The 108,850-nt window shown below is 35.6% G+C and overlaps 3 protein-coding genes across 5 annotated transcripts; all 3 read left to right on the top strand.

Annotated features, from left to right (window-relative positions):
- The first annotated feature begins 5,831 nt into the window (after positions 1–5,831).
- On the top strand, positions 5,832–22,090 carry LOC129283124 (lysosomal acid phosphatase-like). Its single transcript, XM_064113805.1, has 10 exons — positions 5,832–6,031; positions 10,936–11,031; positions 11,632–11,877; positions 12,824–12,922; positions 14,259–14,351; positions 14,679–14,802; positions 15,994–16,082; positions 18,188–18,297; positions 19,959–20,134; positions 21,083–22,090. The coding sequence occupies exons 1-10, from the start codon at positions 5,936–5,938 to the stop codon at positions 21,214–21,216; spliced, it is 1,263 nt and encodes a 420-aa protein (XP_063969875.1). The 5' UTR covers positions 5,832–5,935; the 3' UTR covers positions 21,217–22,090.
- Positions 22,091–30,540: 8,450 nt separating this feature from the next.
- LOC129283210 (CCR4-NOT transcription complex subunit 2-like) lies at positions 30,541–68,004 on the top strand. Of its 2 annotated transcripts, XR_010296571.1 has the most exons (15): positions 30,541–30,590; positions 33,730–33,775; positions 34,790–34,845; positions 36,248–36,396; positions 37,139–37,202; positions 38,193–38,358; positions 39,685–39,938; positions 40,891–41,025; positions 41,297–41,386; positions 50,457–50,561; positions 51,284–51,440; positions 53,037–53,148; positions 53,636–53,736; positions 62,362–64,452; positions 64,603–68,004. XR_010296571.1 is itself a non-coding variant. In XM_064113704.1 (14 exons), the coding sequence occupies exons 1-14, from the start codon at positions 30,572–30,574 to the stop codon at positions 62,600–62,602; spliced, it is 1,695 nt and encodes a 564-aa protein (XP_063969774.1). In that variant the 5' UTR covers positions 30,541–30,571; the 3' UTR covers positions 62,603–68,004. The 2 variants fall into 2 exon arrangements, 1 of the variants encoding a protein (XP_063969774.1); XM_064113704.1 differs by having other exon boundaries at positions 62,362–68,004.
- Positions 68,005–80,066: 12,062 nt separating this feature from the next.
- On the top strand, positions 80,067–100,882 carry LOC129282517 (tryptophan 5-hydroxylase 1-like). Of its 2 annotated transcripts, XM_054918411.2 has the most exons (15): positions 80,067–80,349; positions 85,191–85,449; positions 86,424–86,540; positions 86,956–87,157; positions 88,111–88,217; positions 89,169–89,236; positions 92,709–92,759; positions 93,253–93,351; positions 93,909–93,955; positions 94,595–94,730; positions 95,301–95,370; positions 95,818–95,874; positions 96,472–96,567; positions 98,131–98,264; positions 99,281–100,882. In XM_054918411.2, the coding sequence occupies exons 2-15, from the start codon at positions 85,366–85,368 to the stop codon at positions 99,453–99,455; spliced, it is 1,443 nt and encodes a 480-aa protein (XP_054774386.2). In that variant the 5' UTR covers positions 80,067–80,349; positions 85,191–85,365; the 3' UTR covers positions 99,456–100,882. The 2 variants fall into 2 exon arrangements, with proteins under 2 accessions (XP_054774386.2, XP_054774387.2); XM_054918412.2 differs by lacking the exon at positions 80,067–80,349 and having other exon boundaries at positions 85,286–85,449; positions 88,114–88,217; positions 99,281–100,876.
- Positions 100,883–108,850: the final 7,968 nt, after the last annotated feature.

Here is a 108,850-nt window from a genome sequence, read left to right as displayed (position 1 = left end):
AAAAAAACATATTCGGTGGTAAAAAAAAATATGACAAAAATCGAATGCAAATCGGTGTGGTGCATGTAAAAGCGGGGGGGGGGGGGCAATTATTAGTAAAAACTCACCAAAGCCCAGCACCAAATACGGGGAGAAAACGCAAGGTAAGTGTGAGAAAGAAGCAATAAAAGGGAAAGAGAAAGAGAAATGGAAATAAAAAGGAAAAATGAGTAGGCCTATACAGAGCTGAGAGAAAGGTGACAAAAGAAATGGGCCCGCGGGAAATAACCCGGAAAACTAGGAGACGAAGGGCAATGGGGGGGGGGGGGGGTGGGTCAAACTAGAAGTGAATGACTATCTCATCTCTTACATGTTTATTTCATATATCCATTGGCCTCTAACGATTAGCACTGTTTAATACTGTATGGTTCAGTCAAGTTGGGCCTTATTGTCAAATCTATAAAAAATGAAAGTATGTTGTATAATTCAAACAATAAAAACAGAAGAAATAGTGAGTGATGGACATCATCGACTGACTCATATCACTGTTTTGTGCAAAATAAGCGAAACTTTAAAATGTCATAACTCTCTTATTTTACACCCGATTTCGATGAAAATTTTAGTACTATGCTAGTTTGATTTTTCTCTATTTATTCAAGTCAACATTTTCCTAGGGTGGACTTGACCTTTACAAACTTTTTCCATCCCTCCGGAACGGCCGGGGGGAGAGGAGGGGATCAGAAGCCCGGGGAGTGGTCATCATAGAATATGATGTCCACACAGAGCACTTCGTACTATTGCTCCAACAAAGTGCTGATAGTTTAAAAACGAGCACATGAACCCCTATTTTTTTAATGTTTACACTGCTTTCAGTACACCTTCCTCTACACGCTTGCAAATTTTGGCGAAAATAACATGGATTTGGGTTTTGGATGAAGTGCAGCATTTATTGTACTTCTCAGATTTGTTATAGAAATTTCAACTTTTTTAGATTATGGGGCTTTTTTCAATTGAAAGAAATAAAAGTGCTGCTATAGCCTTAAAAGGGCAAACGAATAGCAATATGAATGAACTTTCCATCTTCAGTGTACACTGTAAAAAATGTGGTGTTAAAACTGACACCAGTGGGTGTTAATAGATGACCACACCCTCTGGTATTAAAATTACACCTTAGAGATTGAATATAACACCAAAGAGTGTACATGTAACAACCAAAGGTGTTGCAATAACACCTATAGGTGCTAAACTAACACTGTCAATTTAACACCGGTGTAAAATCACTGGTGTGATCCTCTATGTACACTGGTTAACACCGCAGTTTTTGCTGTGTACAATTCTGATTAATACTGCAAAATTTGATGAAATATTTTGACTTAGTAAAAGAGGTCGACCTCAACGTCGTCTAAAAGGTCAAATTCTTTTGAATGCGCAATTCGCGAGAACTTTATTAATTGAGAGAACTTCAAAGCTCAATAGCAAAATATCAAGCACAGTCATGAACCCATGTTATATTTTTTTATATTTGAAATATCCAGGTGCTAAAGTAACTCTGTGCAAAATTTTGTGAAAATGATATGGATTTCATTTTAAGTGTGAAACGTCCTTATGTAGTAGGCAAGATGAATGAAATTATGGGTATATAGGCCTAATAGGTATATGAGACGAAATGGTCATTACACTGAACTAAAATAAGTCATCACGAACCATTAAAAAATTGAAATTAATGCATTATATTACATAACATGTGGGGCAGCTGCTCGTTTATGACGTCACAAATCCAAAAGTTGAAATTCTAATAACTTTATTAATTTTTAAATATATTATGGTCATCTTTATCAAATCTTTACCAATATTTTTTATTATTTTTCTGTAATTTTTAAAACAAACTTATCTCCAGGGTGAACTTCCCCTTTAAAATATCCCTGTATGTCCTATACTTGTTTGGGGGGTCAACTCAAGGAATATAGGGCCTAATTGTCAAAGGTGCATTTTCAGAATATGGAAAATACTTGTTAAAGGACAAGTCCACTCCAACAGAAAGTTGATTTGAATAAAAAGAGAAAAATCCAACATGTATAACACTGAAAATTTCATCAAAATCGGATGTAAAATAAAAAAGTTATGACATTTTAAAGTTTTGCTTAATTTCACAAAACAGTTATGTGCACATCCTGGTCTGTATGCAAATGAGGAGACTGATGACGTCATCCACTCACTTTTTCTCTTGTATTTTATTATATGAAATATGAAATATTCTAATTTTCTCCTCATTGCAACAACGATTAATTCCTCCCTGAACACGTGGAATTAGCATTGTTTAATACTATATGGTTCAGTCAAGTTGGTCCTTATTGTCAAATTTGTAAAAAATTAAATATTGTATAATTCAAACAATAAAAAACAAAAGAAATAGTGAGTGAGGGACATCATCGACTATCTCATTTGCATGTTACTCAGTTGTGCATATCACTGTTTTGTGAAACATAAGTGGAACTTAAAAATGTCATAACTTTCTTATTTTACATCCGATTTTGATGAAATTTTCAGTGTTGTGCTAGTTTGATTTTTCTCTATTTATTCAAATCAACATTTCTCTGGGGTGGACTTGACCTTTATTAAGGATGCTTATCGAAACTCCATGGCCGCGCCTGGTATCTACTAGTCAATGGAAGTGGTCCCCCGCATAGGCGGATCCAGGGGGGCCCGATCCCCCTATTGGCGGAGCAAAAAAAAAAGCGAGGGAAGAAAGAAAATTGAAAAAGAAGGGAAAAAAGGGGGAAACATAAGAGGAGGAAAACGAGTGAATAAAATAAGATGAGGGGAAGACTTGGAAAATAATTTTACAAAATCTTTCATGGCACTATATAAAATTTTCGCTCGCGCTTCGCGCTCGCATTGTTTAGGTGATTTACATGTCTTGCTCAATAGGGAACTATTTTGAAGTCAATATACAAAACACATTTCAGCTCAGAAATCGAACTTTCATTATTTTGTTCGATTTACAAATTAATTTTTTTAAAGTGCTCTGTAAAAATTTATGTTATGTTTTCTGAATATTAACATTTTCTGTTTGTGCTGCGCGCTCGCAAAATTTGATTTGTCAGGTATACCTATTATTTTCCTGTATTTCATAAAGTTCTCAAAATATCCCTATTCAGGTCAGAGTGTCAAAACGTATCAGCTAGCGTTGTACGCTGGCATATTGATTGGTGCGTTATGCGTATCTCAATATTAATTCTTTAACAAGCTATACTAAAAATCCCCATTTCATGACAGTTTATCAAAAATTTCGGCTCGCGATTTGCACTCGCATTATTGTTGAAAATATTAACTCATGCATCTTATTCATAATTACAAAGTGCTTTAAATGTCCAGTTTTCAGGCCAGAACATATTTCGTGCTTTCATTAGGCTTATTAGATTAATTAACTAATTTAATAATCAAATTGTCCCTTTTTTAAGAATGGAATATCGACACGTTTCATCTCGCGCTTAGGAAGCGAAATATGAAGATAGTCATAATTTCCTTATGATGACATAATGTTCTTAGTATGTCCCGGCCCTATGTCAAAACTCAAAGTATTAATAATGAAACATAATATCACCTCTTTTTTAACTGTGATCCACATCCACCTCACACTTTTCCTACAAAGTGCTTGAAATACAGAGCTTAAATTGACCCTTTTTCAGATATATAGGAATATAAAATATTTTAAGCTCGTGCTTCGCGCTCGATTTATTGATTTTTATGATAAAAAAGGTATTCAGAATGCCCAGATTCTAGGCGAAATCTGAAACGCGCGCTCATGTTTATTCAGATACGCAGCTTGTTCTCTATTTAATCATCCAGTTTGAGATCACCATTTAAAAAAAATTCTGCTAGCGCTTTGCGCTGGCATTATTAATGTAGGAAGATTTCCCAATTACTCATCCTTTTCGTGATTTACAAAACATGAAAAGAGTGTCCCATTTTTAGGTGTAAATCTCGAATTTTTCCGCTCGCATCAATTGTTTAATTAGTTATGATCTTTTTCACGATTACAAAAAGTGCTTAGAATTTCCATTCTTCAGGTAGAAATGTCAAAATTTTCAGCTCGCGCTTCGCGCTCGCATTATTTGACTGTTGAAATATGTAATGTCTTCATGGCTAACTGCAAGCAGCCGTTAACAGATTCTTTTTTTATCAGAATAATAATATAAATTTCTTATTATTTAGTTGGATACACAATCATCCCGTTTAGGATCACATACATTGCCCAGAATGTTTAAATTTTAGAACAAAATACATGAAATTGCTCGCGCTCGCACTATTCAAATAAAACTTATTATATAGGCCCTATATATATTTATGTTGATTTTTAAGAATAAAGCTTACAATTAAAGGGATGGTCCAGGCTGAAAGTTTTTATAGCTTAATAAATAGAGTAGAATTCACTGAGCAAAATGCCGAAAATTTCATCAAAATCGGATAACAAATAACAAACTTATTGAATTTTAAAGTTTAGCAATATTTTGTGAAAACAGTCGTCGTGAATATTCATTAGGTGGGCTGATGATGTCACATCCCCACTTGTTCTTTTGTATTTAATTATATGAAATTAGGTTTATTCAATTTTTTTCCTCCAAGAACTAGACAAATTGGATTGACAACTGATTTAGTGCATTAGATATTTATTGCTGCAACTTATTTCATTATAAGGGAGACATATTATTCACACAAGTATGAAATAATGAAGAAAAAAAAGACTTTATGTAATAACATAAGAAAACTGAAAGTTGGGATGTGACATTATCAGCCCACCCAGGCAGGGAAGTGTTATAAACACTTCCCTGGCCCACCTAATGAATATTCATGACAACTGTTTTCACCAAATATTGCTTAACTTTAAACTTCAATAACTTTATTGTTTTTAATCCGATTTTGATGAAATTTTCAGCAGTTTGCTCAGTGAATTCTACTCTATGTATTAAAGGGGAATCCAACCCAAAGAAAAACTTGTTTTTATAAGAAAAAGAAAAATCAGACAAGTTGATAGGTGAAAGTTTGAACAATATTGGACAAACAACAAGAAAGTTATGAATTTTTAAAATATATAAATATTGGTAATCACTATACTCATGGAGACTTCAAATTGGCCGCATATGGGATGTCATAGTGATGTAAGGCAAGGACTACTCTTCCATGTACTCCAATACATATTATGGCTAAATTGTCATTTTTCCCCAAAGTTTTATTTCAAATTATATTTTTCTTTCATGAGGACATTAAACAATATACTACCTGGGTTATATTTAGATTACTGCCCCAGGGGAATGGGTACTTGGGAGAAAACCACAAATCCCTGATAATAAAGTACATGGCCTATGGGAAAGTTGTCCTTGCCCCTTGTCATAATTTACTTACCCAGTTGCCAATTTGAAATCTACATTCTGTTAGTGATCTCAATTTTAAAGCAGCTATAACTTTCTTATTGCTTGTCCGATTTCTTTCAAACTTTCACCATTCTGTTTAATTTATTTTTCTCCTTCCCAACACAACATTTTATGGCCAAGGCTGGATTCCCCTTTAAGATATAAATATTTTCAGCCAGGACCATCCCTTTAAGTGACTATATAGATCTAAAGCCTCTAGCACTAGAGGTCTACCCCTTCAAACAAACAAATATCAACTTAGCTTCGAGCGGCCGATCGGGGGAAATGTGGCTGAAAAAATTCCGCCGTCACCCCCCCCCCCCTATTGGCGAAGGCTGGATCCGCCCCTGCCCCGGGTTTCTTTCACTTTACACGTTCCGTGCCCGGTTTCCATGGGGGGGGGGGGGGGGGGTGGGGGTCGGTGGCATCTAAACCGTACCCCGGGAGCATCACATGACTTCATCTACAATCAGTCGATCAATCTTCCATTCTTGTCAACAAAAAACAGTGTTCCGGTCCGATCGGCTCACGGAAAAGAAGGAAAAATGTCGTTCTTAAGCTCTATCCATTTTATCTCTTTGGCAATTTTCATTGTGATAAGTGGTGCTATGTCAGAGAGTACCTTACGTCTCGTAAATGTGGTAAGATTTCTTTATTTATGTATCGAATAAAACTGAAGTTGAAAACTTTAACTTAGTCCCATGCGTTTAAAATGGATGCTTGTTTCACTTTCAGTTTTCACCTTTGGCTTTGACTTTGTGCCTCGTTTTATCTTCATCCAGCATAACTTGTTAGTTCTTATTTTTTCATGGCAATCACTTACTACTACTACGGTTTATATTATTACTGTATTATCATTCTTTTGTTATGTTATCATATGTCATGCCTCATGGCAAATGGTTTGAATTGTAGGTTATAAAATTAAAAATGAGCATGAAACTTATAATATTAGGACTTAATGACAGCTCGATGACAATTAATCTTAGTACCCGGGGGGGGGGGGGGCCACTTCCATTCACGAGTGGATACCATGCGCGACCATGGGGTCTCGAAAAGCACCCTTAACACGTAATTTCCATACTCTGAAAATGCACCCCTTAACAAGTATTGGCGTGTGAAACCCTACCCTTAACAAGTATTGGAAACAAAACGATACTCTTGGCAAGTATTCCCTGAAATGAACCCCTAAACAAGTAGAGGAATGTTTTATTGTTACGGGTCCTTCGGTCGTCGGCTTTACCTTATTTGGTTTAGTACGACCCCACCTTCTACACCTCGCGCAAATCGGACTCTAAACACGAAGTGTTGGGGCAAAATGGACATCCTTTATAAAACATTTTAATTTTGTTTCATCATTCCCGCAAATTCGACCCTAAACACGTAATTTTCCTAGCGAAATAGACACCCTTTTTTTCATTATTTTTGTGTTTTTGACACCCTTATCACGTTACGTACGTAACGTGCCCTATCGTGAAAAGGACATCCTTTTTACGTGTTTTTTTGGTCGCGCATGGTATCCACTCGTCAATGTAAGTGGCCCCCCCGGGTCTTAGTACTCATTCACATCAATCTATATTTTGAGAAATTCCCAGTTTCTTCCTTTCTTGATGAATCCCCATAAATACTTTAAAAAATCATTAAAATATCACTTTTGTGACCAAAATTACTAATTTTCATACAGTTGCAATTTATTTTTCATTAGTAACTTGGGAATAATTTTTGTATTCACCAGAGCCTCTGCCAGCGCTCAAAAACTTGATTTTGGGGCATATTTTTGTGTATGCCCTGTATTGGTGGAAAGTAATATGGCAAGACAATTTTCATTTTTTGATCTCTATTTTTAATTAAGAAAAAAATAATTTAAAGAATCAAATTTACTTAAGAATAAGAGCCAAGTTGAATGACGAATAGGTGTAATGGAAACTGTCAGTGTAAAAAAAAAATCAAGCATTTGTCCCAAAGAAAAAGAGAAAATAAGCCAAACATTGCCACCCTTATTTTGTCACACATGGAGATATAACTGAGCTGAGGACAAGGTTATATCATAACCTTGTTCATTGAATGAGTGGATTTATCCTTTTTCATTTCCCCACCTTTTTAAATGGATCGATCTATGATTTGTGTCATGCAAACTTAAACATGCATATTGTCTTGAAAAGTTCATTATCATCACATCAGATTGAAATATGAATATGATGAAAGAATGTTTTCTAAAGTAATCAATATTTTATTCATGTAGATAAAAAAAAAATCATGTTTTTTATAGAAATTAAAATTAGACTAAAAAATTATGAAATAGTTTTTCTTTGAAACATGCATAATTGATTAACTGAATAATTTAACTAATAAGGTAATGTAAAGCAAAAAAAAAACCTTTTCATATTGAAAAAAGTGTACAATTTGTCATTGAAAAGGTAAATTAGGATGTCATAATCTAGTAATAGATCCTTGCATGAACAAATTCAACCCCACTCATTCAATGAACAAGGTTATAATATAACCTTATTCTCTGTTACTACTACTAGTACTACTCCCTGTGTGGCAAAGTAAAGGTTGGCAATGTTTAGTTAATTTTCCACAGTGGCAAATTGTATAGAACGGATAGGGGAGAGTTCAATGCTAGCGGGCGTGTACATTTTACTTATTACACGACGTCATCCAGCCACTGCTACGAGCCATTTTATGAATGAAAATATAGTGTTGTGTTGTCTTCGGTTCAATATTGCACTTTTGCTTTCAACCAGACTTAAATGAGACGAACCAATGCAAGATGTAGAGTTCATATATTTTTATTAAAGATGATAACTTGATGATGATGATGACAAATACATGTACATTCATGAGTAAGTCTGATGGTGACTATACTCTGAAGATGAAGATATTATAAATGCTGCAAACTGATGTAGTATACTTTTCTGTAGACAGGAATAACCGTAATTTCTGGGGATTTCCTTAACAATTTCTGACATTTCCCTATAATCCCCATTCACCGACGGTAGTTCGTTATGTGAGCTCGCATGTGTTATCACTTCCGCCAATTCGCCGATTAACTGTCCAGACTTTAATATTCTTTTTTAATTCGAATTTACAGTCTAAGGATTTAGAAACTACCCAACTACTATCTTGAATATATGGTTACACTTCGTAATTCCGAAGGTTCTTTATTCCGAAGGTTCGTAATTCCGAAACAAAAAAATTGCCTATACCTCGATGTTCGTTAATCCGAAAACGTAAAAGGGTTCGTTAATCCGAACATTTGTGGCGTTATTCCGAAGGTTCGTTATTCCGAAGGTTCGATAATCCGAAAACGAAATAAGGTTCGATATTCCGAAGGTTCGTTAGTCCGAAAACAAAATAAGGTCATTGTTCCGAAGGTTCGTTAGTCCGGAAACGAAATAAGGTTCGTTAATCATCACGTTTTCGGACTAACGAACCTTCGGAATTACGAACCTTCGAAATACGAACCTTTGGAATAACGAACCTTCGGAATATCCGAACCTTCGGAATAACGAAGCTTCGGAATTACGAAATGTATGTGGAATATATAACAAATAACGACATATGCAAAAATCGATCAAAAGGTATGAAAATGGTACTTTACCGATGTTTTCTTGTCCCGTCTTGGTCTCGAGAATCACCCCCAAAATGGCAGCCAAAATATGAAATATTTAGCAACAAACGGAGAGGGCATCACCAATTTACGAATGTGATATCGATATTGCTTTCAATATTATACGATCTGCTCCATATGCGAGCTAAACCACTACAATCACAGGTAGCAGGCGACATTCGATATATCGAGACATTGAAAAGTTAATAAGGATAATGATGTCATTCAAGATGGCAACTTGCAAGAAAAACCATCAGCTTAGGTGAAAATGTCTTAGATGAAAGATTTCTCAATCATCCAGAGGATATTTTTTCAATAACTCCGGTCCAAGGTACGCAATTACTTAAGTTATTTATATTTCCCTGAAAATGGAAACCATGAAACTGTAAATTTTGCTTAAAAACAGTTTTAAATCACGACGTACAAAACGTTACTTCTTAATACGTTGTCTGCAGCCACGGGCCAACAACTCTTCAGTCTATGCATTGGTGAGTGGAGCCAACGTAGTTCAGCGGAACAACCAAAATACAGAGACTGAAGCTTTTGGTCTAACTTTTCTGTAGCTCTAAACTCCAATCTCTATTCTGTAAAACTAGTCTGTAATCTCTATTCTGCAATCTGATTTGGTTCAGAAGTGAACCCCTTTTATATTGGTCTGGTCGAGACTCTTTACAACCAAACAGGTGTTGGTAAACCTTGGATGCTTGACCAAAACAATCTGTACGTCATAACTTTACTCTGAATTGGGGAGTTGACCTTTTAGGGAGAACATGAAATGTAGTGAATAAGAAACCCATAAAATGTGTGTGCATCAGAAGTTTAGCTGGAAGAAGAATGAGTAATACTTTCTTAAGAAAGTTGGAGTTGGTAAACATATAGTTTCCTTTTATACTTCCTGTAGAAGCATCGATTAAGTATTGATTATGTATTGATATATTATTGAATATGTGAGATGTGTTTTATCATCACATAACAATAGCATGCATTCGCAGTGCAAGCCTTCCAGTGCCCCACACAGTATTCAGTCAAAACAAGCGTGCAATTCTCTACCACCTTGTACCAAAATCAACCTAGAATTTCACTTTCCTACATTTTATATGAATTATGAAAGGTATTCTCAAAGGATCTATTTTCTCACCAAAACTGCACAGGTACGAATCAACATTTTTCTGGGGTGGACTTGACCTTTAATTGTTAGGCCTATGTCATGGACGTGACGATCACGGATGTCGGCTTTACCTTTACTTTCATTGGGTTTAGTACCACCACACACAACTCCCTCAAATCGGATCCTAAACACATAGTGTTGGGCAAAAAGTACTAATTTTTTAAAGTCTTTTTATACCCTCGCAAATTGGACCGTAAACACATAGTTTCCCTCGCGAAATATATACCCTTTTTTCATTATTTTAGTATTTTGGACACCCTTATTACAATATGTATGTAACATGCCCTATTTTGAAAAAGAGATCCTTTTTATGTTTTTTATTTGGTCACGCATGGTATCCACTCATCAGTGGAAGTGCCCCCATCCCCGGGTTTATATTCCCATCAGGCAAAGCTGAACTATGATCTATCTAGATTAAATTATCTGTTGTTAATAAGCATAGATCTGTTTTGTTTAAAATTGGATTAGTTGTATAAGAAATTCATTCTTGTGAAATTGAAAAAGTAAAAGTTTGAGGATTCAAGTTCAAGAAAATGGCTTCAATGATGCATGAAGTCATGGGTAAATTTAGATACAAATAGCTTTATGAAATGGCCGAAAATTTCAAAGAAAATGGTTATTAAGATGATTTGTGTCATTCACAGCTTGCAAGTTTGGAATGCAAGATGTTTCTGTTTGAAATTGTTTTTTTTTTCAACTTTTTTCCAACTTTTACTTAATTGCTTTAGCTCTAAATTTAATGTTGAATTCAAATTTGTATCTTCCAGCTCTATCGTCATGGTGATCGTTCTCCAGCTGAAACTTTCCCCAATGACCCTTATCAGGAGGATAGCTGGCCTCAAGGATGGGGTCAACTTTCTAAGGTGAGGGAAAACAATATCCATCCTCTTTCATTATATTAATGTTAGTTTGACTTTTACAAATTTCGCAGGCCTATCATCATAAAAATTAGTACTTCATTGTGAAATTATACAAAAACAAAAGTGCCAAAACTTACAAAATTATATAATGAATTTCCCTAAAATCTGAAATCGCAAAAAACCTGTTCATGAACATTTTGGCTTATACAGTACTCGAAAGAAAGCACGCAATTTGAATACCAGGGTCAAGTAGATTTTTTTTCAAAAGTCTGAAAATTTATACTTTAATTATAAATTTTGACATTTTTTTTGTAAATGTAAATCAAGTGAAATGTGCACTTGTAGTAGACGGATGGCATTCCCAAATTAAACACTGTTGTAGACTTATTGATACCATCTTGTGTTACAACCAGACCTGGCCCCAACTGATCCTGTGGGTCCTTAATTTTCTGATTTTGTGGGATCCATTCACTATCAGTATCCAAGTCCTTTGGAAGCGCATAGAGACATTATTCATAATCGTGATATGCGCTATACAAGAACTGTTTATTATTATTATTATCAGTAGCTCGTATGATATTTTTTGCCATTTATTTATGCTAGCTTGGGATGCAGATGCAGTACGGTCTCGGCCAGTTCTTAGGGAATATGTACCAAGAACCTGGGTTCCTAAACACCAACTACACCCGGACTGAGATCAACGTCCGCAGCACCGACGTGGATCGCTGTCTGATGTCAGCGGAGAGTAATCTAGCGGGGCTGTACCCACCGCTGGCAGAGATGCAGTTCAATCGGAATATATCCTGGCAACCCATCCCAGTGCATACCATTCCGAAAGAGGATGATTATGTAAGTTTGATGCAGGGTTGGCAATGAAAAAAAAGCTGTCTAATTTAAAGGGGAATCCAGACGTGGTCATAAAATGTTGTGTCAGAAAGGAGAAAAATAAATGAAACAGAATGGTGAAAGTTTGAAAAAATCGGACAAGTAATATTAAAGAAAGTTATGGCTGCTTTAAAATTAAGATCCTTACAACTATGTAGATTTCAAATTGGCAACTGGGTAAGTTAATTATGACAAGGGGCAAAGATAACTTTCCCATAGGCCATGTACTTAATTATGAGGGATTTGTGGTTTTCTTCAAAGTACCCATTCCCCAGGGGCAGTACTCTAGATATAACCCAGGTAGTATATTGTTTTATGTCCTCATGAAAGATAAATATAATTTGGAGTAAAACCTGAAAAAAAAAGAAATTTTAGCCATCTTAGCCACCTGTTGTGGAGTATATTGAAGAGTTACATCACTACGACATCACATATGCGACCAATTTGAAGTCTCCATGAGTATAGTGATTACCAATTTTTACAACTTTTAAAAATTTACAACTTTCTTATTGTTTGTCAGATATTATCAAAACTTTCACCTAACAACTTGTCTGATTTTTTCCCTTTCCTCAAAAACAGGTTTTTATTTGGGTTGGCTTCCCCTTTAAGCCAGGGTAATCATACTCTATTATTGTAGAGGTCTTTGGGACTTTTGACATAAAGTAAGCTTTATATTCTTTGTTAGTAAGTATAATGATTAATATGATAATGCATATAATAATAATGATGATAGTAATACTTATTACTATGATATTGTTTAGGATAATGATAATGATGTTTTAAATGATATTACCAATGATAACAGTAATAATTACATGCAAACATTTCATGTTGTGCTATTTTCCATTTTAAACGAATGCTTGAAGCGTTGACACATTCTTCCCAATGAGTGACCTATTTCCCATTTCAGTTACTGCGTACAGATGGCACGCGATGTCCATACTATGATGAACTGTATGATAAAGAATTGGAGGACGATCGTGTGAAGGAAATCAACAAGGAAAACAAGGTGAGAACATGCCAAGTAATTTCCAGTTCAGTGTCGTGTGGTCCAGTGGTTAGAGCATTGGACTCATAATCGCAAGGTTGTGAGTTCGAATCCCCACTCTGCCATTGTCTCCATTTTGATAAAAAGGCCCAAGAGTAATATCTGTCGTCTATAAAGTCAGCCACTATGACTGATTAACCAAGACGTAAAATGTTTCCTAGGTAATTGGTTATATACCAACTAGGCGTTTACCAGCAAAAAATGCTGTCCTGCTGAGTTCCTACAGGAGTTACAACAAACAGAAAAAGTGTTCTTGGTAATAGTACAGGAACTATACACAACTGGGATTCTAGCCTATAACTTTTTAGTTCTTTGGTCCTTGTTGATGCATGCATTACTGTTGTTTTTAATATATTGATTTATAAGTTTTACTATTAATCATTAGCCTATAGTATTCTTTTAATGATTTCACCAGAATTCATGAAATCATTCATACATACAAATAATCAACCCCTCCATCCTTCCTTCCTCTTGCATCCATCTATCATCAGTCAATTGATCACTCACTTCTTCCCTCCATCTGTCCATCCATCAGTTCATCTGTCTATCCACCATCTGTCCATCCATCAAACTATCAATCAGTCAATCAATCAGTCAGTCAGTCAATCAATCAGTCAGTCAATCAATCAATCAATCAATCAATCAATCAATCAATCAATCAATCAATCAATCAATCAATCAATCAATCAATCAATCAATCAATCAATCAATCAATCAATCAATCAATCAATCAATCAATCAATCAATCAATCAATCAATCAATCAATCAATCAATCAATCAATCAATCAATCAATCAATCAATCAATCAATCAATCAATCAGTCAGTCAGTCAGTCAGTCAGTCAATCATCCAATCAATCAGTCAACCATGGAAATAAACACTTGATAGCTCAGTCGGTAGAGCGGGGGTTTCAGATTCTGGTGACCCAGATTCAATTACCACTTGGTGCACTAATGCCCTTTATTAACTAACTTATCCTCATTACCAGGACTCTAGGTGCATTAAAGTTACCATCATGGTATCTTTGCCATCAAATGGTAACTTGCATGGATTCCTTGATTCAGATTGGCTGTTGATCATTGTTACTATGGTAGTTACGATTAGATGGCAAAGTTACCATAATGGTAACTTTTATGCAATGGGGCCCTGGTCCCTCAGAGAGGACCTGAAGCCTTCGGTCTTCTTGATTATTGCTTGCAAGCATTTATGCTTTCTTAGCAATCAGGTAAAAGAGAAAATCACCACCACAATTTCAGGGCATAGCATTGATATGTTTATTTACTTTTCTCTGCCTAGGCTTTCTTTGAGATGCTAAAGAATAATACTGGTGTCACATATGATATCACTCTGAGCAATGTCTACAAAATAGAGGATCCCCTCTTCTGTGAGGTAAGTATAATTTGAGTGTTTGCAGCCCCACCCACAGATTTTCATGTTGGAAGGAAGTAAACTGCTGATAACTTTTGTTTCATCAGATTTTGATTAAATTGTCATTAGTTGAAAGATGTCCAAAATACAAAAAGAAAATAATGAAAATTGAAAAAGAAGATATTTCCGGTTTCTGCTAGTTTGTGAAATTTGTGATGATTTATGCTTTTGCTATTAATAATTTTCAACTCTATTCAGATTGTCCTTGAAGTATATCTTAATGTTGCAACTTCAGACTAACATTTACATCCTAGAATTTTCAAAATCATTTAATTCTTTTTCAAACAGCAAGCTCATAATCGTACTCTCCCAACGTGGGCAACAGATGAGGTCATACTTAAGCTGGAGAATTTGACAAATATCGGCATGGCAATGCTTTTTGGCACAAAGGAACTTGCCAGACTCAAAGGAGGTATGATCTTTGTTTTCTATTTGTGTTTTGTATTGTTTTTGTGTTTGTGATGATAATAATTTCCTGCTTCCATATAGATGTTGAAACCTCTGAACAATGTCCCTGCGTTTCTGTTTCCATAGAGCCATGACTGTAAATGTAAATGTGATATTGTACATTGTTTGTATGTAATTTGCATTGTACTATTCCAACACAATAGATGTCCTTTATGGACCAATAAATTTATCTGAATCTGAATTAATTTCTTTGCTCTTTACAGATATATTATTTTCCTAGGTCAGTAGCTACAGTTGTAATCAAAAGTTAGTGAACCCCACCACATAATGCACTCCTTCATGTTGAGTGTTGAATGTAGACACCAACACTACAATGTTCGGTTAGCTCAGAGAAACAAACTTCTTACTGTAATATTTTATCACCTGACTTCACAATTAAATATCTAAAACATGGCAGAACTTGAACACTTGGAATATGTTCATTTTCCGTTTGGGATCACTAACTTTTGAGCACCACTGTATATAATCACACCGGGGTCATTGATAGTATACAAATGATGCATGTACATGAGTTCATTAGGCAATCTATCCTCGCGCGAGTTGAGGCTCTATTCAATCCATTGCACAAAGCCGTTAGGCTGAGTGCAATGGGTTGAACAAAGCCTCAACGAGAGTGGATAGGTCGCATAATGGACGAATGAAGACATGCATCATTTGGTTTATACAACAAATTTTCTAGATTTTGTTATTTGACAATAGAGAAGAAGTAGAAAAAAAGCAGATGGAATTAAGACATATTTTGCCTTTGTCTGACAATTCATTTTCTCTGAAAATATTATTTTCTCGGTGTATGAAAGCAGTTAATTGTTTTTGTTTTTTTGTGACGCACTTTGATTCATGAATCTGAGTGCGCACAGTCAGCCTTTTTGTTGATGCGCTTACAGTTACTTCGATGCGCGCAAACACACACACATACAAAATTTACGTACACACGCATGCTCAGTGGTACACACTGAGGGAGAGTGCTCAACCGTGCAATGGAAAAATAAAAAATGCAAGGTCGCCGTGCAATGTAAAATAAAATTTGCATGCAGCACAAAATGGATCAAATATTGAATGGTTTTAACCAATCAAATTACAAGAATCTTTGAATGAGTTGTATAAGTATTTTTATTTTCATTTATCACATATTCAGGTCCACTGGTTGGTAAGATGATCGCCGACATGGAAGAGAAAAGTAAAAATGTGTCTGGCATCCCTTCCAAGTTCTACATGTATTCAGCTGTAAGTTATACAGTTACAAATAAATTCATTTTTGTTAAATTATACTTGCATTTCAGCTAAAGGGCTATAACTTTTGTAGAGGATTCTTCATCAGAGTTACTATATCAGTTTCAAAGCTATAATCGGACCTGCCAACCAAAATACGGCAGTACGTTTTTTCTTTAAAAAATATGTTTAAAAAAAAAAAAAAAAAAAAAAAAAATCGTAATTTATTGAGAAAAATCATCTCTATATGTCTCTATTTCATAAAACATACACAAATATGGTTATTAGATCAATGTAATTTCAGGTTACTTGTTTTTTTTTCAATCATTTTGTAAAAACCAGGGTGAGATATACACAAGTTTCAATGGGTTTTTTTTTCATCTGCAAGAGCAGTGCGCATTTTAGCTTGCATGCAGCTTGAGTGCCGTGATGGGCGAGTGCGCAAGCATTTTATTATGAAATACACTTTTTGGGGGGAAATACAGTTTTTTGTATCACAGAATACAGTTTTTCATTCCCAGAGGTTGGCAGGTCTGTATAATGTGTGAAAGCAGTGTTTGCAGTTTTTCCTACACCATTTATTCTATTTAGAGGTATAATGTGTTTATTGGAGGTATCATTCTAATACATAGTGAAAGAAGTTTGGGAAAAATACAATTTGGGGTCCAAATTAGAGAGGAAGAGCCTGGTGTAGTGGTTCTGATTTTCACCTTGTAAACATAGGGTCATGTGTTCAAATCCCACCTCGGTCTAGTGTCCTTTGGCAAGGCGTTAATCCACACTTTGCCACTCTCGACCCAGGTGCTAAATGGGTACCCGGTAGGATATGAAAGTCATTGTAGCTTGTCCAGTACTGTGTGTGGCTCAACAGCGACTGACTAGAATACTCCCAGGGAGTGGAGAATGTGCATACAGCGTGTGCGGGAATGACTCCGATTACTGGGGTAATAATATATCTGAAAAGCGCTTAGACACGTTCTGATGTATTAAGCGCTATATAAAAGCAGATTTTTATTATTATTATTATGATTAGAGGATTTTTGATGCATTTATGGACTCCCCATACCCCCTTGCCCAATGCTTGCCGGTCATAGCAGCAAGAAGTGTTTGCTGATTGGATTATACATACTATTGATTTATGATGGTTTTAGATAGGTTGGTGTATCTAATCAATTGAAATACTTGAGATTCCTGTTTGATATGATAAAATGTACTCAAGTCAAGAATTCCTTAAAGGAAAATGAAACCTTTAGAACAAGATAGCTTGTGTGAAAACAGAAAAATCAAAGAAACAGATCAACGAAAGTTTGAGAAAAATTGGACATATAATGAGAAAGTTATATGCATTTGAATATTGCGATCACTAATGGTATGGAGATCCTCACATTGGCAATGCGACAAAGATGCGTGATGTCACTTGTGAACAACTCTCCCCATTACTTTAGTATATATTTCACTTAAACTGCCTCTTTTATCACATCTATCTGTAGATCATGTGTTTTTTTTTCTATAGGAGGGCATGTAATACAGATTTTTAAAGAATCCATCATGGATTAAGAGTTTGTATCACCATAAGAAAAAGCAAAAAGAGACATTTTGGGGGTATTTTATAGTCATTCAAAGGAAAAGTTGTTCACATGTGACATCACACATCCTTGTATTGCCAATGGGAGGATCTCCATAGCATTATAGTGATTGCAATATTCAAATGCTCATAACTTTCTAATTATTTGTCCGATTTTTCTCAAACTTTCTTTGTTCTTATTCTTTGATTTTTCTGTTTCGACACAAGCCTACTTGTTCCACAGGTTTCATTCCCCTTTAAAAATGTCTCAATGTAACAGTAATGTTATTCACGTTATTCCATCAGATAGACAAGTCCAACCTCCTATATGTGAGACCTGCCTGAAATTATTTGTCTTCGTTTCCTAGTTCTTGTGAGAATGTATACTGCTTTCAATTGATCAAGACTTTTTGGCAATTCTTGAAATGAAGTTAGATTGGTGAGAAATGGGAGTCTAATGTACAAAAATGGTTGATTATTTCATTGAATTGCATGTTCTCATTAGTGATGTGACCCATCGCCCGTGACGATTCTATTTCTCTCTCCTCCCCTGCAGCATGATACAACGCTGGCCGCCTTCATGTCTGCATTGGGCGTGTACAACGGAAAACAGTCTCCGTACGCATCGGCCGTGGGAGTGGAATTGTGGGAAGACAAAGATACCAAGTAAGATATCTTTGATGTTAACGATGTGTGAAAACTGTCCTTGATGTTAATTAGCTGGGAACTATTGCTCCCAATATTACTGTCTGATAAAACAGACTTTATTACCGGTAGATAAAGCATCTGACAAGAAACTTTAATGCAATGGGCCCTAATGAATTATCACTAAATGAATTTTAACGAAACAAAAAATGACCAACAAGTGTTTGTATATATGTGGTAAATAATTCTGTAACAAATGAATAAAGGTAGTTGCTTTATAGTTAATAACCATGTTGTTTTATCAGTAAAAGGATGTTTTGGTTAAAGGAAAATGAAACCTTTGGAACAAGATCGCTTGCGTGAAAACAGAAAATTCAAAGAAACAGATCAACAAAAGTTTAAGAAAAATTGAATGAATAATTAGAAAGTTATGAGCATTTGAAGGTTATTGTAATGTAGATCCTCCCATTGGCAATGTGACAAAGATGTGTGATATCACATGTGAACAACTTTCTCATTGCTTTTGTATATATTTCACTTAAAATGCCTCTTTTATCACATCTATCAGTAGATCATTAATTCTTTCTATAGGAGGGCTTGTAATACAAATTTTCAAAGAATATATTATGGATAAAGAGTTTGTATCACCATAAGAAAGAGCAAAAAGAGACAATTTGGGGGTATTTTATAGTCCATCAAAGGGAATGTTGTTCACATGTGACATCACACATATCGCAATATCCAAATGCTCATAACTTTCTCATTATTTGTCTGATTTTTCTCAAACTTTCTTTGATCTTATTCTTTGATTTTTCTCTTTCCACACAAGCCCCCTTGTTCCAAGTGTTTCATTCCCCTTGAAGAAATAATCAATGAATATGCACATGTTTGCTTTCTGTGTTGTGTTGGCCATCTTTAGTGTACCTGGTTTAAAGGAGTTTCTGTTTCAACAAAGTAGTTTGGCTTTCTTGAATCTTGTCAGATATTGATATAAGAAATAATATCTATTGTTTGAAACAACTTTTAAGTTATCTCTATGGTAATAAGTAACGACAATGCAAATAAGAAGAAGTTAGAGAACTACATAAGTTTATCTAGAGACCAGGGGATGTTTCATTGGAGTTGTCAGCACTGACTAAATTGTCAGCTCTATTAATTTCAGGAATATCCTTGAGTTTGATTGGCTGAGAAGCGCTGGTCTACAACTGTTACCATGGTAACTGTTAGAATGACAGCTTATCAGTGCTGTTAAGCTTTATGGACGATGCCCAGGAGTCCACCTTACAAAGAATTGTTACAGATCCCAGAGATCGGAATTTGGAAGTTTAATGCAAATTGTATTCATGGGGGCGTCGTGGTCTAGTGGTCAAGACTGTCGTCTTTCAATCTGAAGGATGTGGGTTCGATTCCAAGCCATGGCGTGTTTTCCTTCAGCAAGAAATTTACCCACATTGTGCTGCACTCAACCCGGGTGAGGTAAATTGGTACAGGCAGGAAGTAATTCCTCAAAAAGCTGTGCGCACCGGAATTGGTAGACTAGCTTAGCCGGGGTAATACAGGAGCGCCTTGAGCATCTAGCAAGGTGGATACGTGCGCTATACAAATCCTATATTATTATTATATTATTTATCAGATAATAAAGATTAATTTTGATATCATTCACTTTTTATCGTGTCCTTTAGGTCATTCAACATCAGCATGTGGTTTAGGAATTCTACAGACCAGAAGGTACCTTACACACTTCAATTAAAGAGCTGTTCCGATATGTGTGGGCTGGAGCGTTTCAAAGAGCTCTTAAAAGACGTGGTACCTTTAAGCGTTGAAGCTGAGTGTGGAGCGACATATAAAAAGAACTACAGTAAGTATCGATACACTTTCGTTAATCAAAGCACATCGTTGTGTTCCCACTGATTATTATTATAATTTTTTTTTATATTCAACTTAACAATGAAGTCTTTTGATTACAGATCTGTTATTGCCTGTACGGATATAATTACGTTATAATATTTTCAGCTTGGTATAGTGTGTGTATCTATTTAGAATATATAAGTACTGGTCTTGAAAACGGTGGTAGAGTGCTTGTTAGTTTGCTTTACATGCACCTGCTTCTAGAAGGAAAGAAGCCTCCTAATATGCTTGCTTTGATATTTCATCCATTCATTGAACCTTCCCCCCTCAACCAAACCTCACTCTGGCCTTGTAAACAGAGGGTCGTGTGTTCGAATCCCACCGCAGTGTGGCGTCCTTTGGCAAGGCGTTGATCCACATTTCGCCACTCTCGACCCAGGTGCTAAATGGGCACCAGGTAGGATGTGAAAGTCATTGTAGCTTGTCCGATACTGTGTGCGCCTCACCGGCGACTGACTGGAATACTCCCCAGGGAGTGGAGGATGTGTGCACATTGTGTGTGGGAATGACTGATTGAATCCGATGACTAGGGTAATGATATATCTGTAAAGTTCTTAGACACGTCGTTCCGATGTATAAAGCGCTATATAAAAGTGGATTATTATTATTACATGGCATCATATTATTACCCCGGCTGGAGCTGAGCCAACAAATAAGCGCTAAGAGCATTCAAGGAAAAATTCCTATTGGGTACCCAATCGCTTCACCTGGGTTGAGTGCAGGACAATGCTGATTCTTGCCGAAGGAAATTAAAGAATGAAGTAGGATTTGACCCCACGACCCACTGATTGAAGGCCACAGTCAGAATCACTACGTCATGATGTTTCCGTGATATTCTGATGATTACAATGTAGATGCAATTATAATTATGATTTTGTTTTTTCCTTTTTCTCTTTAGCAATACCTATCTTGATTGGAACATCCATCATTGCCCTGATCCTTCTGCTTATTTTCCTTTTCCTGATCTGCAAAGGAAGGCAGCAGGAAACGAAAGAAGGGCACAGACGCCTTCCGCAGGACGTTGAGGCGTAGCAACAGTCCGCTACCGCCCAACGTTGTCCTGAAATGTTGTCAAATTGACCAAGGTCAAACAAAGATGGTGAATTGACCACCAATGTTGATTGACCATTTGACCAAGTAGAGACATAGCAATAATCCGCTACTGCCCAACATTGCCCTGAAATTCTGTTTGATTGACCAATTTACTAAGGTCAATGTTGGTCAGATGACTACCGGTTCTTGACCAAGGTCAAAGTTTATTTTCATATTTTCATAACATAGGTAAAAACAATTACAATTGCTACAGCGCAATATAATTCAAACTCTTTGAATTTACCGAATCACCATGGTCAGAGTTGGTCAATTGATTGATTCACCTACGTTAATTGAATACCTAGGTGAAATGTGGTCAATGGATGAAGGTCAAAATCATTTCCATTAAAACAGATTACAACATTGTCCTAAAATGTTGCACAATATTGTTTTAAAGACCAGCATATATCCTTTTGGTGTCACACTTATATATCAACAATGCCCATGCCTCAAATTATATTTATTTATTTTTTATTTTTTCCTTCAAATTCTGCTTTTATTATAAGAAATTAAAGTCAATTACAAAATTTACAAATGATTATTAAGTGATTGCAAATCACATAAACTCAAATAATCTGCTTATAATACAATACATTCACTTGAAAAACATAAAATTCTTTATTGTTCTTAGAACTATTATCAATCATATATCAAAATTATTGTACTTTAAAAGTTGTCTATATTCCCTCTAGTACATATTGATGGTGTATATACAGATTTTTCAATCATTGCTCAGAGGAAAGTATACTTGTATTACAAGTTTGGACCCAATGGTCAGTGGAATTTGCAATAAAAATGTGCGCTTTTGATATTGTATATATATATATATATATATATATTTTGCTGGTGGATGAAGGAAGACTGCTAAATTGAAATTTGTATATATCAGGCTGAAATTTGGAAATTATGAATTGGCTGGAAGTTGACTTTTCAATTCCTCTTAAATGAGTTTCTTGTAAATTAGAGCTTGGTATATAAAGAGAAAGGTTGGTTGTGCGGCACTTTCGTAAAGCAAGGAAAAGGCTCTGCCTCTCTCTCTCTCTCTATGGCCCGTATACTGAAGTCGGGTTTAACTTGAACCATGGCCTAACTCTGCTAAAATTAAAATTATTTACAGTGAATGCTTCTCATGTTTACTGTGCTCTTTAGTAATTCTTTAATGGTGAAGACAGCGGTCATACCTATCCTTTCCAGGCAGTTGATAATGTTTTGGGAGTCAAGTGAGCTGATACATTGAACCTCTACTGTTAGAGATTTATGTAACAACTGGCTTTCCATAGTTAAACCACAAGTTAAAAACAGAGTTTAAATTAAACCCGACTTCAGAACACGGGCCTATGTGTATGATAATGTTCATCATAAAGGTTCATTGTAAAGTATTGTCTGTATTTTTTTTTCTTAGGAGCATGCTACCATTATCCAGAGGAGAGATGCAGTTAAGGACACATGCTCTTTCCAAAAAAAAAAATTGTTGTTGGAAAAAAACATCAAACAAAGAAATACAAAGTTTTTTTAAATGCACTCATCGGAGTAAAATCGCATGAATGAACAGAACGCGAGAACATTTACACTATATATTAAAACCGAAACGTGGACGTTGAATGACGAGCGTTGATTGGCGAAGTGACCCTGATGAGTGCATGTCGAAACGCTTCTGTATCTCTGTGTTCAATCTTTTTTCAGTCAAGAGTGTTATGCTGTTATGCTGCGATCTTGGTCACCCAGAAATGCATTCATTCATAATGACATCATTTTCGAATCGATGTTACATTTTTGTTTCTCAAGAAACAGTCTTCTTTGAGAAACATGCCTTTCCGCGAGTTTGTGATCGCCATTGAAATGAAAATGAGAAAGTACAGAACCATGTTTTGAAACATTAAAGCATAACGGTAAAGTCTTTTGTCTGAATATCGGAAGCATAAGCGCACTCTAATCATCTACTGTGCAGGACAATCTTCATCTATGTTTTTCTTTCTCATTTGTATATTTCACATCTACATAAATGTCTTTTTATAAACCAAAGTCCCCAGTTTTCTATCTTCTTTTGTGTGTTTGTCAGTGATATATTTTTTTAAAAGCTGGGCAAGCGTGAATGCTTTATATTGCAAAAATATGTTAAACAGTATAACTCTAATTTTCTGTGTCCTATATGTTCAAATCATTTGAACATATAGGACACATAATTTGCATTTTAGAATAATGGAAGACTGGGGAGTGTAGTATATTCCTCTATAACTAATACAGCTCATGCATCGCTATTGGAGCTCTGCTAGCCCGATATGGTCTATATAACAGCTTTTGTCAAAATTTCCCTACTAGTTCATTTGCTCGTTTATTTTTATGTATACATATGTTTTGCTGTATTTTTTTAAAAAGAGATAAATGACAGTTGTGGTAGTGATTACAAAATGTGTTCATACAGAATCCAATGGAGTGACCACACAAGTGTATGTTTGCATGTGTCAAATGGATCTGAAAGAAATTGTGTTATGCTGATGAGAGGGGGGGGTGTTTCACAAAGATTTAAGTATGACTTAAATTCACACGTAAATGCTTTGTTGTGCGCGGTATAAAAGGCACGACCGCATTGATCACTGAGATCTTGCTATGAAAGAAGACGCGCACTACTGTGTATCAATCAATAAGATTGTGCGTAACATGTAATGTATGCGTTAGCACTCTTCATGACTTTGAGTCACACTGAACTCTGTGAACCCCCCCCCCCCCCCCGCCGAGGGGAATAAGCTTTCTTCGCTGTCAAATCTAATTTACTTTTGCTACTCAAATTGGCAACAAGTATTACCCATTTTTCCATCTCGTGCACACTAATGGGGCATTGCAAGAAAACATGGGTTCAATTGCAAATCGTGTCTAAACCCCCTAATCAAGTGCATGGGCTGAGGATTTAGGCCCCCCCCCCACGTTTTTCCAAAACCGTGTACCTAAAACATAAGGGCCCTAATTCACAAAGGTGGTTTAAAAAACCCACGGTTGAGTCCATGGTTTACCGGTATGCAGATCTCCTGTATAGATTATGCTTATTTTACCACGAATATTAAAAAATGTCCAATGCTGATGCACGCTTTTGTCACAGTGCGCCAAATTGACACCTGTTGCCGTGGTTATCCATGCTATTTTATTCATGAGTCCACTCTTCAATCAGTGGAATAAAATAGCGTATCTAACCATGGTAACAGGTGCCAAATTGGCGCACTGTGACAAAAGCATGTATCAACATTGGACATTTTTTATACATGCGCCCGTTAAGCGCTAAATTAAGCGTAGTTTATACAGGAAATCTGCATAAACCATGGACTCAACCGTGGGTTTTCAAAACCACCTTTGTGAATTCGGGCCATTAATTGCAATCTGATTGTGATTTTTTGCGTGGTCAGCTCCCCTCCCCCCACTTTCTAAACCGTTCTTCTGACCATGAATTTGTAACCGGGTGTTGCAAGAAAGTTGAGTTTGCAATTGAACACAAAGCAGCTACAGATTTGTGCTTAATTAATGAACTCATGCTTGATTTTATGACTTATGCTTGATAAGGAACTAACTGCCCCATCTGCTGTTAAATGTTGCATGATATTGTGAAACCTGGGGGCCGTTTCGTAAAGCTGGTCGTAAGTTAAGAGCGACTTTAAGAACGACTGGTGATCCTTACGCGCTAAACCATCGCCAATGAACATAACATTTACCACAAGAAAGGATTACCAGTCGTTCTTAAAGTCGCTCTTAACTTATGATTAGCTTTATGAAACACCCACCTGGAGACAAGACTATTTCTAGATGGATCAAAACACCATATTAAAAAAAATAAAACAACAGCAGCAACAGAGGGGGCCGTTCAGGGGCGGACCGTGACCCCGGGGGGGGGGCACTCAGTATATAATGCATAGTGGGTATGTGCCGCGGAGGGGACCCCCATTTTCACACTCAAATTTTCGTTCCGAGGCATAGCATTTTTGTCTTATCGAGACAAAAAACAAAGAAAGCCGCTCCAAGGCATAGCACTTTGTTCTTATCGAGAAAAAAAAAGAAAGAAATCCGCTCCAAAGCTTCGCATATTTTTCGTTACGCCGTTCCGGTCGCATAACATCTCTATGGGTCGCATTGATCTGCTGCAATTTTGGTGAAAAGCGGCCGCCGAGCGCTGTCCGACCATCGTCTCTGCGCTAGCGCACCCAGCGGAGGCCGCGTATAGCTGCATCATGCACGCATGCCCGTTCCATAGGGGTACATACGCACGTACTCGCACGCTGGCGATCCGTTCCAAGGACCCCCGTTTTCACAAAATTGTAGTTCCGAAGCCCGTTCCGAGGAACCTCCTTTTTACAAGAAGCCCGCTCCAAGGCCCCCGTTTTTTGTCTCGCCCGCGGCACACCCCTACCACTTTTTTGGTCGAGTGCCCCCCCCGGGACCGTGACCCAGAGGAGACAATGATTGGAGGGGCACTGTATTCTTGGTGAACAATGCTGTGCCCCTCCAATGCTTTGTCTCCTCCGGATCACGGTCCGCCGCTGGAGGGGTTTATACTGAACGGATTGCATAAGCTTCTGGGCTGTCACCGGTGTTCTTGTCTGTGCTCATCCAATTGATTTGCTCATTTATTGCACGTCATTCATTAAGTCCATAGCAAGAATTTGTATCAAGTTTGAATTATGGCGATATCACTGCTAATTATGAATTCTGTCTAAATTACAGATGCTTGCACATTACTGCCTCGCATATTATTGATGTAATTCATCAATATATATATATATATATATATATATATCACTGCATACATCACTGCATATTAAATGAGTATAAACATATTAAAACCAAGTATCATATATGATTCACAAGAATATATATCACTGTAAGTATAGTGAGTATACAAACAATGTAAGACTGTATCTTTTGTCATTCACAATGATATATATCACTGCAAGTATAATAAGTATAAAAGTAATGAAAGCCAATATATGTATCACAGGGACATATATCACTGCAAAGCAATTGGGTTTAAAAGTAATGAAACCCAGTCAATGATATGGTTAACAAGGATATATATATATATATATATATATATCACTGCAAGTATATTGAGTATATAAGACCATATATTATATGAACGACCGGAAGTCTCGACAGGCTTGCCTTCTTCTTCCATACACTGATGATAATGATGATGATGATGATTAACAAGGATATATACCCGGGGATATATATCACTGCAAGTATGAGTATAAAAGTAATGAAAGCCAGTATATTATATGATTTCCGATGATATATATCACTGCAAATCAGACGAGTATAAAAACAATGAAAGCCAGTATATAATATGATACACAAGGATATCACTGCAATGAGTATGAAATTATACTCAATAAATTTATACATAATGAAACCCAGTGTATTATATGAATAAGTACATGATATCTGTATCACTGCAAATCAAATGAGTATAAAGGTAATGAAAGCCAGAAGGTAACTTGTGACCAGCCACTCAAAACCAACAATTAGTTGCCCCAAATCAATCTTGGGATTTCTTTTTAATTAGCTTGAAAGAACATATCCTAAACTTTAAAATGATAAATAATTTGTTAAAATTGATCAACAATGACCCTCACAAGTGCTTGTTTGAATACAAAAGAAGTTAAACTTGATCTTAAAGCAGCCGATTTAAAAAATTCTCTAACCAAGATGAAACATGTGTACAAGTGCATGTATTAGAACTAATAAACCCTGAAAACAACCATTATTGAGAATGAAAAGCTAAAACTACAAGGCAATTAACCCGATTTTGTAAATAGGCGTCTTATAGACGCCTAAATGGTACACATAAGTGTATGGGATGAAATTAAGATGGTGTTTTCGGTCACTTTATATTTCAATTTTTGAAGCACTAAATAATTATTTTCGAACGCAATTTTTTCTGGGCTTCATTTTTGTAACATATCACAGACACAGGTGACAAGTGTGACCTTCTAGCTCAGATTTTTAAAAAGTCAAACCAATGTGCATACTGTGAATTCTCGGTTAAAATTCCAAGCAGTACACAAAAGAGGTTAAAAAAAAGATCATGTATCTTGTTTTTTTTATATTCCACTTTACAACTTCGAATTTTGGTAGTAAAAAGAAGAAGAACTACCCTTTCAGATAAGCAAGTTTGCTAATTTTTTCTTTTGAAGACTAGATTACTATTTTGGCTATTTGATACAGAGCCTTCCCTGCAACTTGTTGGTCTTGGGGTGGCTGCTTACATATGGGGCAGGGATACATATCACTGTAAATCTAATGAGTATAAAAGTGATGAAAGCCAAAAAGCACTGCAGATGAATGGACTATGAAAGCATCTAAATGGGCCCTCTAACAGAAGCAGTAAAATCTTGAGTAGCATTTTTAGCATTTTGCTGGCGAATTATCAATGCATAAAATAACTTGTTATTTGTTGCAGTAAAACATGGCTACTTGGAAGCAACGTTGGGATGTCGGTCGTGTCGTGTGCGAAAGAAAGCGACCAAGTGCAGCATTTTGCTCATCTCTCGTCTGAAAATAACCCATTTCAAGTTCAAATTATGTTGGTTCTGCTACAAATTTGTTTTTAATGGAGAAGGAAACATGTGTTGTCTCAAGATACAAATTTTTTCTAGACCCCAGCCAACAATTTGTGATAAGTTATGCATAGAATATATTATTTATACATATAATATATACATATAATATATCATAGGTATCCTCTTCATACAACATGTGTGCACATGTGGATCTAAATATTTGCAGTTTTCAATATTGACTTGAAAATTGGTCAGAGAAGATTTTATCAGGAAGATATGGTCCAGGCGTGGATCCAGGGGGGGGGGCACGTGCCCCCCATTTGAGAAGAAAAATTAAAATTTGTAATGTAAAAATGCCATTGAAGCGGAGATGTGCCCCCCCCCCCCCCTTTTGAAAGTGAAGACCTTTTTTTTTTCTTTTTGCTTGTCAAATTTTTTCAGGTACAAAATATCCTTAATTTGTGGTTGAAAACCATTTTTTTTTTTTGGGGGGTGGGGGCTTGTCAAAATTTTCCTCCAAAAAATTTCCCCCCCCCCTTTTGGAAAATCCTGGATCCGCCCCTGATATGATCCCCTGCCCCCAGAGAATCATTGGTTTCTTATTTATCTTCATTATGGGCCTCTGACCCTACCCCACCGAGTTATGTTCATGATTGCCCAATACTAAATGAGATTGATAAAAATAGGATAAACTAAATTGTATTATTTGTAGAAGCGTTTATGATCCGGCATGGCAGCCAAGCATATTTTCTTCCCAAGATTTCATTCAAAATTGCACTGTGCTTTAATAAATAGTTTCCAAGCTGGAATTGTGACTTCTTTAAGATATTACCCTTCCCTTTTGAAATGAGACCCCTCCCTCTGTTTTTCTTTACTCCACCCCACATGAATCTTCCAAAAGTCGAGTGATTAGCTAAATAATTTGTATACTATCAGTACTTGACCCTTCTTGATAATGGAATTTGTTTATGAGAATTTGTCAGTCACTGATACTTTTTGTAAGTTGCAATTGATTATTATTTGTAAACAGGATTCCTGATCTTTCTATCAGCAAGTAATGTAAACATATACTGTCATTTTGTAAAACATATATACATGTATATACTGCATGTTTATTTGGAAAGTTCTGTAAGAAAAACATTGTTTTGGTATTTTATTGTTAATGTCAAACATATTTGTCTGTTTCATTTGTGGTATATGTATGTATTAGTTTCTTGCCAATCCTGTGCAGTTATATATTTGAGCACATAAAGTGATGTTCTAGACCTTAATTCTCTCACATTTTCTAACATTCATTTTAACTTAGAATGTTGTTTTATTATTTTTTTTCATCCATGTACCCCCGCATGTACCTCCCTTCGAAGTAAATTGATGCAGAAGTAAGAGTATTTTATTATTTTAGCAAAATGAAAGTATGGTTGCTTTGATAAATTTTTAATAGGAAAATATTAGAAGTCTTCTTTGATTTTTTTTAATTAAAAAAAATCAACATGTTATGACAAGCACAGCATGTGATATCTTTCTTATTTTTTGAATGAATTTGATATAACATCAATTTCCCAAAGTAGGGGTAAGTTTTATGATTATTTCACCTTTAGGTCCTTTTAATTTACTGATATTTTGAGTTTTACGTGAAATTATGAAATAATTTTTGCATCATTGGATAGCCTTCGACGTACTCTTTAATGTTTGAAATAAAAAACATTGTTAAATTACCCATAAGTCCTTTCTTGGAGGACACTGACGATAATTTCTGGGCATTGCTAAAAAGTTTTTGGGCTCTATCTTGATTATTATTTACATTCAAACATGCATTTAGGATATTCATCATATATTTTTCATTGAAATCTAGATATTTGAAGAGTTTCTCTGAGGTATTATTCAATTTGTATTGCAGAGAAAATAATAAAATTGTACTTATTTGGTATGAAATCACCTAGTGAAGTCTGTCATAATTATGTCCATAAATGATGTTATACTGATATTAATGATTGAAAAATGATGATATGAAATTTATTGACAAAGAAGGAGGAGGAGGAAGAAGAAAAAGATGATGGTGATGCTGTGATGATGAAGATGATTATTTTGATATTGATATCATTTTTATTGTGAAAATAATAAATGATGATGATGATGATAATTGTGATAATAATGATGATGATAATGATAATAAATAATGATAATAATAACAACAACAACAGTAATAATAATCTTAGTAATAATAACAATAAAGATTGTTTAAAGTCGGTGATCAACACAGCTCATAAACAAACAATTGAAATATCATTATTTGGAAAAACAAATTTAAAATATGATTGTAGGTCTACATTATTATCTGGGCCTGTTTTTTTTTTAAAGAATACCAGGGAAGCAAGAAATCATAATGATGATGATGATGATGATGGTGATGATGATGATGATGATGATGATGATGGTGATTATGATGATGATGGTGATGATGATGTGATAATGATGATGATGGTGATGATGAGGATGATGATGATGGTGATAATGATGATGATGGTGATGAAGATGATGATGGTGATAATGATGGTGATGATGATGTGCTAATGATGATGATGATGATGGTGGTGGTGATGATGATGATGATGTTAATGAGTATGATGAAATGATATATAAATTAAAAAACAATACGGAAACCGTCACGTATGTTGGCTTTTGTTTGGGCAAATCTCGCCACATGATGGCGCTAAACGCATTACAACTGGCAGCCATTATTACGTACAATATCAATGACAATCTTTAATCTCAGTAAGTTGAAGTTTAAAACGATATTTCTCAAACTTAGTGCTTTAGAATTCAGTGTTTGTGATATTTTATGATTCTAAGAATAATAATTTTATTGTTGAGCTCTCTTGTGTGTGATATTATTATTGGATGGGTTCGTTATTTTGTTCTGATTTTGATGTGTCGCGTAGGTTCTTTACAATGCAATTCTCTAAAATGTAGTCCCATACGTTGCAATTTGTGTGAGTAAAAAGTAAATGCGTACGTGCGTGCCTGTATTGAACTCTGTCTTTACAGATTAAATATCGATTTAAATGTTTCTAATCAACCTACAGATCTCAGGTAGATGTTATTTTTCAAAGTTGAATTCCATATGACTGGAAGTTGGGGCATTAGAGTTGTAGATCTGGATCCAAAATCAGCAATCACGTTGACTTATGAACGACTTGTTTGAATTTGAGTTGACTTTCGACTGCAATTTTAACTTTTTAAAGTTTGTCGGAGTTGTCAAATATTTATGGTTGGACGTACCCCTTATCGACCACCTAATTTTCTTCTAAGAATCTTAATCACAAAGATTTTAGACTCTAGATCTAATTGGTTTAAGCTAGTTTCCATCTCAAGTCATGTGCAGAAAATGGAGCGGATCAAAATTCCTTTTTTTTAGAAATAAAAAATAGATAGATTGCTTTGCTCTGACTGACAGTAGAGGTGCACGGCCAATATGGGAGACTCTCTCCCAATAGGGGAGACAATCTCCCACATTGGAGACTTGCTTTGCAAAAGGACAAAAGAAACAACACCAACAAAAGCATGATTTTTTCCACCCAAAATTTTGTCTCACTGAGGTCAGAAGCCCATTTGTTTTGTGTGTGATTGACAACAAAAATCCTTATCAAAACAAAAGTAGACGGTGAAAAGGGGTAATTTTTCATGAGGAATCTGCTTATCACATTTTTATTTGCCGCCAAGGTAATCCTTTTGCAGCAAATGTAAACAAAGGAAATTGGTCTCCAAAACTGGAGACTGTCTCTGAAATTGGATACCCAAATTCTTTACAAAAGTCTCTGATATTGGAGATAATCTCCCACATTGGAGACAGTCTCCAATATTGGCCGTGCGCCTCTACTGACTGAGATTCTATTCACGTAGCCGTCATGGCCGTAGATGTCAGTGACCAACGAACATGAAGATTTCAAATTTCCATCCTTCTTTAGGACTGACCAGCTGCTATACACTAATGTTAATTTTACAGCCGATTCTTGTCAGTTTGTCACGGTGGCAAAACATATTGACTTGCGAATCAGTTCGATGTCACCTTCTCCTTCCTCTGCTAGTCATGCTAGTCCTGGAGATCTACAGCTTTTTAAAATTTTATCCCTCTTTTTTTCCGTAAAATCGGTTTTTATCATTACTATGGATGCTGCGCCTAGTTTCCTGTGCGTAGCGTTTGTATGCAATTTAATCTAAATGCGCGCAAGTGCCAAAGGTGATCAGTTTCAAAAGAGGTGGTCGATGAGTGGTGGAATCACTGTACAGGTAGCCGTGGGGACCTTGCCGGTCGTCAAAATCACCGAGCACAAAATTTCATGGCTTTAAACCTGAGATCATAGAAAAACCAATGATTAGAATATATGAAAAATATGATGATTGGGCAGTCCTTCACGTTTATAAATTCATGGAGCCCAATAAATCGCTCTCCTTATTTTTTCGAGGAGCTCAGTTGAGCTCCTCAGAATCGCTCTCCTATAGGAGCTCAATTTAATACAATACATGCATGCTAAATTGCAGATTTTTTTTAAAATTGTAAATGCAATAGCTGTGTAGCTATTAATTAAACTGTGGTGAAACTAGGCCTGGGTTTACAAAATATCGCGCTCCTTAAAAAAAAAACCTAACAAAAAATTGCTGAAATTTCGGATTTTACATCTTTAAATCCATGAAATGGCCATCTGTTTTCCATAATTCCTTGAAATTATTTTGATTTAGTTGAAAGTGAAGAATATTCAGCTCTTTATTGACTCGGATTGACGATGTTACAATCGGTAAATATTGTAGTCCCACATGTAGACTTCCGTGGTGTTGCAACATTAAAGGACAAGTCCACCCAAACAAAAAGTTTATTTGAATGAAAAGAGAAAAATAGGTGGTGGTGGTGATTTTTTACCTGATTGCTAAGAAAGCATGAATGCTTGTAAGCCAACAAGTATAACACTGAAAATTTCATCAAAATCGGATTTAAAATAAGAAAGTTATGACATTTTAAAGTTTCGCTTAATTTCACAAAACAGTATATGCACATCCTGTTCGGTATGCAAATAAGGAGACTGATGACGTCATCCACTCACTATTTCTTTTGTATTTTATTATATGAAAATCTAATTTTCTTCTCATTGTCAAGTAAAACAACAATTAATTCCTCCCTAAACATGTGGAATTAGCATTGTTTAATATTATATGATTCAGTCAAGTTGGTCCTTATTGTCAAATCTGTAAAAAATGAAATATTGTATAATTCTAACAATAACAAACAAAAGAAATAGTGAGTGAGGGACATCATCGACTGTCTCATTTGCTTGTCACTGAGTTGTGCATAATTAACATTTTTCTGAGGTGGACTTGACCTTTAACTGAAAACGATCGTTGATTGTTATACACTTGGTCAAAACCATGAAAATCTACACATGGGACTACAATATTTACCGAGTTTAACATCATAAATCAGAGTCAGGAAAGAGGTGAATATTCTTCATTTTTTGGGTAATTTCCAACTAAATCAAAATAATTTTAAGGAATTATGGAAAATAGAATCTATGCCTATTTTATGAATATAAAGATGTAAAATGTGAAATTTCAGCAACCTTTTTTTTTTTTAAGGAGCGCGATATTTTGTTCTCCTTATTTTATTTAGGAGCGCCGGCGCGATTGCGCTCCTAAAAAAATGAAGGTCTGATTGGGATTCCTTTTGCCTAAACAGACTGACCCCAAAATCGTTCAAAAGAGCATCAGTTTTCGTATTTTGTCCGAATCACCATGGTTTAGGTAAAATGAAAGAAAGATCTATGAATATTTATTTCATGATGTCATAGTCATAACGTGTGCTGGGTTTTATTTGTTTATGTACATGTATTTACATTTTTTCTTTCTATTATTTATTGATTAGAACAAGACGACCCAGATGAAAGAACAACTTTCACCATGTCTGGACAGTAAGTCAATTTGTGATTTATTTTTAGAGATTCATTCCTAAGATTCTTGTCTGATTTCAGTTCATTTCCAATTTCATGTCTTTATATTTACAGCACATAATTGTCTTTATTAGGCTTAATGTGTCAGGTAGGCTTTTTCATGCTCAACAAGTATATCTGACTGGCATCCCAGAGTTTTCATGAATCTTGCGCAGCAAGATATTTAATCATGGAGGATCTTGTCAGTGGTTTAAGTTGTTGAATTTGCTTTCATCGCCAGTCTCATGCAATTACTTCAGAAGCCTTGTGGTTGCCACATTCCAGACTATAGTCTGAAAGTCAGACTATTTTAACATATTTTTGGCTGTAGAAAATGCATATTTCATGCAGGAAAGGAGTTATTTCAGATATTTTCAGAGGTTTTTTACGCATATTTCATGAAGGAAAGGGTCATTCTAGCTGTTTTTCAGACATTTTTACGCATATTACATGTAGGAAAGGGGTCATTTTAGATGTTTTTCAGAAGTTGTTATCAAGCTGAGCCTGTAACCAACAATAGTTGTCACTAGTAGAAAATTTATATTTGACTTGACTTTGAAATAACAGTTAACCATATTTTTCCCCCTAAATTCATTTACTGGAGAAGATAAATCAAAGAACATTTGTCTTTTCTCTTATATCTATAACTGATGCACATGTACCTATGGAGGTTAAGAATAACAAAATATTTAATTCCAAAACTCATGGATGTGTAAGTATTTTTTTCTTTCTTTTGAATGTTTTCATGTATAGAAAGGTAGGCAAAACAAAAATTCTGAGTTTAGCTGGAACTCTTGATTCTCAGAAAGGAAAAAAAAATAAAGAAGGAAATAATTACCTGGAAGTTGTCACTTATTAATGAAAGGAATTGGTATCTTGTATAAAAAAAAATAACTATAATACATCACTGTCACATATAAAAAAAACACCTCTACATTAACAATAAAACAATGTTATTTAATTCAGATGTTATCTTTCTCCTCCTCCCTGAATTAGATTTGGTATGACCCAAGAGATTAGGAAACCCGGTGCAACAGACCTGTCATCACAAGGTTAGTGGGGACAAAAATTCATTGACTTTTATTTTTGTGTGTTCTATTATTTTTCATAATTTAAAACAAGTGCACATAGTTACCAAGAATGTGTATAGCATTTCCACTTATTTGAATGCAGGATAAAAGAATATTGCTGATGAGATGCCTTGCTCACTGGCAGAAGTGCCATGGCCAGGAATTGAACCCCGGACTTACATGTGTCTAGTCTGGTGCCTTCGACCACTCGGCCACAGCACCTCCACTGATGCTCCAAATGGCTGGATCAGGAAAAAACAAATATGATTATACTTATGAAGAAAATAATATAACTATTGCTCACACTTAAAGGACAAGTCCACCCCAACAAAAAGTTGATTTGAATAAAAAGAGAAAAATCCAACAAGCATAACACTGAAAATTTCATCAAAATGGGATGTAAAATAAGAAAGTTATGACTTATTAAAGTTTCGCTTAATTTCACAGTTACATGCACATCCTGGTGGGTATGCAAATGAGGAGACTAATGACGTCATCCACTCACTATTTCTTTTGTATTTTATTATATGAAATATGAAATATTCTAATTTTCTCTTCATTGTCAAGTGATACAACGATTAATTCCTCCCTGTACATGTAGAATTAGCATTGTTTAATACTATATGGTTCAGTCAAGTTGGTCCTTATTGTCAAATCTATAAAAAATGAAATATTGTATAATTCAAACAATAAAAAACAAAAGAAATAGTGAGTGATGGACATCATCGACTGACTCACCTAGTTGTGCATATCACTGAACTCTGATAAATAAGCGAAACTTTAAAATGTCATAACTTTCTTATTTTACATCCGATTTGGATGAAATTTTCAGCACTATGCTAGTTTGATTTTTCTCCGTTATTCAAGTCAGCATTTTTCTGGGGTGGACTTGACCTTTAATTCACTGTCATGTTCATTCATTTTGTTTTCTTTCCTTTACATTCTTTTTTCTTTTTTTACTATCATTCAATTTCATCTTTTTTTTTTTACTTTCATTTTTTTGTTAAAGTAAAGGTTCAATTTTATTGATACTGCTTTTCATATTTGAATTGAGTAGCATCAGCTTAGGTCCTACACTGCTCAACAATTTCCTCATTTTCCCTTTTTTTTTTTATTCCCCCAAATGCAGTATTTTCATCATGCAGTCTTATGAATATAAACACAATTAAATGATAACATATCCATCAACTGTCAATATGTTACAAAATCTTGTTTTAGATTATTATTATTACTCATTTGTATGTAATTCCATCTGGAATATCTTGTTGAAACTAGAAACAAATTTTCAAAGCATGATAATTATTTATTAATATTCACATGGAAGCTTTTGAAACTGTACAGTCATTTTTCAAGCTGTTTATTGTTTGTGTTTCTGGTTTTCCAGTGGAATTTTCGTTATTAGGGAGTAGAACGAAAGAGAAGACGAGTAAGATGGGTCCATACAAGGAGGGAGGTGACAATGATTTCGGTGACGCCATGTTCTTTAATCCAGCATCTATGTTTCCCCCTCACAGACCAGGAAAAGACCAGGATGTAAGCTACTTTATTGAGATGATAGTGATGATGGTGATGATGATGATGATGATGATGACAATATATTCTGATAAAATTTGATGTTGATGATGAGGAGGATTGTGGTGATGATGATGATGATGATGATGATGATGATGATGATGTTGACAATATATTCTGATAAAATTTGATGTTGATGATGAGGAGGATTGTGGTGATGATGATGATGATGAGGAGGAGGATGATGATGATGGTGGTGATAATGATCATCACGATATCGGTGATAATGGTGATGAATTCTGTATTTCCATTTGTATCTTGCCTCCAATGGCTGATTTATACAAATTTTGCATTAAAAAGATACATGGTTTTGGTAATAAGCATAAGAAATTAATAACTAAATGTCACAAGATTAATCAGAAATTAAGAACAAATGATAATTAAATGATGTAAATTTTTCATTAAGTGTTGTAATTATGTATTTTACTGGGAGTTATACAAGATTTTATCAAGTGTTTTGTGGTTTCCATTTTTCTCTTTTTAATATGTATGTCATTTTCATTCCATTTCATATTGTATATCGTTTTTATGATGACAAAATGAATAAATAGAACTGAACTGATTGTCCTTATTATCATCCTCTTTAATAGAGAGATTGGTCTGCAGTAGAACATTAAGAGTATTACGACAGCCCCTTTTCAATATGATTAAACATGGAGAATTCATGTTTGAATAATTTGTTGACTTTGTCTTTTTCTTTCAGTTAATGACATCGCAATCTCAGTCCCTCTCCCAGTTCTCAGGAAGTTTTTACGGCGGACAGCAAGGTAAGGAGGAAAATTTCTTAGAGATTAGCTCTAGTTGTGTAACATTTACAAAAGAAATTCAAAGAGTATTCGGCAAAGTGGTCCAAAAATGTTTCTTGGATATACTGGGGTTTGAAGTAGTAAATTGAGCTAAAGCCAAGGGTAGTAATAATTATAATAACAATACACCTCAGTAGCTAGATAGATAAGGCTATGCCAATGGTTCTAAGACATTTTCTCTGGCGACAATTGCTCTGGTGTAAATTCCGCACTCTAATGGCATGACCAAGTTCAACCTTGGATTTAACTCTATATACCCTATCATAAGCCTAACCCTAAACCTAACATAAAAACCCTATTGCAACCTTAACCCTATATCTTAGACCAAAAAAAAGCCTTGGGCAATTGTCACCGGAGCAAATGTTGTGGCATGTAAATGCCTTATAGTAGTTGTATAGCAGTAGTAGCATCATTATTAACATCATTTCATTTTGCGAAATTGCTGTTTGGGAGGCAAAAGTGAACTGAATCACTGTGTCGCTCTGGTCTCTTCTGGTATAACAGATGATTAGGGATTTAATAATAAAATAATATAGGATTTGTGCTCAAGGCGCTCCTATATCACCCCGGCTATGCTAGTCTACCAATTCTGGTGTGCACAGCTTTTTGAGGAATTCCTGCCGGTACCCATTTACCTCACCTGGGTTGAGTGCAGCACAGTGTGAGCACAGTATGGATAAATTTCTTACTGAAGGAAAACACGCCATGGCTAGGATTCGAACCCACGATCCTCTGTTTAAAAGGCGAGAGTCAGAACCACTAGACGACGCACCCACAGGTGGACCACTGCAGTGGGGTTTTCCCCTCTACACTGGGAATTCCCCCTCCTCTTAAACAAATAGTGCAGGGAGAAATTTGTTAACTCTCTTTTACACTGGGGTCTCCACCATCATCATCATCATCTTCATCATTATTTTACATTAATGATGATTTTATTGATTATTCCACCAGGATTAGGCATCCAGAATGCGTTACCGAGAGGGATGTCGAGTCAGCAGCAAGCGTTCCCTCCCCGAAGTTCGGGCATGTCGAGTCATTCGAGTTTAGGTCTACCTACGTCATCGGGCATGCCGATGCCTTCTATGCCTCCTCCTCCCAACCCTGCATCACCGAACAGGTCAGTTAAGGGGACCGCACACCTTACGATCGGTCTACGACCCGATTTTGGAATAAGACGTAGTAAAATTTGATGCTAATATTAAGACATGGAATATCTTACTGTGTTACGTTCAAAATCATTGTACGAATACATATGTTCAAATCTGTGACTATGCTATCATCCTTAGAATAAAAGCAAATTTAATACCTAGTCGTAATGACGTCATAGCAGTCGTACGATTTGAAACTAAATTGGCCTTTACTCCAAAATAAAGGCTTGCAATCTTTCAAAATGGTTATATTAGTATTCTTTCAATTAATTTCAACCTGTAATAAAAAGATATATTCCATTCATATTATCAGAAAATTAGCAGAATGCGATTTGTTCCAAAATCGGATAGCGAGCAGTCGTAAGGTGTGCGGTGGCCTTAAGATAACTTATCGTCACCTCTTGGTTTTAAAATGATTGAATATCCTAGTGGAGGTTTGCAAAAATCTCAGCTGTGGGGCCCTATATGCTGTCTGTGTATGCACTCATGTTTCAAGAGGAAACCCTGAAAATTTTATTTTATAAGCAACAATGCATGCTTCACAATATTTATTTTCCCTCCATTGCATACAGTATTAACTTAAGCGTCTATATGGAAGCTTTTGACTGTAGTCATCATTATCGCAGTTATTAAATGACCAATTAGCATAAAAATTGCTGTCTGACCTAAAGGTTTGCAATTATGATTACAGTATTAGCCGCAATAGAAAAATATTTCAGATCGGGAATGAAGTCAAAGGACAAGTCCACCCTAACAAATAATTTGATTTGAATAAAAAGAGAAAAACACTATAAGATAAGTGTTTGTCACTCAAATAAAGTTTACCTTAAACAATGATTTTTTGCACTAGGGTGAAATGATATCCAAAGTCCTCTTGAAGTGTAGAGACGCTAGATGATAGCATGATATGTATTATACAAGTGGGCCATTCTTGGTCACGTGTGTGACTGAAATTGTGACAAATCATGACTTTAATTATTTATCAATATAAAAAATTTAAAAAAATTTGCAATTCAAAGGTTATTTACTACTTCAAATCAATTATATACGTCTTGTAGTTAATTGCCAATTTGCAGTCAATTGCAGATTAGCTTCTAGTAACAGGGAGTGTAAAGTGATTTTCTACAGTTAAAATTGATCTGTTAATTGTAAAATTTCATTAGAACATTTGCATTTGATTGCAAATATTTTCTTGCAAGTGAGTATAAACCTATTTATCGTCGGAGTCCGTTCACATCTTGTTGAAGCGCTTCATCTATAAAACACATTGTTCCTTTCACTCTTGTCTTCAACAGGGGGATGCTAAACATGAGTCATAACAGGACCTCACCCAGTATTCTAGCTATGCAGCAGAAACATTCAACAGCGCAGCAACAACAACAGCAACAGCAGCAGCAACAACAACAACAGCAGCAGCAACAACAGTCGAGGATAATCGGAAGTGGAGTCACGCCCACCAACTCAAGCGGCATCGGTGCATTTAATCGACCCCCGAGCTTCGGCGGCGGACAGAGCGCGTTACTCGGCAACTTCGGTGGTTACGGGAATGGTGAGTGTCATTCATAATCTGCATAATCAGAACAATATTTGGTAGATGTACATATGTACAGTGTTTTAGCTAGACCCATTTTAGTGGTGGTCGCTATTTCTCGGCATAACAAAGTTTATTCAGGCTGAGTTAGTGGTCTTAAAGCCCGAAGTGAAGGAACACCAATGTAATAATAATCTGACTTTAGGAAATCTTTGAAAATAAACTGATATTTATCAAATATATACATTTTTAATGTAAATTATACAAATAAAACAAGATTAGAGATGGCAATGAATGCGAGTGCAATTCCTCTTTGTAAGGAGTTAGTTTTGAAACACTTTTCTTTTGAAATTAGTGGTGGACTGAAGCAGTGTTTTTTTATGATGATTGGTGGTCAGAAATCTTCTGTGCCGGCTGGCCCCAACCACTTCCGTCCACTGTAGCTATAACACTGCATATGTATAAGTGCGTGTGTTTTTTTAGGGGGGTTCATATTGTACTATTGTTTCAGCCAGCATAGATAATAAATCATGGTAAACATCAAAGAAGAAATGCAGATTAAAGTTGGGACGTTGCGAGGTACTTGCGATCAATTTCGTAAGTCTGGCAATTAATTTCAAATCTTCACGTGATCACTGGTAAAAGCAGTAAAAGAACTAAAAATCAATTTGCTCTAGTTACAATTGGTATATCATTTGTGTGCATCAGAAATTTGCAATAGATTGCAAATATTTTCTTGATACACCCCTTTGATACCCCCCAAAAAAATTAAAAGGTGGTTCTCATTCATAATGTTTAATTATGATAAACTATGTAAATATTCTAAAACAATCTCTCTAAATGTCTGATATTTTTCTATCCTTAAATGTATTTTCTGCAAATCTCTTTTTTCCAAAATAACCGGCATCCTGATATGAACCCTTGGGGACTGATAACTTGAATAACGGACCTCTCTCTTTTTTTCTCTTAGCAAATGACACCTCAATCCTTGACAGCTCCGACTTTCCAGTCCTGGCGGGCACGAGAGGGCGACAAACGGGAGAATCATCGTCAGGGAATGTTAGCTTGTTCCAGCCAAATCCCATGGCAGGCAGGCCTGCTTATGGTAAGCATTAAAAACTTTCTTTCCTTTAAAAAAAAAATTGCACTCCTCATTTTCTTTATTCATATATCTCTTTGCACCTCCCCCCCCCCCACCCCCTTATTTCAGTAATAAAAATAGCTGTTCACTTTTATCTTTATGATCCCTCAAAATTATTTCAGCTAGAAAGAAGATTAGAAGAAGATTATAATAGTGGCGTAGAAGAGGATGGTTGTGTGTTTTGTCTTTTCTGTCTCTCTGTTTTTTCTCCCCCATGTTAATTTTAATCCAGTAGGCATGGTAAGCAAACAAGCGGAACCGACTCCGGAGTTCCAGATGCAGAGTGAAGACTTCCCCGCCCTTCCAGGAGCAAACATCAAGAATGGTATGTGTCATTTATGCATGCATTTATCTTTTTTTTAAAGTGCATTGAACTATGTACTATCTGGGATTGAGTATCTTTGATATAAATTTGTGGAATTGTGTACTATCTCGGATAAAGGTTGTTAGATTGTGGATTTTGGTAAAAAGTTTGTTGAATTGTGTATCTACATGTATCATACCCAAAACCTTTAGTTCCGAAAGGATTTACTTCTAGTTTTCATGAAAATTTAGCCATTAATATCAAACCATATTTTACATAGGTAGATAATACACAACCAAACGCAACAATCTGTTCTTTAAATGAATGCACACCGCTACACACTTTTACCAAAGATACATCCACTTTTTAATGAAAATTGAGTTACCGATATCAGACTGTTTCTCAGATACATTAAGTAGCTGTCTAAAACAAAAGTTTGAACCTCAAACAAAAACAACATTTTGAAAGAAAAGTTACTAAATATGCTTGTCACTTTTCCAGAGGTACCTTTAGGGTCATTGTTGATAACTCATTGCTTATGGGAGCTGAATGTGTGTGCCCCCTTTATGTAATGTTTCAGAGATCCATATACTGAATATTTTGTTTTCAGTTATAGTTAAAGGGGTGGTCCAGGCCAGCTCCAAAAAATATTTAGCCCGTAGTAAATAATTACAGGAGCCATTTCAAAAAGTATTATCTCCTTACTCGACTTTGGAGATTTTTAAGAGCATTTCTTGTAACGGTTATTTGGGGCAAAAAGAATTAAATTTCGCGCACATGTAGCGAGATCGGTCACGTGACTGTGACGTACCATCTCCACTTTGGTTTCGCAACAATCCAGCGCACGACGTCTCACAGCTGCAATATGCCTATGTGTCAGGCATACGGCTGCTCGGTTCGGCCGGGAGAAAATAACCATAAAAGTGCGTTTTCTATACCAAATCCGATCCGAGATCGAGAGAGATGTGCCCAGTGGCTTCACAATATTGGGACTGACAAGTTTGACATAAAAACATACAAATATAACGCGAGTAGAGTCGTTTGCGAGGACCAAATGCTCTCTCTGGCCGTCGGCATCACCGGGCAGTTCCCGCACCGACACTAGTCATTTCTCCCCACTCGATCGGCCGCTGGCTGCGGTACGATCGGATCTTCCTCCACCTCTTCTTCTTCTATTCGCAAATCTTCTATTCTTCGACGGTTCTCCAACTCTTCCGCATTCCACCTTGGTTGGAATGCATATCCCGCAGGACCCGACATATTAATTGTTCAAATTATGAAATAAACGGCGAGAAACAAACAAATTGTGAATTACAGGGTCGACGGTGGCTGCAATCAATGCAAGTCGAAAACTACATGTAGCTAATACCGTACGTATGCGGCCCGGCCGGCGCTGATGATCTATACGCATACGTGCGAGCGATAGCTAGCTAGCTAGCTAGCTCGCTCGCGCTCGTAGCAGCAGCCAGCGAAGCCAAAGTGGAGATGCTACGTCACAGAAAAAGCTGCGCATTGCATTCTGGGATCGTACAGACTCGTGCCAGAATATGATTTTGGCAAAATTGAAAATTCAATAAAAAATAACTGTGCCTCTTATTTCTTAAAAAAAATTTAGTATAGGAAAGAGAAGGTTTTTGTCTATCTAGTGGATATAAATTAAACCTGGCCTGGACCACCCCTTTAATGATAATAATGAAGATTATTATTATTTATTTATTTCTGTTTTCTCTAGACAGGGTGGTCTCTTCAGTACATAAAAACTGCTTTTCGAGAGAGTCCTGTACATATAAAAATACATAAAACAATCATAATACAATACATAATACAGAACTAATTCAAAAGAAAAACTACATACAATATAAAAGAAATAAAAATTAAAAGCATGCATATCAAATTAAAAAACACGATGGATACCCAGAGTGGTCGAAATGTAACAATAAAAAATACATCAAAATAAAATGAAATAGCGATAATGATCATGCTACTGGCCTGGAAAATTAAAAAAAATATATATAAAAACTGTGAAACAAACAATCAGATTATAGTCATTTTATTAGTATGATAAAATAACAATTAAATAAAAACGAAACAATTCTCTAATTGCCTAGGACCCCCCCCCTTTTTTTGTGGAAATTTTGGCAGTATTTAGTAAAAAAGGAAAAATAACTTGTTTAAAAAGGTCTTAAAATGTGTGGCTCAGTTGTTTGCACTGTCTTTTAAAAGATTGAAATGTAAGGCAAGTTTGGACATTAAGTGGAAGACTGTTAAAAATCAATGTGCCTTGATAAGAAAACGATAGTTTCATATATTCAGAGCGTGAAGTTGGGATAAAAAGAGGGGTATTTGCAGCATTTCTTGTCGTATAATAAATTGGCCTGTTCGATATTAGCTTCTTTAGATAATTTGGGGTAAGGTTGTTAATTATTTTGAATATGATAATACAGTGATTAAACTTGATCCGTTGGAGAACGGATTGCCAATTAAGTTTCTGCAGTAAGTATAACGTAGATGTATATCGGTCGGCATTGAGAATTATTCTGGCGTAGCGATTCTGGGCTCTTTGTAGTCTCTTAATGTTCGTTTTTGTCGTGTTACCCCAGATTACGGAACAATAATCAAGATGAGGGACAAACATGGCAAAATACAGATCAATCAGTGTCTTATGGGTTAAGTAGGGCTTAATCCTCCTAATACAAGCAGTGACCCGATGAAGTTTGCTTAACACACTGTTAACATGTTTTGTCCATTTCATAACTGGGTCGAGAGTAACTCCAAGATACTTGATGCTGTTTACGTTTTCCAGTGTTAGATTTTTACATGATATGTCAATTTTACAACTTTTTATTTTCTTTGTGGAACCGAAGATCATGACTTTAGTCTTGTCGATGTTAATATACATTTCGTTTTTGTCCATCCAATCAGTTATCATATCAAACTGTGATTGTAAAGAATGCTTCAAATTATCTTCAGATTTTTCTCTGCAAAATATCACCGTATCATCAGCGTATAAAGATAGTTTTGAATATGGCATAAACTTCATATTGGCAATATCATTGATATATATACTAAAAATCAAAGGCCCAAGTGTCGAACCCTGAGGAATTCCTGTTTTTACGATTAACGAATCACTTAAAGTACCATTTATTGAAACACGCTGTATTCTACCTGTTATATATGATTTAAACCAACTATATTCATTTTCTTTTATGCCGTAGCAAGATAGTTTATTTAATAATTTATCATGAGGTATAACGTCAAATGCTTTACGGAGGTCTAAAAAAACACCGCCTGTTATAAACCCACAATTCATATTTTGTAAGATGTAATCTGAAATATCGAGAAGGCAAGAGTTGGTTGAGTGGAAAGGCCGGAAAACCAGACTGGCTGTCAGTCAACAGGCAATGATCGTTGAGATACTCATATAGCTGTTTATGGACTGCCTTTTCAAAAATTTTACTTACAATTGATAAGATAGAAATGGGTCTATAGTTCATTGGTTGTGTTTTTTCTCCACTTTTATATATGGGTATTATTTTTGATAGCTTAAAATCATTGGGTACACTTCCTGTTTTAAGTGAACAGTTGTATATACATGTAAGTGGTTTGACAATAATTATTGCAGCAACCTTTAACAACGCAGGGTGCAAATCATCGAGACCATAGGCTTTGCGGGTGTCAATACCATTCAATTCTTTCAATACAAACTCCTCTTTAATTTCAGAAAAAGTGAAGGTACTCTCTGAGAATGGTACATTATTCATATAATCATAATCAGTATCCAAATAATTTTGTCTTTGCGTACTGGAGCTCTTTATTTTATCTGCAATAGAATTAAACATTTCATTAAATACATTACCAATGTCTTCATTGTTTTCAATCATTATACCTTCATGTTCTATCTTAAAGTCATTTTGAGAATCCGACTTACTGGCTGGGAGGAGTTCTTTTATTACTTTCCATTTTTGTTTTAGATCGTTTCTTGAAAAATCTTTGAACTTATTACAATAATACTCCCGTTTCAATTTTTTGTTCATGTTATTTATTTTATTTCGTGTGCACTTATATTTTTTCCAGAAGTGTTCAATTTGACTTACATCAGATGAATTTTTACACTTTACAAATTTGGCTTTGAAAAAATCTCTATCTCTTGAAAGTAATAAATATTCATCTGTAATCCATGGTGCTGGTTTTGACTTTTTACGTATAGTGATGTATGGCGCATGCTTATCACATAGTTCAATGAACTTTGCTTTAAAGTCTAACCACATTTTGTCCACATTGTTTATGTCAGTAAATAAAGAGCTCCAGTCCACTCTAGACAGATCATTCAAGAACAATTCAGAGTCAAATTTACGGAGAGACCGCATTTTCGAGATCTTTGGTTTACATTTCACACTATTCTCTTTTAAGACAGCATAGATTAAAGAGTGGTCACTTATACCAATAGACTGAACTCCAGACCTTAATGGACCAAAAACATGGGAAACAAAAAAGAGATCAATCAATGTTTTACTATATGGTGTAATACGAGTGGGATTTGAAATTATTTGATTAAGTTGAAATGTTTCACACATTTGTAATACTCTTTGTGACAAGTTATTACAGGTTAGCATATTGCAGTTCATATCCCCTGTAATTAATACCTTATCTGTTAAATTACAAACATTTTCTATATTAAGTTCAATATTTTCAAATTCACTAATCGTTGCCTTAGGTTGTCGGTATACTATTCCAAGAAGGTATGGTCTATGATTTTTTAATTGAAATTCAATCCACATCAGTTCTAATGAGTTATCTTCAAGGTCTTGTCTTCTCTTATAGACTATGTTTGTCTTTATATAACACCCTACACCTCCTCCGCTACTACCCTCTCTATCTTTTCTCTCAAAATTATAATCATTGATATGTAAATAGCCGGTTGGGAAATCACTATCAAGCCATGTCTCAGATAGCGCAAAGATATCATATGGATTTGCACTGAGAAATAATTGTGTATCATCTTTTTTATTTCGTAGACTGCGAACATTTAAATGTCCTATTTTCATACCTTTGTCTTTTGGAAAGACAGATGTATCCAAATCATTGTCTTCTAGGGCAAAAGATTCAGAATTTTCTGGATGGGTTGTATATTTTTCAGGTGTATTAGGTACGAAACAAGGGAGTTGATTCATATAACAAAGGTTACATATCCAATCTTGCGTAGAGTAAAATATATCGTCTGTCACATTTCCACATTTAACATGTGACCATTTGGAACATTTCACACATAAAATCGATTTCTGGTTTTTTCTTACACTTTTAGAACAATAGATACATGGAAAAGCAATGTTCATAGATGGATTCGTGGACTAGGAAGAATGTACAGATTATGCTTACGTATGAGCATGTTGACTGAAGTTAAAGTCTGTCGAGATCTGCTAGGTTACGGATGGTGACGATCTCGCCTCTCTTTGTGATGACGCGGATCCTGCCGTCTATCGTCCAGGCTTTCGTGACAGCGTCACTTTTCAGAGCTTGTCTGACGATTTCTTGTCGGATCGAAGTTAAGTCTTCACGGATGAAAACCTTCATATTTGTCAGTGATCTCAGTTTGGTTCTTGCAGCGTAGACCTTTTGCCTGATGTTGTATCTTGCAAATTTTACGATGATCGCTCTTGGGTTCCTAGATGATTCGGATCGTCTTCTTGGCGTTACGCGATGGCTCCTATCGATGTCATTTTTCGTGACGCTGATGTCCAATTTGAGCTTGGTGTTGATGAGGTCAATGATGAGAGCATCGGTGTCTTCATTTGCTACCTCTGGCATCCCATACACACGAAGACTATTCCTTCTGGAGTATTGCTCCTGTTCTTCATGGGTGATTTCTGCTGCTGCCAATTCTTTCTCAATTTTCTTCACTTTTTGTTGAAGTTCACAGATTTCTCTTTCTTTCGATTCAAGGTCAAGCTTGATGGCAGAGTATACATTCTGCGATACTGGATCCATTATGGCGTCAACTATTAGGGACACCATTTTGTTAAGCATGTCCTCACTACATAGAACATCTTTTATCTCCTTTTGTAGTTGTGTAGATTGCGTTCGGTCAAGCGTAATTGGTGTATTGTCTGCTAAACGAGGACTGCTCCCAGGGTCCTCCCAAATTTCTCTGGAATCGGCACTCAATCCTTCTGTGTGATCACCGGCTGGTCTCGGGCGGCGTTTCGACGAGCCGTACGTCTCGCCATTTTTCTTCGGCGTTGTCGTCATACTCAGATTTACTTCAGATTTTTTCTTTCTAGTGGTCACTTTCTTCTTCTTTCCAGTGGCAACACTATCTTTTCCAGTCATAGTGAGGTTGTTGAGAGATATTTGTCCTTGTTGCAAGAGAATTATCAGATTTCCAAGGTAGATTTCCAGAGTAGATATACACGTTTTTGTAGAGAAAGTCAAGTTCTCACAGTTCTCAAACACGTAACACCTGTTACCTGTTAACTGTTACACCAACTGTGTATCGAATACAATCAAACTCTCAAATTCGAATCAACGAAGTAACTCTGGAAACCGATAATCAACGAAGTAAGCGAACATATGACAAAATATGACAAAAGATGATGATGGTGATGATGACGATAATGATGATGATGAAGATGTCGATGATAATGAGAATAATAATAATGGCAACACTATCTTTTCCAGTCATAGTGAGGTTGTTGAGAGATATTTGTCCTTGTTGCAAGAGAATTATCAGATTTCCAAGGTAGATTTCCAGAGTAGATATACACGTTTTTGTAGAGAAAGTCAAGTTCTCACAGTTCTCAAACACGTAACTCCTGTTACCTGTTAACTGTTACACCAACTGTGTATCGAATACAATCAAACTCTCAAATTCGAATCAACGAAGTAACTCTGGAAACCGATAATCAACGAAGTAAGCGAACATATGACAAAATATGACAAAAGATGATGATGACGATAATGATGATGATGAAGATGATGATGATAATGAGAATAATAATAATGGCAACACTATCTTTTCCAGTCATAATGAGGTTGTTGAGAGATATTTGTCCTTGTTGCAAGAGAATTATCAGATTTCCAAGGTAGATTTCCAGAGTAGATATACACGTTTTTGTAGAGAAAGTCAAGTTCTCACAGTTCTCAAACACGTAACACCTGTTACCTGTTAACTGTTACACCAACTGTGTATCGAATACAATCAAACTCTCAAATTCGAATACGAATCAACGAAGTAACTCTGGAAACCGATAATCAACGAAGTAACTCTGGAAACATATGACAAAATATGACAAAAGATGATGATGATGATGGTGATGATGACGATAATGATGATGATGAAGATGATGATGATAATGAGAATAATAATAATGGCAACAATATCTTTTCCAGTCATAGTGAGGTTGTTGAGAGATATTTGTCCTTGTTGCAAGAGAATTATCAGATTTCCAAGGTAGATTTCCAGAGTAGATATACACGTTTTTGTAGAGAAAGTCAAGTTCTCACAGTTCTCAAACACGTAACACCTGTTACCTGTTAACTGTTACACCAACTGTGTATCGAATACAATCAAACTCTCAAATTCGAATCAACGAAGTAACTCTGGAAACCGATAATCAACGAAGTAAGCGAACATATGACAAAATATGACAAAAGATGATGATGGTGATGATGACGATAATGATGATGATGAAGATGTCGATGATAATGAGAATAATAATAATGGCAACACTATCTTTTCCAGTCATAGTGAGGTTGTTGAGAGATATTTGTCCTTGTTGCAAGAGAATTATCAGATTTCCAAGGTAGATTTCCAGAGTAGATATACACGTTTTTGTAGAGAAAGTCAAGTTCTCACAGTTCTCAAACACGTAACTCCTGTTACCTGTTAACTGTTACACCAACTGTGTATCGAATACAATCAAACTCTCAAATTCGAATCAACGAAGTAACTCTGGAAACCGATAATCAACGAAGTAAGCGAACATATGACAAAATATGACAAAAGATGATGATGACGATAATGATGATGATGAAGATGATGATGATAATGAGAATAATAATAATGGCAACACTATCTTTTCCAGTCATAATGAGGTTGTTGAGAGATATTTGTCCTTGTTGCAAGAGAATTATCAGATTTCCAAGGTAGATTTCCAGAGTAGATATACACGTTTTTGTAGAGAAAGTCAAGTTCTCACAGTTCTCAAACACGTAACACCTGTTACCTGTTAACTGTTACACCAACTGTGTATCGAATACAATCAAACTCTCAAATTCGAATACGAATCAACGAAGTAACTCTGGAAACCGATAATCAACGAAGTAACTCTGGAAACATATGACAAAATATGACAAAAGATGATGATGATGATGGTGATGATGACGATAATGATGATGATGAAGATGATGATGATAATGAGAATAATAATAATGGCAACAATATCTTTTCCAGTCATAGTGAGGTTGTTGAGAGATATTTGTCCTTGTTGCAAGAGAATTATCAGATTTCCAAGGTAGATTTCCAGAGTAGATATACACGTTTTTGTAGAGAAAGTCAAGTTCTCACAGTTCTCAAACACGTAACACCTGTTACCTGTTAACTGTTACACCAACTGTGTATCGAATACGATCAAACTTTCAAATTCGAATCAACGAAGTAACTCTGGAAACCGATAATCAACGAAGTAAGCGAACATATGACAAAATATGACAAAAGATGATGATGATGATAATGATGATGATGAAGATGACGATGATAATGAGAATAATAATAATGGTAATAATGATGATGATGATATTAATAATAATAACAATAATGATTAATAACAATAATAGTAGTAATAATGATGATGATGATAATAATAACAGCAATAATAATAATAGTAACAACAACAACAGGAGTAGTGTAACTTTATAGAGTGCACACACCATTCAAAGATGTTGATTGCACTGGCTCAACAAGAATGTGTCTATGTCACACTTACACTATGTTTATAATCGATGTGGAGAAATTAGATTAACCTTAATGTTGGAACTTTAAATCTTAAAGTAATAACGTTGCCCTCGTTTCTTATGCCATACTTATTTTTTTCAGAACAAAAAGACAATGCAAGATTCCCCGGGGACAAGGCGAATAATAACAGTTCAGAAGAGAATGGCAATGGCAACGAGGTCAAAGGCATCCAAATACATCCAGACGGTATGTATTCAAGCATGGCCCGTATTCTCAACCCTAGTCTAAGGTTGTGGTTTAAATGCGTTCGATCAGGATATTTGTGCTAAAGCCAGAGTAACAGTATGTAGCACTTAGAAACATCGGTATTACTATGAAGTGCTATATAATTGTTGCATATTATTATTATTATCATCAATAATAAGTGTCTGGGAATGGTAATCAATATGGATTTCTTTACCATTGAAGCACTAGGAAACAAAACAGTAAATATATCTTTTAAACAATATGTTAACATTATCTGCTTCCCATAATTTTAGTATAGACTGAGACCATTGCCATAGTTAAACCTGACTTCAGAATACGGGCCTATGATACCATAATTGTAGTATCTCCTTCAGTGCCCAAACCTTGAAAATCAGTACTGAAGATCGGAAGGCATATTATCAGATTTCTTTGGAAGAGAATTATAATAAGTTAAACCAATGATTATAGAAAGAACTGGAAATAACTACTAAAGTTACATCAGTGGAGTCAGCTATCTTAATCTATTACTTTAATGTCTATATTTGTCACTTTGATTTCTTTTTTTTTTTGCTGTTAATTTTATGAAGATGTAGATATTGCTTGAATAGAATTGTTTTCCGGGTTTTTCAATCATTGTTTTTGTAATTACCCATCACTGATTGTTATTGATTTTTTTCATCGTTATTGTAGTTTTATTGTGTATTATTTTTGTTCTTTTTCAGGTAAAGTAATGAACATCCCACCAGGTATGTTAACGGATCCCTTTGGTATGGTAGGACTTCTAACGTTCATCAGAGCAGCTGAAACGGATCCTAATCTTGTCCAGTTAGCCCTTGGTAGCGACCTCACGACGTTGGGCCTCAATCTCAATTCTCCAGAGTAAGTAGGCTCTTCTTTTCACTCCATCTTTAACCCTTATTAAACTGGGGGGGGGGGTCAATTTGAACCCCTCGACAAATTTTGTCACTACGCCATCTCGTGAATTGTTTTGATCGCGCCGCTCACTGACTTTTTACTTTTAAGTCTTGCGCATCTTTTTAGACCAAATGTGCGACGCCCTGGTACGCGGTTCCGAAATTATGCAACAATTAGTACGTGCATGTCAAGACCCAAAATTGCACAAAAACGTGAATTTGTGTACAAAGTCAATGCAAATTGTGTTTTCAACCAAAAATCATAAATGTATGATTATTTTAGTTTAAATGGTCTAAATGGATCTATTTTTTCATGTACTGTACATTTGCTGCTAATACTACAAAGACTTTCTACAAAAAAATCAGAACGTTTGGAGCTTTATTTATCGAGTGAGGGGAAAAAGTATGATTTTGCATGTATACTAATTTATGCATAAATTAGCATAATCAATCAATAGCAATTTGTATGAAGTAAATTACCATACAATTTTGTAGATAATGTCCTAGACAACCTTCGTGCCAATTTTTGGCCTGATCGTGCGGTCGACAGCCAAGTTCTCAAGGGGGGGGGGGCCATATGATCTTCCAAAATACCCCGGCCTAGATAGGGTTAAAGGTGAATTAACCCTACAGAAAATAATTTGAAATGAAAAGAAAAGATGGAGAGAAGCAATTAAAAAGAAAAGTTCCATTGAAATCGGTGCCAAAATAAGAAAGTTTGAAAAGTTTCAATTTACCTTCTGTAGCGATCCTCAAATTGGCAATGCTGGTTGAAAGGGGAAGCGAACTAGTCTGCAAGCACTGACCCAAATTTGACGCTTTAACTAAAATCATGTCTAGCGTGAAGACTAGATTCCAAACTCTATGTCTGTCTGCCTCTTAATTTCTTTCGTTCATGAAATGTGATATTTTCTCCTATTCCTCAATGTGCAGCTTATCTCCTCAGCTCAAGATATATCATCGGAAAATGTATCTGACACAACATATGTTGAGTTTGTAAAAAAAGAGATAATGGAGTTAATATGAAATTTGGTGTACAAAATATCTGTACTGACCGCACAGAAACGTTGTTAGCGCTAACAGTGCGCTAACAGAGGCCCTGTTTAAAACCAGTAATGTGGCAGCAATGCCTAATGTTACAATAATGCATTACTTACACACTGAAATAAATGTTTTGACTTAACAATCCAAAAGATGTGACCGGGCTTACTGTTAACGTTCTGTTAGGCTACCGCTGTTTCTGTGCGGCTGGTACTCGAGAGTAAGTAACGTAGCTGTTATAAATGACATCTACATTCTACACCTCTGTTAACTGAACGGTTCCTTGACATTTGCTCTGGCGACAATTGCTCCGCTGTAAATTCCACACACTAACAGAATGACCAACTTGAACCCTTGTTTTAACACTATACCCTATCCTAAATCTAACATAAAATCCTATTGTGAAACTAACCCTAACTCTATATCTTAGACGAAATAAAGTCTGGAGCAATTGTCGCCGGAGCAATTGTCTTGTCACCAAACTGAACATGTACCTATTGTGATCTTTGCTTTCTAATAGAAACCTGTACAGTACGTTCCAGTCGCCGAGTTCCGATGCGCCGAGCAGACCTCAAGATATCGACTACCACGTACCACAAGAGTATCTCACGAACCTACACATACGAGATAAGGTTAGTATACATGTGAACACAATGGCCCAAATTCACAAAGGCTGTTTCAAGTGTACCATGGTTCAGAACAGAAAAAAAATTGCTGGGGTTTCAGGCCAAATTCTCCCTTCATAGATTAGAAACATGATTTAGTACAGAAGCGGTTTCATCAATATTTTATAGTGAAACAGAAAGATATGGAGACCTCACCAAATAGCATAAATTGTAAAAGAAAGGTCTCTCATGGAAATATCAGGGGTAATGTCGAAGGCCGGTACCAGACAGTCTAAGGCCCAAAACAAGGCCAAGTACTTCAGACCTGCGGGGCCAAGGCCAAGTACTTCAGACCTCCAGGGCCGAGGCCACATAATTGTCATCGGACCGACCATTAGGTAGATAACACTGGCAAATATCAAAACTTACGAAGAAAAAAAAACAATGTTTAAAAAATGTGCAAAGCACAAATATTCATGCATTCATTATTTGATTTATTTTGCTTGTTTTGTAGCTTGCGCCAATCAAGTTATCAAGATACGGAGAAGATCTTCTGTTTCACCTGTACTACACGCATGGTGGGGATGTCTTACAGCTAGCAGCCGCTGCAGAACTGTAAGTATTTTATACTCAATTTATGCATTGTCAGAAACTTTGAAGCCTGTCCAAAGCTTTGGTATTGGGCCAATGATATGAATTATAATCAAGTATTCTCTAATGTACCGATCTAACTGAAGTGTAAAGGTCATTACAGCTTTTACCAACTGCCACTTCTCTGTGAAACTTTCAAATAGTCAAATCTTTGATATCTAGCGCCCTCTCTTGGCAATGTTTTTTTTTTTAAAGAGATATTTGAGCACCTATAAATTTAATGATTGGATATTTGAAAGCTACGAGAAATATATACCAAAAGTTTCAGCCCACTCCATGCTTTAAATAGATTGTATATAAAAATAAAAAACATGCTTTTATTTTATTTTCATCGGCAGCTGATGAAATTAAATTTTCATGTAAAATTACAAAATTAATCCTGTGAAACACTTTTCATTTCAAATCCTTCACATCATACCTGTTTTAAGGCATACCCATTCACATTAGCAAGTAATGAATTAGAATAGTGATGGACGCATTTGGGGGGGATTTGCCAACACTATAGGCAGGCTTTAATGAAGCGCATATGCTCTCTTTCATGTCGGCTATTTTTTACATGTAAATGTACCATTCATATATTATATTCAGTTTTTAACGTTTTTTGCTTTTCACCTGAATTTGCTTTAGCTTTTTTAATGTTTTTTAACTGTGTTTTTGTTATGTCCTTTATTGTGCCTAAACAAACTTGTAAACATGAATTTTCCAGCTGCGGCTGCTCTTTTTGTTTGCGATGTTTGATCATCACTAAATACCATTGTTTAATTAAATTGAGTTTCAGGTCACATGATCAAGGTAAAAGGTCATTTAGGGTCAATGAATGTGGTATTTTATTATTATATGAATGGTATCTTTTGTGAGTACTTTGTTGGCGTTCATCCAAACTGTCGTATCAGTCAATTTTGGCAAAAAATTGATTTTGAGATATTTTAAAAAAATTAAAGTTCAAATCCTAGTTCCTACTCTATACATATAAGTAGATTTTTATGCAGCAATTTATTCTAGTTTCTGAGATATGTGGAGATTTTCAAGGCGATGAAATTTTTTTTTTTGATAAAATGCACAAATCCCAATGGAGCATGTACAGTAGCAAAGCAAGAAACAGCTGCACGCACTTAATATGCAAATGCACGGTCAGCCAAACCGTCGTATCGGCACTGCATTGACTTTGCCCGTGAATAATCGATACAACGTTTTCACTGATCAATGTCAGGGTTGTTGTATTCCCTATGACATTTGTACAGGGAAAATCTAAACGGCTCAAACGGAATGAAGCTCGTTTGAGATACCTCTCTAATTCTTTGTTCTGTATTATAAATAATAAAGATATCATTGTTAAGCATTTGTCTTGGCTTTTTCTACAATGTATTCTTCGAGCAATAAAAACATTGCAAGGCTGAGGACAAAAAGTGCAAATTATAGCAAATTTTGAAGTCAATTTTCCCTTCAATGGGTTTTGCACTGTTGTATCGCAATATGACGGTCAGATGACTGCCAACAAATTATTCATCTTAGATGTTTTTTATGTCAGAACCGCTGCTATATTGAATCACGTACTGCAAGCAAGATTGCCAGAGGTATTCCACTTCTTTGGTAATAGAGCTTGTGATTTATTTAACACTAAATTTTTTGAAGTTTAGTCTCTGAACTTTACATGCTCTCTTCATTTCTTGAATTGATAAGAGGAATAAAAGTTGTGATATTAAGGCTTTGGCAGATTAAAAAAACAAAAACATTTTCACTTTCAAGATTTGTTTGCTCTCCAAAAGTACTTAACCTTTTGATATTTAGTGAGCCTGATTTTCATTTAGAAGACTTGTCTTTTTTTTAGGATAATCATTTTTTTCTGACATTTGTATTTTTGGTATTTATGAAAGGAGAATATGTATGGCTTCTGTAAATGTTAAACACCACCTTATTTTTCAAGACTTCCCTAATCCTTTTTCTGACATTCGATTTGTAGTCTGATCTTTACCAGCTTTTCCATTTTTTTTTAAATTGATGATAGAAAAAATACATGCGGCCAGGGTTCTAATAAAAATATTTTTATTTAAAAAAAAAGTTTTTCATTGTTTTAAGATGTTTTAAAACATATTAAATCAGGTTTTTTAATTTTTTTTTAATTATACAATTTCTTCTAATACAATACGATTAGGCTATACACAGTTTTGGAATTATTAATGGATGACTACTTGATTTTCACTGAATTGCTAACAGAAAAAAGAACATTTCTGAAGAATTACTACTGACAAATCATGGAAAATTTAATAATTCAAAAATGTAAAAAAAGCTTCTAATGACGATAATTGAATAGAAGGGTACGTTTCTTGGCTATTTTTCCAGTCTCAAGATTTTTAGAGTCTTACACCCTGCACAATGCTAAAACATTTCACCACAAAATATACTCATGAAATATATGACTTAAGGGTACATGTATTTACATTTTCAGCAAATTATCTAAATGAGTTTATACTTTTGTTCAACTTTAGTAAGCGTAAATTTCATCTTTATATGCAGGGTGCTACATAAGCACTTGCCCAATTGCCCGGGGCAAGTAAAAGTTAATGTCGGGCAAGTGTTTTGAAGACCAAAACTACTTGCCCGAATTTGGCAAGCAAAATTCTCACAGTAGAATGACCAAAATTAGGGTCGATATGATATATTGACCCTAATTTTGGTCATGGTAGGCAAGATAAAATCACTTTGGAAAAAGAAATGCAATAACAAAGTAGATCAGTACATGTCAAAAGAGAGAAAAGGGTCAATGGTTTATAAAACCGCAAAACTTTCTTTTGGAGAGGTAAACCTTTTTTTTCAATGATTTTTTTCGGGCAAGTGAAATAGATTTTCGGGCAAGTATATTCCAAGTATTCAAAAATTTACTTGCCCGACTGGGCAAGTGCTTCTAAAAAGTTATGTAGCACCCTGTTATATGCAACCCAAAGATACAGTGCTAGTTAGTCAGTTACACTTATTTTTAAACACATGTTGCTTGTGAAAGGGAAAAACTGAAGTAACTATTTACAGATACATGTTTATCAGCTCTTCGAATAGTTTTTTTTCCTCCTGTACAAAAAGTAAGCATAACACTCAGATTTGTTTTTGATTGAGAAAATTCTAATGGATTGATATGTAAAGTTATATAAGGAATATGAGAGAGGGAGATAGAGGGGGAGAAAGAAAGAAAGAAAGGAAGGAAGGAAGGAAGAAAGGAAGAAAGGAAGAAAGGAAGAAAGGAAGAAAGGAAGAAAGAAAGAAAGAAAGAAAGAAAGAAAGGAAGAAAGAAAGGAAGAAAGAAAGAAAGAAAGAAAGAAAGAAAGAAAGAAAGAAAGAAAGAAAGAAAGAAAGAAAGAAAGAAAGAAAGAAAGAAAGAAAGAAAGAAAGAAAGAAAGAAAGAAAGAAAGAAAGAAAGAAAGAAAGAAAGAAAGAAAGAAAGGAAAGTTAAAAAAATAATCATTTAAAATCACATCACAGCAAAATTTTCAGCACATAAGGAATGCGAGAGAGGGAGATAGAGGGGGAGAAAGAAAGAAAGAAAGAAAGAAAGGAAGGAAGGAAGGAAGGAAGGAAGGAAGGAAGGAAGGAAGAAAGAAAGAAAGAAAGAAAGAAAGAAAGAAAGAAAGAAAGAAAGAAAGAAAGAAAGAAAGAAAGAAAGAAAGAAAGAAAGAAAGAAAGAAAGAAAGAAAGAAAGAAAGAAAGAAAGAAAGAAAGAAAGAAAGAAAGAAAGAAAGAAAGAAAGAAAGAAAGAAAGAAAGAAAGAAAGAAAGAAAGGAAGGAAAGTTAAAAAAATAATCATTTAAAATCACATCACAGCAAAATTTTCAGCACATAAGTTTTTGTAGTGTTTATAAACACATTTTTTGTAAAAAAGGGTTGTTTTGAAACATGTTATAAAACAGCGTTTTTTAACCTGCCAACCCTGCATGTGGCTTCTGCAGATGTCATAACAAATTGTTATCATTTTCAAGACTAAGTTTGCCCTCTAAGATTTGTTTTAGCCTTTTGATATTTACTGATGTAAGGATCAAAATGTGTGTTATATGGCTGCATTTATTCTAATTGTATAAGTCTTTTTTTTTCAACTGTTATCCTTTTCTGACATTTACATTTTTGGGAAGTAATTCAATAAAGAAAAGTATGTGTTACAAGGTTCCCAATAATATTTATCCTTTTCCCATGTTCGCACGTAAAAGTTGTTTGTTATTCAACGTTCCAGTCCTTCATAATAACTTAAAAGTTTTATTCTAGGAACTGAGTAGAAAAATAGTTCTTTAGATATAAATCCTTTACCGTCAGTCTCATTAAGACTTGTTTGTCTGTTTTTAAAAGTTGAAATGTGACTTTAATTGAAATTTCCATTTTTGGAACAAAAGAAGCCCAAATAAGGAATATTAATGAGATTATTCTAATTATCAGTATTTTTGTTTTTCATTAATAAAGATTTTTATTTCATGTTTTCAATCATCCGTTCCCATTATTTTTCAGTCTTCTTTTTGACGCAAAGAGTAACCTTGTGTTGTATGGTTACCCTCTAGATTTAGATAAATGATCACAATCGAGGCATATACCTTATATGGTGTTACAAATAACCTGAGCTGTCATCAAAGCTATATTTAAGATGTATAGCCAACACCATGTTTTTTTGTTTCTCCACCCACTGTAGATTTTTGATTTTGTATCACTTTATTTCAATATTCATTAAGGATCAGATGACATATAAAATAAAATAATTACATAGTAGTTTACAAACACAATTAACAAAAGAAGTAAAAGTAGCCCAGGTCCTGGCTTATTACTGCCGAGGCAGAACATACAGTATAGAACATAATACAAGATAGAAAAGAGAACAGAATAATATATCATATATAGCAAAGATCTTCGTTGCGATTAATCTCGTAATAAATTCTTATATTCTATAGTCAAAATGAATAAATCATGTAAACAGGTAAACATATGAACAAGTGAGTTACTCTATATAGTTATTAATTTTATTGGTATTATACATGCATTTGGTCTTCATCATCGTCGTCATTAATATTGTTTATTTGTATAACTGCTTTTATTGATATTTTACTAAATATTATTATTGTTATTATTGTTAATATTATTGTTTTATTTTTATTTTGTTATCATATTGTCATTATTATTATATCTATTATGAATATTATCATCATTGTCAGAAGCATTATTATTATTAATAACAATACTTTAATACTTTTATTGTCATCAACATTCAACGTGATACTCATTATTTATTTCGTAACGTAGTCAGTATTACCACTATTGTAGAGTAGTTGCCAATCTTTCATCATGGTCCAAATTTCTATTAACTTAATTGCTGTTATTTGAAAACAGATATTCCCTTTGTTGCAGTCCTGGGCATGAGACATTTCTTATTTTATCAAAAGGTGTATATTGGTGTCATACTGTCGTTTAGTTTCCGTGTGATCCCTTTTTTCCTTCAGTCCATCCTGTTTGTGTTCTTGCGATAACTAAAGAAGCGCTTGGTGACCGATCAACGTCAAACTTGGTCAAAGTACATGCAGAGATGCCAACCGTTACGGATTCGCCGTATTTGTTCCGATTTTATTCCTCCAATTACGGTGTTACGGCAACAATAAAAAGGTTACGGAAAAAACAACTACAATACATGTGTATTGTGTATTGGTGCTGTGCATGTGTAAATATGCGTGTATTGTGTATTGTGCATGTATATGCGTGTATTGTGTATACATGTATCGTGCATGCAGCGTGTGTGTGGCCAACGGTAAACCAACGGGAGTTTCTCTAAGTCTATAATTTATAAACGCGCGCACTGCCTACTACGTTCATTGAGTTATGCTTTTATCAAGGCTTTCTGATTAGAATTATCGATATCCTGGCCAATCAATGCGAGCGACAAGTTCCGAACGCACGCACATAGACAAGCACAAATCAGCGGCACGAATCGCGGTATAATAGCGACTGGTAAATACGACTGTAAAGATGATGACGTCATCCAAGATGGCAACTTACGATGACCAACGAAGGAATCGAGGATGACTAAGTTTTGATCATCATTTGAAAGGAATTAGCGGTAACTGCGGTCTAAGGTACGATGTTTCTGAATTTTATATATTTTCTCGTAAGTTTGGATGTAATTATTTTTTCATAATGTGACATTTGATGTACCAAAAACGATCCGAAAATCGGGTTTCCGCCGAATGTTAGATCTAACGTTACTGCTGCATGCTGATACGGAACTCAGGGAGCTCCGGCCCAAAAAGCGGTCCGGAGCTCCTTGGGTTACGTACGTATCAGCTAGCCCAGAGCTCCCTGGGTTAGCTGATACGTTGTCTTAATGTACGGGCCAACAACTCTTCAGTCTATGTATTGGTGAGTGGAGCCAACGCGGTTCAGCTCAGCTGAACAACCAAAATACAGAGACTGAAGCTTTTGGTCTAGCGTTCTATGAGAAACACACAACCAACTACCGTCAGTTTTTCAAACCTAATTGACTTCAAAGTCATCGATCACAACAAGGTAAGAAGCCACTTGGTCCTCCCCCCCCCTCCCCTAAATTTGAGGTGGGGGCAGACCCCCCCCCCCCCCCCTCCTAATTTTTTTTTTTTTTTTTTTTGCTTGTCCAATTTTTTACCCTAATTTTTTTTTTCTTGGACACTGTCCTGGCCCGCGATGAGTTTCAGTATTTTTGGAGGACACCTAGTGGCATCCCTGTATAAACGATGCTACTTCGCGGGATGTTCCTGAGAAACTCCCATTTGTTCCTGACAAATATGGTAAATATTCCTGACAACCATCCCTTTAGGTTGGCATCTCTGTACATGTATGCATATAGGAGTAGCAATGGTCTGATTAGAAATTTGGGGTCACAAGGTCAAAGGTCACAGAGGTCAAAAAGGACTTGTTGAAATATGGTATCCTTGATGATATAAATAAGATAGTTTTATTAGTGGTATTCCACTTTTCAAATTATTTTGGGGGCTTCCATGTAGCCTGCTACAGGTGCAAATCCTTCACTCGAGTTAAGGGTCTGAATGTGCAGCCTAATCATGCCTTGTGTACTGAAGGCCCTCGGCAAGTTTTCTATGTGCTAGTCTTTGCGTGGAGACACACTTGCTGATCAAAGTTTCAATCAGGGTCTGTGGCTGCACACAAGCTTCCATGTGTCAAATGATCGCCCAGATTAAAGCAAACTTGAGACCAGGTTATGCAAAGCGTGTAATTTGCTCTTTGTAAGTCAAATTTTCCCTAATTTCTGGAAAATTCAACTGTGTCAATCAGTGTTCATTATAAGTCAAGCTATCGTGTGTTTCCTTTGGGAATGTGACACCGTTCTCATGACAATCCTAAAACTAGTTTACTGGAAACTGGTTTAGGAAACCTGTTTGGGAGATCGATTTGTTAGCATTTCCTATTTGATCACCCAAAAGTGGTTTTTAAAACCACTTCACGGCCGCTTCAAAGAAAGCTTTCATGTTGCTGTGGGTAAGCTATCAGTTTCGCACGAAATTTGAAACCGCAGCATAGGCATTCTACACTCAACATGTGCAAAGATCGCTTCCCGAAGTACGGTTGTGTCCCCATTTAATACGCTAAAACCATTTTCACAATGCAAGGCAATCTTGAAAACTACAATGCGAGGTGGTTTTCTCTACCGGTTCGGAAGATCGTTTACAAGACTGCTTTGACCGTTCTCATTACATGTTAAACTAGTTTCCACTAAACTAGTTTTAGGATGGCAGTGAGAACGGGGTCCAAATCACTAGAGTAAAACAAGATTTATGACCAGCAGATGCTTTGTAATGCCACTGGAAATTGTATTATGTTCAAGTAATTTTCTCACTTTTCCTTGCCTGACAGTTGCCGGAGGCTTAGCATGCTTGGCCGAAGTATTTCTCTCTAGTACACTGAGTTTGCTTTCCCTCAGAGATATCTCTGTAACAGGCAATTCCAATGCTTTACACAAAATCTGGGGTCAGCAAATAATAATCCACTCCCCGTGAAAGTTGACGCCCATCATGCTTATTTTTTTAACAAGTACACACACGGTAATCAAGAATGATTGGAGAGTTTCCATTTAATTTTAATATAGGATAAAAGAGATCAGTTGATTGAATACCTTGCTCCAGGGTGTAGGTGCCGTGGCCGGGGATTGAACCCTGGACTATCATGTGTCTATTCAGGTGCCTTAGACCACTGAGTCACGGCATCCCCACATCTGTATCCATCTGACTTTAACTCTTTGTGCCCTGGGAGCCGTTTCATAAAGCTGTTCTTAAATTAGGAGCGACTAAGAACGACTGGTGAACCTTTCTTACGTGCTTAACCATGACCAATGTATATAGCGTTTACCACAAGAAAGGATCACCAGTCGTTCTTAAAGTTGCTCTTAACTTACGAACAGCTTTATGAAAAACCCACCTGGGCTGTGAACCCCTCTGTGCTGAATTATTTTCAGGGAGGGAAACAATGGATCGTTTGTTCGAGCGTGAAATGCGAAGGTTGCGCAGCACCAAGTGTGCATTGGTGCGAAGTAAGTATGGAAAGGGTTAATATCTTTGAAATTTTTTCTTTTTTTGTTTTGACCAGGTACAACCGAGACTGGAGATACCATAAAGATGAGAGAGTGTGGATCACCAGAGGACCAGGCATGGAACCCCAGGTCAAGACGAGTACATACGAGAGGGGAGTCTACTACTACTTTGATTACAATCGCTGGTGTAAGATGGCCAAGGACTTCCACCTCGACTACGACAAGCTTGAAGAGCGCCCCCATCTGCCGGCATCCTTTCACCACAACACCTCGACGAATCCCGCATTCCAGAAATAGTTCTCATGGTTTTTCTTTTTTGTAGCTTTTCTTTTCTCCCCTTCCTCTCTCTCACTCTCTTTCTCTCTCCCTCCTGCTTTCCCACTTCCGTGCATTCTCCATTCTTCCCATACCTCTGTAAGCTTCTTGTTTTTTTGTTTTTTTAATTTTGTTTTAAGCTGCCCTGTTGTAAGGGTCTAGAGTAAAGATGAAATAGAGTTGGGACTGCGCAGGATGGTGTTTCGCAAAGACTCAGGTCTGACTTAAATCATGCTTAATTTCCAAGTTGCGTGCAGTATAATACGCATCACCGCATTGGTCAGACCATGCTCTGAGGGCGCACACTACTGCTTAGTATCCAATGAGGTCATCCGTTAGATACTGTGTGCATTGGTGTTCGAATCCCACACAGCACGCGCGTCCCTAGGCAAGGCTTTAACTAAATTTGCCCCTCTCAATCCAGTTGTTGTAAATGGGTACCGGGTAGGAAGAAATTCCTTGAATGCTTGAGCACCAGGGGGGATGTTTCACAAATATTTAAGTATGACTTAGAGTCGCACTTAAATGCTAACGCGTATCTGATATGCAATGTGCAATCTTATTGATTAATACGCAGTAGTGCGCGTCCTCTTGGCATGATCAGACCAATGCAGTCATGCCTTTTATATCGCATGCAACTGAGCATTTAAGTGCGACTTAAAGTCATACTTAAATCCTTGTGAAACACCCCCCCCCCAGTCTAGGGAGCTGTGTTAAAGCTGGGGTAATGATGATATTATGTTAAGCAGTGCACTCTGGGAGAGGTTTTTGGAACTGACGCGGCTACCCTGGGTAAAATATGATGATGATGTTAGTATTATTATTATTGTTATTATTATTATTCTTACTTATCAAGTCACTTTTAACTCTTAGTGAAACACCTTTGTGATGAGCGTTTCATGAACTGATTTGTTGGCGTTGTCCGACAAGCCCTGTTCTATCCGACCGTTACCATAGTAACAGTGCTCCTCGGCCATTCAAAATTAAGGAAAGATGTCATGTCCAACTTGTGGGACAAAAATGATGATGAAATGCTCCCCTGGACAGGAACGTGGCTGCAGGGACGGGCGAATGGGGTTACCGGTAGTACTACAGTTTTTGACTTTGTTTGAAGGGGGGGCAGTGCTGAATTTCGGTAATGACTTTGTTAATTACTGAAGGGGTATCGTGAGAGAACTTCATTGAACAGCCGAGAATAGTATACATCGCTTTAATACTCACTGAGAAAAAGATCAAATTTAATAGTCAATAGGTCAATGAATGCCGTTCATATTTTGTCAACTCAACCAGGGGACGGGGGTGGGGTGTTTTACAAATATTTAAGTATGACCTAAAATGCTTAAATGCCGACGCGTGCATGATATGCAACGCGCGATCGTATTGATCAATGCACAGTAATGCGCGTCCTCTTGGCATGATCTGACCAATGCTCTCATGCCTTTTATATCGCTGGCAATTAGGCATGTAAGTACGACTCTAAGCCATGCTTAAATCTTTGTGATACACCCCAGGAACTTCCAGCTACTATTATCAAACTCAGAAGAGATTGGGAAAGATTTATTCACATATTCTTAAGACCTTGCTGCACATTTGTAACCAGTATTTTCAAACATGATTCCCTATTCTAGTAGGCCTGTTAGTTTATCTGGGCGTTGTGGCGTGCGCCTGTAATCCAAGCTGTGGGGAAGTTACAAATTGATGCAGAGGTTCGAGGTTCGAGCCCTGGTCACGTCTTTCGGATGGTGACGTTAAAGGTCGGTCCCAGACGTAAATAATCATATCTGATTGATACACGTCTGACAAAACTCGAATACACACTCTGACCAACTGGGGTCCGTTGCAGAAAGAGTTGCGTTTAAACGCAAGTAAAAAAATCAAGCGTAAGTCCCAAATGCACGCTGTTGATTGGTTGAAAATCAAGTTGCGCATGACTGATTCTTAGAGTTGCGATTGATTGCAACTCTTTCTGCAATGGGCCCCAGGATCAAGATTTTCTTCAATTTCACTTGATTATTTTCAGTGAAACAAAGCACTTGGTGACGATGAGATTTGTGGTCTCCCATTCATCCAAACACGCCCTGCTTATTTTCATACAATGTTTTTTTGTTGTTTTTAATAGCTCACATGGGCCCCAACTTACAAAGAGTTGCAATTGATCTGATCAATCGCGACTATGGAAAGCCAGCAAAGTCAACATTTAAAATGCATGTTTATTAAAAAAAAATCTAGATATGAATGTATATCCATAAATTCATTGATTTCCTGACAATTTGGTGGGATCTCCTTTGTTTACAAAGGACATTTTGCAAAGTTCCAGCAGAAAAAATTATGATACTGATGGATTTCCATAGAGTTACGATTGATTGGATCAATCGTAACTCTTTGTAAGACGGGGCCCTGATTACTTTGCTATTCAAGATCATGATATATCGCTGTTCTGTTCACGAGACTTTGTTTTCACAGTATTGTTATCCCTTCACTCATATTGCCTTGGTTTCTTGCTGTTGTTGAGTCGCAATTTATCGTTTTATTTTAAATACTTGAATTGCAAAATACACTTAATCAGTACATTCTATTTTGATATGGTATCCGCAGATGACAAAGTTACACAAAAATTGCCAATTTGGGGTACAATTTGTGATCAGTTTTATTTTCAAAGACGAATCCTGTGTCGAGCAATTTGATTTGGAAAATGTTTATTTGAATGGAGTAAATTATTAATGATTTGTCAAAGAAAGGGTGATGGGAAATTGCAATCTACCCCCCCCCCCTCCATTTGTTGTGATTGATCCAGTCAAACCCCATAATGGTATTACACGTGAGGGACAGTCCTTTGAAATCTTGCGCAGGTCAAGGAGAACATCCCTTTCCACAGGGAGATTCGATTTGGAAAGTTGCTCAGTCTGTGAAAATAGTAAATTAGGAATGATCGTCAACGACAAGATGATAACAAAATGTAGTTTGGGTTTCCTAGTAGTTATGTATACTAAATAGCAGAATTTTATTCAAATCCCCTTCGTTTTATTGCTATTTTTATTGGGGGGGGGGGGGTTCAAACATTCCCAGGGCCCTGGTTGCTTTTTTCCATTCCAGGAAGTCAAGTCCCCCCCCCCCCGAAAATTGTTGATTTAAAGTGATAAAGAAAAATCAGATAAGCATAATGCTGAAAATATTATTAAAATCAGATGTGAAATAAGAAAGTTTTGACATTTTCATGTTTCGCTTATTTTTCACAAACAGTTATATGCACAACTCAGTGATATGCAAATGAGAGAGTCGATGATGTCTATCACTCACTATTTCTTTTGTCATATTCCAATTTTTACAGATTTGACGACAAGGACCAACTTGACTTAATCATAAACTGTTAAAATAATGGTAATTCAACATGTTTAGGAGGAATACATTTTTTTTCCACATGACAAGGAGAAAATTCAAAAGAAATAGTGAGTGGGTGACGTCATCAGTCTGCTCATTTGCATACGGACCAGGATGTGAATATAACTGTTTTGCGATATTAAGCGAAACTTTAAAATGTCATAACTTTCTTATTTTAAATCCAATTTTGATGAAATATTTGGTGTTATGCTTGTTGGATTTTTCTCCTTTTATTCGAATCAACTTTTTATTGGGGTGAATTTGTCCTTTGAGGTTGATACCAGATAAACTACCCACTAGACTAAACACAAACACCTAAAATAAAAGGTTAAAAGCTACACTCCCTTTAATGCATCATGATCATCCTAAACTTTCTCCTTTTTTTTTTGCTGATGAGTAATTGGTTTTGTTGGCTCCTGTCGTAAATGTTGGTCATTTCATGTTTCGTTTGATTGTTCTGCACCACCTTACAATGTTCCAGTGCATGATAGATATAATGTAAGCAGAGTTTGGTCCATTTTATGTTGAAATAGTATTCTTGATTTAAGCACAAAGTCCACAATGCAGACTCACATGTATGGAGAAGGCCCACCACGGAATAGGTAATACACACTGCAAAAACTCCGGCGTTGATTGCACACCAGCCCGGAATCTATATCTGTCCACACCAGAGAAGTATTGAAATAACACCAGTTTGGAATCAAACCGATGCTGTCTTAATACTAATTGGTGTTGTATAAACACATATCTGGTGCTAGACCAAAACCAAACACTTCTCTGGTGTAGACATATATAGAATCCGGGCTGGTGTTAAATCAACACTAGAGTTTTTCAGTGCACAGGGTGTTCCAGCAAAAAAAAACTAAAACTAAACAGCGGAGTTACAATTATAGTGCTGGAAAATCTCATCTGTAGCTGTTGAGTCAATTGGAAATATTTTTGGGATAGTGAAACCAAAATAGGCAATTACAGAGAAAACTTATTCCTTGGGGAACTTGTGTTTTTAAAGGAAAAATGATATCAGATTATTTGAATGTAACAGAGGTTCAAATTGGATCTGTGATTACCCAGCCTTCTGATTGCTACTGTTTTACCGATCAAGTGTTTTTTATATACATTTTTTAAAAACGAGCAATCCTGTTGTCAAAGGCATATTTCTGATCCCCACGGGTGATTGATAGCGGTATCCATCGTGATTGGCGATACCTTCTAAAAGCCACCAGCCCCCGTTTGCCATCCTAACTCGAAAATGATCGGTAAAAATCGGTCATAGGCAACTCTGAAAGTGCCAGGCCCAGTGTTCAATACTTAGACAAATTAAGCCATTTACTTGGTACATGTATTTTGTTTGGCAAAGACATTATTAGAGGAAGACTGCCCTCTTGTGTTTGACATTACACAGGGGGCAGAGTCAACTCTGCTCTCTCAATCAGTTCTACAAGGATTTCCACGGGGGTGGGGTGGAAAAATTATTCTCTGTTAAAAGTATGAAGGAAGAATGGATGGGGTGTTATGTTAAATGAACGAATAGCAATTACTTCTGAATCCTTACTAAAGGAGCTTTAAAAGTAATATTTTTTTTAGCCAAGGAGCAACTGTATTATTCCTTTTTATTTTTGTGTTTTTTCTGTTATTTGAGAGGAAGGGGCGGAAGGAGATTACAACTGGAATGTATGCGGCGCTAATAAGAACTTTGTCTAAGTGAAAGATTACTTGTTTTCTTTTCTTGTATTCTTTTAAATACATGCTGAGACAATATAATGTATAAAATGGGCTGTGAAAAAGGATGATGTTTAATTTGTGTAATAGCACATCATCGTCATCATTTTTTTGTATTTTTTCTCCCTTTTTCCCCCTTTTCGTCTGTTCCATATTCATTCGGCATGACAAAAAGTATGTATGTACATTATTTGTATACATGTTTTATTTGTTAAGTAATTTAATCACTGACTGATATTGAAAAAATGTCAGGTAAAAATAAAAATTATAAAAATTATGAAAAAAAATAGGTGGAGTTTTCTTTCATTCTTACAGGGCCTACTGTTTGAACATACTTGTTTGCAAATTGAGTATTACAAAGTTGAGAGCTTTTTGTGGTTGTTATGCAAGGGCAAAAAGGGGAGAGAGTGATACCTCAGTCACATTTGATCTACGGTGGCCGTACGGCGAGTCCAAAATAGCCGTTTTAACATTTGTTGTACCAGCTACATATTGGTTGGTTGAATAATAATGAATTAAACGGCTGTTTCCGACTCGCCGTACGGCTGCCGTAGAGCAAATGTGACTGAGGTATTAGAGAAACTCACATTTTCACCAAGATGAAGAGAGGGGGGGGGGTACAAGAAGAAAAAGAGTGGCGCCCACCATAGGATTGGTCTGCAACCCGATATTGGAATAAAACGTGGTAGAATTTGATGCTAATACTGAGACATGGAATATCTATAACGTGTAATCACTGGCGTACCTAAGGGGGGGGGGCAGACTGCCCCCCTGACGAGTCACAAGCAAAAAAGGAAAAGAGAGAGAGAAAGAAGGGGAAAAGAAGAAAGAGTTTAAGAGAAAGGGAAAACAAAAACTGGACTGCAGACTGTCGGAAAAAAATGATAAACTGTAGGGCACACGGGGCTGTTCCACCTGATTCGGTTTTTTAGTTCCACCATCTTTGTCGGTAAATGTCAATTAAACTGTTCACTTTTATCGGTAAATTGTGATTTTTACGCAATGCGACTTTTAGAGCTCTCTGTACCGATCATTCATGCCGATAATGAGGACGGACTGGGCTGACCAGGGACAGGAGAAATGGAGAGAACAACTTTTAGGTAATATAATTAAAACAATAAAAATTTCGCTCGCGCTACGCGCTCGCATAATTTTTTTAGTTGGATACCTAAGATATAATGTCTAGTTTTCAGGTTGAAATATCAAAAATTTTCAGCTCGCACTTCCTGCTCGCGTCAATTGATTAGTTAGAAACCAATTTGTTTACGATTACAAAAAGTGCTTATAATATCCTGTTCTTAGGCCAGAATTTTAGCTCGCGCTTCATGCTCACATATGAATGTTTAGGTACATCCATCCTGTTCATAGTTAAATTAAGTGCTTAAAATGTCCGGTCTTCATGTCGGAATATAAAAAATCAAAAATATATCATTAGATACCAATTTGTTCACGGTTATAGAAATTGCATATCAAGTTCTTAGGTTGGAATATAAAAAAATTCAGCTCGAGCGTCGCACTCGCATAAAATTCCATCCTGTTCACCATTAAATGAAGTGCTTAGAATGTAAAGTTTTCAGGTCGAAATATCAACAACAAAAAATCAGCTCGCGCTTCGCGCTCACACCAATTAATTGTTTTTAACTACCATCTTGTTCATAGTTAGAAAACAAGTGCTTAGAATGTCTACTTTTCAGGGGGGAATATCTCAAATTTTCAGCTCGCTCTTCGTGCTCGCATCAATAAATTATTCAGTTAGAAACCAATTTGTATTTTAATATAAACATTGCAATTACCACTTGATTAGAAATATATCGATTACGATCCAATACATTTCATTTCTGGAATGATATACCAAAAAAGAATTAATTTCGAAAATAAAGTGCAATCGCCCGATAGCAAATATCAGAAGTAGCAAGATCCCAACTGTTTTATTGGGCACCCCCTGGGTAACCTTTCCCACCTTCAGTGCCACTTCCAGACCTACACATCCAAACGTGTATGGGGGGCTGCAAAATTCAGGGCAACGAGGACTGCGAGGTGCCCAAATATCCTTGTGTATTGGTAATTTTATGACCGAATGTATAATTTCTGCACGTTTTACATCATGTAAAAAGGCTAAATAATTATTGAAAAAAAAATGTTCGCTCGCTTCGCTCGCTCGAAAATTAAAAACTGTGAAGTTGATATTTGGGCAATAATTAGCAGCCCCCTTGAAAAAATTGTGCCTATACATCCATGCCTACTACCCCCCCACCTTGCTCATCCTTGTTGCTTGCCCCCCCCCCCCCCCCCCCCCCCTGACGAAATTTGCCAGGTACGCCACTGCGTGTAATGTTCTAAATCATCGTACAAATGAAATACCTACATGTATGTTCGAATCTGTGACTATGCTTTCATCCTTATTTTGAATAATAGCAAATTCAATATCTAGTCGTAGTGACGTCATAGTAATCGTATGACTGGCGATGATTTGAAACTAATTTTGGCATTTACTCCAACTTTAAGACTTTCAATCGCCCACGATTGTTATATTGCTTTTCTTTAAGTTAATTTCGACCTCAAACCAAAATATAACTTTCATTCACATTTTCAGAAAATGAGCAAAATGCGATTTGTTCCAAAATCGGATAGTGGACCAGTCGTATGGTTTGCGGTGGCGTTTAGGCTTTGTTGAAGATGGAGCAATAGAAAAGAACTACCAATTCCATTCTACTCGTCTCTTCTGTTCTTATATCTTCTCTTCTCGTCTCTTTTCTTTTCTTCATTTCTCTTCTCGTCTTTTCTCTTCTCTACTTTCTTATCTTCTCTACCTCTCTGGACCACCATCCACCCTTATTATTTACTACCAATCCTCCTCCCTTTATTTCATTTTTATTTTTTTGCTTCCATGTAAGTAACATCAAACGGTAAAACCAGTCGGAAAATAAATCTAACGCACACGAAACTATAAGCAATCTATATTTCCATTTGAATTTCAGATTTAAAAAAATATTTGGTGTCCATTATGCTTTGATTTGAAACTTGGCGAGTAAAGAAATGATATCCACGATGGTAGAAAATGACGTAATCTATGGGGGTTTCAAAACTAAATTCACTATAAATAGTTTATTTCATCTGAATAACACGTCAAACACTGTACAGCGTTTAAAACGTGCCCACCATGCGGAGAATGAAGACAGTTTAAAGGGATGGTCCGGGCTGAAAATGTTTATATCCGAATGAATAGAGTAAAATTCACAGAGCAAAATGTTGAAAATTTCATCAAAATCGGACAAATAACGCAGTTATTGAATTTTAAGCTAATGATTTGTGAAAACAGTTATATGCACATCGTCATGACTATTCATTAGGTGGGCTGATGATGTCACATCCCCACTTTCCTTTTTCTTATGCTATTACATAAAATCATAATTGTTTCATTTTTTCATACATGTGTAAATGTGTCTCCATTATGATGAAATAAGTGCGGCAATAAATAATTACATGTAATGCACTTAATCAGGTGTTAATCCAATTGAGTTCTTGGTAGAAATTTTTTGAATAAACCTAATTTCATATAATAAAATACAAAAAACAAGTGGGGGAAATGACATCATCAGCCAACCTGATGAATATTCATAAAGACATGTCTAGAACTGTTTCACCGGAAAAAAAACAAATCTTTAAAATTCAATAACTTTGTTATTTGTTATCCGATTTTGATCAAGTTTTCCGCATTTCGCTTTGTGAATTTTCCGCTATTTATTGAGGTATACATATATCCAGCCTGGACCATCCCTTTAACCTATACAAAGTTCACTCAACGGCAATTACGCTCGTTTGTAATTACGTGTAAGAAATTAAGGGTCTCCGTGGGAACCGACTTGGGGATTCCACCAAATAATCATTGACAATTGATAAAATGAAACCCTTGGTGAAATTAATGAGGAAGACATCCATTCCAAGGAAACATCAACATAACATATAACATGATATAAGTACTTACGCAATGCATTTCAAAGAAAGCTTCGAAGCACGATTCAATCTCTAGCGAGTGTTGGAGGCACCGAACCCCAAATCCCCGAAAATTGTCGTTTCAAACACCATAATGGTCATTGCAATTTACTTGAATATTTATTATGACCTATTCGATTTTTCGCACACAAATATAATTGAAAATAATACAATTTTATTGAATAGAAGACTCATTCGAATGCTTTAATGCAAATATATTAGGAAATAATGTATTACTTCTCATGGAATACAATGTTGTTTTTTCCGTCACACTCGCTTCGCTAAATCGATTTATTTTTTTAGAAAAACTATGTGCAATATCCAAATCAAAAGTCAACCCATCAAAACCTATATCCAATTACTGCTCTATTATTATGTCTATTGTTATGATATAGTCGGTTATGATAATTATAGGGAATGGAATTGTAAACCCATATATTACCTCTGATTTTCCTTCTCCTTTCCTTTTGAGGCCTTTATCAATTTCAAGCTCTAATCTTAAGATGAAGGTCTCCCACATTTCAAAATGTATTATGTCGATATATGTATATATATAATTTTTTCTGCTATTTGTTTTAATGATTGAAAAAAAAGAAATTTATCGGGTATTAATATATTTCAATTAGATTGTTAGATTGTATATATGCATATGTTACTAATTATGTCATTTGCTTATTGTTGTTATGCTAAGAAAAAAAAATGATTACACTTGTATATACTTTTGTTATTGGAATGTGGAAATAAATAAATCAAATCAAATCAAACCTCTCTAAATTTAAAAGAACTAATCTCGCCCCTATAATCACACACCTCTTAGAGTGAGACGAGGGTCAGTCAATGAGAGGAAATAGTCTTCTTGCACACGGGCGGATCCAGGATTTTCCAAAAAGGGGGGGGGCACATTTTCCCGAGGAAAAATTTGACGAGCAAGCAAAAAAGGGGGGAAATTCCTTATACTTTCAGGGGGGGGGGGCACACTTGTGTTTTATGGCATTTTTACATTTCAAATTTTAACTGTGCCTCTCAAAGGGGGGGGGGGCACTAGCCGGCTGCCCCCCCCCCCCCCTCCGTGGATCCGCCAGTGGTACTGTATCGAGTTTCTGTGTCTTATTCAATATCATCTATATACACCTTTAAAAACTCCGAGTCCTTCTTATTATCTTTTCTTTTTTTGAGGGAATAACTTGAAAAACTACAAGTTCTCCACCCATATATACATGTACGTCAATAGAATGAATTCATTGAATGACATAATTCTTATCACATAATATGCGTCAACGCGGGAAAACATTTATCTGGTTGTGATGAAATGACTATTGTGCAAAATTAAGAAACAATAATAATTGATTTATATATAAAAAAAAATGATGGCGGTACGCATGCGAAACAGTTATTCGAAGCGGATTAGGCTTGAGCGAAATAATGTCCTCAACAAAATTCTGGGCAAGATTTTGGAGGCCTAGTACATTGAAGGAGAGATACAACAGACAATAGTTGAGCAAAAGAAAGATAATATTTTGGTATTAATTTTTATTTTCGATAAAGCGTGTAAAGGGTCCCCTGTAATGAAAAAATAATTCCGTATCGAATCGAACATTAGTGAGAAAATTATATATATGATATAAATATTTAGAATAGTTCGCAAATTCGTTAGATGCAAAATTATGATCGACCCAAATCTAAACAATATGAATTCATTTCTAATCCAATTTTGAACGAAAATTGTTGATAATTTGTAGTACGTCATGAAAACATGACATACCTAACTGGGCCAAGTATTTTCAAAACTAAGACACTTCCTGATTTACGAATAAAAAAACAAATATCCCGCAAGATGAAACTCGATTTAGTTTGAGAAGCATGCAATGATTGATACGCCCCCAATTCAGTGACCTAGCATTTCGGTTACATTATATTGTATAATATTGAAAGTAATGGCCAATCATTTCATAATAGTCGACAGAAGCAACGAAGATGTTTCTCACTCCCCCAAATCAAATAAATGAATGAATAAACAAATAAATAGATAAATAAATAAATATATAAATTTATAGATAAATGAATAAATAGCATGATAAAGAATGATATTTTAGTACACTTTTTCTATGATTCTTATAAAAATAATAATCAATAAATAATGTTTGCTCTAGGTTTAGGATTAGGGTTATTGAATCTGCACGGACATGATGAAAAGCGATATATCCACAATTTACATATTTTATTTTGTTATTTATTTTGTTTGAATAAGTTTTTGTTTCTGTTTTCAAACGAAATTACATCGTGTTTTTATCAAGTCTCTGTTTACCCCCCCCCCCCAACAAATTGATAATCTATATTTCAGAAACACTATTCAAACATTTATTTGTTTAAGCTTTTTGATGCTATCTTTTCTATCTTGAATATTGCTTTATAATTAAAAACTAGTGGAAAATTAACAAACAATAAAAAAAGAAACAAACAATCAAGCACAGCAGCTGCATATAGGTATATTAAAAAAACAAATATATGGTTTAAGTAGTCGATATTGGAGATTTTGCCCTATTCATCTTAACCCTCACTCATTTTTTTTTTGGGGGGTGGGAGGGGTGATAAGGGGAAAGAGCCGGAACTACATTTCCTCTTGATTTCCGTTAGTATATCTATATAATGTTTCAAGAAAAAATTCCCCATAGATCGAGATTATATCATTGAAACTTCCACAATGAGGTTCCTGGATTATGATAATAAGAGCCATTGGCGGCGGAAGCCAAAAAATTTAGGGGGGTCCACCTGAAATTTTGGGGTGGACACAGGTAAAAAATTGGACAAGCAAAAAAAAAAAAAAAAAAAAAAGTTATCAACAGATATTTTAGGGGGGGGTCCGTCCCCCACCTCAAATTTAGGGGGGACAGGACCCCCGTCCCCCCGCTTCCGCCGCCTATGATAAGAGCCCAAATAAGGAAAAGGAATTCAGTTTATAAAAATTACATAAATATATCTTATATTACAAAACATTTCATTTTAGACGTTCAGGTCTGCGCGCGTAATTCGTTGACGTGTAAGGCCTACGGGTCAGTACTAGATATCTTCTTAATTGATTTTGATTAGGATCTTGGGATTAATTATGGATTATGACGATGTCCGATTTCTACCATTTAGCATGATATATATGAGGTACTATTATCATTAAATGCATTACGTAACATCGAAGCACGCACCCGTTCACAACTGCAATCGATCGGTGCACCGTACCGAATGACGCATATACGTATTCCAGGTCAAGTACGTCGCTCATCGAAAATCCTTGTTTTTATTTGCCGCAAATTGTGGCCTTCTTTAATACACAAACCAAAAATGAATGATATTTAATGTTTTATTCTGATATCTTATAATACTATGTGTTAAGCACGCACCCGTTCACAACTGCAGTCGATCGGTGCACCGTACCGAATGACGCATATACGTATTCCAGGTCAAGTACGTCGCTAACCGAAAATCCTTGTTTTTATTTGCCGCAAATTGTGGCCTTCTTTAATAAACCAAAAGTGAATGATATTTAATGTTTTATTCTGATATCTTATAATACTATGTTTTAAACAGATGGGAAATAAATTAATACACATGTAAATTGATATATCAAAGGTCAAGTCCACCCCAGAAAAATGTTAATTTATTTGTATAAATAGAGAAAAATCAATCTAGCAGAACACTGAAAATTTCATCAAAATCGGATGTAAAATAAGAAAGTTATGGCATTTTAAAGTTTCGCTTATTTTTTCACAAAACAGTGATATGCACAACTCAGCACTGGCGTAAATCCGTGTTGATGGGTGGGGGGGATGACTGAAATATTTTGGCATTTTTTTGCAATCATGTTTTTAGATATGCAAGGAATTGCCATTGATATGTCCACAGTGGCGTACCGTGGGTCACGGCATGGGGGGGGGGGGCACCAGCAAAATTTTTGAATCACTGAGTGAGTGCGCTAGTGAGCGCGCTCAGTTGCCAGTTATACTGACCTAATAGAGACATTTTAAGGACAATGTCATTAAACTGATATGTATCTCACTGATCAAATAATGCGAGCGCGAAGCGCGAGCTGAAATTTTTTTATATTCACACCAAAAAAAGGGACATTATAATCAAATTTGTGTAATCATGATAGGTACCTGTCTCGCTAAACAATGCAAGCGCGAAGCGCGAGCTGAAAATTTAGATAATTCAGACCTGAAGTGGGGCATTCTAAGGTTTTTTTGTAAGAATTAACTAGGACCATACGTATTTCATTAACCAAATGATGCGAGCGCGAAGCGCGAGCTGAAAATTTTTGATATTCAGATCAGAAGGGACATTTTAAGGACTGATTTTAGGAATTTATGAAAAGCAGACATATCTCACCAATCCACTAATACGAACGTAATTACGGACAGGAAATGTTTCATATATACGAAGACCTTAACATGGGGCAATCACTTTTTGAGTCGTGAAAAAGAAGCATATGTCACTACATAAAACAATGATAACTCAAGTGCTAGGAAATATATTTGGTTTATATTGACTTGAAAACGGGATGTTTTAGTACAACAGGATTATATATCACTTTAAACAGACAATGCGAGCACCAGAAACCATGAAGACGTAGGCCCTGGGCAAATTATGTTTCATAAAGTTATGATAAATATGTTTCTTATTGAATGTAACATAACATAATTATAATATAATATAACATTATAACATTATAATGAATAATATTTTTTTCTTTCCCACTACGTTTCTCTTCCTTTCTCCCTCTTTTCTCCTTTTCCCCTTTCCCCGTTTTTTTTTTTTGGTCAGCCGATGGGGGGGGGGGGGGATGTGCCCCCCATGCCCCCCGTAGTTACGCCACTGTATGTCCATATGGCAAATACCCCTCCAATATTATTATCTTTTTTACCCCATGATGGTTTAATGGTTTTATTAGAGATTACATTTAAAAAATTTTGACATTCCATCTTAATCCCTTCCCAAAGACCCCAACATTGATGAATTGGAAGAAACGGGGGTTTCTCTTCAATGTTATAATAAGGACATAAGTATTTCGTTTGGAAATGGTGAACTGGCTCTTAATTTGCATTTTATGATTCAATAATATTGTTTTATTTGTTAAGCGGTATTTTAGGAAGAATTTTCACCAATTAAACAATTATCTCTTGTGATTTTTTTCATTTCTTTCGTAAAAAGTGGGGGGATATTTGTACAGGCCATCCCCCCCTCCTCGAAAAGTGGGGGGGATATATCCCCCCCCCCCCCGGGATTTACGCCAGTGCAACTCAGTGACATGCAAATGAGAGAGTCGATGATGTCACTCACTCACTATTTCTTTTGTTTTTTATTGTTTGAATTATACAATATTTAATTTTTTACAGATTTGACAATAAGGACCAACTTGATTGAACCATATAATATTAAACAATGCTAATTTCACATGTTCAGGAGGATTTTAATCGTTGTTTCACTTGACAATGAGGAGAAAATTAGAATATTTCATATAATAAAATACAAAAGAAATTGTGAGTGGATGACGTCATCATTCTCCTTATTTGCATACTGACCAGGATGTACATATAACTGTTATGTGACATTAAGCAAAACTTTAAAATGTCATAACTTTCTTATTTTACATCCGATTTTGATGAAATTTTCAGGGTTATGCTTGTTGGATTTTTCTTTTTTTATTCAAATCCATTTTTTGTTGGGGTGGACTTGTCCTTAAGGAATAAGACAGGGATGTTGATAATTAATTTTTAGTCATTTTGCCTCCGACGAAGATTCTGCTAGGATCGAAAGCTTAGGCCCCTTTTGACTTGATAATTAATTTTGAATGATTATTATTTAAACTAATACATACTTCAATCCTTCTTCCAGATTACTTGATAGAGTACCGAAGACTGATTGATAATAATGCATGATTATTTTTTTAATACAGGTTAATAAATAATTTAATCTCTTAATTCGATTAAATATTAATGAGCTCATTATTTGCGAACTATATTTACCCCATAATTTTGATTGTCAGCAGATCCTTCTATTGCCATGTATACGCACTGATCACATTAATGATAATTTGCTCTTAAATTTTGGTTTTTTTTATTCATGGAAAAATATTATGTGCACTGATGTATATGCATATACCTCGATTTTTATTGTCTGTGTGAATATATTGCAATGTCATTGTAATAATTCACTTGTTTCAGTTCAAAATGAAATAAACGAATTTGAATTTGAAAAAAAAAGAGCTCAGGCCGTCGCGACGAGAGTGAAGACAACCACGCCCTTTCATTTTTCTAGTAATGAAAAAAATTAAATAGATTATAATACGGAGAAAGAAAGGAAAGGAGGTTAAAGAATAATAATGGGGGAATTGCTTGCACGGGGGTGCGATTATATTGGATTATATAAAACCCGCAGGCTCCTTTTGGGATATTATAAATACTGCAAATTTGGCATTTAGTATTATTGTCCACCCCCTCCTTCCCCGGAGATCACCTGAAAAAAATAACCTGAAGCCCCAACCCAATTATGACACTGAAAAGAGAATTATATAGGAATAGTCCAGATTCGATTTCAGACTACCTTTTTCGTAAGACCATGGAGATTACGTAATAGCTTTGAGACCAGCTCGTGTTAGAATTAACACCACGCGAACCCGTTGCCATGGTAATACGGAACGGCCATGCTTCCGGGTCTCTCACCCGTTCGTATTCTGTTTTTTATACTTCGGGCTAAAAATAATTATACCTCAAGTCATCTAGAGTAAATTAACCGAAGAAAATGCTGAAAATTTCATCAAAACCGATGACAAATTACGAAGTCTGTGAATCTTAAATTTAAGCAATATTGGTGAAAACATTAATCAGCTGGGAGGATGATGTTATGTACTCCCTTTCTTCTAGCTGTGTCATTACATGAAAACATAATTATTTTGTATTTTATACAGGTATTATGACAGATATGTCTCCCTTATAGCAACATATTTGCAGCAATAAATATCCAATGTATCAAATCAGCGGTCAGTTCATTTTTCAACATCTTGGTGGACAAAATTTGAATAAATTTCATTTCATACAATAGGATAAAATAATAAGTTTGGATATGACATCATCAGGATGATCATTGCCTATAATGCATAAGACACGCATAGAACTGTTTCATCAAAATAATGCAATAGAATAATGCAAAACGGTGTCATCACTTTGTCATTCCTTGACCGATTTTGATGAAATTTTCAGTGTTTTGTTTGTCTGATTTTACTTCATTTGTTCAAATCATATCATTTACAGCCTGGAGAATCCCTTTACGAAAATGCGTAAAATGTGGGAGTGTATTCTATACAGGCCTTGATTGTCATTGTGGAAAAGTGTAGCGGTCATCCACCCGAGAGTTTTTCAGTCTTAATCCGTGCCTACACCCATGAATCACCTAAATAGTTGGTTTTCTGAAAAAAATTCTCAGAGCAGGGGTAATTGTTTCCGGGATTTATGGGGTTTCATTTCAAGAAATAGTTATATAGAGATTATCTTATTTAAGTTGTGCATTAAACGATATTTTGTCACCACAAAGAGCCCCCTCCCCAATAACTCCTACATCCCTTTTTCTATTATAGGATTTCAATATCATTCACCCACTGGCGTACAGATGGTGGGGGGGGGGGGGGCGCTTGGAGCCATGCCCGGATAATATAAAGAAAAGTGAAGGGAAAACGGTGAAATATGATATAATTTTCTGAATAGTATGTCAAAATCTATCCCAAAATTATATTTTTGTAATAAAAAAGTTTTATGCTAGCTCGCTTCGCTCGCTCGCAGCTTTATAAATAAGAAAATTTTATCACATACTCCATGTCTGGCCCTCCTCAAAGAATGTCCCAATACTTAACCCCCTTCCTCTATCTCTGCCCCCCCCCCCCCCTTCTCTCCCGTTTCGCTCTGTATCCCTCTCTTACTTCTTATTTCTTTTCATTTCCCCCTTCCTTCCCACATTTTTTAGATTTGTGTATTTCTTTCGGTTAATTATTTCCTTTCCCGTTAGCCACCTCACCTCCCCCTCTCATCCTTTACCCTTTCTCAACTTTTTCTCTCCCTTACTTAATACCTCAGTCACATTTCTCCTACGGCGTCCGTATACGGCGAGTCGAAAACAGGTGTTTTATTCATCTTTATTCAAACCACCTAATGTAGCTAGTACACAAATGTTAAAAGGGCTGTTTTCGACTCGCTGTACGGCCGCCGTAGAGCAAATGTGACTAAGGTATGACGTATATCATAATGTCGTGTGCAGATCGCGGGAAGTGCTTCCGTTTACATGATCATTATAAGAACCCATCCAACATCCTACTCATCCCCATTCTTCATCACCAGCCGATCCCAACGAGCACGCGTCACATCGGTCCCCTACCAATTAAGCGCGGCCTTCGCTCTGATTATATTAAAAGAACCGAACATTTTAATACTCCACAAGAATCAAACATTCATCCATAGCTATCGGACACCGACGTTGCATTCATATTGCAGTTGAAACACGTCATCAAACTATTTTATAACTTTTTTCGCCGTTGTCGAGTATTGTTCAGATTAAATTTTCACCAGTTTTCCAGAGCATCCAAACAGCTGTTGACACTTGAAGTGAGTATATAGAAAAGTTTTTTTGTTCGTTCGTTTTTAAACAACACAATAAAAATGCATGCATTGTTGATTCCTAATTATGTATTGATACTCGTTTTAGTTATTTACATTCTTAAATTTTACTATCACAGTTATATTCTCACATAAACAAGTGATTTTTTTTTTATTCATAAGACTTTGAACAGTTGAATATCATTGTGCTTTTTTGTGTACACAGATACTTATGTTAGATGTTAACTATGTAATTTTGATAATCTATTTATGCTCCTTTTCTCATTATTGTTATTGTTGAGATGTAAATGAAATGAAATTAACTCTTTGAAAACCTTTGATATAATATGATGATAACCCAGATTAGCATATCTCTCTATCTCGCCATAGTGCATGAAAGGTTCACTAAACATTAACGTTTACGGTACAATCGAGGCATTTCATTTGCAACTTTGGCATTTTAACTTTGATTTAGCTATATAGCCTACTATGTGAACCAGAGTTAAATCGTGTGTTATGTTGTGTGCGTGGAACGAAGTGTTGCGGCGATTTAAAATGTTGCAGTCAACACAAACTGGGTGTATTAGACTCGAATTGATAAGCATTTAATCGTTGTTATTTTGCCCAGTACTGAGCCAAAAATTCTGAGGGACCAAACCTAGTATATAAGGGACATAATTTCTATAAACAGTAATACAGTTGTGAGCGAGCAAAAATATTGACCTTTTAAATACAAGAGTCAAATTTGGGATATATTTTGATATAATTTATATCCAGAGATATAATATATTTCACCCCTTGTCCTCCCTTTCCTTTTTTTTCTTCTCTTGTTCGAAAAACATGTGGGTGGGGTGGTGGCTGCCATGCCCTCCCCCCACATGTCTGTATGCCAGTGATTTTACCCTACAAGTAATTATGGAAATTACAAGGTCCAAACAAGCTTTTCAAAACTTGCATACAAAGAAAGGAAGAAAAAAAACTGATTTCAGATACCATGGACATTAGTCATTACTCAAACTTTCACTTCGTTCATTACCGCGGACCAATTAAAAATGCCGCATTCTCACCGCAGCCGTGATCGGAGCCGACATTAATTGTGATCGACACAATACGTAATTCAAATTTATGCAATCGTCTTATTCGATCTGGAAAACCGTTACTTTATGTGGCTGAGGCATGGGCAACTCGGACACAAAGCAATGCCAATCATCTGACAAGGAGCTAAGAAAGAAACCACAGTTTGAATTAAAAGATGGATTATCTCTGGATAATTGGAATAAGATGGAATACTTGACATTAAAGATGTCAATGGGAGAAACTGTTGTTGTTTTAGATGATGATGTCAATGTTGACTCAAAGATTTAGGAAAATCATTGGTGTTTTTTTTTTACTTTGCTTTAGGGCCTAGCTAATGTTATGCAAATCAGTAATACATTGTGTCTTGTGGTGGGAGTGGGTGTGTGTGTGTGTGGAATAAAATATGATGTGTAAAGGAAAGTGATTTAAAATCTTAAGAAAATACCGATAACAAAATAAGGGAAATAAAATGTATGCGTGTGCTCTCTTGGTAAAAGAAAGGTCCTGAAAAATATATACTATACACGTTTCAAAACCTCTAATCGTAAGGAGAAGACGGTAAGAGTAGTTCCAGAGCCTCTTGAAAGCTCCTGTACCAGAATGAGGCCTAATGCCCCCCCCCCCTCAGAAGTAATTTTAAACCAATTATTATTGAAGAAAGGATTAAGTGCTTTGGGGGAATGGCTATGTTATCGTTTTTTCTTCCGAAAGTTCATAACTCTTCCTGAGCATGATTCCAATATATCCGAACCTATGAGCCTTTCATCACGGAGTTTTTATATCTATTTCACAACACATGAAGTCTTGTACCCCCATCCAACAAAATACTGTCGACACCGGGAACAATATTCCATCCTGATTTCAAACAAGCTCAAAAAGTTATGGCACTTCTCTTCATTATAATTGGTACATGGCAATCCTTTGCGGTACATTTGCATTAATTAAAAGCTACACCCCTTCAAGATCCTCGCATTCCTCCACTTCCAGCTCTCTCGCCCCCTCCCAAAGTTTTCAAAACCTGGGGGAAAGATCATTCATCCACTCGTCCTCTAAGTTATAGAATAGTCTCCCTGAAGACATTGAAATGTGCTTAAAGGGATACTCCGGGCTGAAAATATTTTGACTAAATAAACAGAGTAAAATTCACAGAGCAAGGTGCTGAAAATTTCATCAAAATCGGATAACAAATAACGAAGTTATTGAAATTTAAAGTTTAGCAATATTTTTTTTAAACAGGTATATGCACGTATTCATGAATATTCATTATGTGGGTTGATGATGTCACATCCCCACTTTCCTTTTTCTTATGTTATTACATGAAATCATCTTTGTTTCATTTTTTCATACATTATAATGAAAAAAGTTGCAGCAATAAATAACTAATGCACTTAATGAGTTGTCAATCCAATTGATTTAGTTTTTGGTAGAACATTTTTTATAAACCTAAATTCATATAATGAAATGCAAAAGAACTAGTGGGGATTAGGACATCGTCAGTTCGCTCATTGAATATTCATGAAGACATGCCTAGAACTGTTTCACCGGAATAATGCAAGTATTTAAAATTCAATAACTTTGTTATTTGTTATCAGATTTTGATCAAATTTTCAGCATATTGCTCTGTGAATTTTACTCTATTTATTTAGATATGAATATCTTCAGCCTGGAGTATCCCTTAAACCCCCGAAACTTAAAAAAACCACCTAAACATTTTTTGTTAATTTCTCTTTAATTTCCTATAACATTTCTTAAAAAGGGCCTAGAGCACTCTTTTCTTTGTACAGAGTGGATTTAAGGTCGGAAGAAAAAGCCTTCTTTCCATTAAAACTTGTGGTCAGTGCCATTCCTTAGATTTATCTGCCGCGTTTGATACAATAGATCATAACATTTTCATATCTCGGTTATTCAATAGAATAGGCGTTAGGTCCAAAGTCTTATCCTGGTTCCAATCATACCTGTCTGGATGGACTTCGCAAGTTGATATTGACGGCACATTGTCAAATCCCATAACTCTAGAATTTGGACTACCTCAGGGGTCAATAGTCGGACCCATAGGCTACTCAATATATACTCTTCCAGTTGGCGACATCATCCGAAATCACTGTATCAATTATCATTTTTATGCTGACGACATACAACTATACGTTTCTTTTGATCCGAAGACTCCTGGAGCTCTCAATAATGCACTGGTTAAACTCCAGAATTGTATATCAGATATAAGACAGTGGATGATAGTGAATAAGCCAAAATTAAATGACAAAAAAACTGAATTTTTTGTTGCGGCCTCTACTTATAACTTGCGCAATCTTCCAAATGTTCAACTTGATGTTGATGGTACACTCTTTAGACCATCAGAAAAAATAAGAAACCTTGGTGTCATATTTGATTCCCGCATGTCAATGTCGTACCATATCTCTCATATCTGTAGCACAGTCACTTTTTATTTAAGGAACATTTCTAGAATCAGAAGGTTCATTGACCAGTCTGCCTGTCACAATGCTGTTCGTTCATTGGTTCTGTCTCGTATTGATTATTGCAATGGGCTCCTTTCTACAATTCCCTCTAATCAATTAATTCGTATTCAACGACTACAAAATTGGGCAGCACGATTAATTTTACAGGTTTCCCGAGATCATCCTTCCCAACCACTCTTTAATTCTCTTCACTGGCTTCCTTTTAAACAGAGAATTACGTTCAAATTACTCTTGATTGTCTACAAAACACTGAATAAACAGGCTCCACAGTATTTAAGTAACTGCTTGAATCTGTATACACCAACTAGAGCACTTAGGTCGGCCAGTGATCACCTTCGCCTCACATATTCATTAACTCGTACATTAGCTGGTGACAGAACTTTTACAGCGTCGGCTTCAAAATCCTGGAACGACCTGCCACTAATAATTAGACAGTCTCCAACATTAGCAATTTTCAAAAAGTCATTAAAAACTCATCTCTTTCGTACTTTGTAGTTTTTAAAATATTACATTTAATTAATTCATTGTAAGCGCTTTGGGCCTAATGGGAAAAGCGCAGTACAAATAATAAGTAATAATAATAATAATAATTCCTTACGCCAATCGTCTAAATTAAAAAATAAAATAATAATGAATAAAATCGTCAGGAAGTGCAAATTTTCCTTTTTTCTCAGTATAGCTGTAATTTGGAAAGGAAAGTGGATTTCGTTTTCATTTGAGTAATTACCCATGTACCCTCTTTTGGAAATTCAATTGGAATTGGGAATAATGACGTTTGCAGTGTGACCAAAAGTTGTTAAAATGATGAATCGAGCTTAGTCATTTAAATTGAGGTTGCATACTTCTGGTCTTTATAACACACAGATTTTTTATTTTTCTATTTGGTTATTTGAATTCATTTATACAGGATATAACATGATCAGCATATATAGCCTTTATCCATATGGAAATTGAAAATGAATATATAAAATGGAATAAAAAAGATCAGCAAATATTTATAAAAAAAATGACATAATCATTGCACGTAACAATTACATAAATGACAATTGAAAATTCATTACAAATTACAAGAAAACATTATATTACCCTGACTGTGTAACAAATTAAACAAAAATAAGTCGCTAGAAATTAGGCATAAATGATTTTTTTTAAATGTTTAGAAAGTGAGCGAAAACGAAGAATAAAATAATTAGAATGACATAAGCAATACGACATGATAAATTGCAATGTCGCCCCCCCCCAAAAAAAAAAAAAAATTAAATGACTGAATAATCTTCATTTCTGTTGCTCATTATGAAGGATACTGTCGGTTCCCTTCGAAGACAATCCAAGTCAATCAGTCCGAGATCGCGTAGGTGTTCGAGGTCGTCAGGTAGACTACCTTCCAAGATCAACGTTATCAATCCACTCGTGATCGTGCAGGCATTCGTGGTCGAGGTCGACATTCATCCTCCTCCTCCTCATCATCATCATCATGTCACTAAGAAGAAGAGAATCGCTCAGAGGGGAACAGAAACGCCTTGTCAACATGACTCACGCCAAGAGCTTTGATGCAGCGGTAGGACATCTCTTCTATCTTAATCTACTTGAATGTTATGTAAAATCTTGTTCTTGTTCTTGATTAAGTTTGAATTATTGCTGTCATATTGTTTTCATTCTATTATCCCTCCTTCTTTCCCTCCCCCTCCTATTCCTATTTCAGTCTTTTTCATCTTCCTCATCTTCATGTTAGTCGTGATGTAACCATTGGTGTTGTTTTCATAGGTGTTTTTTTTATATTTTGTATCACTTTATTTCAATATTCATAAAGGATCAGATGACATATAAAATAAAACAATTACATAGTAGTTTACAAACACAATTAACAAAAGAAGTAAAAGTGTTGTTAATACTATCACTGTTGTTATCATCATTACAACAGTTTGTATGATTATGGTTGTGATTAATTATATCATTATCATTATCATAATTATGTTCATGGTAATGGTAATGGTTTATCGAAGAATTTATTCGCAGCAAGAGGCTGAATTGCAGAATCTTTTTACAAGACAAATACATGAATATGAACATGATAATACATTCCATAATTACAAATGCTTAATATATCAAAATAGTACAATTTCTAAAAACAAACTTGCCTAAGCAGATGAGTACGAGATGGGTATCATGCATTATTTAAAAAAAAGTATATAAATACAATACAAGAGATTAATCATTATTTTAAAGCACGCGCGTCGTGCTTTAAACTACGATTCAATTAAACTACTATTATCATTATACTCATTACAGTGTTATCGTTAATATCGCCAATGTTATCAGGGCCCCGTTGCATAAAAGTTAACATTATGGTAACTTTGCCATCCAAGGGTAACTTGTCTGGAATCCTTGATTCTGATTGGTTGGTGATCAACGTTACCATGGTAGTTACCATTGCATGGTTACCATAATAGTAACTTTTATGCAACGGGGTCCAGGTTGATTAATAATAGTATAAATTAGCGTATTTAATGTATTCCTTTTTTATTGTTTTAGGATCGTTATTCCTTGCTGAGAAGAATGTCATCTTCCGATGTCTTGACGAACACACCGATGATATTCTCAATTAAGAATGAATTGGGCAATCTAGCAAAGGTTCTTAAACTGTTTAAGGTATGAATATTATCCCCCTCCTCTCATCGTCTTCTTATCCTCCTCCTTCTTCTTCTTCTTCTCATCTTCCTTCTTTTTTTTTCTTCTTCTTCTTCATCATCATCATCATCATCATCATCATCATCATCATCATCATCATCATCACCATCATCATCATCATCATCATCACCCTCATCATCATCATCACCATCATCATCATCATCATCATCATCATCATCATCATCATCATCACCACCACCACCAACACCACTACCACCACCACCACAACCGCCACCTATTCTTCCCTCTTTCAGATATGTACCTTTCTTTAGTTTAAGATTATTACAAGCGTGTATGTCTAAAGAATAAAACCACCACCAAATAATCAACTATTCTTTCCATAATCCAAAATTATTATTATCATTTTTTAAAACAGGAAAATGACATCCGGGTACTTCATATTGAGTCGAGGAAAGCTCATGGAAAGGGCTCAGAACTGGAGATATTCGTTGATTGTGAGGGCAAGAAGAAGATGTTGAAAAACGTCATGGCTTTTATGAAGGACGCCATGTTGTTGACAGAGGTCATGACCCCGCCTTCTAACACTTCGACCAATAAGAAGGAGACTGACAATAATGGTAAGCGTTTCCAAGGTGACCCAATGACATTTTAATCAAACTTGTTTTCGTTTATCAATTTGTTGACCATAATTAAGTGAATTAAATAAATTGAAGTAAACTATAAATCACTTTTTCGTTTGTATATTCGCTTATTTAGATCATATTATTATTTTATCTTGTTCTTTAATCAAAAATATTATTCATGTATCTGTTTACTTATTATTTTTGTCCAGGTTGTAATGTTGAATTAAAATGATTCGTCCACCAACCCATCCATCCATATATCCTTCCATCCATCCAGCATTCCCTCTATCCATCCACCCATCCATCCATCCATCTACCTATCCATCCATCCATCCATCTATCTATCCAGCCATCCATTATCAATTCATTCATTTATTCATTCATTAATTCATTCATTCATTCCTATCATTCATTCATTCATTCATTCATTCATTCATTCATTCATTCATTCATTCATTCATTCATTCCTATCATTCATTCATTCATTCAATCATTCATTCATTCATTCATTCATTCATTCATGCATTCATTCCTATCATTCATTCATTCATTCATTCATTCATTCATTCATTCATTCATTCATTCATTCATTCCTATCATTCATTCAATCATTCATTCATTCATTCATTCATTTATTAATTCGTTCATTAATTCCTATCATTCATTCATTCATTCATTCAATCATTCATTCATTCATTCAATCATTCATTCATTCATTCATTAATTAATTCATTCATTCATGCATTAATTAATAATTAATTAATTTATTCATTCATTCATTCATTCATTCATTCATTCATTCATGCATTCATTAATTAATTCATTAATTAATTCATTCATTCATGCATTAATTAATTGATTAATTCATTTATTCATCCATTCATCCATCCATCCATCCATTATCCATTTATTCATTCATTTATTATGATGTTGTTTCATTTTCACAGCAGAATGGAAGAACAAAGTGCCTGATTTTCCTCGTAAAATCTCAGACCTGGATAAAAGCGCCAACAGGGTATTAACATACGGGGCAGAACTGGATGCAGATCACCCGGTAAGACACTTATGATCTAATTACAGCCCCATTTTTTAAATTTTATTTATTAACGTGCCAAATTGCCATTAAGTTCCATAAAAAAAAGCTTACATCCAAGCTTGTTTTTGCAGATCGGAGTTTAGCACTCTTTTCCTCTTATATTGTTTAATGTTCACTGACGTAGCCCCAATAATAATGACTGAAAATATATGGGGGCGGTAAGATATCTTAAGTTGGAGGCAATGCAAAATTTTTATAAAAATGCGAGCGCGCGAAGCAAGAGAACCCCCAAATATGATTGTTATTATTTTGTTTTTACTACGATCAGTTCCATAATAATGATAAATAAATGGTAATGACAAAACAACAACAAAAGAGGTACAAGAGGGATAAGCAAAACAATACACGCGAAGGGCGGGCGGAATTGACTAAAATCGTCTGTACTCAAGGAGTCGTCAGTCCAACTGAGCTTGCGTCATCATTCTATTCCCTACCCGGGAGCTCAGGGCCTTTTCTTCGTAGTAATTCTTTATCATGACGATCATCATGGGATCTAGCAATGCACGAAGACATGGATGAGGTATCGCTCATCATATCATTTAAGCTGCAATCCGAGTGATATTTATATTACATAACTTCGTTTCTGTTTCCCCCCTGTATTCATTTTGAAATTATTTTTTTCTTCAAAGTCCAAGCCTACATGGGGGAAAACACGGCACCGTTCTATTCTGTTTTCCCGCTTCCTTTAAACTTTGAAAATAAATTGTCTACTTTGATGATATATTTTATTGTGGTAATCAGTTTCTTCACTAATCACTCTTTCCTATATTTCGCGATGTAAATCAAATGGGTGCCTCTTTGCTCTTTACAAGTTAAAGTTCATTATGTGGTTTATATTTCTCGTGCTTTTTGAAAACGTTCCTTTTTCATTTCAACCCTCGTCTCCCCCTCGTGCATTTTGTCTTTCAGGGATTCAAAGACAACGAATATAGACAACGGCGGAAAGTCTTCGCCGATATTGCTTACAAATACAAACAGTAAGATTTAATATCGCATGTTATCGTATGGAATAGTGCATAAATCGTGACTGTGATTGGTCAGTTATCTGCGTCACGTGTCACTGTAATTTGTCATGATGTGGAATAGTGCATAAATCGTGACTGTGATTGGTCAGTTATCTGCGTCACGTGTCATTGTAATTTGTCATGATATGGAATAGTGAATAACTCGTGACTGTGATTGGTCAGTTATCTGGGTCACGTGTCATTGTAATTTGTCATGATATGGAATAGTGCATAAATCGTGATTGTGATTGGTCAGTTATCTGCGTCACGTGTCATTGTAATTTGTCAAAATATGAAATAGTGCATAAATCGTGACTGTGATTGGTCAGTTATCTGCGTCACGTGTCATTGTAATTTGTCATGATATGGAATAGTGCATAAATCGTGACTGTGATTGGTCAGTTATCTGCGTCACGTGTCATTGTAATTTGTCATGATATGGAATAGTGCATAAATCGTGACTGTGATTGGTCAGTTATCTGCGTCACGTATCATTAAAATTTGTCATGATATGGAATAGTGCATAAATTGTGACTGTGATTGGTCAGTTATCTGCGTCACGTGTCATTGTAATTTGTCAAAATATGGAATAGTGCATGATTCGTGACTGTGATTGGTCAGTTATCTGCGTCACGTGTCATTGTAATTTGTCAAAATATGGAATAGTGCATAAATCGTGACTGTAATTGGTCAGTTATCTGTATCACGTGTCATTTTAATTTGTCACGGAATGAGGAATAAGTCATGATGTCAGTCAGCGAAATCGAATTAGTTTTAATCGTGCATGAGGGGAAGATATACGAGAACGAAAATAATGGAAAAGCCCTACAAAGTTGTTTATAACATCGCTTTTAATACCCGTTTCATAAAGTGTGACGTAAATCTAAGACATGGGTTTGCGTTATTTTGGGCAATAATCCTTCAACACAGATAATAATTTATTTTGATGAAAACATATATTAAACTTTCCCTGGTGTCAATGTAAACACTACTGGTATTAAAATTAAAGCATTTGAACCTTTCTTTAACAAAATATTTGTTAGTTTTCTATCATACAAAATTGCAATATTTTGACAAAATGGTTTTAACAAAATGAAGCTCCCGCCATCAAAATCACCGAAGAAAAAATAATAAAAATTGACAAAGATATAATAGGAAACAATATCGATAGAATGAAATAAAATATCGGCGCAGGACCTGGTGGGTATTTCATATAGTTGTTTGTAAGGCTGTTCGTAAGTTTAAAACGACTCATACGACTGGTGAACCTTTCATACGCGCTAAATAATCACTAATGAACATTTACAAAGGATCACCATGCAGTCCCCGGATGCAGTCGTTCTTACGAACAGCTTTATGAGACAGCCCCAGGGCCCTGTCTTACAAAGAGTTACGAATGATCCAATCAATCATAACTATGGAAAGCCAGCAACGCCAATTTCTCAAATGCACGTGTGTACGTTTGTTCAAAATGTTTTCTAAAAATAATATATAGTCATACATTTATTGTTGTCTTGATAATTAAGTGTGCTTCCGCTTTCTCTTTTTTCTTCAAAGAACATTGTGCAATTTTTTAGGAAAAATTATGACATTGAAGGATTTCCATATATTGATGAGGTTAATATTGAAATAAGGGAACTTCATAAAATCTTATACAAATTCATCCACATGCATAAAAAACATGTTGTGATCCTTAATATCTTAATAGAGTTTTTGAGATTCTTGAAGAAATGAAAAAAGAACAAGCAAAGTACTCTTAACAAGGCTATGTTGCTGGTGATATCATGAAACATAATCTATCGCAAGGAAATAGATTATTCTTTTTATAAATGCGTGAAACGTGTGTGTGCAGCGCTTTGTAAAGGAGTTTCTGTCTTTTAATATTATCAATATCTGTTTGAAAATTATCTCATAATCCTAGCTTGTATATCTTGTTCTGTCTGTACACTATTTACCAATCACTTAACTTTGTTTAGATGAAATCGATATAGTTAGTCATCACTTTGCCACATTCCTTTTATTTTTATTTTATTTTTTTTTTTGGGGGGGGGGGGTAAGCGGGGAGGGGATACGAATCAAGGTAATTCTATTATTGCTTTTGTTACTTTTCTTTATTGTTTATTGTGTAACAAACTTGTGTTTATGTGATTGGCAATCACTCGATAATTTTGTAAAGGGAAAGGCGCCATATCAAAATAAAGTCTTTTGGATCGGATTGGATAGATGGTTAAGTGTGAGCCGGGCGTGGGAGCCGCATCACATATATTAAAACAAAATGAGGAAGCCTATACACTTATAGCGTAATTATATACGTCCTAGGATATAATCCCATAATTAATCCCCTACGAGCTCATTATCAGGAATTTGGTAGGTATATCAAGATAACGAATGTCTTGGGAGAATTACATCATCGGAATAGTCAAAACCCAAGTAGGTTATCTTCTTCGACACACACCCCTCAGGGAGTTATTCCATTTTCTGTGACCCTATTTTCTTTACGTCACATTTTTATTTTTTTCGCCCCTTTATGCTTATAATATCTTTGTCGACACCCTTATTAAGAGAATTTGCAACATCGTCAGTCAGATATAGGCTCACCAAAAGCACACACTTAATTATTAAAAATAAAATAAAAAAACCTACCATCACCTGCATAACACCACCGGGGGAAAAAAGAAACTGATTAATTAAATGAATAAAGACATGAATACAACTAACTAAACGAATAAATGGTTACAAGGATGAAGGATGTAGGCGTTTTGGGCATGGGTGAGCGGTCCACATTTTGAGGATGTGGAAATGAAATAGAGACTATTAGAACAGATACCAAATCATAAGAAACATATTGCTGAATGATATTGTTGAGGTTAAGTAGGTGGTTTTTTTAATTTCTATTAGGGTGGAACTCATATAGCTCTGCAGGGGGGCGTCAGTGGTGCAATGAGACAGATATTTTTAGGGGGCTTTATGGCGTATCGGGCATTTTTTAAGAATATTTTTATTACAAAAATCAAATTTTGTGATAGATTTCGACATAATATTGAGAAAATAATATCATATTTCACCCTTCTCTCTTTCCCTTTCTTCCCCCACTTTTTTTTTTGGGGGGGGGGGGGGCAAGCGCCCCAAGCCCCCTCCATCTCTACGCCACTGGTGCGCGTCAACAGGTTAAATGAATTGATAGTTTTATGAACAAACAAAATGACCATAGATATAATATAGATATATTGTGAACATAACAATGAGTAATAAACGACATGTATCAATATATTGAATTGATCATGAACCGAAATGAATGACAAGAAAAAGAGATGAATGATTGTAATTAATCAATAGAAAACAATAACACATACCCTAAAGAAATTATCAGTACTTATTATTATATACTAATGTTAACAATTCATTATGTTTTCTTTTTCTTTTCTTTTTTCTTTTCCTCATCTAGCGGTGAGCTCATTCCACGCGTTGAATATACAGATGAGGAAACAAAAACATGGTGAGTATAATTAGTCTTGTTTCTTTTTAATACGAGAGAGATGATTATCCTCATTATCAGCATCGTCGTCGTCATCATGATCATGATCATCATGATCGATCATCATCACATCATTATCATGATCATCATGATCATCATCATCATTATCATCATCATTATCATCATCATCGTCATCATCATCATCACATCATCATTATCATCCTCATCATTATCATCACCATCATCATCAATACTACCACCACCACCATCATCATCATCATCACCGCCACCGCCACCACCACCACCACCACCGCCGCCGCCGCCATCATACCACCACCACCATCACCACACCACCCCCGCAATCATCGTCATCAGCAGCAACAACTGCAGGGTCTAGTAGAAATGATCATGGCATTCTCTGAACGAATCTTTATTATACAATAATGTAGAAAAACATCATTAATTAAAAAAACTTATTTACATGAACTTTTCATTTTCTTTTGTCCGTTGTCAGGGGTGTGGTCTTTTCGGAACTGAACAGATTGTATCCTACGCATGCGTGTGAAGAGTACATGAACAATTTCAATATCTTGAAAAGAGATGGAGTATACAGGTGAGACAGTTAACAATCACTGTAGTTTGGTATCAATATGGATTGATAAGACATAAAAGATTCCAGAGGGGGGGGGGGTGGATTTTAATAATGGGGGGGGGGGGGTGGTAATGAAATTTAACCAACGACGAGTTTAGGCATGCCACTTTTCATTACTTTATTTTGTGCTCTAATCGTGCAATAATTACTTGTAAATATTGTGATCTTTCATGATGTTTTTATTCTAGTAAAAACAAAATTATAAAAAGATATTGTGAGAAATTGTGTATGCAGTCCCTGTGTAGTGATATAAGCAAGCTAGGTCCATTTTCTTTCTTAATTTTATCCTCGCTTGAAAATTTAAGAACTGAGTCCAGTCAACTCCCCTCCCATGCAGGCCGCTCAGGCGTCTCTTGAGCCAATTGGATTTTAATAAGTGTCATGACAAAGTCACTGCATGAATTAAGGAGAAGGGCTGTTATAATATACATATTTAGAGAAAAATATGAAACGTAATACTAGTATAGCTGTTTGAGTGATTACTCTTGTCCTTATTTGTGTATAATTCTCTAATACAGAGAGGACAAAATACCACAGTTGGAGGATGTATCCAGATTTCTCAAAGGTATGCAATTATTAGAATGTATTTTTCTTCTTCTTTCTTTTCTTTGCCGTGAAAAGGCAAAATTTTTCGGTCGCTCGCGACTTTTTGAACATTTTTCCCCCTCATACATGGCCGTACCCAACAGGGGACAGTTGCCCCTAAGAATTTTGAAAACTTTCCCCTTATACTGAAAATTTACACAAAATTCACCGAAAGTATGCACGAAATCCTTCAATTTCACTTTACAAAAATTAATGCACAGGCGTCCCAATGGCAAGCTCGGTCGCTTTGCAACCTCGCCTTAGAGATTTTTCGAAAAAGTTTATGCATTCTGCCCTCAGCAAAAAAAAAATTGTCTGCGTACGGCCATGCCCTCTTATCCTGTGTTGTGCCACGGCTGCGAACATGAGAATCAGTATAGAAGAAGCGACTGAGGGATTCTCAAAATTCTATAATATCGGATATTTTTTGTTATATTCTTTTTATCATCAAGTAGTACTGGATTTTTGCCTGATGTTTACGTTGCAAATATAAAGCTACCTTATCCTACTGGAGGAGGATATGCCTGTTATAGTCTAATTGTAATTAATCATTCAGTCAAAAATCAATCTTAACTTGTGCCTGTATAATGAATTCATTCATCTATTCTTTCCATTTTAGAACAAACAGGCTTCCAGATAAGACCGGTTGCCGGATACCTATCCTCCCGAGATTTCCTTGCCGGTTTAGCGTTCCGGTTATTCCATTGCACACAGTATGTCCGGCATTCTTCGTGTCCGTTCTACACTCCGGAACCGTAAGTGTAATTTGGCATTAAAAAGCGAAATGGCAATTTTCACATAATTTTTGTTACTTTCTTATTTGGGTAAATAACGATCAAATCGCAAGTATATAAAAAGCCAACAAAATATAGTTTGAGTACAAAAATAGAGTAGTACAGTATTAATGATTATAAGAACAATATGATATAATGTTTATATACCACAATTTCCATATCAATTTTATCATTATAATCAATTAATAACATTCTATATTTATGATTAGGCCTCTGTACACACTTTTTATCGAAGGGGTAAAATAAATGAAACTGACATCACATACAAATCAGTATGTTATAAATAAAAATAAATAACATCACTTTTTCTTACTTTATATTGTTTGTAATTTACAAATGATATAAATGATATTGTGTAAAGATCTGTTTAACGAATCACTTTATGACATTTTAAAATATACGAGGGCGAGGACCAATTGATTAATCAAATAATGAATGATGAATAATATTGGAAAAGATAAATTTAGTATTTGAAATTTTATTCAAATTTTGGATATCGAATGTTAATATGTTTCCCCTTCTTCGTTCTAGGGATTGCTGCCACGACTTACTCGGTCATGTTCCTTTGCTGGCGGACAAAAGTTTTGCTCAATTTTCACATGTAAGCTCAAGATTTTTATTTTTCTACTATTCGCATGGAGGATTGGTTATAAACAAAAACATTTGTTGAATTTTACTATCAATCATTTTTTTAAATCACTTTCAGCATGACTTAAATATGTTTTGCAATTTAATGTGACAACTGTTATTTCATGATTTAAAATCCATTACTACTTGTGATTTGAATGTAATTAATAAATCGCGTAAAATAACACAATAGAATAATAATGTAATACCATTTTCTGTCTTCGATTCTTCAGAAGAACACAATTACCCAAAGTTACTCATTAAAATTCGAGTGCTATATGCATTATGAACTAAACACAAATAAAAAAGGGGTTTGCTTTAGGAAGTTTGTATGAGATCAACTCTCATTATGATTGCTTTTGTTTTTGTTTAATGATAAATATCCCCTTTAAAAAAATGTATGTATTTTTTTTCTTTTTAGGAGATTGGATTGGCGTCTTTAGGGGCATCAGATGAGGACATCAATAAACTCACAACGGTAAGAAAATGAGGATTAGGTCTCTCGTCCCTTTAGCAAAGATATGAATATTTAACGAAAAATAGTAGGAAAGCGGAAATACTATAATTTTCAGGAATCTGGCTCAAAGGAATCTGCAAGTTCTCCGGGACACCCAAATTACAAATTTCTAGATATCAGCACTTGCCTGGTACCGTACGTCACATTTACAAAAGCAAATCTTATCAGGGTGAATCCAGTATTTCAAAAAAGGAGTGAGGTGCAGAAAGTGTAACAATTTTGCCTTTAGTCTTTATATTGATAAACAAATAAAACCTGCGTGTTTGTTTGTTTGTCTGAATGGTGGTGGTGGGCGGGGGGGGGGGGGGGGTAACTCTCCGAAAGGACATGATTTGCCTGACATGATAATATATAAGGGACCGGGGTAAATCTGGGAGGCTCTGCTCAAAGCTGGAGAATATTAATTTTACCGCCTCCCATGCAGATGCGGATCTATTCTCCAAAGTCACGGATACGCAGCTGATTATTATATTTTGAACATGGCTGTCATTTTTTTCAATTGTTTAAAATGTATATTCTTCTAGCTATTATTTGCCTCTTTTTATTCTGTCTTGACAGTGTTATTTCTTCACCGTGGAGTTTGGGCTATGTAAACAAGACGGTCAGACCAGAGCTTATGGGGCGGGACTCTTGTCATCTATCGGTGAACTCAAGGTATAGTAGTAAGCTATTCCACAATCTAAAACAATACATTTGAATACATGCAGAACGGCACTTAATGAAATTCATAAAAAAGGGAATATTCTCGCCATAGCACTCTGGAAAAAAATTCGCACGATGCGCTCTAGAATATTATTAGTAATAAAGCAATATACTTATTCGTTTAAATGATGGGATACCGCATATAATTATGTTTGACAAGAAACGTTTCATAAAAAGTATAATTATTAAACATGTTGAGTCCTCTGCTAGGGCATCTACTTAAATTTCAATAAAGTGTATAGTGTATCAGTATATTGATAGAGTCGTATTCATGATATTTATATCTTTTGATTGAAAAGGTACAATTAATATGCTAAAATGAACACCCCAATATATGCTGTTTTAGCACACCAAGTGAAATTTAGTATCACGAAATACTACTGCATACTACCATTACTACTACTACTACTACTACTACTACTACTACTACTACTACTACTACTACTACTACTACTACTACTACTACTACTACTACTCTACTACTACTACTACTACTACTACTACTACTACTACTACTACTGCTACTACTACTACTACTTCTACTACCACTACTACTATACTACTATACTACTATTACTACTACTACTACTACTACTACTACTACTACTACTACTACTAGTACTACTACTACTACTACTACTACTACTATTAGTACTACTAGTACTACTACTATTATACTATTACTACTACTACTACTACTACTACTACTACTACTACTACTACTACTACTACTTTTATACTATTACTACTACTACTACTACTACTACCACCACTACTACTACTACTACACAGTAAAAACGCTGTTTAAGATTTTGTACAACGCTGTTTACTATATGAACCTTACAGTATTTGTTTAACCGTTTAAACAATCATGTTTAATTCATTGAAGATTAGATATTGAAAATTAAACTTTGTTGCTTAAGATTTAAACACTTGTTTAAACTGTTTAAACAATTACTGTAAGGTTCATATAGTAAACAGCGTTGTATAATTTTTTTACTGTGTACTACTACTACTACTACTACTACTACTATACTACTGCTGCTGCTATACTACTACTAATAATAGCAGGGACCGCTGGGAGAACAGTTTTCGGAACTGAAGTGGCTACCCTGGGTAAATATACCGTTATTATTACTACTACTACTACTACTACTACTACTACTACTACTACTACTACTACTACTACTACAACAACTACTACTACTATTACTACTACTACTACTACTACTACTACTACTACTACTGCTACTACTACTACTACTACTACTACTACTACTACTACTACTACTACTACTGCTACTACTACTGCTACTACTACTACTACTACTACTACTACTACTACTACTACTACTACTACTACTATATATTTTTCTACTTGCCTAGTTTATTTTTAGAAGAGTTATGCTGTTCCATACCAACTTGTTTTTTTAATGAATGTTCTTTCGCTTGGAAACTAGTCCCTTTTGTCGTTACCTAGAATTCAATTCCTATAAATTTGTACTTGTTACCCAGCATGCATTGTCAGCGGACGCGAAGGTACTGCCCTTTCATCCGGATGTGACATCAAAGCATGAATGTTTGATCACGACTTACCAGGAAGCCTATTTCATCTCCAAGAGCTTTGAAGAAGCCAAACAACAAATGAGGTATATAAGCATATAAAGGAAAATAAAAGGAACAGAAAAAGAAAAACGCCGAGAAAAAAGTAAAAAGAAAGTAAAACGAAAAGAAGAAGAGAAAGAAAAAGGAAAGAAAAAATGAAAAGAAAAGGGGGAAAAAGAAAAAGAACTAAAAAAAAAATAGTAAGAAAAATAAATATGAATAAAAATAAGTTTTCTTGCTAAAACAAGGGGAAAATGCTTTCCAAATATCTACCAAAAAAAAGGGATGGGGGGGGGTTAATTCTCAAATAAGGGTCATTCAAGGGCGGCACCACAGAAGGGACAGGGGCGATCTTCTTACGATTTCCAGGTATACATAAGAAAAGGATAAAGAGGGGAAGATAGAAGAAAAAAAGAGAGAAAGGGAAGTAAAGAAGAAAGGAGTATAAAATAGAGAGGCCTATATCAATCGAAATATCCTGCACCGGGGGGGGGGGGGGGGACTTCCCTAAAAATTTGGCACATATACCCACTGTGTCCATTATACCCACGCTTGGAATGTGATGCAATGATTAGAATTACTATAGTAAATGAGAAATGAAACCCTTGAATTTTTCAATCTGTAAAATCACAATCAAATGAGATGCAATTAAGTGAAGTTTTACAAAAAAATGATAAAGAATTTTAATAGTTATGAAACAAAATATTTGAAGAAGAGAAACCTTCGAAGGACTATATTGACGGGTTTCATGAAAACATATAAATATTGAAATTAAATTGTATAACAAAAATGGTGGGGGCATTGACCTGAAACACAGTGAATTTACTACCATAATATACTTATTGCACATTAGGGTAGTCTTTAAAAGTTGAGAGTTTGAAAGATTTTAGGCTAAGCATGAACGCATACTATGACTCCCAACCGTTTGAATTTAAGAAAGGGAATAAATGATTTATATATCCCTATCCATTTACTTATAACACGTGAATCATTTACAGTGCAATGATTTACCCATTCTTATTATATTTTTACCCATTCTAATTATATGTTTTACCCATAGGGAATTTGCTGCAACCATCAAGCGTCCGTTCGAGGTACGCTATGACCCCTACACATCGAGTGTAGAAGTCCTCAAGTCGCCACGTGATGTATGTGACGTCATCAATACTGTGAGAGATGAACTGACGATCCTCATGCAAGTCTTGGTCAAACTGCAATCGAAATTCGATAGTTGAACAAATTTTATTTGTCGATCAAAATATTAAATAAAAATAACAAGGTTGAAAATCCATTGGATAGCACTTGCTCTGCGTGTGTGGGGTGTGTATGTGAGTGTTGTAGGGGAAGGGTGGAGACCCCACCCCTATTTCATAAACAAAAGTGTACGACCCTATTAATGTACAAAATTATTAATATTAATACATTTAAACAATTTTTAAGAAAGTAACTTGTCGTCAAATTTAATTAAACTCTAGGCCTAAATTGAACACCGTTGAATGTCCCTTTTATGAGGGCGTATTATTGTTTTTTTTATCTGACAGTGTTTTAGATGGGAGAAACTATAGCAAAATCTTTTACAGAATCGAATATTTTTTTGTGAATATTCTTTATTTATTTCGATACTTAAACTCCTGATAAATTTGTCATTATAATTGAGCTGTATTTATCCGTTGGGGTATATCAGACAGAAAATTTGTATTAGACCAGTGTGTTAGAGATTGTGGTCTTAATTTGCTCATTAATCAGTTAATCATCACAATCATGAGTTGAATGTAAGTGATTTTTTTTAATCCAGTTGGAAAGCAAGCCGAGAATGGAAATGGTACAGCGGTAGCAGAAAGAGTTGCAATCAATCGCAACTCTAAAAATCATGCGCAACTTGATTTTCAACCAATCAACAGCGCGCGTTTTGGACTTGCGATTGATTTGTTTGGCTTGCGTTTAAACGCAACTCTTTCTGCAACGGGCACCTTACAAAGAGTTACGATTGATCCAATCAATCGTAACTCTATGGAAATCCATCAGTGTCATAATTTTTTTTTCTACAGGAAAATTTGCAAAATGTCAAAGAGAATCACAGTGAATTTTCAAGACAACGATAAATGCATGAATATACATCATAGCTAGAACATATTTTGAACAAACATGCATAATAGATGTTGACATTGCTGGCAGACGATCTACAGGTGACGTCATTTTTTTTAAAATTGATTAATGAGTATTATATAATAATTATACGGCCCAGTCTTTTCCTTCCTTATCTTTTTCCCTTTCTCCCTCTTTTTATGGCCCCATAGGGGGTGTCGCCCCTGCCCCCTTCCATGGCACCGCCCCTGAAATGACAATGGACCGTATATCACTGTAATTTCTGATGCACCGTATGTTTATGTTGAGGGATAGACGTCTCTCGCTGATTGAATTTTATTTTCGTATAAAAATGAGTTTAAATTGTAATCGTAATATACAGTACATGATTGATAATACTGCGTGATAAGAAATAGATAATTAAATTCATTACGATAATGAGGAATAATTATAAGTTTATAATAATTATGATAAGATCATGATAAATATTTATGATTAATGCATTATAACTGTAGTGCGGTAAAAGAAAGTAATTTATTAAATTGTTTGATGCCGAATAAACGAGAGAAAACAATGGATGGTCGTTATAATTACATGTAGTTATTCATTATGCGTGGGGAATGAAAGAGCGAGGGCATGGAGGGGTGGGGTAGGGATGAGGGGCTGGGAGGTAATAGCGCTTGGTGTGATAGTGGTGATAACGGTATTGTGATGATTATTTGGTACGTCTATTTTTCCTTTGGGGGGGGGGGGCAATGGATAAAAGAGGGGGAGGGGAGAGAAAAAAAGCTGAAGAGAAGAAAGAGAAAAGGGAGAAAAGAGGACAGGAGAGGAGAGAGAATCAAATTGAGAGAAAGACAGAGGCGGGGTCCGGGTGGGGACGATAAAGAGGGGGAAATAGTGGGAGAGTCCTCTTTCTAAACTTTAGCTGGAGATAAAGCAAGTGAGAAAGAGACAATAAGAGAAAAGGAGAATTCCAATAAAGAATCAGAAAAGGAAATGTGTATGTTGTTGCAAAGGAAAAATTTTACACCTGAATTATTATTATTTTTTTTAAAGACCCCCATGCCCTACAAAAAGTTATGTAGCTTAAGAGGATTTAAAAGTAAAGTACTTTATATCTATTTCTCTCCCCCCCCCCTCCATCTCACTTTGCTTACTCTTATTTTACATCATACCTCTGTGCCTCTCTTTCTATCCTCCCCCCTCTCTAGCACTTTCCTCTTTCTCTCTGTCTCCCTCCTCTATCCCAATTCACCTGTCCTTTTCTGTCTTCTTTCTCTAAGGTTCTCTCTCTTTCTGTCAGGTTTTGTTCTCTGTCTTGCTCATCTCTCTAGACTTCTCAGGCTACAGTCTAGTCATCCCTACTGGAACAAGTGAAATACCCTTCTGTTGACAAAAATTGCTTTATGTAGGCTCCATAATTATTTGCATTTTTAATGACCCCCATGTCCTGCATAAAGTTCTGTAGCTAAAGGGGATTTAAAAGTAAATTACTTTATCTGTATTTCTTTCTCTTATCCATCTCACTTCGCTTACTTTTATTTTACATCGTACCTCTGTGCTTGCTCTCTCTTTCTGTCCCTTCTCTCTTTAGCACTCCCATCTTTCTTCCTCCTCTACACCCATTCACCTGTCCTCTTCTCTCAGCTTCTCTCTCTCCCTTTCTGTCACTTTTTTTTCCTGTCTTGCTCATCTCTCTATGGTTAGTCTATTCATCCCTGACAAGCCACAATCTACTGGCACAAGTGAAAATACCCTTTTGTTGACAAAAATTACTTTATGCAGGTTCCAGAATTATTTGCATTTTTAATGACCCCCATGTCCTACATAAAGTTCTGTCGCTAAAGAGGATTTAAAAGTAAATCACTTTCTCTATTTCTCTCTCTCCTCCATCTCACTTTGCTTACTCTTATTCTACGTAGTACATCTGTGCTTGCTCTCTCTATCTTTCTGTCCCTCCCCACTCTCTCTCTCTAGCACTTCCCTCTTTTACTCTGTCTTCCTCCTCTACCCCTATCCTTTTCTTCTTTCTCTCTGGTTCTCCCTCTCCGTCTGTCAGGTTTTTATTTTTCTGTCTTGCTCATCTCTTCAGACTTCTAAGTCTACAGTCTCGTCATCCCCGACAAGCCATAATCCACTGGAACATGTGAAATACACTGCAAAAACTCCGGTGTTTATTTACCACCAGCCCGGAATCTATATATGTCAACACCAGAGAAGTATTGAAACAACACCACTTTTGAATCAAACCGATGCTGTTTTAATACTAATTGGTGTTGTATAAACACCTATCTGGTGTTAGACCAAAACCAAACTGGTGTAGTTGAACACTTCTCTGGTGTGGACATATATAGATTCCGGGCTGGTGTTAAATCAACACCGGTATTTTTGCAGTGTACTCTTTTGTTGACAAAAATTACTACATGCAGGTTCCACTCATCTAATCTCTCTCGTACAGATAGAAATGAAATAACTGCGCTCTTGAGGATGAACAAGTGGAACGCCTCTGGCAGTCTCGCCTGCATTACGCGATTTAATATAGCAGCAGTGCTAACTTTGAAAACTACTATAAAATAATCATTCACAAAAACACCATTCATATAATGACATAATACCACGTTCATTGACCATAAATGACATTTGAACGGTGACTTAAGACTTGTCAACTACACCCATGTCCACATTTCATTCACTCTATCTTTAAACTTTCAAAGTTATGATGGCAATTCAACAATTACCCCAACATTGCCTAAGTTTATTGACCTTAACTGACCTTTGACCTTGGTTTTGTGACCTGAAACTCACAGGGGATGTTCAGTGATACTTGATTACTCTTATATCCCAAGTTTTATGAACTAGATCCATAAACTTTCAGAGTTACGATGGTAATTCAACAAATACCCCCAACACGGCCAAAGTTCATTGACCTTTAATGACCTTTGACCATGGTCATGTGACCTGAAACTCGTACAGGATGTTCAGTGATACTTGATTACTCTTTTGTCCAAGTTTTACGAACTAGATCCGTAAACTTTCAGAGTTAGGATGGTAATTTAACAAATACCCCCAACACGGCCAAAGTTCATTGACCTTTGATGACCATTGACCATAGTCATGTGACCTGAAACTCGCACATGATATTCAGTGGTACTTAATTAACCTAATGTCCAAGTTTCATGAACTAGATCCATAAATTTTCAAAGTTATGAAGGTAATTCAACAAATACCCCCAACTTGACCAAAGTTCATTGACCCTAAATGACCTTTGACCTTGGTCACGTGACCTGAAACTCAAGCAGGATGTTCACTTTTACTTGATTAACCTTATGCCCAAGTTTCATGAACTAGGTCCATATACTTTCTAAGTTATGATGTCATTTCAAAAACTTAACCTTCGGTTAAGATTTTGAAAATAATTCTCCCAACATGGTCAAAGTTCATTGACCCTAAATGACCTTTGACCTTGGTCATGTGACCTGAAACTCAGGCAGGATGTTTAGTAATACTTGATTAACCTTATGTCCAAGTTTCATGAACTAGGTCCATAGACTTTCTAAGTTATGATGTCATTTCAAAAACTTAACCTTAGGTTAAGATTTGATGTTGACGCCGCCGCCGCCGTCAAAGCGGCGCCTATAGTCTCGCTCTGCTATGCAGGCGAGACAAAAACGACAAAACAGTAACAAAATAATCAGTTTAACAAGAAAATAAAGCACCAGGTTCTAATACAGAAATAGTATAGTGCGTAGAATCATAATTTTGTTTAATTAATAAACATCAACCGGTTTTAGATCAAAGTGAAGATCGAGTTGTGATAAAAATATATTAAATGAGATTAAATTAGTGTAGTTAATCAACACCCGTGAGTGCATATTATGCAACATATCACGAAACACAACTTGGTCAAAAATAGACGTGCATTGGTAAAAATATAGAGAGGAAATGTTTGTGATCACATGGAATTATAGTACACAACAAATTTGAAGTGAGAATTGCACATTTTGAATCTTCTTAGTCTATGAAAATTCACAAATTATGTGGCAAAAATTTAGACAATAATCGCCTGATATAATATATACATATTTTTTTAAATACAACAAATAGAGGGGCATTCTGTTGTCCCGAGATTACTGCTGAAGCTTCATCTTTAATGTTTCAATAATAATAATGAACATTTTTTGTATAGCGCAAAATAAATAGGCAAAATTGCAGGTCTTTATAAAGCACTTTTAAAAAGTGTAGATGGAGTGAAGAGCACTCGGCTCCTAATTGTTTACAAAATGCTATGTGTTTTCAAATTCTTTCTATACTTTTTATATGTTGGTATATTCCTAAGACATTCTGGCAGAATATGGTAGGTTCTATTTCTAGACATTTCAAAATGGCAATTTAACTACAGCATGAAATTGATACAAAAATATAGCAAAATCTGAAAAACATCTGGAAAACACTTCACATTTTCATAGGAATCAGGATAAAGTTGTAACGTGCATGTATGCATGTTGTAATAAATATGGGTGGATCTAGGGTAGGGGGAAGACCTATTACCCACTATCCGCCCCCCCCCCACCTCTTGATCAGGAATATGCAATGAGGTGAAGCACGTCTCCACTTTCCTTTTCTTTCTTTCTTATATCACATGAAATCTTAATTATTCCATTGATTTGCAAAATATGGGTACACGGTATCAACCTGGCGAGAAAACTAATGTGCACCAATGATTCAATTATCTTATACATTAAATAACAATTCAATCCTCCTGTTATATTCTTGAAAAGGGAATTTGAATGATGTTATGCAGACCTGCCAACCTCTGGGAATGAAAAACTGTATTCTGTGATAAAAAAAACTGTATTTTTCCCCAAAAAAGTGTATTTCATAATAAAATGCTTGGCGCACTCGCTCATCGCGGCGCTCAAGCTGCATGCAAGCTAAAATGCGCACTGCTCTTGCAGATGAAAAAAAAAAACATTAAAACATGTGTATATCTTCACCCTGGTTTGAACAAAATGATTGAAAAAAAAACCAAGTTACCTGAAATTACATTGATCTAATAACCATATTTGTGCACGTTTTATGAAATAGAGACATATAGATATTATTTTTCTCAATAAATTACGATTTAGTTAGAAAAAAAAAAAAAAAAAATATATATACATATATTTTTTTTATTTTTTTTTACAAAAAACGTATTTTTCAAAGAAAAAACGTACTGCCGTATTTTGGTCGCAAAAACGTACTAAATACGGCTAAAACGTAATGGTTGGCAGGTCTGGTTATGTCTTAAAATAAAATACAAATGAAATGAATTCAGTTGTGCTAGAAAGTTAGTGAACCCCACCAGAAAAAGCACTCCTTTATGACGAGTGTTGAATGTAGACAATAACACTACAAAGTCGGCGAGCCCAGAGAAACAAACTTTATTGAATGTAAGATCTTATTGCCTGACTTCACAAATGTCTAAAACATGGCAGGACATGAACACTTTAAAATATGTTCCATTATGGGGTTGGGTACACTAACTTGTTAGCACCACTGTATCACCAACGCAACACATTGCATATTCATGATGACATGCTACAGGATAAAGCAACAAATTAGAATAGACAACCGCAAGGTTGGGCAAGGCTTTGAGACTTATCAAAGGCAATAAATAAAATAAGCAATAAATTTTTAATCATTAATCCATCAAACAGGAATCAACGAAACCTCACAAATTTCTATAGGTCGATAGTGATGACTTGGACAATATTTTAAAGACATAATTTTCTACAAATCTTGCAAAATAAATATATTTGCCACTAGATAAGCTGAATCATTTAAGGCAAAGACATTTCTGGTTTCATGCAATATGAGGTAATAATTATTCTTAAGAAAATATATATATGTAAAACTAATTCCTCTATTCATACATTCATTTGAATTATTCCATAAGCCTTCATTTTGACATGCATCAAGATTCATGATTTTAACCTTCTTTAACATACATGTACATGTATTTCTTCATCATTTCAAGTCTAAAAGAACCTGTCTATAAAAGAATATAATAATTCCTACCCCGAGTTAAAAAAGGCACACACATACAAGTGTCATAGATGGATTGCTTTGATATCTTAGTGTTGGTGCGAGAATGCCCCTAACACCACACTTTCGCACATCGCATGCGCAAACACTCCCTTAGCAGCATGCATAACACCAAAGGCATTGCAAAAGGGTGTTTCTGCACCGATAGGGGGCGCAAAAATGTTCTGCTAAGGGCACTCTTGCACTGTCACAATGATATTCATGTCATTTGTTGCTGCCAACTTTTAGACAACCTTCATAGTTTCACACACTTTTACAACATTTTACATTTTCATTGAATGAGTTTTTAAATTTATACAAACATTGTACATACTAAATGGTTCACGATAACAAACAAAATTAACAAAAAAATAACATAAAACATGATTTGTTAAGTAAAATACATCTACATTTTGAAAGGAAAGTTTTTGTTATACTTCAAGGTCAAGGTGTGATAATTATGCAACATACATGTACCTGGATAATATCATAACGATAACAACGGTATATTTATCCAGGGTAGCCACAGTTCTGAAGAATGTTTTCCCGGTTGGCCTGCTATTATTATTACCCTGGCTTTAGCTGGGCTGCCTGAGCGCTCAAGGCATTTCTTCCTACCGGGTACCCATTCACCTCACCTGGGTTGAGTGCAGCACAGCGTGGATAAATTTAAACTTAAAGTAAAGCTTACGCAACATCTACATTTGAAAATGATAGTGCTTATCCTAATGAAAAATCACAAAGGTCATTTGAGAAAAGTTGATCATGAGCTAACCGTGAACTGGCTTATTTGGGTGATCATAATTTGGGTGATCATAATTTGGGTAATCATAATTTGGGTGATCATAATTTGGGTGATCATAATTTGGGTGTTCATAATTTGGGTGATCATAATTTGGGTGATCATAATTTGGGTGATCATAATTTGGGTGTTCATAATTTGGGTGATCATAATTTGGGTGTTCATAATTTGGGTGATCATAGTTTGGGTGATCACAATTTGGGTGATCATAATTTGGGTGATCATAATTTGGGTGATCATAATTTGGGTGTTCATAATTTGGGTGATCATAATTTGGGTGTTCATAATTTGGGTGATCATAATTTGGGTGTTCATAATTTGGGTGATCATAGTTTGGGTGATCACAATTTGGGTAATCATAATTTGGGTGATCATAGATGTTTAGCATACTTCTCTGAATAAAGAAGAGGACTGCTTCGTAGGTGCAGGCGGGGATATGATAGAGAGTATCTATACCAATCCATTTACTTGACAAGTGAAAGGACCGTAGGGGACCATGTGCGAGGATCACCCAGGAGAACAAAGGATCAGAATACAAAAGAAGGAATGGGATGATGAACCATTGATGTCTACAGGTAATAACTGGAGAACAAAAATGAGGATAAAAACAAGACCCACATGCGCGCGAGCTCAAGTATATGGATATCGTTCGCTCTATAGTGCATAAAAAGGGTTTAATTGGCATGCATATGATACCAATTTTGGCTGCGGCAGGTGTACCGGCGGATCTTGTGCCTGGCAGATACGGTTCTAGGCACCAAATCCGCCAGCGGATCATGTTCTACTCCGCCAAATTCAGTATAAAAAAAGGCCACTCTCTTCGGAAGATATCGTTCTTGCCCTATCGCGATATCTTTCATACACATAAGTCACGTGGTACAAGACTGCGCGCGTGAATTATCAATTGAACTGAACTAAGGTTGCTATAGAGATCATCTAGACTAGAGTAGAGACTGTACATGTAGAGTAGAATCTACTTTCTTTTCTAGGTCCACTGGCACTACTAGCTATAACGTTATCTAACTTAGGCCTCCTAGATTTATTCATTATGAAGTTCGAAGGAGAGGTGGCTCTAATTGAGAGCTACCTTTCGGATTCTACTAGGTCTAATATTAGGCCTACCAAAGCCTTGAAGAGGAAAGCCTCAAAATTCTGCCTTCATCCTGATGATGAGGGACAGAGTCAGACTCAGACTAATCAGAGAAGTTTGCATTACGTTGGAACTAGAAGTTCTAGTGGAGACGCCAGCTAATCACAATGTCGGCCCCGTAAGGTGGTCTTCAAGAAAGAAGAGCAGTAGCGGCTGTTCAAAAGATGGCACGATGAAAATGGTAATTTCACTTTTTCATTCTAACCTGAACTTAGATCTAGATCTACAAGCAGATTCCTTAACAAAAATATTGAAAAAAAAAGAATAAAAAAACAAATTTTTAAAAAATACATGATAAATTAAAAATAGGCCTACAATAAACTACATAAGAAATTAATTTGGATGTTTGTTAGAAATGTCAAATTTATGTTTTCACCAAAAATTAGCATTCTAAAAGCAATAATATGAGTTAACAGCAAAACGTATTTTCACACACTAATTTGCATCATTTATTTTGAAATATGAAGTTTTAACTTGTTGAAATTTTTCTTAACATTTGTAGTTTCAAAAGCCTATAGGCCTATATG

The sequence above is a fragment of the Lytechinus pictus genome, chromosome 19 (genome assembly GCF_037042905.1).
Source record: "Lytechinus pictus isolate F3 Inbred chromosome 19, Lp3.0, whole genome shotgun sequence".
Lineage (NCBI taxonomy): Eukaryota > Metazoa > Echinodermata > Echinoidea > Temnopleuroida > Toxopneustidae > Lytechinus > Lytechinus pictus.
The sequence above is the reverse complement of the archived record's forward strand: the minus strand, read 5'-3'. Positions and strand labels throughout refer to the sequence as shown.

What these genes read in the sequence shown, in the direction of transcription:
- LOC129283124 (XM_064113805.1), top strand. Translation starts at nt 5,936, where the DNA reads ATGTCGTTCTTAAGCTCTATCCATTTTATCTCTTTGGCAATTTTCATT. An exon ending in TTCCGAAAGAGGATGATTAT is followed by an intron (nt 11,878 to 12,823) that starts GTAAGTTTGATG and finishes TTCCCATTTCAG; the next exon opens with TTACTGCGTACAGATGGCAC. An exon ending in AGGATCCCCTCTTCTGTGAG is followed by an intron (nt 14,352 to 14,678) that starts GTAAGTATAATT and finishes TTTTTCAAACAG; the next exon opens with CAAGCTCATAATCGTACTCT.
- LOC129283210 (XM_064113704.1), top strand. An exon ending in AACCCTGCATCACCGAACAG is followed by an intron (nt 38,359 to 39,684) that starts GTCAGTTAAGGG and finishes TGTCTTCAACAG; the next exon opens with GGGGATGCTAAACATGAGTC. An exon ending in CTTCGGTGGTTACGGGAATG is followed by an intron (nt 39,939 to 40,890) that starts GTGAGTGTCATT and finishes TTTTTCTCTTAG; the next exon opens with CAAATGACACCTCAATCCTT.
- LOC129282517 (XM_054918411.2), top strand. Translation starts at nt 85,366, where the DNA reads ATGTCACTAAGAAGAAGAGAATCGCTCAGAGGGGAACAGAAACGCCTT. An exon ending in AGGTTCTTAAACTGTTTAAG is followed by an intron (nt 86,541 to 86,955) that starts GTATGAATATTA and finishes TTTTTAAAACAG; the next exon opens with GAAAATGACATCCGGGTACT. An exon ending in GTTTTGCTCAATTTTCACAT is followed by an intron (nt 95,371 to 95,817) that starts GTAAGCTCAAGA and finishes TTTTCTTTTTAG; the next exon opens with GAGATTGGATTGGCGTCTTT.